We start from the raw sequence: 135193 nt of genomic DNA on the forward strand, positions 1-135193 counted from the left end.
ATTCCAGGTATTAGTCTAGTAAACCTTCTCTGAACTGCTTCTAATGCATTTCCATCCTTCCTTAAATAAGAAGACCAATACTCCAGATGTGATGGGGCCTTGTTAGCTTTCATTAGCAAATCTAGGACTTGAGCCCTCTCCCCACAGCATCTCCCTCACACCCCACTTATTCTTTAGGCCTGCTTGTAGTCGAGATTGGCAAAGCCACAAGTGTTCCGTGTCCCTCGATCCAACTAAAAGTAGATTTTTCACTTACCTTTAATATTGCCTCAGTTACTGGAAGCTATGGCTGAAAAAGGAGACATGACTAAGCAATGCCACTTGCCAACCAATTATCTCTCTCTTCACATACAGTATAAATTGTTGTTTTCCCCTTATATTGGTATTCTTGCAAAGTGTCCTGATGAGTGCAAGACGAAAAGCTTCGACATGTCTCTTTTTTCAGCAATACTCAAATTCTGTACTACCGACGACTAATAACATTAAAGGTGTTTAGGCCACTGATTCAGGGTATCACTGACTGCTGTTGCCATCGAGGGAGGTTTCCAAGTTGTCTCTATGCCTGTTTGACCACTCAACGGCTCACGTGACAGATCCTACGATGAAAACGATTCAGCCTCTCTGTTCAAAGAGGGCAGAAAGAAACTCCTGAGTGTGCTGGGGACAGGGTGATTTTCATTCCCAGAACAGAAACAAGTGATTTGCATCTATCTGTCCATTAATTGGGTTTTTATCAAACATGTTTTATGGTGGTAGAGATTGGTGATTTATATTCCACTCAATGTTCAGGATGACTAGAGATCATACTAAACATAAAACTGTGTTTTAAAATTAAATTCTTTGCAATCTGCTTCTTGGTTATGAGAAATGCCCCAATTTTCAATTCTTTCCTTGTATTTTTACTTCCCTTAAGGTAGTAAAGCTGTTTTAAACCCCCTCTTCAAAGCATCAATATCCTTTCTATAGTGTGGAGCCCAAACACCTCTTAGGCCAAAAGATGAAGGTTCAGCTCATTAATGCTCCCTGTCTTCAACGCTTTCCCACGCCACTGCATCCTTCAGCTGATCTGCGTCTTTGACCTCTTCAAGAGTGACCAATCAATCCTTAATTATGTGAGACGATTGATATAATTTATGATTTTATCAAGAGTTATTTTTGGTCTTATTTAGAATTTCATTATGTTGTTATCGAGGTAAATCCTTTGCAAGATCTGACTTGGGATGACGCCATAATGTCAATGGGGTAAATTGTATGACTCGCACCATTAACTTCTATCCCTTGTTGTTATATTTAAGGGGGCATTTTGGCTATGTGTTCCACATTTAAGTGTAATCCCCTCAGTAAATAAGAGGATGCTGGTTCCAGTGTTTGAAGGGTCAGTAATCACAGATTAAAGGGATTGTCAAAAAGATGAGAGACAAGAGGAGCCATCACTATTTTGTGATGTACAGTCACGCTTACAGCTGCACGTAAGAAACAAGAGCAGAAGTAGGCCATCTGGCCCCTCTAGTCTGCTCCACCATTCAACAAGATCGATTTTAGCTCATTTTCCTGTCCAATCCCCCAATCTCTCAATTCCCTTAGAGTCCAAAAATCTTCCAATCTCTGTCTTGAATCTATTGAGCATCCACAGCTCTCTGGGGGAGAGAATTCCAAAGATTCACAACCCCCTGAGTGAAGAAATCTCTCCTCATCTCTGTCCTAAAATGGCCGATCCCTTATCCTGAAGCTATACCCCATAGTTCTGGGCCCTCTAACCATCCTCTCTGTGACTGTCCATGAAGCCCTCACAGAATCTCATGTTTTAGGGCAATTGCCTCTCATTCTTCTAAACTCCAGAGAATATAGGCCCACTCTTTCATCACAGGGCAATCCCCTCATCCCAGGAATCGGTCTAGTGAACGTTTGTTGCACCCACTTTAAGGCAAGTATACCAGCCAATAGATACAACGTCATCCTGACAGCTCAGAAGCAACACCAAGGGGAGATTCGTTATCCTTATCTTAAAGAATGGGAAGATGGATGGCTTTTAAATTTGATTTTTTTTTCCCCCTTCTAAACCCAACCCTTCCACGAATGGGTGACATTGCCAATGGTAAATGAAGAACAAAGGCTGCATTACTGCACCATGCACTACTGCACCCTGTCCATGCAGTTTAAAGCCTGGACTATAACAGTACATAGCCGGCAAAATAGAGGAGAGAATATGGACAGTTAAATGCGTGATTAACAATGGATGGGAGCTGAGCTCTTGTGAAAGTGCCTTAGCCTCTTCGAATATCCCTCAGCTTCTTAGCAACTTTCTTCAACTCCTTCTCGATCACCACAAGGTTCTTTAGCTTGTGTTCCTGGGGAGGAAGTTTTAAAAACAATAAATATCACAAACTGCCCAACTACCCACCAGAGTCGAAAGAAAGTCTTGCATTTTTATAGCGCCTTTCACAACCTTTGGATATCTCAAAGAGCTTTACAGCCAATGAGGTACGTTGTAACTGTTGTAGGGAATGCGGCAGCCAATTTGCGCACAGCAAGCTCCCACAAACAGCAATGTGATCATGACCAGATAATTTGTTTTTGTGTTGACTGAGGGATAAATATTGGCCAGGACACCAGGGAGAGCTTCCCCCTCCCCAGCTCTTCTTCGAAAATACTGCCACGGGATCCGCTCACTGTTTCTCTAGGTTAAACCAGTAGCTGCGTTTAAAAAGTATTTAATTGGCCGTGAAGCCCTTTGGACATTCTGCGCTCATGGAGGACACTATATAAATGAAAATACTTTCTATCTATTATATAGGACCTTATTTAGGTCCTTCCAGAGACTCCTCATCTCTGGGCCTGTATTTTTCAGATGGTGGGATCTCCCTTCCTGTCATCCAAAGAGCCAACAGGCAATGCATCCCCATTGAGTCCGAGGGCCCCGCAGACATTTCACCCTCGAATGAGCATCAAGTGGCTGCAGGCGCGACTTCTACAACAAGAACTGCAGTGGACAGAAGAGGAAGTGCATCAAGCATGCCTGAGAATGAGTCCCAGAAAAACAGAGGCCGAGTTAAGTTTAAGGGTCCCAGGGCAGGGAGGATAGGGAAGGCCTTGGTGGTACACAAAGGGGGCTATCAGGATGTCGGTGGGGGGGGGGAATGGAAGGTCCAGTAGCCACTGAGCCTTAAGGGAGGGGAGGGGAGGTGCCCATAGTCAGAAGAGGGCTTTTGATGAAGACCCTATACCCATTCTTTTTTGGCCCTCCCCCACACCAGGTAAATCCTCCCACCAGCATAAAAATTGAGGAAATGCGTGAGGCCTTGCCCACACCACCACCACCACCACCACCACCACACCGCCCCCCCCCCACCCCACCCGGCCACCACACAGTGTAAAATTGTTACATGATGTACTGCAGGAATTCACCAAGGCTCCTTCGGCAGCACCTTCCAAACCCACGACCTCTACCATCTAGAAGGACAAGGGCAGCAGACAGATGGGAACACCACCACCTGGAAGTTCCCCTCCAAGTCACTCACCACCCTGACTTGGAAATATATCGGCTGTTCCTTCACTGCCGCCGGGTCAAAATCCTGGAACTCCCTCCCTAACAGCACTGTGGGTGTACCTACACCACACAGACTACAGCGGTTCAAGGCAGCGGCTCACTCCCACCCCATCAAGGATATAACCTGGGATGGGCAATAAATGCTGAAATTACCAGTGATGTCCACATCCCATGAATAAAGAAAAATCCCTGTTTTCTCTCCCACTGCATCCCCACGTTTTCCTTCCTTTCCTAATTTCTTCGCCACCCCCATTTCCTCCCCCAATTTCTCCTTTGGCTCCCTATCCTCAAACCCCACTCCACCAGAAAGCTCAGTCCAATGAACCAGTTCCACTTACCTTCAATTCTTAGAGAATGTAACTATCAAGCGGTTGCCTGTTTTGCCTCAGGCCTATGTAGCTCGACTGTGCATCTTTACCATTCACTTTACTTTCCCCATTCATTTGCTCTTAATCTAAAACCTCGTTCAGCAGAGATGTGCCAAACACTCCCCTCCAGCAAACACTCATCTCAATAACTTGATGGCAAGCGGATAGAAACATGTGAACTGTGAGAGATTAATTGCAAATTCAATGTGACTGCAAAGCTGAGGAGCTCGCTTCAAGTGCAATAATGATTCAATTATCCAATAAATTGTCCTATAGATTTGGCAGTTCAGGAGCTGCTGGTAGACAGCCAGGGATCATAATCCAGCTGAGGATAGTTGGATTTGAAGTAACACTTTGGCCAAATGCCACACTGATTTCCCAAGGCTCGATGGGTAGCACTCTCGCCTTGGAGTCAGATGGTTCCAGAGACTCGAGCACAAAAACCAAGACTGACACTCCGGTGGCGTGCCAAGGGAGTGATATATAAATGCAAGCTCTTTCAGGATTGTGCCAGTTAATCAGGACCGCCCATCATTAAACAACGCTGCTGAGAATAGTGACAATGTTGCTACAATTCACCACGTTCAGCCGGTTTGTCTGTTCTACTGAGAATCAGATTCTGGCCAGACGCAGGTTCAGACGTTCGTTGCCCAGTTATGTGGATGGGGGAGAAAAGAAATGAGCAACTTGGGAAAGATTTCAACATTTCTTTCGGATGGTGAGAATGTGGAACTCACTACCACGAGGAGTGGTTGAAACGAATAGTATAGATACACTTAAGAGGGAAGATGGATAAACGCATGAGGGAGAAAGGATTAGAAGGGCATGGTGATGGGTTGGGATGAAGTAGAATAGGAGAAGGTTTACAGGCCAAATGGCCTGCTTATGATTTGCTAGCTCTGTGCATTCTCTGAATTCGCTAGTGTCAGCGCAGTGCCTTGTCTGAATTCTGCCTGACAATGGGTCAAACAGTGCACCCGGACAAAATGTTGATCAAGTGTTGTCCCTCAACTTGATAAAAGCAAAGTACTGTGGATGCTGGAAATCGGAAAGAGAAACAGAAAATGCTGGAAGACCTCAGCAGGTCGGACAGCATCTGTGGAGAGAGAAACAGAGTTGATGTTTCGAGCTTGTCTTATGAGGAAAGGTTAGGCAGACTAGGCTTGTATCCACTGGAGTTTAGAAAAGTAAGAGGTGACTTGATTGAAACTTCGAAGATCCTGAGGGGTCTTGACAGGGTGGATGTAGAGAGGATGTTTCCTCTTGTGGGAGAATCTAGAACTAAGGGTCACTGGTTAAAAATAAGGGGTCGCTCATTTAAGACAGAGATGATGAGACGAAATATTTTCTCTCAGAGGGTCGTGAGCCTTTGGAACTCTCCTCCTGAAAAGGTGGTTAAAGCAGCGTCTTTGAATATCTTTAAGCCAGAGTTGGAGAGATTTTTGGTAAGCAAGGGGGTGTTAGGTTATCAGGGGTAGGTGGGACGCAGATTTCAGATTACTATCAGATCAGCCATAATCTTATTAAATGGTGGAGCAGGCTCAAGGGGCTGAATGGCCTACTCCTGCTCCTCCTTCGTATGTTCGTAGATACAGCTATTGTCGAAGGTAATCCTACGCCTATAGCACTGCTGATCACATCTTCAACATGTCTCAGGAAGCTCTCTGCTTAATACAGCGGAATTTGGACTCTGGGATAGGGAGATAGTGGGACAAGTGGCAAACACAGTAAGATCCCAAAAGGAAGCAATGAGTTAAATGAACGGTTAGTGTTTTTTTTGTTTATAATGTTAAGGGAGGAATATTGGCCAGACCTATATACACCTGAACAAGGTTGGCGGTGGGGGGAGGGGGGGGGGGGGGGGGGGGGGGGGGGGTGGTGGGGGGTGGTGGGGGGAGGTGAGGGGGGAGGGAGTTGGTGGGGGGGGATGCCCTGGAAGACACCTTGAGAAACGCAACACGTGGAATGGTATCGGGTCTGAAAGGAATACATTATAAGGATGTGCTGCATAAACTTGGCTTGTACTCCCTTGACTATGGAAGATTAAGGGATGATCTAATTGAAGAGTTTAAGATGATTAAGGGAGTTGACGGGGTTGATGAGAGAGAAACTACTTCCTTCAGTGAGGGGGGTTGGTGGGGGTGGGGGGGGGGTGCGGGGAGTACAGAACAAGGGGCAAACACCTTAAAATCAGACACAGGCCATTCAAGGGTGATGTCAGGAAGCATTTCTTCACACAAAGGGGAACTAAAATCTGGAACCCTCCCCACCCTCGCAAAAATGTAATTGAGGCAGGAGAGTCAATTTTTGTTGGGCAAGGGTATTAAGGGATATGGAACCAAGCTGGGTAGGTAGAGTTAAGATACAGATCAGCTTAAGGGGCTGAATGGTCTCCTCCTATGTTCTTCACTGTACTGTAGGGTAAGCCTAAAGTGTATTGTTAAGTGCTGGAGTGGGAATAAAGTAGCAATGTTGAGGAATGATTGGAGAGTTACTTTGAATTGAAGGAACTTGTTTTCACTGTGAAGAATGAAGAATAACATTGAAGAAGACAGTGACAATAGCGTTCACCTTGGGATTCAGGAGAAACAAGAAAAAATTATATGCTGACCTCCTCCTCCTCCTCCTCCTCTTCCTGCTCCTCTTCGATTTCTTCCTCCTCCTCCTCCTTTTCATCTTGTTCTTCACTATTTTCAGTATTATGGTGCCTCTTCTCTAGATAATCAAGGTCATTGTCCGAGTCCATATCGTCTTCCAGAAAATGGTGTCTCTTATCATCCTGCGACTTATTCTCAATGGAATGTTTGTCACCAGTCTCATGTTGATGGGTCTTGGAATCGAAGATCTTGACTCCCTTTTCCTCCGCTTCAAACTGATCGGTCTCTTCATCACTGGCATTTTCTTCAACTCGTTTCTTAACATTGCTCCGTGCTTCCTCATTTCTCTTCTTAAAGTCATCTTCTTCTGAGCTGTACTCTTTGCTGTGATGCTTCTTCTCATTAGCTCTCTTGTCTTCTTCATCTTCCAGTTCCTCCCTGGCAATCTTCTCAATCAGTTCGTCTATCTTGAGGATGTCATGGTCCTCCTGTTCATCTTCTTTGGATTCCTCAGATGATTCTCTGTGTCTTTTCTCTGAACTTCTCTTATCTTCATCACTGAGCTCTTCCTCGCTTTCGTGCATGACTATCTTGGTGTCATCTTCACCATTCATGACTTTAAAATCATGTTGCTCCTTCAGGTTTTCTTCTTCACTTTCCTCATATTTCTCCATGTCTTCCCCTCTCTTTAAAGGGATGTCCTTCTTAGTGTTGGCTTCTCTTCGGTGACTAACATCGTCCCTCCTCTCAGCACTTGCTCCCTTCTTGTCCAACATGTATTGCCTCTCCATGTTGTTCTCTCCATTCCATTTGACACTTTCTTCCACTGGGTAGTTCCATCTTTTGTTGCTTTTCTTGGCCAAGCTCTCCCTGGTCTCCTCTGTGGAAAGAGAAAACAAAGAGTTGAAGAATGTCCGCTAAACATATCTTTATTGGAGTTGCTAATGGTTAGTTGGAGGATATGGGCAAAAACATGGCAGATGGAATATAATGTGTGAAAATGCGAGGTTATGCACTTTGGCAGGAAGATTAGAAGAGCTGAATATTACTTAAATGGAGAAAGACTGCAGAAAACTGCAGCACAGAGAGATTTGGGGGTCCTTGTGCATGAATCACAAAAAAGCCAGCATACAAGTTCAACAGGTAATAGGGAAGGCAACTGGAATGTTGGCCTTTATTTCAAATGGAATGGAGTATAAAAAAAGGGAAGCCTTGCTAACACTATACAAGGCACTAGTTAGACCACATCTAGAATACTGTGAACAGTTTTGACTCCCTTAAAAATATATATATCCCTTATAAAGATATACTGGTACTGGAGGCAGTCCAGAGAAGGTTCACTAGGTTGATCCTGGATATGGAGGAATTCTCTTATGAGGAGAGGGTGAGTAGGTTGGGCCTGTACTCATTGGAGTTTAGAAGAATGAGAGGCGACCTTATTGAAACATATAAGATTCTTAGGGGGCTTGAACAGGGTAGATGCTGAGAGGTTATTTCCCCTTGTGGGAGAGTCTAGGACCAGAGGGTATAATCTCAGAGTAAGGGGTCACCCATTTAAAACAGAGATGAGGAGGAATTTCTTCTCTCAGAGGGTAGTGAATCAGTGGAATTCTTTACCATAGAGGGCTATAGAGGCTGGGCCATTAAGTATATTCAAGGCTGAGATAGGCAGATTTTTAATCAGTAAGGGAATCAAGGGGTATGAGGAAAAGGCAGGAAAATGGATTTGAGGATTATCAGTTCAGCCAGGATCTCATTGAATGACGAAGCAGACTCCATGGGCTGAACGGCCTACTTCTGCCCCTACATCTTATTTATTATTTTAAAGGACAGATTTTTAAAAAATTTATTCTTATGAAGGAATCACTGGCAAGGCCAGCATTTGTTGCCCATCCCTTATTGCCCTTGAACTGAGTGTCTTGTTCAGCCATTTCTGGGGCAGTTAAGAGTCAATCACATTGCTGTGGATCTGCAGTCACATGTAGGCCAGACAGCAGATTTTTTTCCCTGAAGTGGCATTAGCCAACCAGATGGGTTATTACAACAATTGTAAGTTTCATGGTCACCATTACTGAGATCAGCTTTCAGTTACAGACTTTATTAATTGAATTTAAACACCATTAGCTGCTGATGTCCTCACAGCTTTCGCCTGGGCCTCTGGTCACTAGGCCAGTGGCATTACCACTACACCACCATCTCCCCACTAAAGTCTGGTGGTCATGGTGCTAGATTAGCAACACAGAGGGACCGAATTCAACCACCAGCATGGAAAGCTATGAAACTGAATTCAATAAATCTGATTATTTGCTTGTCTGATTGTCTGAAAAAACTCGACAGATTCACTAGCGTCCATTCGGTAAGAGAGCCTAACACCGCAAATTGATCTGGCCTCCGTGTGAGTCCAGTCACACGCTGTGTGTTTGAGTCTGAGTTGCCGACGAAGCTATTCTATTGAAGAGAACGAGCACCAGCTCAGAACAACGAAAGCTGGGCAATTAAAATGTGGTCTTTCCAGTGTTACTCAGGGAGCAATTCTTTCTAAGAAGGTTTGCATTAAAAATGCCACGCACAATATATTACTCCAAACAGGGCTGAAGGTGTTACCCTGAGAAAGATGCTCTCCCGCTATGGCAGAGCTTTGTTTAAAATGCCTATCTCTTTAACATCTCTTGGCATGTCTTTCCTTTGCACTTCGAATAGGCACATCCTGAGGTCAATTGAAGGCTGCTGAAGGAAGTTTATCTCTAGATTGGCAACTGCTGGTAAGTTCCCAGCCCATCTCAAGGTCAGTTAGAGACTATTTGCCATTGTCGACTCATGCTCAGATCATTGCTGATACTTGAGCCAAATGGGCACAAGTATCATGTTTTGAAGTGTGACTGACATCTTAGATGTAAGATTTTTAGAGAGACACAGAGACAGAGAGAGAAAAAGACAGAGACTGACAGAGACAGAGAGAGCAGACAGACACAGAGCGAAACAGAGAGACACAAAGATAGAGAATCATGAGTCAGAGAGCGACAGACAGACACTTCACTGTCCTTCCTTCACTGTCACTGGATCAAAATCCTGGAACTCCCTCCCTAACAGCACTGTGGGTGTACCTACACCACATGGACTGCAGCGGCTCAAGAAGGCAGCTCACCACCACCTTCTCAAGGGCAATTAGCGATGGGCAACAAATGCTGGCCCAGCCAGGGTCCTGTGAGAGAATAAATAAGAGAAAAAAAATGTTTTCTGACCATTTTGGTCACACACTCTGTTAACATTTCCAATTCTGGTCTGATCCTGAGAAAGGAAGCTCATTAACAATAATGAGAGAGCCTTGGCTGCAATGTGCACTTATACAAAAAAGAAACTGAACACCTTGCCTTTCACAAGCAAAGTACGTCCCAAAGCACTTTACAGTCAATGAGGTGCTTTTAGAAGTGTAGTGATGTTGTAATGTAGAAAATGTATACACAGCAATCTCCCACAAACAGAACTTGGCAATGACCGGATAATCTGTTTTTAATGATTTTGATTGAGGGATAAATATTAACCAGGACACCGGAGAGAACTCCCCCGCTCTTCTTCGAAATATTGTTACAGAATCTTTTAGGTTGACCTGAGAGGGCAGGGGAAGCCCTCGGTTTAACGTCTCGTCTGAAAGACAGCACCTCTGACAGTGCAGCAGTCCCTCGGTACTGCAGTAGGCATGCCAGCCTAGATTTTTGTGCTTAAATCTCTGGAATGGAACTTGAAGCTACAACCTTCTCAGGGAGAGTGGTAACCGCCGAGCCATGGTTGATGAAGTGACATATTTACTTATTTTAACACTTCCAACGATCACACTTCCCCCACTTTCTAACTGACCATGAGATCTGCAAGCGATGATTAAATAGTTGCCTTTAGTTAGTGACTTTCAAATTAAAGTGCCAGGCTAAAATTTTTACCCCAACCACTCTTTAATATTTATTTTATAAAGTGCACAATCGTTGACATTACTGTACCATGATGTGTCAGTTCTTCCAACTCCTTCAGAAGATTCTGATGACGCACCATGGCCAGAATCCTTGCATCTACCGAGGAAGATAAAAGACCAGAGTTAGTTACAGCAGGTTCATATCCCCAGGGCACAAACAAACTAGAGTGAGAAGGGTCAGGTAGATTATAAAAAATACATGAGAACATATTGAAAAAAGGACACAGACAGAATACAGATAGAAAAAGTCAGAGAGATGAGATTCAGAGAGGAAGGGTTAGAGAGAGAGAGGGTAAAAGACAAAAAGAGAATAAGAGAGAGAGAGACAGAAAAAAAGAGCAAGTGAGAGAGAGAGATGGAGAGAGTCCGGGTAGGGGGTTGGGAAGAGAGAGAGAGAGAGCCATAGAGAGAAATAGCAGAGAAAGAGAGAGAATACACAGAGACAGAGTCAGAGAATGAGAGAAAGATACAGAGAAAAAGAGAAAGAAAAACAGATAGAAATGGAGAGAGAGAAACAGCGAGATAGAAACAGGGAGATTCAAAGAGATAGAAGCAGAGAACCACAGAGACAGAATACACAAGGGAAGAGAGAGAGAAACAGACAGAGGGAGAGGAACTAGTGATCATTGAACTCTATCCTAGAAGAAACAAGTCATTGCAATCAGGAAAAAAGGGGAAAGAAAAGTAAAGGCAAAGACACATAGGGAGAATGTATTTTGAGGCATTATGACCTTCTTTGAGGATCTTGCTGCATTCACTGCTGACTGGCAATGGATATGGTTTGGAAAGTGTATCTGAGATCACTTCAACAATACACCTGGTAACCTGCAGAGGGAGACAGAGATACACAGGGGGTGTTACACTTGCATATGCCAGAACACAGGAACTGGAGGCCATTCAGCCCTCGAGCCTGATCCAGTATTCAGTTAGACCTTGGCTGATCTTATCTCAATTTACCCACAAACCACCCCCCCTTTGCTTCATAACCTTTAATATCTTTAGCAAACATCCATCAATCTCAGATTTAAAATGATTAATTGAGCTAACATCTATTGCTTTTAGTGGGACAGTGCTTTTTCTTCTGGTTCCTATAAGTTAGAACTAATTCACACATTAGATTGAAAATGCTGGAGCTTCATTGGGTGTATTTCTTGCTGCTCGTCATGTGGCTGGTAGACTGGCGGACTGATACATTGTTACTCGGCACATGAGTGCTGTAAGCTGCAGGGCTATGGGCCGGGTGCAGGAAGGTGGGATTAGAAAGGGCACCTGGGTGTCCTCAGGCTGGCATGGACAAGATGGGCTGAATGGCCTCCTTCTGTGCTGTAACTTTTCTATGGTTCTATGACTGCAGTGCGACTGTGAAATGTGGCACCCCGGAATATATATTCACACGACAATTAGTTCCTAGTTCTTTACAAATAATATAGCAGTGAGAGAGCACCACAGTTTTGGTGAAGAAGTGTTTTCTAACTTCTCTCCTGAGTGACTTGGCTCTGATTTTCGGGTTATGTCCCCTTGTCAGAGACTGCCCCACCAGCAGGAAAGGTCTGTCTTGATCGATCTCATCAATTTATTTCAAAATCCCCAAAACCTCATTCGAATGCCTCAATTGTTCAGGACCACACCTGGGACACTGCGCGCAGTTTGGGTCCTCATATTTAAGGAAGGATACACTTGCATTGGAGACAGCTCAGCAAAGCTTCACTAGATTGGTCCCTGGGACGACAGGGCTGTTCTATGATGAGAGGCTAAGTAAATAGGGTCTATATTCTCTGGAGTTTAGAAGAATCAGGCGGTGTCATTGAAGTGCACAAGATTCTGAACGGGTGCTTGACAGAAGTTGTTCCCACTGGTTGGGGAATATGAAAGAGAAGAGGGGGTACAAGTCTCAGGATAAGGGACCAATCATTTAGGACTGAGCTGAGAAGAAATTTCTTCACTCATAGAGTTGTGCATCTTTGAAATTCGCTAGCCCAGAGGATTGTGAATACTCCATTGTTGAATATATTGAAGGCTGAGATCAATAGATTTTTAATTCTTCAGGGAACTCAGGAAAGTGGAGTTGAAGCTGAAGATCAGTCATGATCTTATTGAATGGTGAAGTAGGTTCAACAGGCCATGTGGTCTACTCCAGCTCCTATTTCTTATGTTCTAATGTTTTAAAATCATCCCCTTTACTGTCAATATTCAACAAATATGTTCACTAAATGTGGGGGGATACCTCTAGCCTAGGGCCTAAAACTCCCAACCTATAGCCAGCAGTGAGGATGGGCATTTTATAATGATATGCAAATGAGGTCCATACATCATGTGACATGACTCCTAAAATTGAAACCCTAGCAACACTGGGCATCTCTGCTGTCCACTGTTGCTAAGGGCTACAGGGAGAGCTCAGGATTGGGAAGAGAAACGGATTGGGGGAAAATGTGAAGCCCCCTAGAGTTGAGAAGCCTGCCTCACCCTTGATGACTGGATCCTTGGCTGAGGCTTTCAGAGAAGCTCTGCACCTTCAGTGTGGGGGAGGGGGACAGTGGGGGGGAAGAGAATGAGGAAAGAGAGAGAGAGAAGATTTCAGGGGAAAGGAAACAGCTGAACGACTCCATAAAGTGTCGATGGAGACCAGGAGTAGGAATCCTGCCTGATGCTTTCCCCACCCTGGGTGTAACTGGAACTTAGATCACAGCTGAGCCAGAGGGAGGCTCTGCATCACATAACACAATGAAAACTTTACTGTTCCCCCCTCACCCTTTTTTCTCCACTCTACTCCCTGCCCTGCCCTTTCCATCACCCCAGATCACTTCCCTTCCTGTCTCTCCACTCCCCCCTGTCCCTGCTACTCCTCTCCTCCTTCCCCATCAATTCCTCTCCCTCCTTTCCTTCTCTAAGTGGAAAAACCATGACATTTTTTTTATCTCAAAGTACCTCCGTAATATTAATAGAATCTAAGTTGGTTGGTAAAGCTGAAACCAAGACACAGAGCTTTTCTCCATTGAGAGAGTTTAATGACTTGTTCAGTCTCACAGCCCCCCTCCCACTCAACCCAGTGTCCCAGCTATCCCCTGTTTATACATGCTCAAAGACAATTAATACCCATCACCTGTTTCTCTTAACCTTAAGAATGTAATTGACATTAACAAACCTTAACAATATAATTGATAAGGCATTAATACTTAATACTGAAGTAATTACAAGAATAGTGCTCTTTCTAAGAAAATATTTAGACACTTGTCTGAAGAGTCAAGGCCCACATGGCAAAAATACCAAAGTAAAATACTAGTGATGCTGAGAGTCTGAAATAAAAACATAAGTTGCTGGACATACTCAGCAGGTCAAGTAACATCTGTGAAGAGAGAAACCAAGTTAATGTGTCAGAACCCTTTCTGATGAAAGGCCATTGACCTGAAATGTTAACTCTGTTTGTCTCTCCAGAGACGTGGCCAAGCAAGCTGAGTGTTTCCAGTGTTTTCCATCTTTATTTTGCAGGACATCACCAGGTTTGAGAAGAGTTGGAGAGAAAATGAGGTCAACAGGGAATTATTGATCTACATTGGTTCCCTGTCCAAGAATGCCTCAAATTTAAAATTCTCATCCTTCTGTTCAAATTCTTTCATAGCCTCGCAACACCCTCTGAAATCTCCTCCAGCCCCACAGCCCTCCACGATCTCTGTGCTCCTCAATCCTCTTAAGCATCCCCCAATTTAAATTGTTCTACCATTAGCAGCCATGCCTTCAGCTACCTGGGTCCTAAGCTCTGGAATTCCCTCCCTAAATCTCCCCACCCTCACTTTCCTCCTTTAAGACACTCCTTAAAAGCAACCTCACCTATCCCAATAACACCTTACGTGGCTGAGTGTCAAGTTTTGTTTGATAACGCTCCTGTGAAGCATCTTGGGGTGTTTCACTACATTAAAGGCGTCATATAAATGTAACTTGCTGTTGATCTTGAAGTGAGTAGGTGCCAAGTTTGAGTTTTATCAAGGTAAAAAGTAAAGGAGGGGGAGAGAATATACTTTAAACAGCGAGGATGCAACTGAGCCAAGGGAACTCACAGCCTACCTTCTCATCTTCGTTTTCCAAATCAGATGAAAGGGGACGGCAGCTCACTGTGTAGCAGACAAATAACAAGACATTGACATAAATTGACATTGTAGTCATGAAATTCTCCATTAATACCAAAGGCAGGAATGACAGTGTCTCTTGATCCCACCCGCCCTCCTCCTAGCCTGTAGTTCTGATTGTCTGTCTCAGCAGTGATTCAAGTTCTACTGTTTATTTAGTGAATGCAAATCTCTGAAACCAAGTGATAGCCTCCCGCTTGCTGAGTTTCAGGTGATTAGTCTGCCACTTAGCCTGTCGAGGGGTCACTCCTCAGTAATGTGCAGTTTGTATCTCTCCACAAGCGCATAAGGAGTTTGTACCAAGACCCCAGCAGTGGAGGTTGGCTGCACAGTGGCCCTGGCCTGTCCTGTACCTGTTTAGCAAGGAGCACTCTCGCTGTGGTAGCTCAAAGCCTGCCATTGGTCAGATGGGATTGGTCACAAGGCACTTGTTAGTGACTTCCTGTCTCTCACATCCCTTGATCCAAAGGATAGATCTTGATCAGGAAGGGTGCTCTATATGGGGTGCTGAGATGGAAGGTCATCATGGAGTGGTAAGTGAGAATGATTTCAACCAGCTTGTGAGTTTTCATCAGTCGGCAGATGCATGGGCTGGGGGTGGGTGGGGGGGTGGGGGGGGTGGGGGGTTTGATGTTTTCGAGGTCAGGAAGCCTGAGGGGGAGGGGTATTGAGTGGAGAGTTCCAGTTAAGATGTGCATTGTTGCATTCAACCGAGTGTCAACAAGAATGTGCACATAATGACCTTTTCCAGATATGTGCACAATACTCTGCTGCAGAGTGCGATAGGGCAAGTGCTGAGTCCAGAGTGTTGTGGCAGTGGTGCCCTAAGTAGGTCCAGCATGTTTGGTTAATGGGTTGTTTCAGTGGTTCAGTGGGTAGCACTTACCCTCTGTGTTAGCAGGTTGTGGGTTAAAGACCCATGCCAGAGACTGAAGCACATAATCTTTGTTGACACTCCCAGTGAGGTACTGAGTGAGATACTGTTGGTTGCCTATTTCCATCACTGTAATGTTGTCTGACTCTATCCTTGCCTCAGCTTATCTGTTGCTGAAACCCTCATCCATTTCTATGTTACCTGTAGACTCAACAATTCCAATTCACTCCTGGCCAGACTCTCACGTTGCACCCTCCATCAATTGAGGTCACCCTAAACTCTGCTGCCCATGTCCCAGTTTGCACCATTCATCCATCAACCCTGTGCTCACTGACCCACATCAACTCCTGATTGAAAATCCTTATCCCTGTTTTCAAATCCTTCCATGTCCTCACTCCTCCCCATCTCTGTGAGCTCCTCCAGCCCCACAATCCTCCGAGATCCCTGTGCTCCTCAGATTCTGGCCTCTTGAGCATCCCTGATTTTAATCATGCCACCACTAGATGTCGTGCTTATAGTTCCCTGGGTCCTAAGCTCTAAATTTCCCTCCGTAAACCACTCAGTCTCTCTTTTCTCTTTTAAGATGCTCCTTAAAACCGACCTCTTTGACCAAGCTTTTGGTCACTTATGAACATAAGAAATAGGAACTGATTTGGCTGTGGTCTCAACTCCAATTTCCTGTCTACCCCCCATAACCCAATCTCCCTTGTCGAAGAATCTGATTCAGCTTTGAATACATCCAATGAGCCAGACCCCACTGCTCTTTGAAGAAGCAAATTCCATAAGTTAATGACCCTCTGAGAGAAAACAATTCTCCTCGTCTCCATCCTAAATGGGAAATCTCTTATTTTTAAACTGTGTCCCCTAGTTCTAGTCTCCCCCACAAGAGGAAACATCCTCCCAGCATTCACCCTGTTAAGTCCTCTCAGGATCTTACATTTCAATATGTAACTCCATGTCATATTTTATTTTTTAGTGTTCCTGTAACATGCCCTGGGAAGCTGTATTATGTTAAAGGTGCTAGATAAATATAAATTGCCATGCTTGTATCAATCAAGTCATGTCATGAAGAGATATTAATGTCTATAATGTTATTGGAAATTATTTTAAAATTGGAATTGTAGTGGGGTCCGTGTCTGTGTGTGTCTTAATTGGATTAAAACCAGCTAGTCTGGGTGCATTGATGCATAGTAGTTTTGAGATGTTAATTAGAGAAACAGTAAGGAGGAAGTTAAAGCGTAAATTTGCGTTTGTTGAATAAACCATTCAAAAGAATGGGTAAAATCTTGCAGCTAGCTGGGAGACACCAAGCAATGTGTTTATATTACTAATAAAATTGGTGGAATGAAAGGAGATGTAAAATTTAAAAACCCAGTAATACAAAGAAAAATTCAGATTCAAAGGGGAAGCGAGGTGTAAACTGAAAGGAGTTTGTGTATGAGTCAGAGGCATTTAAGATCTCAGCATCCTGTAAGCCTACAACTGTATCCGCAAAGGAAACAAATTGCAAGGAACCTCATTTTGAATTTGTATGGTCAAATGTGCTTTGCCTGGTGTCTGTTTAAAGTCTATGGATTACTGTTGCCTTGGTGAAGATTTACCTGGGACTGATTAGTTTGGGGATTTGTTTAAAAGTTATTATGGTAGTAATTTGTAGACATGTGTATGTGTTTAATTTGTTGTTAAACTAATAAATGTTTAATTTAGTTTTACATTAAAAAAAACCTTTCGAGTCTTGGTGGTCTTATTCCTGAATACAGAGCTGCATCCCAAACATATCAATTGAAAATATAGGTTATGACAGTTGACCAAGTTTCCCTCTGAGATTTAAACAACTCAGCCTTTACCAACTGCTGTGTCATAACAGGTCATCTCTTAGCCTAAGTATTAAGATAAGCACCAGAATTAAATATTGTCATTCACATTTTTACAGTCACTGGTTTCCTATCTCTGGACCTCCATGTGCACTGTGTCTGCTACAATAACACTTACTCACCTCCCCTCCAGCCGTATGGAACCGAACAAATCTCGACCAGATTTACTGATACATTACTGGTACATTCTGTGCATACGGTTCATTAACTGTACATGTTTGAGAGAAAAAAAGGTGAATCGACTGCTGCTTCACTCGTCCAATGATCCGGATCAGGTCACTCATATTCAGTTTCACCTAAACCAGAGCTGGAAATCGTTTTTACTAATCGTCACACACCAGAAGGTTGGCCGTAATAGTCGGCAAAAAATATATAATAATTTGCAATGGAAATGAGGGAGGAGTTTGAGCCCTTATAGGGACTCATCTCTCACCCGATTACTTTATCAACCGTCTCTTTAAACAGGAATTGTAAACACTTTGTGCGTTTCTACAATTTTGCTCCTTTTTGATTTTCTCATCTCGATTACCTGGGAGAGTCAGAGGGAGAGCGACTGAGGTACGTAAAGATCGATAGAGAGAGAGAGCGTGGGGACAAATGAGAGAGAGAGAGAGACAACGAGGAGGGAAAATACAGAGAGATAGAAACACTGAGGGGCAGACAGAGACACAGAGGAGGGATAGAGGGACACAGCAAGATATATAGAGATAGAGAGGAACAGAGAGAGAAAGACAAAGTCAGAGAGAGGCAAATGGAGGAAGGAAAGATAGAGAAGTGACAGGGAGGGAGAGACAGAGGGAAGGAGAGAGAAGGGAATTAAGGGGTGGAGGAGAGTGGAGGAAAAAAGAAGGAAGGGGAGAGCGAGAAGGAAGGAAAGAGAATAGGGCAAGGGAGGAGGTTAGGCAGAGAGAAGGAGGGAGAGGGGAAAGGAGAATGCAGGGAGAGGGAGAGATGGAGGAAGGAGAGTCAGGGGAAATGGAGGAGAAAGATGGACCACGAGCAATGACGCTCGTCCGCCTCTGTCCAAGGTGCTGAAAGCGAGTTCTGACGCTCTGGCTCGGGATGAGGGGATTGAGAAAGTGGGTTTAGCGTCCTGAGGTTACTGCTTGCATTTTTGCTTATGAAAAATTAACCAACCAAGCACTCAACCCCTGAAAATCTAAACTTTTGCATATCAAACAACATATCACCAGTGTGCATAATTACAGAACCGTTCACATTGAACGGGTAGAGTTAACAATTACAATATTTGAAAGCACATATTTAAAAAATAACAAAATCACATTAATTTTACAATGAACTTACCCTGGTAACAGAACAGAATCCAGGCTAAAAAACCCGTGGAAATCATCCTGAATTAAGATGCTGATGGAGTTTGGAGTTGAAGGGTAATTGGGGCTTTTTAGGGGGTAGGGAGGAGGGGGTTTGGGTTTTACTGGTGACAGAAGCAATTTAAAAAAAATTTGAAGATCAGAGGGAGGGTTTGGAATGAATTTCGTGCAGGTAAAGGGGACAAGGAATGAGGGGGGGATGAAGAAGACACCTTCGTCCTCTCCTGATGTACTGAAGGTCTGAAGGCGCCTGGGATCTGGAAGGGTTTTTTTAAATAGCCAGAACAGAGGAAGTGATGTCAATCTAACTGCAGGAGCTTATTGTACAAATCATTAAAGGCATGTTCAGTCACCATTTGCTGTCCCCAGGCAGTAAAATATGAATTGCCCTCTTCAGCTATTGAATTGATAATAATCAGTGATGCAACTATCGTGTCTTCAACTAAGCACGTTGATAAAGATCAGAAAACAGGAATTCAGAGACCAAATGTCTGGCTGAAGTTCCTTATAGACGGACAATACATTGGCAGAAATTATTCTGTCTCTTTCCAAAGCTGCTTAACCATATTGTGTCTCCCCTGACAAAATCTCCACAAATGGTCAAAATAATAATGATGATGGCATATTATTATGATCCCCAGATGATAGTGCAACCATTAAGAAATGATAATGTATAGCTGGCAGTGAGTTAAAGGCAGGAATCTAATTAGGGGGCTCAAATGGTTTAATTGTAAAGGGCCACAGAGAGTTAGAGTCAGAAATCTAATCAAGGGTCTCTGATGGTTTAAATATAGGACTACCGATGTTTGGGGGTAAGGGGGTGATTAAATGTATTCCTGGAGGTTTCATCACATGACTTGCCCCCATGCTTCAGCCATTATTCGGCCAACATGTCCATCTTTGTGACGTATGGCATTCCTACGCCAATTGGAAAGCAAAAAGACTCATTACCCAATTGGATGATACTTGACTGTCAGCCAAACAGCCATTTCCACCACCACCACCAATCAGCACCTCCGCCAACCCCGCCCACCACCCCCCCCCCCCCCCCCCCCCCACCTCATCCCCATTTTCAATATTTTTATGTCTGGTAAAGAGAAATGTTGAAAGAAATTGACCAAAACTCCCCACCTTTCTTTAAAGCCCTGTTGATTTTTCTCCAGGGTTGGACACAACAGTATCTTGGAGATTGAGCTTCAATTCCTGGAGGCTAATCCTGGAGGGTTGGCAACTCTAAGTAGGTTCCAGGCTGGAATCTAATTGAGGGCTTTGGAGTGGTTTGCAGAATGAATACACAGGAGTGAATGCAAAACAGGGATCTAATTAAAGATTTTAAGTTTCTTTTAAAACCATTAATTTTAATTGGATTTAGGATTTGCACAAAAATCGACAGTACACAATGAACTGAGTTTCCTGAATGCATACTGCAGCTTTCTAAAGCTTGAGCAGAATATGATAGATCTGAAACACTTCGTTCAGTCTCAGAATTAATAGACCGCATGTTGCCACAATTAACTGATTTCATTGGGGGAATGCAGTGGAATATCCAAAGTGAGCTGAAGGACTTTATATTATTTCAAAATCCATATGAACATATGAATTAGGAGCAAGAAACGGCCACTCAGCCCCTTGAGCCTGCTCTGTCTTTTAATAAGATCATGGCTGATCTGAATGTAACCTCAACCCCACATTCCTGCCTACCCCTGATAACCTATCACCCCCTTGTTAATCAAGAAACTATCTAGCTCTGCCTTAAAAATATTCAAAGACGCTGCTTCTACCGCCTTTTGAGGGAGAGAGTTTCAAAGACTCTCAACCTTCTGAGGGAAAAAAATTCACTTCATCTCTGTCTTAAATGAGTGACCCCTTATTTTTAAACAGTGACCCCTGGTTCTAGATTCCCCCACAAGAGGAAACATCCTCTCCACATCCACCCTATCAAGACCCCTCAGGATCTTAAAGGTTTTAATTAAGTTGCCTTTTACCCTTCTAAATTCCAATGGATACAAGCCTAACCCGTCCAACCTTTCTTCATATGAAAACCCACCCATTCCTGGTTTAGTCTAGTTTTCGCCTGGAGCTGAAGTTTCTTTTTATTCATTTTTGAATTGGGTCCTGTCCATGCCTGATTACCCCTTGAGAAGATGGTGGTGAGCTATCTTCCTCAATGGCTTGCTAGACCAATTCAGAGGGGAGCAAAGAGTCAAAACCACATTGCTGTGGGTCTGGAATCACTGTTAGGTCAGATCAGGTAAGGATGGCAGATTTCCTTTTCTGAAGGACCTTAGTGAACCAGATAGGCTTTCAAAACATGTTTTACAATCATTATTAATGTGACTAAGAAGGTCTTGCAGTGCAATGGGTAACGTCCCTGCCTCTGAGCCAGAAGCTCTGCGTTTAAGTCTCAGTCCTGGACTTGGTGACCAAAGAAGGCACACTCATCACATGGCCTAACAGCTTAACTTGTAAATCCTTCCAACATATACTGATGGTAAGAGTGGGAAAGATTCCTGGTCAGCCATGCAATGGAAAGAATGTTGGAGCCTCTACCATCACTATCCATAGCTCCAGACTGCAACATGCATGTAAAAGTGTATGTAACCACAGCAACTCAGACTCCTTGAGGGACCAGTTGGTTCAGTTGGATGACTGGTGTGGATTAGATTGGTGCCAACAGCATTGGGTTCGATCCCTGATCTGGTTAGCTTTTAGTTAGGGACCTGCCTCCCTGCCCTACCTCCGGTGTATGACATGGTGCTGTGGGTCAGACCTGCCTTTGGAGAGAGAACTGAAGAAGAAGATTATTGAGAATTTATTCCAGATTTATAATTAATTGGATTTAAATTCCCCCTAGCTGCTGTGGTGGGATTTGAACACACATTTTCAAAGCATTAACCCACTTGTCTGGGTTATTAGTTCAGTAACATTACCACTATTCTAGTTCATTCCAGGATTCTAGAATCTTCCATAATTGTGCTAGAATCCCATTCAATGACTTTAAAGGAATGATGAAGCATATGGCCTTTCACGCAACATCAGTTTTCTGAGGGTCAAGGTTTTGTGATACAGCAAAACAAATGGACCAAACCCTAAGTGTTTCAACAGTAATGTTCTTACAAAGGAGCATTATCAAACAAGTCTGAACACCACCACCTGGAATTTTCCCTCCAAGTCACACACCATCCTGTTTTGAAATATATCGGCCATTCCTTCACTGTTGCTAGGTCAAAATCCTGGGATTCCCTCCCTAACCGCACTGTGGGTGTACCTACACCACAAACACTGCAGCAGTTCAAGAAGGCACCAGCTCACCACCACCTTCTCAAATCGGCAATTAGGGATGGACAATGAATGTTGTTCTTGTCAGTGACATGCATCCCATGATCAAATAAAAAACTCCACTGAGACACCTAGTGGTCAGAGCCAGTGTTTGCACAGTGACAGTTGACATAGTAATTTACTATTGGAGACATGAATAGAAAATGATCAGGTTTTTTTAAAAATAATCCATTGATGCTGTAGTGCATGTTATATTGGGGGGGGTGGGGGGGGGGTGTTGGGGGGTGGATTCAATGAAAAAACTTAACATACCTGATGGTAAATATTGACAGAAAATCACCTTAACAGAAAATTACTGCCTTAGGTAATACCACTTTGTGTTATAACATAGAGACTGCTTTTAAATTCACTTTCCACTCATTTATATTCATGCCTTACTGATCCTATTATTCTGTCCTAATTTAAAGTAATATTCTTCATTATCTACATGCCCTACAACTACTCATTTTACATCTAGCCTTCAAATCCAAAATTAATTGAAATTACTCATTAGCAAATTCACATTTTAACGATTAAGTTGCTCAAGGTCGGTGGTGTTCATTTACAATTATTTGTTGCACACAACATTGAGGTCGGCTGTTTCTCTGGCCCAAGATTGGTGATGAGCCTGGGACCCTGTGGTTTGTGTGACCAAGCAGTGAAAAGTGAAAGCTGCTGTATTCCCAGAGGATCATAGGCTGCTCTCTCATTAGAGAGAGATGACTGGTGGTGAGTTTAACCTGAGGGTCACCACCCCTCAGGCGGGGGGTGAGGTTGAGAAGGCAGGGCCTTCATGGATGACCTAGCAGTATATTTACATACTATGCCATTGAGATGGACAAATATTCTGTTGTAATTATCAGAGCTTTTGAGGAAGATATGGCAAAGATACTTCTTGATGTAGATGGACTTTAATGCTGATACAAAAACAACAATTTTTGTTCATATAGCCCCTTTTAATTTGGTAAAATATCCCAAGGCACTTCACAAGTAATCAAATTTGACACAGAGCCATGTAAGGGGACATTAAGACAGGTGACTAAAAGCTTGGTCGAAGAGGTTGGTTTTAAGCAACATCTTCAGGGAGAAAGAAGGAGAGGTGGAGAGGTTTAGGGAGAGAATCCCAGAGCTGACAGCCTGGGCAGCTGAAGGCACGCCCACCAATATCGGGCTGAAGGAAGTGGGGGAAAACTCAAGAGGCCAGAATTGGGGAACACAGAGTTTTTGCAGGGTTGTTGGGTTGAAAGACTCCTAAAATGGAGTTTTGGGATAATCTTTCTTGTAAGAGGTGCCAACGATCAGGCTCTGGATAGTGGGTACAAGAGGTAATTTTAACTGAAACCAATCAAAGCCCAATAATTCAGCAGGTTCACAATTAAGACTTCAGTCACAAGCCTCAGCAATGATTTAATTAAATGTTGCTGAGGAGCTTTTACACCCATAGGTCTGAAGATTGAATGATTTATCAAAGGTAACAAAATAAGTTGACACGACCAGAATGGCTGAAGGCATCACCACAAATATAAAACGAAGGAAGGAACTTGCATTTATAAAAGACTTTTAATAACTTTAGGACATTACAAAGCACTTTGAAGCCAATGAAGTTCTTTGAAGTGTAGTCACTGTTGTAGGAAACATGGCAGCCAATTTGCGCACAGCAAGCTCCCACAAACAGCAATAGGATAATGACTGGGAAATCTGTTTTCAGTTTTTTCATTCTTTCATGGGATGTGGGCATCACTGGCTGGGTCAGCATTTATTACCCATCCCTAATTGCCCTTGAGAAGGTGGTGGTGAGCTGCCTTCTTGAACCACTGCTGTCCATGTTGTGCACAGTGCTGTTAGGGAGGGAGTTCCAGGATTTTAACCCAGCAACAGTGAAGAACAGCAATATATTTTCAAGTCAGGATGATGTGTGGCTTGGAGGGGAACTTGCAGGTGGTGGTGTTCCCAAGTATCTGCTGCATTTGTCCTTCCAGGTGGTAGAGTTCACAGGTTTGGAAGATGCTGCCAAGGGAGCTATGGTGAGTTGCTGCAGTGCATCTTGTAGATGGTACACGCTGTGCGTTGGTGGTGGAGGTAGTGAATGTTGAAGGTGGTGGATGGGGTGTAATCAAGCAGGCTGCTTCATCCTGGTTGGTGTCGAGCTCCTTGAGTGTTGTTGGAGCTGCACTCCAACAACACCACCAAATGTGATGTTTGTTGAGGGATAACTCCACTGCTTTTCTTCGAAATGGTACCAATGGATCGTCTACATTCAGTAGAGAAAGCAGACAGGGCCTTGGTTTAACATCTCATTTGAACATAGCACTTCCAACAGTGCAGCACTCCTTGGAGTGCCAGTTTAGATTTTGTGCTCAAATCTCTGGCTTCATCACACAACCTTCTGATTCAGAGTGCTACCAACTGGGCCATGGCTGACACTGTGTGAAGAATGGTCACATGAGGGTGTCCTGGTGACAATGAAATCAGCATTGGGGTGTCAATTTCTTCGAGGGGGTTGGGGCGAATTTGAGAAAATTAAAAGAGGTAAAACAAAGGAACAATTGCAGCCTCAGGTATTATAACTTCAGTCTCCTAGCATGAGATTATTCCAGTGAAGGCACTGAGCAAGCAGGGATTCTGTATTTGAATAATTAGATGTAAATTCTCCTAGTACATTCTGTACAGTGATAGCGCCTGACACAGAACAGCAGCTAAAGGCTCACACCCTGACAACGACAAATGTGCTGGAGAGCCATCGACTTTTCAGATAAATCATAGAAAACTACAATCCCCCCCAGTGTACCACAATCTCACGGCACCAATATTCTAGGTTCATCCAGTGTGCTCACAATCCCATTCAGATCAAAATTTCTCCCCAGGAAAGCCTGTGCGTCAGCCACTGCTCAGCTGATGAGCACTTGTGTTTGAGTGAGAAGGTCATGGGTTCGCATTCAACTCCAGGACTTGAGTATAGAATTTACAGCTGATGCTCCAGTGGAGTCCTGCACTGTCAGTAATGTTGCCACTCAAATAAGAGGTGAAACTGAGCTGCCTCCTCAGGTGAATGTTGAGGGCCTCCATTGGGAGGAAGAGAAGGGAGACACCCTGTTGACCTGGTCAACATTTATCCCATCACTAACAACAGATTATCTGATTATTATCCTGCTGGCATTTTTGGAAGCTTGCTGTGCACAGATTGGCTGCCACATTTCCCACATTGCACCAGCAACTACTCTTCAAAGGTATTTCATTGGCAGTGAAGCGCTATGGGGTGGCCAATGGGCATGAAAAGCACAATAGAAATGCAAGTCTTTCTTTCTGTTCTCAGTCAACATCCACATTGTCCCTGTGCCACTTGAGTACTCCAAATGGGATGTTGTGCCATCTAGTCCTGCTGGCACAGAGGGGGCCCCTTTTAAATTGGCCAACTCAGATTGACCAGACTGCAGGGCACCACCAAGACTTGACCAGAAGATCTCTCCGGATGTTGTATCTTCTCAGTTTTGGTGTTACCCTTGCAAATCCTTATTGCACCTTCTCCAATGCCTCTATATCCATTTTATAACATAGAGACCTGGACCATGTCCGGTACGGTTGTTGCAGAGTTTGAGTAGCACACAGTGCAGAATCTTCGATTTAATACAGCTACAGGGAGGGGGGAGAGAGCTGAGGAGTTTTTGGAACTTATTGCAACTTAGGAGGCACATGATGGTTTTTCAGTGCTGCACTGAGCACCGATAACGTAGTGAAAGACAAGAACATAAGTGCATAAGAAATAAGAACAGGAGCAGACCATTTGGCCCCTCCACCATTCAATAAGATTGTTGCTGATCTGATTGTGGACTTAGCTCCACGTTCCTGCCTGACCCCCCAACACCCCCCCACCCCACCCCCCCCATAACCCTTCATTCCAGCCTCTGAGGGAAGAAATTCCTCCTCAACTCCATCTTAAATCAGAGACCTCTTATTCTGAAACTGTGCCCCCTTGTTCCAGAGTCCCTTGTGAGGGGAAATATCTTCTCAGCACCTACCCCGTCAAGCCCCTTCAGAACCTTGGGATGGTTTGCAACGCTAAAGGTGCTATATAAATGCAGAGTGTCGTAGACACTGAAATTTCAAAGATTGCTTCATTTAATAAACTTCAAAATGTGTGTGCGAATAAAACCAGGGAGACAAAGAGAACACTATGCAATATTAATGTGTAACGTTACAAAGAACAAACGCACTGAATTTTCCAAAGGGCAAGATCACTTATTGACAGCACAATAATAACATGATGCACCTTGCTTCTTTCCATACATTCGGTGCCCTACACTTAACCCCTTTGCTGCCCATTGTGGAACCTCAGCACCAGAACTGATGCACACAATGTGACCTGTAGGATATCACTCTGTCTCCTCAAATCATCGTTACATCTTTCCTGTTTTAATGACCGGGCTCCATTGAAGTGAGCACCTATTTTGATAGGCAAATGAGTGCTTTGTTAAAATAAATTTTGAGCAAAGCTTCATAAAAGCAGACAGAAAAATTGAAAAACAGGAAAGGACTTGCATTTATATAGCACCTTTCACAACCTAAGTATGTCCCAAAGGGCTTTACGGCTAACGAAGTGCTTTTTAAAGCAGAGTCACCGTTGTAATGTAGGAAACACAGGAGCCAATTTGTGCAAAGCAGAATGCGATAATGATCAGATCATCTGTTTTTTTTAATGGTTAATCTTCATGGGTCCTCCAGCCACTATGACTCCGGTCACTAGGCCATCGGAGAGAAACTTTTTGCTCTTCTTTGACCTAATGCCTCTTGGGAGGGGCAGATGGAGCCTTGCTTTAATGTCTCATCCGAAAGACAGCATCTCTGACAGTGCAGCACTCCCTCTGCTCTGCACTGGGAGCATCAACCTTGGTTGTGTGTTCAAGCCTCCAGGCTGCGATGTGAACCTTTTGAGTGGGCTGGTGTGGATGAAAGGCTCACTCCTGGGATATGTGGAAAGGTGGGTGAGGGGGTCAGATTTAGGACATAGCTCCTATCGAAAAAAAAATTGAGAAAAGGACATTTTCCTGCCACAACCACAGGTTTATAACCGACTGTAACTAAAAACATTACAACTCACAGTCTTGATTTGTAATGTTAGGTTAGAATCACTCAGATAAACTTTACAAACTTTAATGAAAGAGACTTATAACAGCTCAAATCCTTCTAAACGGACAATTTTCTATGGTTTAAAGAATTCCCCATAGGTTATAAATCATTGAATTATTTCTTTTATAGCTGACAGTTGCACTGACTTTTCATTCATTGTGAATATTAATATCTGTACAATTAGCAATTCTTCTCTTCCACTGTGATTGGGTTGATTTTGTTGAGGTTGGCATTTCCAGTCATTCCTCCCCCTCTCCCCCACCTCATTCACTCCCAGGCCAATTTCTTTGGAAAACCAAGCCATGTGTTTCATTGCTTTTGTGATGATTCCCCAGGGTGTTTTGACCCTTTCACTTTATGTTTGGTGTTGTCCCCAAGATCAGGATCAACAGCTCCCATCTCACCTCATGCCCGATCCCTGCAGATTCTATCTCAACTAGCAGCCTTCGAGTTGGTCTCAGGACATTGTCCACTGGTCACAATTGGCATTGTGCCGCTTTACTCTATAATTGTTTTACCCTTACCCCATCCATCCACCACCCCATCTTCATGACAGCTCCTCAAAATCTTTAGGGGGCAAAAATGGACTAATGTTCAGAGCAACCTGGTCAGAAGCTGGGAATCCTGCAGCAAGCAACTCACCTCCTGACTCCCCAAAGCCTGTCCACCATCTACAAGGCACAAGTCAGGAGTGTGATGGAATACTCTCCACTTGCCTGGATGAGTGCAGTTCCCTCAATACTCAAGAAGCTCGACACCATCCAGGGTAAAGCAGCCTGCTCGATTGGCACCCTATCCACCACCTTAAACATTCACACTCTCCACCACTGCATAGTGGCAGCAGTGTGTACCATCTACCAGATGCACTGTAGCAACTCATCAAGCCTCCTTCGACAGCACCTTCCAAACCCATGAACTCTACTACTTAGAAGGACAAGGGCATCAGATACATGGGAACACCACCACCTGAACATTTCCCCAAAGCTGTATACCATCTTACATGGAACTATATCGCCGTTCCAGGGTCACAGGGTCAAAATCATGAAACTCCCTTCCTAACAGCACTGTGGGTGTACCTACACCCCATGGACTGCAGCGGTTCAAGAAGGCAGCTCACCACCACCTTCTCAAGGGCAACTAGGGATGGGCAATAAATGCTGGCCCAGCCAGTGATGCCCACCATGAAAGAATAAATTTAAAGAAAACTCCAAATGATGTCTTAGTTAATCTAAGAAAGGACAGCAATGTAATTGTCCATGCTTGTGTGTCTCTATGTGGATGTGTATATGAGTATGTCTAGGGCATATGTGTGTCTGTGTTGGGGCTGGTGGGTTGGCACACAGTTTGAAGATAGACAATTCTTCTGTCAAAGTCACCGTGTCTATCACAGAACTTGATACAACAACTTACTGATTCATTATCTCTCATCTGTGCTGGATTCCAACTGCAATTACATTATAAACAATAGGTGCTGGAGGCCATTCAGCCCATCAAGCCTGTTCCATATTCAATAAGATCATGGCAGATCTTCCTGCACTATCCCTTAGCACCCAAAAATCTATCTTGAAAATACTCGATGCCTGAGCATTGGCAACTCTCTGGGGTAGAGAATTCCAAAGATTCACAACCGTCAGAGTGAAGAAATTTCCCTTTATCTCAGTCCTAAATGGCCGCCCCCATATTCTAGGAGCCTTGGCAAATTGCTGCAGTGCATCTTGTAGACATTCCAACCATTTGGTTGCTATGTTACCTAAATTATAACAGTGGCAACATTTCCAAAGTATTTGGTTGCCTATTAAGCACTTTGGGACATCCATAGATCATGAAAGGTTCTATGGAAGGCAAGATCTTCCTTTCCTTCAGATACTGTAATTGTAAAGTCACACACTAGTTTGAAGGGCACAAGTGACATATGGCACAGAGCATGGAACTAATATTTGAATATAGCCTAAAAGCATAACATTTTTATTTGTTCCCTGATGTAAAACTTTGAACTTTCCTTTGACACAGTGAAGCAAACATCCACAGGCATCGGTTGCTTGCAAAGTGCTATAAGTAACGTCCAGTTTTACTGTAAGTGAAACTTTTTCTCCTGTGTTTGAGTGGGTTAAAAAAATCCAGGTCACAGAACTTTTCAATTCCAGGCTGCAGCCTTCTTGTGCAATACATCACTCGCTGTTATTTTATTGCTGTCTGATTCATCGTGCGTGGCATCTCAATGGACATGCATTGACCCTGAGTCCAGGCACTAGTCATAAATACAGAATGGGAAAGGTGGAGCATTGAGATTTTATTGAATTTGGCTGGGGGAAGCTTCAGCCAACAGGAAGAAAATAACCATTTCCAAAATATCCTTCAGAAACACTCTTCTTCCCTTCCTTTGGGATGGGGGTTTGGTTGTGTAGGCCCCTGGTGCCAAGTTCATTCTTCAGTAAAATCTTGCCAGAAAAAGAAAGACTTGCATTTACATAGCGTCTTTCACAACCACTGGATATCTCAAGGCGCTTTAAAGCCAATGACGTGTGTTTTGAAGTGTAGTCATTGCAGGAAACACAGCACAGGTGACCAACAGCTGGGTCAAAGAGGTGGGTTACAAGGAGCTTCTTAAAGCAGAGGTAGAGAGGTGGCGAGATTTAAAGAGAGAAACGCCAGAGCTTAGAAACGGAAAACATGGCCACCAATGGTGGAGGGTGGCCAGGATTTGAGGAATTTGGGGGGGTTATAGGGATGGAGGAGATTACAGAGAAAAGGAGTGAGACCATGAAGAAATTTAGATACGAATGTAATCATTTTAAATTGGAGGTATTGGGTGATTGAGTTGATTGATTGATTTTAAAATTCTCATCCTTGTTTTCAAATCCCTCCATGTCTCCCTATCTAGGTAACCTCCTCCAACCCCCTCCATCTGTGTTGACTACAGCCCCTAATGTTTTCACCCCTTCAACTCACTGTGCTTTCAGATACTCAGGCCCCACGATCTGGAACTGCCTCTTTGTAACCTTTCCACCTCTCCAGCAGCCTCCTCTCCTTTAATACTCTCTTTAAAATTCATCTCCTGACTTCTGTTTTTTCATCCATGAAATAAGAGCTTTCTCCAATCTGTTCTCCATGTTATAAAAAGGAAACAGAGGCACTGAAATAGATGCAGAAAGGATTTACTATGATGATACCAGAAGAGGTTATAACTATCTGGAAAAACGGAATAAGTCTAGGGCTAGAAAAGAGAGTGTTGAAGGGTGGGCTCAAAGAGAGCTTTTAAATTATAATAGTGTTTAACAGGGTGGGCGCAGATAAGAACTGGGAGATATAAATGTAAGATGGTGTGACGTGTTACAGATCACTCAGGGAGTCCAAGTTGCTGTGGTAACATGCATGTTATAGCCTGGAGCTATGGATAGTGATGGTAGAGGCTCCAACCTTCATCCCATCACACAGCTGACCAGGAATCTCTCCCACTCTTACCGCCTGCCATTGGTGTGTGTTGGAAGGATTTGCAGGTCAATCATCAACCCGTTTGACTGCACTGTGAATGCCTTCCTTGGCCATCAAGTCCCAGGATAGGACTCAAACCCCAGGCTTTAGGCTCAGAGACAGGGATGCTACCCACTTCACCGCAAGACTGCACAACAAGAACTCCTAAATATAAGACAGTAACTAATAAATCCAAGGGGGAACTCAGGAGAAACTTCTTTACCCAGAGAGTGGTGAGAATGTGAGACTCGCTACCTCAGGGAGTGGTTAAAGCAAACAGTATGGAAGCATTTAAGGAGAAACTAGACAAGCACTTGAGGATGAAAGTGAAAGGAATAGAAGGAAAAGGCGATGGGATGAGAAGAAGCAAAGGAGGCTCATGCGGAGCATAAACACCAGCATGGATCTATTGGCCAAATGGCCTGTTTCTGTGCTGTACATTCTATGTAACAACACAAAGCCACTTTACATTCAATAACATCTTTCACTACAATTCAGTGGGACATCAATATTTCAACTCCTGCCGGTTAATGTGGAGTGCAGGTGATCACTCTTGAGAGTATGACTGGGTGGGACTGCACTCACACAATACTTCGACTTTGTAATCTCTCCCGACAGCTGCTATCTCGGCTGAATGTGCTTCCCTCCCTAGGCCCTGTCTGAATTATTGAACACACAGCTCTCCTGCTCTTGTACTCTCTGAATTGTTATGTCTTTGTTCTCTGAGTGAAAAGGTTGTGACAGGGAACAATAGCTGAACATCTAAGCCCATAAAAGCTATTAAATTTCCACCTGCAATCAGACAAAGTGCCAGCTGTTTGTGTTTGTGTTTGTGTGCTTTAAATAAGTCGTGAGCTCTCTCTCCCAGTTACTATACCCTGTTTATTTCATGGAGAATTACACAGAATGTACACTGCACAAAGTGACCATTTGGCCCAACTAGTCTATGCTGCGGTTTATGTTCCACAAGAGCATCAAAGTGATGATGGGGTTTTGATGAAGCAAAGAGCAAAGAGGGAGCAATTGTTTTCTCTGGCAAGTATGTGAGTCACCAGAGGCCATAAATTTAAAATTTTACCAGAGGGAAAATGAAGAGAAATTATTTCACAGAGAGGGAGCTAAGATAGAACGCATCTGAATGTGGGACTCGCTACCTGAAAGGCTGGGTGGAATCCGATTCCATAAGAACTTTCAAAAGGCAATTGAGCATACACTTGAAGAGGGCTAATTTGTCATGAAATTTGTGGGTTATAAGCAAATCTTGAGGTATCACCGCACCCAACTATTACTCAGCATAGTGTGTGTCATGAAAACAGAGCATGTTGGAGTCCAGCTCTTCCCACTCCCCTCCAAACACTTACTTGGACCTTGGCAGAGAAGGTACATTCTAGGTATCTGGATGAGTTGTTGGTGTTCATCAGAATTTGCCAAACTTTCCTCTGCTAACTGATATTCCATGAGCTTTGTTGGAAAGTACGCAGAGAACTGCTGAGGTTTATGGCACCCAAGGCAGTCATTTGGCCCATTGTGTCTCAACTAGATCAACCCCAACCAAACACTACTTGCTCCTGCAAGCCCCACTCCCTCTACCCAAATGGCTGTCTTTTCCTCTGCTTCATGTCTGTATCGACCTTAGACTACTGTCCAACCAGTGAAGCATTCCATGCTCCAACAATCTTCTGCATCAAGAAGTTTGTCCCAACTGCTCTTCTCACTCTCATTAACAAACTGATGGCCTTTGGTCAATGACTCCCCATTTGGAGGAAATATTCTTCCAATATTCATCCTACCGGAGGTCTTGTGGCACAGTGGGTGGCGTTCTGCCTCTGAGGCAGAAGCTCTGGTTCGAGTCCCACTCCAAGGCTTGATAGCCAAGGAAGGCGCATTCAAAACTTGGCCAAAGCAGTTTGTTTATAAACCTACAAATCCTTCCAACACACGCCAATGACAGGTGGTAAAAGCAGGAGAGATTCCTGGTCCATCAGGTGATGGAAAGAAAACTGGAGCCTCTACCATCACCGCCTATAGCTCCAGACTACAAAATGCATGTAAAAGTGCATGTTGCCACAGCAACTTGGGCTCCCTGAGTGAACTGTAATGCAAACGTTCATTGTACCAATCCTTTGATAATACAGAGGCTGCTGCAGTGGATGCTGACTCGCTGCATTGATCCCTGAATGGGGGGCTGACTGGGGTGGGTTAACAGATAAAATTGGTTCATACATTCTCCTTGACAGGTTTTGATCGCTTCAGAGATGAATTACCCAGAGTATTATTGGTCCTGGACTTTTAGCCTCTCCCAAGGGATATCACAGCGATGAGGTGGGGAGGAGATCAGATTGAGATATATCTGGACAAAACACTCCAGACAACTTGGAGCTGGCTTGAGCTGGTCCTTTCCTGCCCGTGTTTTCATATTAAAAAATCTGTTAAATTTTGTTTTATGATTCTGTGCTTCATTGAAAATCAAATCAGCATCTCAGATTCTCCTTGTGGCCATCATTTCCCATTCCTGGTAGTACATTCCCTTGATTTTTATTGCTCCACCATTGGCTTTTTCTCCCCATTTAAGACACTCCTTAAAACACTGACTACAACTTTGGTCACCTCTCTTTATGTGGCTTGGCATCACCATTTTATCTGATAGATGATTCAATAACACCTCATTGTGTTAAAGGTGCTATATAAATGCAAGTTGTAGTTGTGCAAGGAATGGAAATTAGCCATAGAGCTCTCTCTCCCTTAGAGAGAGACACAATTGGTTATATAGCTTGAGGGGCACCACTCCACATCAAGTGTTGAACTAGGCAAGGAGACAGGCCTCAGTGAACCACCAAAGCCAGCACAAGGATTGAACCAGCACTGTTAACTCTATTCTGCACCACACTGTAGCTACCGAGCCAACTGACCTAACCGACCTCCAAACTGGGCAAAGAAAGGTTTAGGTTTAGCTATGATGCCTCCCAGTGCTGAATAGTCACCTGATACTAGCAGGCTTCACACAGCCATAGAAATCGTGGAGTACAATTCAGCTGCTTGTGGAAACACACACACCCATACCAGCTCTTGTTAGAGGAAACAGGGAAAACCAGGGAGATAAAATTAAACAGAAACTTTTGTAAAGATTGAGGCAATAAATTGTGTTTTAAAATATCACAGGAAGGAATGATTGACTGTCGGCTGTTTGTTGTTTTCCGCTATGGCAGAAAGCACAATTGCACCCGTCTCCTTGACAATGCAAGCAGGCTTTCTCCTGCTGTCAAGGTCATGACTGGAAGAAATACAGAGATAGGTTCTGCATCTGAATGCAGACTGCAGGCTCTCAGTCCAATGCAATAGACTGCACTATACAGCAGTGAATGAGGATGTACAACATTGTTATGCAGGCCACAGATTCAAAGAACACCCAAGCTTCGAGTATATATCAAAATAATGTTTTTCTGCAACTAAATTCTCATACCATATGGCTTGTAGGACAGGAATGATTATAAAATATGCTTCTCATAGTTTATCAGCTTGGTGGCACTGCTTACAGCACAGGAGGACATTTGGCCCATTGTGCAGTCTGTTTTAACATTTATTCTTTCATCGCTGGCAAGGCCAGCACTTGTTGCCCATCCCTCTTTGTCCTTCCACAGGGTGGCTTGCTTGGCCATTTCAGAGTCAACCACACTGCTGTGGATCTGGAGTCACATGTGGGCCAGATCAAGTAGGGATGGCAGATTTCTCTCCCCAAAAGACGTTAGCGAACCAGATGGGTGTTTGATAGTTTCATGGTCACCATTAGGCAGACTAGCTTTCAATTCCAGGCTTTTTAAAATTAAATTGAATTTAAATTCCACCAGCTGTGGTGGTGGGATTTGAACCCATGTCTCCAGAGAACTAGCCTGGGCCTACTGGATTACTAGGGCAGTGACATGACCACTCTGCCACCATCTCCCCCTCTAAGGAGCTCACCACCACAATGACACATGGTTTCAGAAACTCCAAAGCAGACACCAGCCCTGCAAACAGGGTGTCAGCGGAGATCACCCCGCAGCACGGGCAAGGGATAACTTCACGCGTGACCCTTGTGGCAGACTTTGCCTTTCCACCATCAGCTTGCTCAGCCAGCAAGAGGTGGGAGAGGAGTGCAGCAAATGGTTTCTTCTGACCTCACCAAATTCAGAGGCTGCATTCCCTTCACCTCTCGCAGATAGGAGGATGCCAAACGGTATAAAGGCCTCTACCCTGTGGCTAACCTGCCATGTATCTGATCTGGAAACGCTGAGTGAATTCACCAGTAGGTATCCCACATGCCAACGAGCACAACACCAGACCACCAGAGTTGATCACTCTTTTCAGCTGTTCAACAAGCACTGCTGCTGAAACCCACTCAAATTGGAGCCATATTTTTGATTTAATTGAAATTGAGTTTTTTGCTTCTCAATTATCAATGGCTTCTTGATGCTGTAATTTGGACTGACAAGCTGAATATAGGAATCCCCAAAGGCTAAGTTGGTTTCCACTGCAGCGTCTTTGCCCCAGCTGTTCGGGCCCCAAGCTCTCGAACTCCCCTTCGAAAAACCAGCACCTTGACCAGGATTTGGGTCACCTACCCTAATACAACAACAATGCACGTTCATATAGTGCCTCTAGCATCGTAAAACATTCCAAGGTGCTTCACAGGACTGGGAATTAGGCACTGAGCCACGTAAGGAGATATTGGGGGAAATGACCAAAAGCTTGGTCAAAGGGGTGGGTTTTAAGGAGCGTCTCAAAGAGAAAGAGAGGTTGAGAGGCGGAAGGGATTAGGGAGTGAATTCATGGTTGAATTTTGTTTGATAATGCTCCAGAGAAGTGCCTACTTAAAGTGGTTATGTAAGTGCAAGCTGGTATTGCTGGTATCTATAAAAGCTTCACATCGACAAGAATCCATGCTTTCACAAGATAAGGAGCAAAAATAGGTGAACCAAGCCAGTTTTGTTGCATGAAAAAGGTCACCCAATACATTCTGACAGCAAATGGAAGGGCTGAGCAGCCTACTCCTGCTCCTATGTGTAATGCTCTTACATACACACATATGAAATAGGAGCAGGAGTAGGCCATTTGGCCCCTCGAGCCTGCTCTGCCATTCAATCAGATCATGGCTGATCCTTTTGTGTTTTGAATTCCACATTCCCATCAACCCCAATAGCCTCTGATTCCCTTGCCTAACAAGAATTTATCTACCTCTTCCTTAAAAATATTCAATGACCCCCCCCATCTCCACCACCTTCGGAGACAGAGAGTTCTAAAGTCGCACAACCCCAAGGGAAAAATATTCTCTTCATCTCTATTCTAAAAGGGCGACCCTTAATTTTAAAACAGTGCCCCCTACTTCTGGACTCACCCACAAGAGGAAACATCCTTTCCACGTCCATCTTGTCAACATCGTTCAGGATCTTGTATATTTCAATCAAGTCACCCCTCACCCTTCTAAACTCCAGTGGAAACAAGCCCAGTTTGTCTAACCTTTCCTCATAAGACAACCCACTCATTCTAACTATCAATCTAGTAAACCTCCTCTAAACTGCCTCCAATGCATTTACATCCTTCCATAAATAAGGAGACCAAAGCTGCACACAGTATTCGAGATACAATCTCACCAATGCCCTGTATAACTGAAGCATAACATCCTCACTTTTATGTTCAATCCCTCTCGTAACAAAGGATAGCATTCCATTAGCCTTCTTAATTACTTGCTGCACCTGAATACTAACTTTTTGTGACTCATGCACCTTGGAACTCTGCAACTGTTTGAGTGCTTTTTTATTCCGCCTGCCAAAGTGAACAACTTCACATTTTCCTACATTAGACTCCATCTGCCAGATTTTTGCCCACTCAATCAACCTATCTATATCTGTCTGCAACCTCATGTTCTCTTCACAACATACTTTCCTACCTATCTTTGTATCGTCTGCAAATTTAGTTACCGTGCCTTCGCTCCCCTCATCTAAGTCATTGATATAAATTGTAAAAAGTTGAGGCCCCTGTGGGACTCCACTGGTCACATCCTGCCAATCAGAAAAAGACCCATTTATGCATACTGTTTTCTGCCAGCCAGCCCATCTTCTATCCAGGCTAATATGTTATCCCCTACACCATGAGCTTTTATTTTCTGCAATAACCTTTGATGTGGCACTTTATCAAATGCCTTCTGGAAAGCCAATCACGTCAACAGGTTCCCCTTTATCCACAGCACACTTTACTCCTTCAAAGAACTCCAATAAATTGGTTAAACACAATTTCCCTTTCACGAAACCATGCTGACTCTTCCCAATTACCTTTAATTTCTCTAAGTGCCCAGCTATAACCTCCTTAATGATTGATTCTAACACCTTCCCCACGACAGGCATCAAGCTAACTGGCCCATAGCTTCCTGTTTTCTGTCTCCCTCCCTTCTTGAATAGAGGGGTTATATTTTCTTTCATTCTAAATTGCAGAATCCTACATGAAGATCAACGATCTGGAAGAACAAATCTGGCATCACAATAAATTCTATTTTTGGGTTTTGATTGACATCTCAAAGTAGTGATAACGTCTTTTCAAGCAAAGGCCTCTCCGCCAACAAAACTCAACTCAGATCGGTTGTTGTGGCAAGCCATAGCACTTATACTGGCGTTATGGACCTCGTTTTAATGGAACCTTGACCATTGGATGAGTGATTGGGTGCCACTCAAAACTGTCACAACAAACACTGTTCCATGACAGAAATCACCTCTAAGTCTGGTTCGATATTCTCATTGCTGTGCCTGAATTGACTTTGTGGTGTGGTACTTTGTCATAAAGCCCAGTAGGCCCACAGGCTTTGGTCTGTGCTGCCTTAATTAATCAGACCAGGGCAGTAGTAAAGTGCCATCTCTGATCACAGTTCACCTTCAAAGCAGACGGTTGTGGGTTCAAGTTCCACTTCAGAGACTTGAGCTACATAATCCTGTTTTTGTGATGTCGATTGAAGGAGAAATAAAGTCACAGTCGTGCAACTACTTCATGATGATATGGTTGCAACTGTCTTGAGTGGGAGATCTGAAACAGACACCTTCAAAATCTGGACCAGGGTCAAACAAGGCTGTGTGTGATAGCCCCCATACTATTTACAATTTACCTTACAATGACTCAACTGCCCTCTGGTGTCAATATGAAACACTGCCTAAATGGAAAACTCTAACCTCAGTCGTCTCTGTGCCAAAACTAAACTGACCACAATAGACACATGATCTACAGTTTGCGGATGACATCAGTGCTATTGCCCACTCTGCCCTAGATTTGTAAGACAATCTCAATCTCTTCAATTCTGCAGAAGACTCAGCCTGTCCTTGAAAGTTGTTGAAACAAAACTCATACTGACCCATATCTGATCAATCAAATATTCCACCTCCCATATATGTTGAAGGACAGAATCTGGAATATGTTGAGCACTTCCCAATCCTTGGCAGCCGCCTCTCGTTGTGCCCAAATGGCCAAAAAGCATCTCCCCCCACCAGGTCCTGTTTTCTTAACTCTCAAATAGCCAATGTTTCAGGGCAAAGAAAACCCTACAAAGAAATTCTGAAGCTCTCCTTGAGGTACAGCAGCATTGACATTAATGATTTGGAGGAGCATTGCTACCAATTGTTCAAAATGGCGACAACTTACCCATTAAAGTTGCATCACACTTCATGTCCAAATGCCTTAATGAGGAGGCAGAGTGGCAGCAGAGAAGGAAAGAAAAGGAAGCAAATATTCTGCCTCATGGGGTGTCCTCGCCCACGTGCTCAAAAATCTGGTCAAGAATTGACCTGTTCAGTCACATGAAGACCCAAGGCAGAAACTCACGGCCTTGAGTAGACATCACCCTGGAATTGAGGGACAACCAACCAAATATTGGCCAGGTCACACACACCCTCCCCACCCCCCACTCCCCCACCCACCCACCACCCTCCACACCACCCACCCCCCCCCCCACCCCACCCCCATCCCTCCCACCCCCCCAACCCCTCCATCCCACCCCCCCCACCCCCATCCCACCCCCCCCCGCCCCCCACACCCCCCACCCCCATCCCACCCCCCAACCCCTCCACCCCACCCCCCACCCCCCACTCCCAGGGTGAACCTGCTTTTCTACAAAATATCCACCTCGGGCAGGCAGGGCTTTGGTTTAACGTCTCATCTGGAAAATAGCACCTCTGACAGTGCAGCACTCCTTTAGTACTACACTGGCAATGTAAACCTGGGAATTATCTGCTCAAGTCTCTGAAGTGGGCCTGGAGCTCTCAACCTTCTGACTCAGAAGGCCACCTTAGTGTTCTAGGAGGACTGGGACAACTAGAAGCTTAAATAAGAGTTGGTGAGATGTTGTACTGCCCTTATAAGTAGCATCTTCAGAAATAAAACCAGAGACTGAGAAAAGATGTGAAAATAACAGCGACAAACAGGGCTGCTGAGAGCAATGGCTGCAACATACAACAAATCAGCAAAAGGCCCAAGTCATTGCCTAGACAACTTCAATTTAATTACTAGATACTGTTAAAATGGATTGCAAATTAATATTAATGTGTTTTAATTTTGTTTTTATTTTCCTTTTGCAAATAATTCTGCCATCAATGATTCATACACCATTCCGTTTTACGTCTTAAGCAGTAATCTCCACTGAGAAATCTTTAAATATGATTGACTGTGGTAAAATTAAAATTCTACCATCTGTTCTTAGTTGCCCATCAAGATAAGCTACCTGTGAGTTCCCAATGGCAGCTGTACAGTAAGGAGGTCTGCCGAGCTTGAAGTCATAGCCTTTAGGGGAAAGGGGGACGAGGGAAGGAATACGAGTTGCAGTGGGGTGTGCACGCCCAGTTAGCTTGGCATGAAGAATCCTACTATCTTGCAATGCAGTGCTAGTAAATTTAGGGGTCTGCATGGGTGTGTGGCACCTGTTAGCTCTGGGGAAGCAATGGTAGGCAAGACAACAAAAGGTGATCTGATGTGCCCGGTGATGGGTTTTCGAGGAACCTAGAGTTGAATAAAAAGTTGGGCAACCACAATCTTAAAGAATATTCAAAGTCGTGTGTTTTGGCCAGTGAATCGCTAGGTTTCAAACTCAGAAAGAACTGTCAATAGAGAAACGCGCCCAGTAACTCTGAGTCCAGCCAAGATGGACAACAGCACAGGAACACCATCGCCGGCAGAATCTTCACCAAGCTGCTCGCCATCCCAACGGAACAAGTGTGGCTGATCCTTCATGAACTCCTGGATTTTTCTGCTGAATGCTATTCCGGGAATACTGTCACGAAGGAGGTGGTCCAGAGAAGGCATCGTCTCGTGGTCACTATGGATGGTCTTGCCACCGTCACTCCAGTCATTCATTAGAACACGAGATGTGCAGGATCAGCCAATCACTGGCATGCCACAGGACATCATCGCATTCCTCTGTAATCTGGTGGTCATGCTTAAGCAAACACTTTCCTGCTTAATCTACCGATGGTGAAACTTTTTGGCTAGGTGCCAGGTGTTTGACCAACAACCTGGTCATTCTTGGAGGCCAAGAGGATGAAAAGCGCAGCAGAGATAGTGAAAGCTTCAACTAACTCAACTCCCCCCCTTGCAGCACAGAAGAAAAGGCTCCCAGTTCCTGACCGCTTATCCAATGATCCCTCCTGGAAAGTTTATATCTGTGAGTTATTCAAGGAATGATCGGGCTCCCGCGTGATGTTCTCTCCTCCCTACCTCTTCCCCCTGCCCACCTTCCCAAACTGTCCTGGCTCAGGCTCATCGTTGTGCCAGGCACAAGAGGAGCTGAGTGACCCAGATTGAAGTCTCCTCCGAGCATGTGTCAGCGCCTTCAGTGAGAGTGGGGGAAAAAATGTGGAGAAGGAGGAACGGACCATGTCTCCACAGGATGTGGTTTCCAACCTGAGCAGCTTAAAACAAGACACACTAAAGGGTTAAATTGTGAGGTGACTGTCCTTGGTCAAGTCCCTACGCCAATTGTCTCAACAAATGCCAACTTGGATACCCCAGAGTTGCTTGGTTGCTGGAAAGCAGTTGTCCCTCACTCTGTCTTGTTGAGGTTCCTCTGGTACTGGTTAGGTCCGATATACAGTAAAGGGCTGTGCGTAGGCTGGCTGATCACTTCTCTGCCGAGGTATGGCTGGAGGACTGTTGGAACTCGCACGCTGCCATCCTGAAAGCAAAGGGCGTAACCATTTAACAGCAACTTTAGAATTAAAGCAAAAGCTAAAAACAAAAAACGCTTTACACTCCATCATCCTCTCCCCACCCCCAAACACCTACCAATCAGGTTTCTGGCCTGAATTAAATCTGCTGAATGAAAATGCTGCCACAGATACAATCAGCAGCAGCAGCAGCAGCAAAGCCCTTATTTGATCGTGAGGCATACCACAGTCGAATAGCTGGGTGCAACTCACTTTGCGGCACCTGGATTCAGAATTTCTGTGGGGGGGGGGGGGGTGCTAAAAGGAAAATAAAAACAAGGGAATAAAATGAACTTGGGGAATATGAGGCTGTGTTCCACACAGGCAAATAAGTTGAAAACAATCTGCTGGAATTTTCTTGAATTTTTTTTTATTTGTTCATGGGATGTGGGCTTTGCTGGCTAGGCCATCATTTGTTGTTTTATTGTCCATCCCCAGTTCCCCTGAGATTATGAGGATGAGCTGCCTTCTTGAACCGCTGCAGTCCGTGTGGTGTAGGTACACCCACAGTGCTGTTAGGGAGGGAGTCCCAGGATTTTGACCCAGTGACAGTGAAGGAACGGCCGATATATTTCCAAGTCAGGATGGTGGGTGACTTGGAGGAAAACTTCCAGGTGGTGGTGTTCCCATCTATCTGCTGCCCTTGTCCTTCTAGATGGTAGTGGTCGTGGGTTTGGAAGGTACTGTCTGAGGAGTCTTGGTGAATTCCTGCAGTGCATCTTGTAGATGGTACACACACTGCTGCTACTGTGCATCGTTGGTGGAGGGAGTGAGTGTTTGTAGATGGGGTGCCATTCAAGTGGGCTGCTTTGTCCTGGATGTTGTCAAGCTTCTCGAGTGTTGTTGGAGCTGCACTCATCCAGGCAAGTGGAGAGTATTCCATCACTCTCCTGACTCGTGCCTTGTAGATGGAGGACAGGCTTTGGGGAGTCAGGAGGTGAGTTACTCACCGCAGGATTCCCAGCCTCTGACCTGCTCTTGTAGCCAAAGTATTTATATGGCTGGTCCAGTTCAGTTTCTGGTCAATGGTAACTCCCAGGATGTTGATTGTGGGGGATTCAGTAATGGGAATGTCATTGAACATCAAGGGACGAAGGTTGGAGTCTCTCGGAGGAGGGAATTGGATGAATACTTTAAAAGGGAGTTAAAAAAATTGCAGAGCTATGTGGAATGCATTGGGGAAGTAGGAGTAAATGGGTAGCTCTTTCAAAGAGCTGGTACAGCTATGATGGGCTGATTGGCCTCCTCCTGTGCTGTAGGATCCTATGGTTTCTCAGGAATGTGAATCAAATTCATCAGTTGGTTCATGAACTTAATCAATTGTCTCCCTTCCTGAGCATCACTTTGAAATGGAGGGACTGAGAATCATGGGATTTACCTTTAACTGGTTACATTCCAAGATAGCAATCAGAGTGCGAGGCACAGCACACGCAGTCCCATTAACCTGTGTGTAAGCAGAAGGAGAATTAGATAAGTACATGGTTTCCTTTCTTAAGAACATGGTGCTTAGACAAAACAGTCGGACAAAAAATACGCTCTTTTATCCCAATTCACAAAATGAGCCAGGCAGGAGCTCCCTCGCACCTGCACAGGAAACAAGATAAGGTTGGCATCTAACAGGGCTAATAATCTCTTAATTTTAACTTCTTACTTGGTCCCGATCTTTCCTGCCTCTCCTACCATCTTTCCTCAATGCTACCATGGTCAGTGTTCCTCCTGAATTTACCTTCCTTCTCATGTGCCAGATGGATTACCTGACGCGTTCTGCCCCTCCTCCCTACATCCCTCATTGTGCTGAAGCCACGGTTGCTCACAATGCGATTCCCTACATTAAAGGCACTATATAAATGCAGGTTGCTATTGTTATTTCCTACTTGAGGTTCTACTTTTCCAGGAATTTTAACACAGAGTGCCTTGTCTCGCTCACCCTCCCAAAGTCTAATGTTACAACAGTAACTACACATCAAAAGTACTCCATTGGCTGTGAAGTGCTTTGGGATGTCCTGTGGTTGTGAAAGGTGTTTTAGAAATGCAAGTCTTTTGTCAGATGGGCGTAAAGGATCTCAGAATATTATTTCATAGAAGAGCGGGGACATTCTCCCTGGTGTCCTGGCCAATGTTTATCCCTCAACCAACATCACTAAAAAAACACGATCTAGCCACCATCACATTGTGGGATCTTGCAGTGCACAAACTAGCTTCCAATATTACAAAGAGTGAGTACATTTTAAAAAGTACTTCATCGGCCATGAAGCTTTGAGATGTCCTGCAGTTGTGAAAGGTTTTATGTAAATGTCTTTCATTCCAGCGATAGTATTCTGAAGGGATGAGACCAAATGGGTCTTCATCTCCAACAGCTTGTGATGATTTTACCTACTCGTGTAAAAGTCAAGTTTCCAAGACTAGATTTTTAGCCGAAAAGTAGGGGGTTGACTTTTACACGAATAACATTTGAGGGTTTGAAATCCACCCTCTCCCACTGTCTCGCTATCAGAGAGTTGCCAGGTCAAAGGCTGTTTCCATCAACCTTGCCACCAAAAGGAGCCAAAAATTGTTATTGAATTTTTATTTATAAATAAATAAATAATAATCTCCATGGAGACATATGAATTTATGAACACTAAATTCATCAAAAACCAAAGCCAAATTTACACAACTTCATTCAGTTTCTTCATGGTCAGTTGTCTTCACCAACACTCTTTTCTCTCTAACTTTGCTCACCATTTGACTGGCTGGCATGTCAAAATTCATGGGAGTCTCATCCACGTTCCAAATAAAGGCCAAATTTGTATCCATCCTTTTGTCGATGTTTGACTATAAAGCGCTGAAATGCGATAAGCCTGTCACCAGCTTGTGCTGGGAGAGGCTCTGAAATCTTTGTCTTCTGTCACAGTGCAGAATTGTTTGCCTTCATAAACCTGGTACAGCGTCCAGGGCTGGCTTTGAGGTCTGCAACGCTTAATTTTCTTGCTTGCTTCAGGGCGGAGATTTGGACAGAACCCGGGAGAAACTGAGTCCATTCTGGCGACTTTCACTCGTGCATTTTGTAACTTCATTTCCCAACTGCAGCCCCCACGTGCTAGACTTTCCTCTGTTTGCATATTTATTCTAAGGTATCTGCCTAAGCTGTGTAGCGAGCTCCCTCCGATCTCTAACGTTTATCTCTGATATTCTCTAGCCCCCCTGCACAATTATTTGTCTGCTTTGCAATCTCAACGATTTTAAGTTTGAGCTGGGCTGCATATCTGCTGTTCCTTCTAGATATCATGCTGCCATATTGGAAGGCAGGGTTGGTGGGAAGGCAGAGTGCACTAGTGAGGGAGTAGCTTTGACCATCACGTGTTGACCCGCACAGACACGAGGAGCTGAATGGCCGGTCTCGATGGTGTGCTATTCTCTGATTCTGTCAATGAGTAGGTTTGCACCAGGATGAGTTTGACTTCAGTAGTGAGTGGGCGACAAGTACAAACAGTTTGGATGTTGTGGCCAAATGTCAGGGGTCAACTTTTACATGGGATTGGCCATTACCTGAACATATATGGTTTTTACTGGAGTCTAGAAAATCACAGGTTGATCACATTGAAGTGTTTCAAATGCTAATAGGATTCATGAGTATAACATGGAGCCAGGACTCCTACTTACAGTGTGAGCGTACTTTAAACGAGCAGCTTCCTCATAGTACATGATATTCAACCTTCTGCTTTGGTAGTCTGTGCAGTTGGATGCACTTGAAAGCTTGCAAAAAGAGAAATAAAATTACTACCGTGTGTTATATTGAAATAACAAAAAAGTGCTAAAAACAACACACGAGTGAAAATGAAGGTCTACACTTCAGGAATTGTTAAACTTAGATAATATACCACATCTACAAGGTGCATTGCTGCAGCTTGCCAAGGCTCTTTCAAACCCACGACCTCTACCATCTAGAAGGACAAGGGCAGCAGATAGATGGGAACACCACCACCTGCAAGTTCCCCTCCAAGCCACTCACCATCCTGACTTGGGAATATGTTGCCGTTCCTTCACTGTCGCTGGGCCAGAGACTTAGAACTCCCTCCTTAAAAACACTGTGGGTGTACCTACACCACAGGGACTGCTGCAGTTCAAGGCAGCAGCTCATCACCACCTTCTCAAGGGCAGTTAGGGATGGGCAATAAATGCAGACATTCCCAGTAATGCTGAGATCCCAGGAATGTTTGTCTTTATTCAATCAAATTTACATCCTGCAACAAGGCTGGAAACTCTCAAAAAGAAGGCAGGCAAGAAAGAAACCTCATCGCAATATCGAAAATATGAAATTTTACAATGAAAGAAAACTGCAGAATATTACTCAAGATTATATCAGGCTGGTAAATTCAAAGGTGACTGATAACGGAATCAGAAACAAAATGAGGAGAACAAGATTTACACATCATGTTGTTACACTCTGGGAAGCAGAGTCAATAGTAGCTTTCACAAGGAAACTGGATAAATACTTGAAGGGAAAATATTCACAGGGCTGTGGGGAAAGAGCAGGGGGAGTGGGATTAATTGGACAGCTCTTACAAAGAGCTAACACTGGCACAATGGGCTGAACGGTCTCCTATACTGTATCAATCAATGAACAGAAGCAACTTAAGTGGATTGCAAAGCAAATTTCAAGTTATCCTCTTGCTATCCTCTTACAATACAAGGAGGAACTGAAAGGGTGATAATAATCCAGAATGTAAGCAGCAGCGATGCGAACGATTCAGATGCGCACAGGTTTGGTTTCCTTACTTAAGGAAGGATATATTTGTTTTGGAAGCAGCTCAGAGGAGGTTCACTAGGCTGATTCCTGGGATGAGGTGGTTTATCTTTTGAGGACAGGTTGAGCTTATACTGACTGTAGTTTAGAAGAATGAGAGGTGATCTTATTGAAACATGTAAGATTTTGAGGGGTCTTGACAGAGTTGATACTGAGGATGTTTCCGCTCATGAGGGAGTCTAGAACTAAGGAGCACAGTTTAAAGATAAGGGGCCTCCTATTTAAGATGGAGGTGAGAAGGAAGATTTTCCCCCCAGAGGGTTGTTAGCCTGTGAAATTCTCTTCCAGACAGCAGCGGAGGCTGGGCCATTGAACATGTGCAAGGCTGAGTTAGATGGACTTTTGATTGACAGGACAGTCAAGGGTTATAGGGGACAGACAAAAAGAGGAGTTGAGGCCACAATCATATCAGCCACGATCTTATTGAATGGGGGAGCAGGCTCGAGGGACTGAATGGCCTACTCCTGTTCCTGTTTCTTATAATCAAAATGGAGCTGGGAGCTTGGGTGGGGAACGGAGACAAGATCCATGTGGGCAGATGACCTTCTCCCATCTTTGACCATCTGTGTGTTTTACAGGGGGAAAAAACAGTTATCCCTCGCCTTGCTAAATGTAACAGAGGCACATCCTAAACTATGATGATTTGGAGGGTAAGGAAGAACTGCATGGTATGGAAGCAAGGTAGATGGATGGGGTGAAGATACAGGTCAATCTTGAAGGACAAAATGGCACATTGGGGGTGAGGGCAGTGTTGGGCAGCCACTGTGGGGGCAGGAAGGGGAATGAGGGGCTGCCTCTGCCAATGATTCTTTTTATTCTTCCATGGGGTGTGAGTGCCTCTAGCAAGGCCAGCATTTGTTGCCCATCCCTAATTGTCCTAGAGAAAATGGTGGTGAGCTGTCTCCTTGAAACGCTTCAGTCCATGTGGCATAGGTGCACCCAGGGTGCTGTTAGGAAGCTGTTTGGGGGAATGACCATCATTGAATGATATAGCACAGAAGACGACCGTTCAGCCATCGTACCTGTGCTGGCTCTTTGGAAGTGCTATCCAATTAGTCCCAATCCCATTGTGCATTCCCTGCAAATTTCTCCCCTTCAAGTATTTATCCAATTCCCTTTAGAAAATTATTACTGAATCTGCTTCCACCAGCATTTCTGGCAGTGGGTGAGTCACACAAGGTCTATATTCACAAGGTGAGGAGCTGACATGGTGAGCCTTCATCACACAACTGCACAGCACATTCACACATTGTAGACTTCAGACTGCAAGTGAAGAGTCTAAATGCTATACAGAGTTGTCCATGTGGCTGGTAATCTGTCTTGGAGTTATTCGTGAAGTCAGTACACTCAGCAGTGAATCCATCGACCTACCTCTCCATAACTACCCCTTCCAGGCATCCATGCTTCAATGTCAAACTTGCGATAAGCCGGCAGCCCGAGTTCCTGGGTTGGCATATCCAGCACTCTGCCAAAAACACACAACTATTAGCTATGCTGCTACCCACAAGATTAAATGATGGTGAGATAGGACAAGCAGCAGGGCCAGACAGAGAAGGGACAAATGTCAAGCTCGGGATGGATAACAGGGAAGTATGTCTTTATGCAGAGAATGTCCAGCAGTGGGAACACAATCACCAGGGAGCAAAGGTTAAGTCCAGGACACTAGCATCACTTGTGAAATAAAACACCAGTAAAAACAGATGGCAGTGGGGTTAATCTTCCATAAGGATGAGATCAGATAGGCTCTTCAGCACATTTTGTAATAATTTCCATGAGTTTAGAAGGTTGAGGGGTGATTGAACTGAGGTGTTTCAAGTGATAAAGAGATTCATTGAGAGTAGATACAGGGAATATTTCCTCTGGTGGGGGAGTCCAGAACAAGGGGACACAATCTTCAAATAAGAGCTAGGTCAATCAGGAGTGAAATCAGGAAGCACATTTTCATAGAAACAAAATCAGGACTTATTTCCCAAAAGGTTGGGCGTCAAGACTGAGATTGCTAGATTTTTGTTTGGCACTGATCAGCCATGATCTAAATGATTGGCAGTTGAATGGCCTCCTTCTATCCCTTTTTTTACAATCTTAATGCTCTTCACTCCTCTTCTGAGGATGTTGGCTCCTCACTGGAATAAAGGTTTCCATTACCTTGTTCAATAATTTCTTCCTATCTGGCTACTCAAAGGTTGGCAGGACATCACAGATAAGTCCAATGCTGTCTTTATCTGTTATCTGCCACCCATGTGTGGATGCTCTTTTGGTTGGGAGGCACTGGATGGCATCGGGAGCAAGAATCCCAGCTCTACCCAGAAAAACAAAAAGACTTGCATTTATATAGCATTTTTCACAACAACTGGACTGCTGAAGCACTTTACAGCTGGTGATGTACTTTGCTGAAGTGTAGGAAATGTGGCAGCGAATTTGCGCACAGCAAGCTCCCACAAACAGCAACTTGATAATAATCAGATAATCGGCTTCAATGATGTTGGTTGAGATATAAATATTGACCAGGGCACCAGGGAGAACTCCCCTGCTCTTCTTCAAAATAGAGGTCATGGGATCTTTTAGGTTCACCTGAAGGGGCAGACTAGGCCTCAGTTCAATGTCTTATCTGAAAGCTGACACTCCTGACAGTGCAGCGCCCCCTCAGTACTGCACCGGGAGTGTCAGCCTAGCCTTTTCTTTTGTGCCCTCTGGTGTGGGACTTGAGCCCACAGAGTTTTTGACTCAGAGGCGAGAATACTACCCATTAAGTTACAGCCCAACAGACTCTGGGCTAGGGCCCAGAGACACTCAAGGGGCAGCAGGTCAGGGGAAGGGAACGCAGCCCTATTGGCAGGGCTATTCCAGGGTGAGGAAAGCAACCGGGGAGGAGAGGAAGCCGGAAAGGAAAAGTAATAACCCCAGCAGAGAAACTAAATGAACAGATCGTGCTCCCTCAAACGTGTTGGCGATGAGACAACTCTCATTCTCACTTGTAATGGAGTCCAAGATCAGAGAAGATTTCCTTCTGCAGCATCACAAACTCATCCAGGAGCTCTGTGCTCTCGGTCCCAGTCTCCGCAGCCGTTATCCCAAACATCTCAACCTTCAACAGAACAAAAGCAAGCTGATAGAACTGACCACGGGGTAGCAAGGCCTCAGCTATTCAAGGTGCTTTTCTCGTTAAACTATGATGACAGGGTGCATAGACCAGGTTCGTATTTTTCCTTGAGTATAGAAGATCAAGGGCTAATCTAATTGAGGTATTTTAAGATGATCAAAGGATTTGACAGGGGAGAGAGAGACTATTTCCTCTGTTTGGGGGAAGTCAAGAACAAGAGGGCAGAACCCTAAAACTAGAGCCAATGGTGACATCAGGAAACACTTCTTCACACATAGGGTAATGGAAATCTGGCTCTCCCCCTGTTGACGTACAGAGTCAATTAAAAATGTCAAAACTGAGATTGATAGGTTTTGTTGGGCAAGGATATTGAGGGACATAGAAACAAGGCAATAGCTGGGGTTAAGATACAGATCTGTCATGATCTAATTGAATGGCAGAACAGTATGAAGGGGCTGAATGGCCCATGTCTGTTCCTATGTTGCATTTCCTATACTTTTGCCAGAGAGTTATAAAATCACACTCCAATTCCCCAATTTAAATTAGTTACTGTAATTCTCACAGTCCGGTTATTTATTAGTTGCCATCTTACATTCTTTTCTTATCCCGATGCCCAAGGTTTGGCTACCAATTTGTAATAGCCAAGTAAGTTAACTTTGCTGCTCATGCTGACTCTCGGCCAGCGGTAACACTCTCAACATCAAATCAAAAGATTTTGTACGTTCAGGCTCCACTCCAGGGCTTAAGCTCATTATCTGGGCTGACACTCCAGTGTAGTACTGAGGGAATGCTGTACTGTCAGAGGTACTATCTTTCAGATGGTCATCAAAATTGAGACTCTGCCTGCCAGCTCAGTGGGATAGTAAAAATTCCAAGCCACTGTTTGAAGAAGAGCAGGGAGTGCTCTTAGGGTCCTGGCCAACATTCCTCCTGTCCGATCACCACCAGCAAAAATAGACTAAATGCTTATTTTCATTTGCTTGCTATACGCCCAGAGATTTTCCTGGCATGTTCTCCAACTGAAGCAGGGTTAGTCTCCTAGCTTGAATGTGAATCATAGACAGAGGGGTCCGCTGCGTCCTGAGGTTACAGGCCACAGTGATATACATTTCCACTGCTCACCGGGGTTATTTCAACAGGACCTTGCAGGGCTATGGGGATGGAGTGGGGCAATGGGGCTGACTGGGCTGCTCAACAGATAACCGGCACGGACTTGGTGGGGCAGAATGGCCTCCTTCTGTGCTGTGATGGCTCTATGATCTCCCATCTCTGTGCCTCTACCAACAAGAGAAAGGGCTGTAACATCATGGGAACGCCATCTTCTCCAGGTTCTCCACCAAGTCACTCACAATGTCCTGATCGGGGGCATTCCCTTATCGTCATTGGTCAGGATGCTGGAACTCCCCACCTAACAGCAACGTGGGAGCACCTTCACCACACAGACCGCAGCGGCTCTGGGTGAAGATTCACCAGCATCTTCGCAGGCAAGGATATATAGATAGGCAAAAATTGCAGCCTTTCCACCCCTCCAAATCAAAATATGAAGCAATGTAAAGGATGTGGTACCTTGGTGAAATGATGAACTCTGTATAGTCCCCAGGCTTCCCTCCCAGTGTCCGTCTCTGCTCTGTAGCATGTGCTGCAACACACCATCCTGAAAGAGAAGAGACCAGCATAGTGACCTCCATTGCACGAACATCATTCACCCCAGTAACATTCAACAGCAATTGCATTTATATATAAACCTTTAATGTAGTAAAGCATCTCAAGATGTGTCATAGGAGCAATAATCAAACAAAATATGACGCCGCCAAGGAGATATTAGGTCAGCTGGCCAAAAGCTTGGTCAAAGAGTTAGATTTTAAGGACAGTCCTAAAGGGGAAGAGAAAGAGACAGAAGTGGAGGGGGTAGTTCCAGAGCTAAGGGCCAAGGCAGCTGAATGCCTGGGTGCCAATGGTGGAGTGACAAAAGTCAGGGATACACAAGAGGCCAGAGTTGGAGTAACTGAGAGATTGTGGCAGGTTGTAGAGCTAGAGAAATAGGGAAGGGCAAGGCCACGTAGGGATTCGAACACAAAGACCAAAATTTTAAATTTGCAGCATTGCTGGACCGGGAGCCAAAGTAGATCAGCAAGGACGGGGGGGTGATGGGTGAGTGGGACAGTGTGAGTTAGGATACACTGAGCCTGATAGACTGAAACAAAGTGAAGGAGGGAGGGATTCCCTGAGATTGTTCTATCAGGCACAGCCTTCCAATGGCCACCCACACACAAAAAAAAGGTTGAAGACAGCGTCCCTGGTGGCTGAGTGGGGTTAAAGCGGCATTGCTGTCAACTCAGGCTTGTGGGTTAGAAAGGTTTTGGTTTGTTCTCCAGTTGGAGGTTCTCTCAGCAGGAGGGAGATATTGGGTGAAAGCAGTCGTGAGCATGACCATTGGACTCAGCAGTCCCAGGGCTGAAAACCAAAAGGGGGCAACCACCCGGGGTCCCTGTCCAGTTGCAGTGCAGGGACCCCCTACTTGAAAGCTTATTTGCAGGTGTTGGCTGATGCCTTCCACAGTCAAATAGCCAGTAAACACTCACTCCCTGGACTTGTAGTAGCAGCCTGATATCTTTCTCACCGACGAGTCAGAGGCTGTGGGCTAAAATTTCACTCTGGTTTTCAGCACATAATGTAGGCTGCAGTATTGAGGGAATGCTGCATTGTTGGATCTGCTGTCTTTTGGATTAGATGTTAAACTGTGCTCTCATCTGCCTGTTGAAGATCCCAGTGCACTATCCAAAGAATAGCAGGGAATTAGAACCATAGAAAAGTTACAGCACAGAAGGAGGCCATTCGGCCCATCTTGTCCATGCCAACCCAAGGACACCCAGGTGCCCTTTCTAATCCCACCTTCCTGCACCAGGCCCATAGCCCTGCAGCTTACAGCACTTTAGGTGCAGATCCAGGTACTTTTTAAAACAGTTTAAAGTTTCTGCCTCTACCACCAACTTGGGCAGTGAATTCCAGACACCCACTACCCTCTGCGTAAAAAAGTTCTTCCTCATGTCCCCCCTTCTGCCACTTATCTTGAATTTATGTCTTCCAGGATCCTAACTAAATTTCATTCCTAAACTATCACCAAAAAAGCCACTTGACTGGTCATTCATCTCACTCGCCTCTCGAGTGCAAAGGGGTTGCTGCGTATATCAACATAAAAGGTTTTGTCTATATAGCATCTGTCACAATCTCAGGATGTCCTGAAGTGCTTTATAGCCAATTAAGTGTTTCCTGGAAGTGTACTCATTGCTGCAATGCAAATACAGGCAGCCAATTTGTACACAGCATGATTCCACAAACAGCAATGTGATAATAACCAAATAACCTGTTTCAGTGATATTGGTTTAGGGATAAATACTGTCTGGGACACTGATGAAAGCTCTCCCTCTTTGAAACAGTGCTGCAGTGTCTTTCATGTTCACCTGATAGGATTTTGGTTTAATGCTTCACCTGAAAGGCTGCACCTCTGACAGTGCAGCACTCACTTAGTACAGCACTGGGATCAGCACTGGGCCTGGATTTTTCTTTTTGCTCAAGTCTCTGGAATTGGACTTGAACCCACAACCTTCTGACTCAGAGGCAAAAGTGCTACAGACTAATACTCCAACAAGAGTGTCCAAACTTCACAAAGTAACCCAGAGGCTGGAAAACATTTTCGGACGGCCTGAGAATGTGTCAAATGTGCATCAGGAATGTGATCTCTTTCTTAAGCACAAGAGTTGTTCATGCGTTTTAAATCACGCGAGGTCTGGGCAGAGTAGATAGGGAGAATCTGTCCCTGTTGGCAGAAGGATCGAGAACCAGAGGACAGTGATTTAAAGTCACTGGCAAAAGAAACAACAGTAACATGAAGAAAATGTTTTTATGCAGCAAGTGGTTAGGATCTAGAATTACAGGGCTATGGGCCAAATGGCCTCCTTCAGTGCAGTAACCATTCTATGATTCTACATGAGTGGGTTGGATATAGGACCCTCTGGAGCTAAAGCACACCACAGAGAGATGAGGGGAGAAATTGGGAAATAGAGATTGCATAACGAGCTTTGAAATCCTTCAAAACCACTCAGCACAGACGGGAAATTGAGATGTCAATAGAGAGGAGAAGGACGACACAAAGTTGTCCATTCTCACCCAGCGCTCTTCAATAATTCATTTTACCTCACAGGCAGATCCTGCAGGTTAACAGCATGATCCATGAAGTAACCTAGAAAACAAGAACATCTTTCAACAGGGAAACAATTCCTTCTAACAAATTATTCACAGCAGCGAGAGAGGACTTTTAGTTCAACAGATTCACACAAGCTTCCTCCCAGCTTTCATCAAGCCCCATCAACGTATCCTTCTATTCCTTTCTGCCTCATCTCCCTTAGTTTCCCCTTAAATGCAACTATGCTTTTTGCCTTAACCACTCTTCGTGGCAGCGAGTTTCACAATCTTACCGCTCCATGGGTAAAGAAGTTTCTCCCCAGTTCCCCTATTGGATTTGTTAGGGTCTCTCTCAAGTCTGTTGGAGGTCTTGTGATGCAGTGGGTAGTGTCCCTACCTGTGAGCCAGAAGTTCTGAGTTTAAGCCCCACCCCAGGACCTGGTGGCTGTGGAAGGTGCATTAATAGTGCAGCCAAGTAAAACCATCCAACACAGACCAATGGTGGGCAGCAACAGCAGCAGAGGCTCCTGGTCAGCCATGCGATGGAAAGAACATTGGAGCCTCTACCATCACGATCCACAGCTCCAGACTACAACATGCATAAAGCAACCAGAGTGAACTGTAACACACCTCCGCCTTCTCACATATATGCCCCTTAGGTCTGGTCTCAAGTTACATCAAGCTTGGGTACAAATGGCCAAGTTTACAGTCCTCCTCACAATGCTGTCCCTATTACTTGTAGAGCTGTGACTAACAGCGCAACTGGTCATCCAAGTTTGTACCCTCTGCTCTCTGGCCTGCTTTACACTGCCCTCCACCATCCTGTCCGAAACACACCCACTTCAACCTGCTCCAGCCTCAAGGCCTTTTCAAATCAAGAACATTCTCCCTAAACTTTTGCTCATCACTCAAAGCCTCAACACCTTCCTCTTTGCCTGTATTTCTGTTCACCTCCCCCCATTCTGCAGTACACCTTGGTGTCTCATTATGGCCTGTTCAGTTTTATGAAGCTTTGCTGTATTGAAAGATCGATATCTCACACCTCAGATTCAGTGTAGAAACTTTCTAGTTAAGAGAAAGGGAGTCCCCTCATTAAACATCCGCACCTCACTCTCCCTATCCCTAACAATCTTTTTGGTCAAGCTATTGGGCAAATGCCCTAATATCTCCTTATGTGGCTTGATGTCAATTTTTGGTTGGTAACAGTCCTGTAATGTTTTATTACATTCAAGGCGCTATACAAACGCAAGATATTTTTGTTGATAGAGGAACTTAAATATTATGGTATAAAGTAAAACAAGAATATTTTGCCAAACCAAATTGAGAAAGTAAACCAGAGAACAGAAAGTTAAATTATTGAAAAGTTAATTTAAAACTCATGTACAATGCAATTGTGTCATAGTTGTTCACTGCTGCAGTGATCAGTCAAATTTGAAACCCTTTAGCATTGAGTGCTATAACTGCAAACCCACCTGTAAAGGAAGAATAGCATAGAAGGATATGTTGATGGGGTGAGATGAAGAAAGATGGGAGGAGGTTCGTGTGGAGCATAAACACTAGAGAGGGTTGAGTGGCTATCTCTGTGTCATAAATACTTCGTCACAATGCTCTTTGTGCCAGTTACAGTCCTCCATCTGTGATATTCAAGGAAAACTTTGTGCTCAAGTCAATTTTTTTTGGTGAAACAAACTAGCCAATAACCTCTTGTCTGATGGTGAGAACTATTCCATGCTGGATTAACAGTGCTGCCTGTCTGAATCTTTCAGAAGGCTTGTGACAAAGTTGAGAGTTTTGCGACCAAGAGCAGTTCTAATATATACATTTTCTCTGAAAATGGAATGTGGTGAGCTGGAGGCACTTTCTTGAAAGTTGATTGCCACACTTTGGGCATGGAGGAATGGGTGGGGGGGGGGGGGGGGGGGGGGGGGGGGGGGGTGGGGGGTGTCCCATGAGTTGAATACCTTCTTCTCCCCTTTTGACTTTTCTTAAGCCCTTATAAGAGCAGCAGCAACACGCTTGCTAAATGCACAGAGCCCTCAGTTTCTGAACTCAGGGACTTGAAGTGGTCGCTCAGCCCCTGGAGCCTGTTCTACCATTCATTCAGACCAAAGATGACCTGCATCTCAACTCTGGACACTTGTCTTGGTTGCCTATCCCATCATTACTGAACTCAACAAAAATCTATAATTTCAGTCTTGAACTGTAAACCCTGAACGGCCCAACCTTAGCTCCAAAGTCATATACTTGTCTCTTCCACCCGCAGCACCCTCCATCCCCTCCCCAACCCTACCAGAGGAAATAGTTTCTCCCTATTAACTTCTTTAATCGTCTTTAAAAACCTCAATTCGATCATCCTTAATCTTCCATACTTGAGGCAAGACAAGCCTAGCCTATGCAACTTATTCCTAGTTTATCCTGAGAGACAGCTTTACCTGCGATGCCAACCTCGGCTGTTCCCGCTAGACAGAGATCTTCAAAGCGAGTAGGGTCGAGCTGGTAAACCTGGGAGGATTTGGCATTGGGCCTCATCCCACAGCCTTCCTGCAAAAACAGGAATTTGAAGTTTTACAGCCGCCCGCCATGTCTGCCATGTTAAGTAACCAGAGGTCTTAGGTTTAGACTAATTGGCAAAAGAATGAGGGGGGAAAATGAGGAGAAATTTCTTCACGCAACTCATTGTCAAGATCTGGAAACGCACTACTTGAAAGGGCAGCAAAAGCAGAGTTTGCTGGTAGTTTCAAACGGCAATTGGTCATGCACTTGAAAAGGACTAATTTGCAGTGTTACAGGGAAAATGTTAGGATGTGTGATTAAATTGGACAGCTCCTTCAAGGATCCAGCACAATTGTGATGGGCTGAATGGCCTCTGCCTCTGCCTGGGCTGTGGGACTCCACATTTCTAAGTCTATTTTGCATCAGCCAGGTACTAGCCACCAAGGCGGAGACATTCAGCATACGGCTGAGACACTAAGGATTCAGCCATGGCTCAGAGGGCAGCACTCTTGCCTCAGAACCAGAAGGTTGTGGGTTCAAGTCCCATGCCAGGACCTCGAGCACATAATCTAGGCTGGCACTCCTACGGTAGGACTGAGGGAATGCGGCACTGTTGGAGGTGCCGTTTTTCGGGTGAGACGTTAAACCGAGGCCCCCCCCTTCACACACTCGGGCGGGTGTAAAAGAACCCTGTGGCACTGTTGAAAGGAGGAGCAGGAGAGTTATCCTTGGTGTCCAGGAAAATATTTATCCCTCCACCAACATTACCGATACAGATTATCTGGTCGTTTATCACATTGCTGCATACAAATTGGCTATCGTGTTTCCTACATTACAAAATAAGCTCTCTATTGGCTGTAAAGTGCGTAGGGGCACCATGAGGTTGTGAAAAGTGCGGTACACAGCAAGGCTACAGCACTCTGTTCTCTGTAGAAGTGGGCATTCTGATTGGACGAAATGAAGAGGAGTAGGAGGAAGCTCATGGGCTCTTAAACACCAGCATGGAGCAGATGGGCTGACTGGCCTGTATTCTGTGCTGTAAATCCTACGAAGTTCTGTACTTACAAACACAGCGCCTTTCAGCATATCCGGCACGGTTATTGGAATGAATCCCTGAGGAAAGAAAACCGCAGGTCATGAGGAAGTACCGAATCCACCTGTTAGCACAATTGCCAAGTTAGGGTGCCCGTGACAAAATAAACTGATGACAGTAAAGTTTTTCACGCATTAAGTTACCATGGTAACCATTCATGCTTTGTGTAGTGGCAATTTCTGTCTAATCCCTAGGCTATTGAAGACAACGACTGTGTTACGTTACACAAAGATTTTAAACAGTTGGTACATCAGTTTGAAATTTTGCTCCTCCAACTATGTGCCATTGCTGACAGCGTGCTCTGACTCACAAAGTGGTGGGTTGAAACTTCACTCCGGGACTTGTGCGCATAATCCAAGTTGACATTCCTGCATTAGTCTCCTCCTTTTTGATGTTAAAGATCCCGTGATAGAATTGCGCAGCTGTCTCGGGTGTCCTGGCTAAATTCATCCCTCAACCACTGTCACCAAAAGAGGATGACTCCGGTCATTTACCTCATTGCTGTTTGTGGGATCTTTCTGTGTGCAATATGGCTGCCACCTTACCCTCCCACTGCCTCGCATGGAAAGTGCTTTGGAGCATAACCGGAAAGAGAAAGGCTTGCATTTATGTAGCGCCTTGCAGCTACTGAAGCGTATTTGAAAGCAGATGTAAAATATCCCAAGGCATGATTTCAAAGAACAGCAGGAGAGTTCTCCCTGGTGTCCTGATGCCAATATTTATTTCTCAATTAACATCGCTAATAAACAGATTTTTTTTTCTGCTCGTGATTACATCCCTGTTTGTGGGAGCTTGCTGTGTGCAAATTGGCTGCAGTGTTCCTTACGTTACAACAGTTCCTAAAAAAAAGTGCTTCATTGACTGCAAAGCGCTTTGGGACATCTTGAGGTTGTGAAAGTCACTTTAGGAATCATAGGATCAGAGAGACTTGGAGCACCGAAGGTGGCCATTCCACCCATCATGCCTGTGTTGTCTCTTTGAAAGAGCAGTCATGCTCAGTTCTACAACCTTGCTTTTTGTCCTCTAACCCTGTAAAGTTCCTCATTCTCAAGCACCTATTTGACTCTCTTAGAATTACTTATGGAATCCGTGTCCACTGGCTTTCATTTTAAAAGCAAGTATTTCTTTTTTTACAACTAACTTGCTTTGAAAATCAGCCAAGAATTCTTCATTTGATCATTATCCAGTGATTGTGCTGGAATCAGGCACGTGTCGATGTCTGGGAAAGACAAGGTGGGGCTGATCTGTGCCGGGCATCATGGTCGAGTAGCCTATTGAGGGTTACCATCTAGGCTTGAACAGGTCGGTGGACACTTGCTTGAGATACCGTAGAGTGGTCAATATTCAAAAAACTCTATCCCTTTAGCAGATAGTGGGGGGGGGGTGGGTAGGAAGAATCAGGGAGAAGGCAGCAAAACAAAGACACCAAGTAGGATTCAAACTCAGGTAGCTCACCTTTTTGAGGAGTTTGCTCACTGTGAATTGGACCAAGGCGAGTTGCAGCTCGCTGCCTGCTCCTCGCAGATAGTACGATCGGTGGCCAGAGACATGCGAGAGACGTCTAGCAAGGAGCAAAGGCAGACAAATTTAGTTTGATATTTAAAATCAAAACCAGCATCTTTTTAACTAATCTCGACAGGGTGTACTCTAACTGGACAGTTTCAATCCTTGTTATGACAAATACAGAGAAACAGTTTCTTCGGGGTCGGAGGTTGGCGGGGGGGGGGGTGTTGGAGGTGGAGGGGGTGGTGACTGAATCTAGAGCCAGGTCATTCAGGGATGATGTCAGGAAGCGCTTCTTCAAAGAAAGGGGAGGGAAAATCTGGAACTTTCTCCCCCAAAAAGCTGTCAAGGTTGGGAGGTCAATTGAACATTTTAAGACTCAGATTGATAGATTTTTGCTGGAGAAGGATATTAAGGGTAATGGAACAAAGACAGGTGAATGGAGTTAAGATATAGATCAGCCATGATCTAATTGAGTGGCTGTATAGGCTTGAGGGGCTGAATGGCCTCCTCCCGTTCCTGTGGAGCTACATGAAAGCTGCAGATGGCACAAGTACCTCAACTGATGCTACACATCCAAGGTGGTCCCAGATTTAATCAATGGGCAGTACTAAATTCAGGGGCACTGGAATTGTACACAATTAGTCACAACCCAAATTTAAAAAAAAACACCCCTCCTGATATCCATTGATCATCTCCCTCCCCACTCTATGAACACCTCATGATCAACTAGAATCAGCTGCGATGGCCTCCACAGGCGAATGGTTCACCTCCTGTCAGATTTCTGCACATGAGGAGTGGCAACTCAGAGTGGAGTGTGAGGAGACACCAGGTGCCTGTAAAACCAGTCACCAGCACTTAGGAAATGGCAAGAAACCTAAGGCACAATATGAGAGGGGAACAGTGCCATCTTGTGACTGCCTCTAGTTAAACCTGGGAGGTCTTTACACCAAGGGCAGCAAATGCACTCGCTGTCCCATTAGGAAACTGCCCCAAGGCATTATCTTTTGGTCTGAAGAGCAAGCCGTTCTTGTAAAAAAAAAAATTCACAGAAACATCTAGACCCTCGAGGAAAAACGCAAACCTGGATCGTAATGTGCTGTTGTAACAACGCTTTAAAATGCATGTCATTGTCAGCTACAGGACAGATGGTGAGGAGTGGGAACAAGAGACAGAGCTGTCAGCGTGAACAGGTAGAAGCATCAACAATTCATGCAACTGAGCCACAGGAGCTCCATTTCATTCTTCCCTTTGCTGTTTGACAATTAATGGGAAGGCAGCTCAAACAATACGATGCCTAGGAGAGGCCGATTCATCGCCAGAAAAGTACTTACTAGCAGGCAATGGTGCCCACACACAATTCGACTTGAGATTAAAATGTGATACCCAGAACATAAATAGGATCAGGTGTCACAATCTCAGGATAAGGGGTTGGCCATATCGGACTGAGACACAGGGAAATTTCTTCATTCAGAGGGTTGTGAATTTTCGGAATTCTCTACCCCAGACAGAAAGAAATACAAGCATTTATATAGTGTTTTCACCAGCACCGGACATCTCAAAACACTTTAAAGCCACTGAAGCACTGTGTAGTCCCTGATGTAATGTAGGAAATGCAGCAGCCAATTTGCGCACAGCAAGCTCCCACAATCGCCAATGTGATAATGACCAGGTAATCTGTTTTTTGTGACCTTAATTGAGGGATAGATATAGGCCGAGACACTGAGGAGAACCTCCCTGCTCTTCTTCGAAATAATGCCACGTGATCTTTTACAACCAAATGAGATAAGCAGATGGGGCCTCGGTTTAACACCTCATCCAAATGACGACACCTCCAACAGTCGAGCACTGCCTCAGAACTGCACTGGAGCGTCAGCCTGGATTTTTATGCTCAAGTCTCTGGAGTGGGACCTGAACCCAGAATCTTGCGATTCTGTACTACTAACTAAGCCATGATTGCTCAGCCATTGGGTGTATTCAAGAGAGAGAGAGAGCGACAGATTTTTGGGTACTAAGGAACTTGGATATGGGGGTAATGGGAGGGTGGAATTGGGGTAGAACATCAGTGATTTTATTTAAAGGTGGCGCAGACTCTAGGGGGACAAATGGCCAAATCCAATTTTGATTTCTTATGTTCTTATCAGGGTTGGAGGGTGGGGGTTGGAATCAGATACAATTCCTGCATTCTCACCTATATTTAACACACTGTCACTCACCAGCTGGAATGGCTAAATTACATCAACAGCAGAACTCCTGGACAAAAACAGAATTACCTGGAAAAACTCAGCAGGTCTGGCAGCATCGGCGGAGAAGAAAAGAGTTGACGTTTCGAGTCCTCATGACCCTTCAACAGAACTGTTCTGTCGAAGGGTCATGAGGACTCGAAACGTCAACTCTTTTCTTCTCCGCCGATGCTGCCAGACCTGCTGAGTTTTTCCAGGTAATTCTGTTTTTGTTTTGGATTTCCAGCATCCGCAGTTTTTTGTTTTTATCTCTGTAGAACTCCTGGATTGGCTGGGTCTGCATCACATTACTGTCTGTAGGAGCTTGTTGTGCCCAAATTGGCTGACATGTTTCCTATATTACAAAAGTGTCAAAAAGTACTTTATTTGGAAATTGTGTTTAACTAATTTATGTGAGTTCTTTGAGGAAGTAACAAGCAACATGAATAAAGGGGAGCCGGTATAATTGGATTTCCAAAAGGCATTTAATAAGGTGCCACATCAAAGGTTACTACACAAGATAAGCGCTCATGGTGTAGGGACTATTAGCATGGATAGAGGATTTTTAAAATAAGTATTGGCATATAAAATGGAATATCAAAACAGGGAAGGTACAAAGATAGGTAGGAAAGTAAGTTGTGAAGAGGACACAAGGAGACTACAAAGGAACATAGATAGGTTAAATGAGTGGGCAAAGGTCTGGCAAATGGAGTATAGTGTGGAAAATGTGAAGTTGTCCACTTTGGCAGGAAAAATAAAAAAGAAGCTTATTATCCAAATGGTAAGAAATTGCAGAGCTCTGGGATGCAGAGGGATCTAGGTGTCCTAGGGCATGAATCACAAAAGGTTAGTATACACCCACAGCAAGTAATTAGGAAAGCTAATAGAATGTTATTGTTTATTGCAAGGGAAATTGATTACAAAAATAGAGAGGTTATGCTTCAATTATGCAGAGCATTGGTGAGACCACATCTGGAGTATTGTGTACAGTATTGATTTCCTTATTTAAGGAAGGATGTAAATGCATTGGAAGCAGTTCAGAGAAGGTTTACCAGACTATTGCCTGGACTGGGCGGGTTGTTTGATGAGGAGGGGTTGAACAGGCTAGGCTTGTCTCTGCTGGAGTTTAGAAAAGTAAGAGGCAACTTGATTGAAACACATAAGAATCTGAGGGGTCTTGACAGGGTGGATGTGGAGAGGATGTTTCCTCTTGGGGAAGAATCTAGAACTAGGGGTCACTGTTTAAAAATAAGGGGTTGCCCATTTAAGACAGAGATGAGGGAAAAAAAATTTCTCTCAGAGGGTTGTGAGTCTTTGGAACTCTCTCCTCAAAACTTGGTGGAAGCAGAGTCTTTGAATATCTTTAAGGCAGAGGTAGATAGATTCTTGATAAGCAAGGGGGTGAGAGGTTATTGGGGTAGGTGGGGATGTGGAGCTGAGGTTACAATCAGATCACCAAGGACCTTATTGAATGGTGGAGCAGCGTTGAGGGGCTGAGTGGTCTACTCCTGCTCCTAATTCGAATGTTTAGCTAACAGGAAGCAGAGGGTAGAGATAAATGGGTCATATTTGGGTCAGTAAGCTGTAATTAGTGGAGTGCCATAGGGATTAGTGGTAGAGCCCCATCTATTCACAATCTATATCAATGATTGTATGGGGCTGAATGTATGGGGGCTAAATGTGCTGACAGCACAAAGATAGGTAGAGAGTAAATTGTAAAGAGAACATAAGGAGCTTGCAAAGGGATATAGATAGGTTCAATGAGTGGACAAAAATTTGGCAGATGAAGTATAATGAGAGAAAATGTGAACTCCTCCTCACTGGCAAGAGAGTAGAAAAGCAGTATATTATTTAAATGGAGAGAAATTGCAGAACTCCGCCATACAGAGGGATCTGGGTGCCCTGGTACCTGAATCACAAAATGTTAGTGTGCAGGTACAGCAAATGATTAGGAAGGCAAATGGAATATTGTTGTTTATTGTAAGGGGATTGGAATATAAAAGTAGGGAAGTTTTGCCACAGTTAGTTGTACAGGGTATTGATGAGACCACTTCTGGAATAATGTGAACAGTTTTGGTCTCCTTATTTCAGAAAGGATATAATTGCATTAGAAGCAGTTCAGGGAAATTTAACTTGACTGATTCCTGGAATGAAGGTGTTATCTTATGTGGAAAGGTTGAAAAGGTTGGACCTGTATCCACTGGAATTTAGAAGAATGAGAGATAATCTTACTGAAACATACAAGAGCCTGAGGGGACTTGGCAGGGTGGATGCTGAGTGGATCTTTCCCCTTATGAGAGAGGCTAGAACTAGGGATCTCTCATTTAAGATGGAGATGAGGAGAATTTTTTTCTCTCAGCAGGCCATTAGTCTGTGGAATTCTATCTTCCAGAAGGTAGTGGAGGCAGGGTCATTGAATATTTTTAAGGCTGAGTTAGATAGATTCTTTATTGACAAGGGAGTCAAAGGTTATAGGGGGTAGACCAGAAAGTAGAGTTGAGGCCACAATCAGATCAGCCATGATTTTATCAAATGGCAGAACAGGCTTGAGGGGCTGAATGCCTACTCCTGCTCCTAATTCATATGTTTCTATGTATGTTTATTGGCTGTAAATCACATTGGGATGTCCAAATTCACTAATTGTACAAAAGCACATCTTTTTCTCTCGTCTCCAGCCAAGGGACATCAGGTGAGGGCAGGATCAAGGCTATCCAGATAGAGAGAAACTGTCCCCATTGCTGGAAGGGTCAAGGACCAGAGAACACCGATTTAAAGAGACTGGCAAAAGAAGCAATGGTGATATGAGGAAAAACTTTTTTTGTGCAGCCAGTGGTTAAGGAACCAACTGCCTGCGAGTGCGGTGGAGGCAGATTCATTTGAGGCCTTCAAAAGAGAATTGGATAATTATCTGAAGAGAACATATTTGCATATTTATATGGGGGAAAGGACCAGGTGTTTGGAACTGCCGGAGTGGCTATTAGAGAGAGCCAGATAGGACAAAATGGGCCAAATGACTTCCTCCTGTGCTGCAACCATCCTATGAATCCCTGAAGTCTTTCATGAACTACTAATCATTTGGGACTGTCAGCCCTCACACATGGAGAATAGGCAGTATGGCAACTACCCGCAAAATTATGGGCCCGCAGAAGTCAGCACCCACCTGGGACGAAGGCATGAAAAGAGGGAGGGTAATTAGGAAAATTAATCAACGTGTTTCACTACAGAGTGGGTGAGTCCAGCAGCTTTCTATTGTGGCCTGCTAATGCTGCAATTGATTAGTTATACCTATTTCAAACACTTGCGCTATGGTCTAATTAAATTTATTGCTTGCTTGTGTGTGATTACTGACTGAATCTCCAGGGAGGCGACAAGGTGAATGACAAGGATTTAGGATGCTGCAATCAGCTGGAGACTAATTGCTTCATTTGTTTAGCAATACCCGAGCGTTCTTTTCAAAAAAAAGATCCAGCCTTCAAAAGCTGCAACCTCTGCGAGGACTGGGCGTCTTTAAAGAGATAATCTTGAATGTGTATTAGGTAAAAAGCGTGACATAACTTCATAAGTCCATTTCAATATAAAAAGCGAGGCAGATTTTTCATTTACATAGCCCTTTGTTATGCTGTCAGTACATCTGAAAGCAATGAATCACTTTTCTAATGGAGTCCATGTTATGTTGGCAAATGAACTAGCCAGCTGGAATCAGCAATATCCCAACTTAAAGAACATCTGCATTTTCAGTTGCTCAAAAGAAAGGCAATGCACATTAAAGGGATAGTTACATGGTCACTTTTTTTGTCAACATTCAATTTTAATTTCAAGGCATTCAAGAGAGCATTAGATGATTATTTGAATAGAAACAATGTGCAGGGTTACGGGGAAAAGGCAGGGCAATGGGACTAGGTCATAATGCTCATTTGGAGAACCAGTGCAGACACGATGGGCCGAATGGCCTCCTTCTGTGAAATCCTGTATGTAAACAGCTGCCTGTAACAATGCAGTTGTGGACTTTAGCCAGTAGGTAGCACTGTGATGTGAGATTCTGAAGTCTTTGAACTAGATGTCAGCCATGGCTCAGTTGGTAGCACAGTCACCTCTGAGCCCAGGCGGTTGTGGGTTCAAGTCCCTATTACAGGTCTTGAGCACAAATATCTAGGCTGACACTACAGTGCAGAACTGGGGGAGCGCTGCACTGTTGGAGATAACCTCTTTTGAATGAGACAATAAACATTCTTCTGTCTCAGGTGGATGTAAAAGGTCCCGTGACACCATTTTGAAAAAGAGCAGGACAGTTATCCTTAGTGTCCTGCCCAGTATTTATCCCTTAATCCACATCACAAAAAATGATTATCTGACCATTATTATCTTATCATATTGCTGTTTGTGGGAGCTTGTTTTGTACAAACCAGCATTTCCTACATTACAACAGTGACTACACTGTAAAGTGCTTTGGGACAGCATTATATAAATGCAAGTTTTTCTTTTTTCCTTTAACTCTCAACATCTAGTACACTGAATAAGATTTACATTCATTGCTGACTCTTGGAAAGGCTGGAGGCAATTAACTTGGAAAAATGTCTTACAGCCACCACACTCCAAACATCACTCTTTGCTACAGATGCAAAATAATGATGCAACAAGTTAAAAAACAACAGTAGTGCAGTGTGAAATTTTCAGACAATTAGAACTGCCCACCTGATGAACCTTAGCAGTCATCAGTAGCTCCGATTGCATGGGTGACCCTTTCTTGAATTATTCTTTTCATGGGATGTGAGCTTCTCTGGCGTGGCCAGCATTTTGTTGCCCATCCCTATTCGCACTAGAGAAGATGGTGAGCCGTCTTCTTGAACTGCTGCAGTCCATCTGGTGTAGGTACACCCACAGTGCTGTCAGGAAGGGAATTTCAGGATTTTGACCCTGAAACAGGTCGACGTAGTTTCAAGTCAGGATGGTATGTGGCTTGGAGGGGAACTTGCAGATGGTGGCGTCCTCATGCATCTGCTGCCCTTGTCCTTCTAGGTGACAGAAGTCATGGTTTGGATGGTGCTGTCGAAGGAGGCTTGGCAAGTTGCTGCAGTGCATCTTGTCAACGGTACACACTGCTGCCACTGTGCGTCAATGGTGGAGGAAGAGAATGTTTAAGGTGGTAGATGGGGTGTCAATCAAGTCGGCTGCTTTGTCTGTGATGTATTGAGCTTCTTAAGTGTTGATGGAGCTGCACTCGAACAGGGAAGTGGAAGGTATTCCATCATACTCCTGACTTGTGCTGTGTTGCCAGTAGACAGATTTTGGGGAGTTAGGTGGTTACTCACAGCAGAATTCCTGCTCTTGTAGCCACAATATTTATGTGCCTGATCCAGTTAAGTTTCTGGTCAATGGTAACCCCCAGGGTGTTGACAGTCGGGGATTCAGTGATGGTAACGCCGTTAAATATCATGGGGAGATGGTTAGATTCTTTCTCGTTGGAGGTGGTCATTGCCTGGCACTTGTGCAACGAAAAACCTATGCAGTGGCTTAAAGGCGCAGGCCACATTGGCAATTAAACATATAAGAACCATGTTCTGGACACATTGCGAGCAATGCCAGAAGAGATAAGTTAGTTCAAAGGACAACGTCTTGCTCATCAAAGTGCACGTCAGTTCCTGATGGCTTAGTCTTTGGCCTGCCAGGTGCAGGCCTGTACAAATCATGGTCCAAAAACATTCTGGAGAAATATGGCAGGCTACTGGCATCTCAAAAGGGAAAGAATTAACGTTCCACAAATGCTACCTTATTGCCATCATTCCTAGCTTAATCTTCTAAATCTCAACTAGGTCTTAATTCAATTCTCAGTTGGCAAATGTATAAACTTGACAAATATTTACAATAGAGGACAGTGGAAAATTTGGAATTAACTGCATATCAAATTCCAACTTCAGGATTCAGGTATTAAACAGCCAGGATAGGATTCCAGTGGATCAGATCTCTGGCTGCTCAACCCTACCATTTGGAATTTCAGTGGTGCAATCCCATTTAATTTCAGTGTGTAATCCCAATGGATTAACCACTTTTCCATTCACTCCCAATGTGTAGAATCCCAATGAAAATAAACCCCTTTCTGTTCACTCCCACTGTGTAAAATCCCATATGACTCCTGATCCAAACCAGCTATTATCCAGTCTTTAACACTCAGGTAATCCACTTAAAATTTCACCTAGAGAAAGCAAGAAAGATTTAACATCTTCCTGCGGAGCTTCATTGCATTCTATCATTGCAAGTTGACTGAGACCAGGATTTGAACACATCTCATCTTACCGTTGTCTAATTATGTCCAAGTCTTCACCAATTTGCAAGTGGCCTTTGGGTTTAAAATCAAATTCTAGAAGATAAAGGAAGAAGAAAATAGTCAGCAGACTTGCGAGCTTTCAGGCACAAATTAAAACTGAAGGCTTTCCCAGTACTGGTGGACCTTCCCAGCATTGCTCACACATGGGCCGGGATTTTCCAACCCCATTGTGGTAGGACCCGGTGTGGATTATGCAGCGGCCCAGCCAAAAGTCCACTGACTTTCAGCGGGACCGGAAAATCCCGCCCATGGTCTGGACGCTTAAACATTAATCTTCCCTGTCCTTTTAAGGCTACTGCTTAAGCACACCTCGTGGACATCTGAGCGCTTGTGTTACAGGTGTTGTGTTACAGTCCAATCAGAGAGTGTGGGTTCCTCTGGCTAAATACACTTTTACATGCACGTTGTAGTCTGGAGCTATGGTTAGTGATGGTGGAGGCTCCAACTCTCTTTCCATCAAATGGTGACCTGGAATCTATCCCGCTCTTACCACCTGCCATTGGCGTGTGTTGGAAGGATTTGCAGGTTGATACTCAACCTGTTTGGCTGCATTATGAACGCACTTTCCTTGGCCATCAAGTCCTGGAGTGGGACTCGAACCTGGAGTTTCTGGATTAGGAGCAGGGACGCTACCTACTGTGCCACAAGACATCCATTCTGAGTACTTGTAGCTGCTTGTAAATTGCTGAGGTCAATTGGAAATCAGTAAAATGTTTGAAAATTTCAGGCTCTGGGTCAGAAGCATCCAGAATGAAAGGAACAAGTCAGTTTAAAACTCTCATCCATGCTTTTGTTACCTCTAGACTTGACTATTCAAACACACTCCTGGTCAGCCTCTCACGTCCCAGCCTCTGTAAATTTGAGGTCATCCAAATCTCTGCTGCTTCTGTCCCAGCTCACACCAAGTCCCATTCATCCATCATTCCTGTGCTGGTTGACCTACATTGGCTCCTCGTTAACCAAGGCCTCGATTTTAAAATTCATTGTTTCCGAATCCCTCCATGGCCTTGCCCCTCCCCATTGCTGTAATCTCCTGCAGCCCCACGTCCCTCCGAGTTCGCTGATTCTGACATCTTGAGCCTTGCTGATTTTATACACCCCGCCATTGATAGTCATGCCCTCTGATGCCTTAGCCCTAAACTCTAAAATTCCTGCCCTAAACCTGTTTAAATCCTTTAAGGTGCTCCCTAAAACCTTCCTCTTTGATCAAGCTTTTGGTCGCTCGTCCGAATATCTCCTTATGTGGCTTGGTGTCTGGCTCTATTGATAACGCTGCTGCGAAGCACCTTGGGACATGTCACCTTGTTAAAGGTGTGATACAAAACTGTGGCTGCTCTTTATTATGTACATTCTGTTTACAGTGGGTATTGATAACTAAGGATTCTCACCCGGTTTATCACCAATCATTTCAACCACATGAGCTTGACTTTCATCACCTAGGGGCTTCAAAGAAAGAGAGAGACAGTTAAACCTCAAAATAAACCAATGTGAACCAGTCCTAATTGGGACAGATTTGGCATTTTTGTTTCTTTATTCTTTGTTGGAATGTGGGCAATGCTGGCAAGGCCAACATTTGTTGCCCATCCCAAATTGCCCTGTAGTGGCTTGCTAGGCCACTTCTGAGGGTAATTAAGAGTCAACCACATTGCTATGGGTCTGGAGTCACACGTAGACCAGACCAGGTAAGGATGGCAGATTTCCTTCCTTAAAGGGATATTAATGAATCAGATGGGTTTTTTATATCAATTGATGATAGTTTCACGGTCAACCTTACTGAGACTAGTTTTCAATTCCAAGTTTTACTGCTTAAACTTAAATTCCACCAGCTGCCATGGTGGGACTTGAACCCATGTTCTCAGAGCATTAGACCGGGCCTCTCTCCATGTTGCCTGGGCGTAGAAAAATGGAGAAAGTGGGCTTTCTGTCCTCTGGCGATGGACTGCTGGATTGGAGTGGAGAGATCAATGTCCAATACTGAAGTTAACTTCAAGCAACAACGATCTGCGGAGGATATGTTGGTGGCAGGATTTGATACTTATGTCAGAAGGGAGAGACGGGTCAAGGCCACACACGCCCCACATGTGCCTATAGTGTGAAACAGCATCCCGTGGAGGATGTGTCCCCCAGATTTTGCCACCATCCCAGCTGATAGACAACAGGGGCACTGGCTGGCTCCAAGCTGAAGTCCCAACACTGGTAATCCAACGGAAAAACAGAATCAGTGGGGTTTAATGATAATAATTGCAAGATTACAGAGCAAAACAGATAGGCAGGGTGAGAACTCCTGGGAAGGTAAGTACACAACTATAACTTAGGAGACCACAGAGACTGACCACACCATGAGATGTTCACAAATTCAATTAAAGCAAGAGAGCGAGAAAGACACTGAGTCAGAGGGAAGAGAAAAGCGAGGGGGGGGGGAAGAAAAGCAAGGGGAGGGAGGAAAATGAGGGGGAGGGAGGAAAAAGCAGGTGGAGGGGTAAAAGGGGGGAGAGGGAAAAGGGGGGAGGGAAAAGGGGGGAGAGGGAAAAGGGGGGAGAGGGAAAAGGGGGGAGAGGGAAAAGGGGGGAGAGGGAAAAGGGGGGAGAGGGAAAAGGGGGGAGAGGGAAAAGGGGGGAGAGGGAAAAGGGGGGAGAGGGAAAAGGGGGGAGAGGGAAAAGGGGAGAGGGAAAAGGGGGGAGAGGGAAAAGGGGGGAGAGGGAAAAGGGGGGAGAGGGAAAAGGGGGGAGAGGGAAAAGGGGGGAGAGGGAAAAGGGGGGAGAGGGAAAAGGGGGGAGAGGGAAAAGGGGGGAGAGGGGAAGAAAGGGGGAAGTGGGAAAGGGGGGAAGCGGGAAAGGGGGGAAGCGGGAAAGGGGGGAAGCGGGAAAGGGGGGAAGCGGGAAAGGGGGGAAGCGGGAAAAGGGGATGGGGAAAAGGGGACGGGGAAAAGGGGACGGGGAAAGGGGGGAGGGAGAAAGGGGGGAGGGGGAAAGGGGGGAGGGGGAAAGGGGGGAGGGGGAAAGGGGGGAAAGGGGGAGGGGGCAAAGGGGGAGGGGGCAAGGGGGGAGGGGGCAAGGGGGGAGGGGGCAAGGGGGGGGAGGGTGAAAGAGGGGGTGGGTGAAAGAGGGGGTGGGTGAAAGGGGGGGTGGGTGAAAGGGGGGGGTGGGTGAAAGGGGGGGGTGGGTGAAAGGGGGGGGTGGGTGAAAGGGGGGGGTGGGTGAAAGGGGGGGGTGGGTGAAAGGGGGGGGTGGGTGAAAGGGGGGGGTGGGTGAAAGGGGGGGGTGGGTGAAAGGGGGGGTGGGTGAAAGGGGGGGTGGGTGAAAGGGGGGGTGGGTGAAAGGGGGGGTGGGTGAAAGGGGGGGGTGGGTGAAAGGGGGGGGAGGGTGAAAGGGGGGGGTGGGTGAAAGGGGGGGGGTGGGTGAAAGGGGGGGGAGGGTGAAAGGGGGGGGGAGGGTGAAAGGGGGGGGTGGGTGAAAGGGGGGGGAGGGTGAAAGGGGGGGGAGGGTGAAAGGGGGGGGGAGGGTGAAAGTGGGGGGGAGGGTGAAAGGGGGGGGGGAGGGTGAAAGGGGGGGAGGGTGAAAGGGGGGGAGGGTGAAAGGGGGGGAGGGTGAAAGGCCGGGAGGGTGAAAGGCCGGGAGGGTGAAAGGCCGGGAGGGTGAAAGGCCGGGAGGGTGAAAGGCCGGGAGGGTGAAAGGGGGGAGGGGAAAGGGGGAGGGGGAGGGGAAAGGGGAGGGGAAGGGGAAAGGGGAGGGGAAGGGGAAAGGGGAGGGGGAGGGGAAGGGGAAGGGGAAGGGGGAAGGGGGAGGGGAAGGGGGAGGGGAAAGGGGAGGGGAAAGGGGAAAGGGGAGGGGAAAGGGGGAGGGGCGAGGGGAAAGGGAAAGGGGGAGGGGAAAGGGGGGGAGGGGAAAGGGGGGGAGGGGAAAGGGGGGGAGGGGAAAGGGGGGGAGGGGAAAGGGGGGGAGGGGAAAGGGGGGGAGGGGAAAGGGGGGAGGGGAAAGGGGGGGAGGGGAAAGGGGGGGAGGGGAAAGGGGGGGAGGGGGAAAGGGAGTGGGGGGGGGAGGGGAAAGGGGGGAGGGGAAAGGGGGGAGGGGAAAGGGGGGAGGGGAAAGGGGGGAGGGGAAAGGGGGGAGGGGAAAGGGGGGGAGGGGAAAGGGGGGTAGGGGAAAGGGGGGGAGGGGAAAGGGAGTGGGGGGGGGGAGGGGAAAGGGGGGGAGGGGAAAGGGGGGGAGGGGAAAGGGGGGAGGGGAAAGGGGGGGAGGGGAAAGGGGGGGAGGGGAAAGGGGGGAGGGGAAAGGGGGGGAGGGGAAAGGGGGGGAGGGGAAAGGGGGGGAGGGGAAAGGGGGGAGGGGAAAGGGGGGAGGGGAAAGGGGGGAGGGGAAAGGGGGGGAGGGGAAAAGGGGGGAGGGGAAAAGGGGGGCGGGGAAAAAGGGGGGCGGGGAAAAGGGGGGAGGGGAAAAGGGGGGAGGGGAAAAGGGGGGAGGGGGAAAGGGGGAGGGGAAAGGGGGAGGGGAAAAGGGGGAGGGGAAAAGGGGGAGGGGAAAAGGGGTGGGGAAAAGGGGAGGGGAAAAGGGGAGGGGAAAAGGGGGAGGGGAAAAGGGGGGAGGGGAGAAGGGGGGAGGGGAGAAGGGGGGGAGGAGAAAGCGGGGAGGGGGGAAAGGGGGGAGGGGGGAGGAGGAGGAGGAGGGAGGTGGAGCGGGGAGGGGGAGGGGGGAGCGGGGAGGAGGGAGCGGGGAGGGGGAGGGGGAGGGGGGAGCGGGGAGGGGGAGGGGGGAGCGGGGAGGGGGAGGGGGAGGGGGAGGGGGGAGCGGGGAGGGGGAGGGGGGGAGCGGGGAGGGGGAGGGGGAGGGGGGAGCCGGAGGGGGAGGGGGGAGCCGGAGGGGGAGGGGGGAGCCGGAGGGGGAGGGGGGAGCCGGAGGGGGAGGGGGAGGGGGGGAGCCGGAGGGGGAGCGGGAGGGGGGAGCCGGAGCGGGAGGGGGGAGACGGAGTGGGAGGGGGGAGCCGGAGGGGGAGCGGGAGGGGGGAGCCGGAGCGGGAGGGGGGAGCCGGAGCGGGAGGGGGGAGCCGGAGCGGGAGGGGGGAGCCGGAGGGGGAGGGGGGAGCCGGAGCGGGAGGGGGGAGCCGGAGCGGGAGGGGGGAGCCGGAGCGGGAGGGGGGAGCCGGAGCGGGAGGGGGAGCCGGAGGGGGAGGGGGGAGCGGAGCGGAGGGGGGAGCGGAGGGGGAGGGGGGAGCCGGAGGAGGAGGGGGGAGCGGCGGGGGAGCGGGAGGGGGAGCCAGGAGGGGAGGCGGGAGGGGGGAGCGGAGCGGGAGGGGGGAGCCGGAGCGGGAGGGGGGAGCCGGAGCGGGAGGGGGGAGCCGGAGCGGGAGGGGGGAGCCGGAGCGGGAGGGGGAGCCGGAGCGGGAGGGGGGAGCCGGAGCGGGAGGGGGGAGCGGAGCGGGGAGGGGGAGCCGGAGCGGCGGAGGGGGGAGCCGGAGCGGGAGGGGGGAGCCGGAGGGGGAGCGGGAGGGGGGAGCCGGAGCGGGAGGGGGGAGCCGGCGCGGGAGGGGGGAGCCGGAGCGGGAGGGGGGAGCCGGAGCGGGAGGGGGGCGCCGGAGCGGAGGGGGGGAGCCGGAGGGGGGAGGGGGGAGCCGGAGCGGGAGGGGGAGCCGGAGGGGAGCGGGAGGGGGGAGCCGGGGGAGCGGGAGGGGGGAGCCGGAGCGGGAGGGGGGAGCCGGAGGGGGAGGGGGGAGCCGGAGGGGAGGGGGGAGGGAGGGGGAGGGGGGGGGGGAGTGGGAGTGGGAGGGGGGAGGGGGAGGGGAGGGGGGGGAGGGGGAGGGGGAGGGGAGGGGGGGGAAGGGGGAGGGGAGGGGAGGGGGGAGGGGAGGGGGGGGGGGGAGGGGGGGGGGGGGGGAGAGGGGGAGGGGGGAGGGGGAGGGGGAGGGGGGAGGGGAAAGGGGGGGGGGAGCGGAGGGGGAGGGGGAGCCGGAGGGGGAGGGGAGGGGGGAGGGGGGAGGGGAGGGGGGAGGGGAGGGGGGAGGGGGAGGGAGGGGGAGGGGGGGGGGAGGGGAGGGGGGAGGGAAGGGGGGAGGGAGGGGGGGGGGAGAAGGGGGGGAGGGGGAGCGGGAGGGGGGAGCGGAGGGGGAGGGGGGAGCGGAGGGGGAGGGGGGAGGGGGAGGGGGAGGGGGGAGCGGAGGGGGAGGGGGGAGCCGGAGGGGGAGGGGGGGGGGGAGGGGGAGGGGGAGCGGAGGGGGGGAGGGGGGGAGAGGGGGGGGGGGGGGGGAGCGGGAGGGGGGGGGGGGGGGGGGGGGGGGGGGGGGGGAGCGGGAGGGGGAGGGGGAGCCGGAGGGGGAGGGGGGAGCGGAGGGGGAGGGGGGGAGCCGGAGGGGAGGGGGGGAGCGGAGGGGGAGGGGGGAGCCGGAGGGGGAGGGGGGAGCCGGAGGGGGAGGGGGGGGGAGGGGAGGGGGGAGCGGGAGGGGGAGGTGGGGAGCGGAGGGGGAGGGGGGGAGCCGGTGGGGGAGGGGGAGCCGGAGGGGGAGGGAGGGGGAGCCGGAGGGGAGGGGGGAGCGGAGGGGAGGGGGGAGCCGGACGTGGGAGGGGGGAGCGGAGGGGAGGGGGAGCGGAGGGGGAGGGGGGAGCGGAGCGGGAGGGGGGGGGAGCCGGGGAGCGGGAGGGGGGAGCGGCAGGGGAGGGGGGAGCCGGAGGGGGAGGGGGCGGAGCCGGAGGGGGAGGGGAGCGGAGGGGAGGGGGGAGCCGGAGGGGGAGGGGGGAGCCGGAGGGGGAGGGGGAGCCGGAGTGGGAGGGGGAGCCGGAGGGGAAGGGGGAGCGGGAGCGGGAAGGAGGAAGCGGTGAGGGGGGTAGCGGGGAAAAGGGGGAGAAATGAGAGGAAGAGGGAAAGAGTGAGATAAAAGGAGAGGGGAGAGTAACAACCTGCAATTACATAGCAAAACATCTCAAGGATCTTAACAAGAGCAATGCCAAATAAAAATATTTTTGACATCAAGCCACATAATGAGATATTAGGCCAGGTGGACCAAAAGCCTGGACAAAGAGATAGGTTTTAAGGACTGTCATAAAGGAAGAGAGAGAGGTAGACAGGTGGAGAGGTTTAGGGAGGCAATTCCAAAGCTTAGTGGTAAGGCACAGCCACCAATACTGGAACAATTGTAATCTGGGAAGGACACACATTCATACAAAATAATTTTTACCACACTTGGATGAGTCCAGTTGGGTAGCTTCAAGGCTTTCAAGTAGAAGTCTTCATCCAGCTGGCTCTCTTGCTGATAGAGAGCATTTAATTCCAGGCGAATTTCCTTCCCTCGATTTCGCAGCCTTGAGAAATCAGGATGCTGTTCTCAATACAGTATTTAAAAAAATTATAGCTCTAAAACCATCCTTTGCTTTCCGGCCAATTTCCATCATCTTATTAATCACTTTTGTTTTTCAAATTCAGTTTACAATCTGGAGACCAATCACAATTGTATTGAGTGCACACTACAGACATACACTGTAATGGCGTGCAATACATTTAACTCAGCCCATTAATGTCAGCCATGGCTCAATGAATAGCGCTTGCCCCTCTGAGTCAGAAGGTTGTGGGTTCAAGTCACACCTCCAAGACTTATGCACAAAGGTTAAAACTTCCAGTGCAGTACTGAGGGAGGGCTGCACTGTCGGAAATGCTGTCTTTCAGGTTAGCATAAAACATCCCATGGCATCATTTCAAAAGAAGAGCTGCAGAGTACTCCCCAGTGTCCTGACCAATATTTATTCTTCAACCAATACCATTAAAATGGATTATCTGGCCATTATCACTTTGTTGCTTATGGGAGCTTTCTGTGCACAAATTGGCTGTTGTGTTTCCTACATTAAGACAGTGACCACACTTCAAAAATACTTCATTGGCTGTAAAACACTTTGGGACATCCTGAGTTTGTGAAAGACGCTATATAAATACAGTTTTTCTCTCTAAATCTTTCCACCACCAGTGAAATATCTGTACACCCCAGAATCACCCAGCACAAAATACTGACCAGTGTTTGTTCTCACCAATTCACTATTTTCCATCCATTAAAGTGAATATCCCAGACTGGCACAGATGGGCAGAAAACCCTGGCTATCCTCTCCTGGCATTGCCAAATTTTGAGTGGAAAAATTCTCTAATTGTACAGTTCATATTTTCCATTAAGATTTCACACACCCAGTGTTGGATTTTACCGAAATTCAAGTTACACTGTTTAATTCAGGCCTCAGCTGGAGTATCGTGTCCAATTCTGGGCATCAGACTTTAGGAAGGATGTCAGAGCCTTGTAGAGGTTGTTGAGGAGATTCACTAGAATAGTATCAGGGATGAGGAACTTCAGTTAATGTAGAGAGACTAGAGAAACTGGGATTGTTCTCCTCAGAGCGAAGAAGGTTAAGAGGAGATTTAATGTGGTTGTTCAAAATACTAAAGGGTATTGAGAGGAAATAAAGAAAAACAGTTTCCACTGGCAGGAGGGTTGGTAACAGAATACACAGATTTAAGGCAACTGGTGTTTTTATGCAGTGAGTTTTTGTCATCTGGAATGTGCTGCCTGAAAGGGCAGTGGAAGCAGATTCAATAGTAACTTTCTATAGGGAACAGGATAAATACTTGAAGAGGAGAAATTTGCAAAGCAAAGAGGAAAAAGCAAGGGAGTGGGGTTAATTGGATTGCTCTTTCAAAGAGATGGCACAGGCAGGATGGGCCAAATGGTCCCCTTCTGTGCTGCAAGATACTTTAAATTCTGATCGAAACACACCACTACCGTAGAACTGAGCACCTCCAGTTCATTTCCATTACGAACATTGATTCCCTGAATTCCTTCAAGTGTGAGTTGTACCTGTTTCTGGCTAGGACAGAGGTTGCATAGATCATAGAATCTTACAGCCCAGGGGACAACCATTTGGCCCATTGTGTGTATGCTGGCTTTTTGAAAGAGTTATTCAATCAGTTGCACTCCTGATGCTATATCCCCCAGAGCCCTGCAATTTTCTCCCCTTCAACTACATATCCAATTCCCTCTTTAAAGTTACACAAAGTTACACAAGTCATTTGATTGGTTAGCTTAGATGGCTAGAGTGTGGTGCAGAATACCACCAACAGCATGGGTTCAATCCCTATACTGGCTGTGGTAGTTCGTACAGACCTGCCTCCTTGGCTTGTCCCATGCTGGGTGCGGGGTGGTGTCCTTCAAGCTGTATAACCAATTGTCTCTCTGCAATGGAGAGAGATGCTTTCGTGGGCTACAGCTAATCACCAGTACTTTGTATAAAACATAGGGACCACAAAGTATTCATTAGGACCAGAATGGTCTTCTGAGTTAACTGTGTATCAATTAGGTGTTAATTGTATACAGGTGGGGGTATTAATTGGGGACTCGTCTGGGTTTATATACATTTTTCACAGCAGACTGAAAGAGAGTTTTTTTCCCCTGTGGCAACTGCACTATACGCACTGTATCTTTATACATAAAAACTCGTAAAGTGATTAAAGACTAGACTCCAGTGTTCTATCCTTCACCACCTGGTGTTATAAATGTGGGACCTTTGGAAGTTTAAAGAACAAGGAGTTGCCAAGGTGGGCCTTGCTGACCTGTTCTGGAATACTCAGTTTCAGTGGAACGATTTTTGAAGGACACCAGAAGACTCAATCTCACGGGGCAGGGAGAAGTGAGCCTGCTGGAATCTAGGAGTGCCTTGAGACTTAATTTTGTATTTCTACCCATCTGCTGAAGCTTGATATAAAGTTAAAATGTGTGGTATGACATATTTTGTTTGAGTTAATTAGTTCATGCAAAGGTACCTTTTCCTAAATTGCTGTATTATGTTAAGGTTAAGGATAAACAGGTGGAGGGTATTGATTAATTGTCTTTGAGCACATATAAAAAGGGACTGCTGGGACACAGGAGTTGGTAGATAGGAGGTGGACATCTGTAATGCTGCATTCTATGAATAAACTATTATTGTGAAAAGGATCTATGTCCAGTTTCATACTTCACCACCTGGCTTAGATCCAATAACATATTAGTTGAGTAGTGTTTGATTGAAGCTGATTTTAGTTTGTTTGCTACAGTAAAGGTCTTAAAATGTGAATGCTTCCCTTTGGTCACTGGGAAATTCATCAATTTTTAAATAACAGTTATTGGTCTCTAAGGGGATTGTAACACTGACTATCAGAGTTTTCACATCCCGGACTAGTTTCTATTCCCTTAGGAGTTGTAGTAGAATTTTCCAGATTATTCGTCTTCCTTATTTGACCTGGCTTTTTAAACATAGGTTTTCAGCCTCTCCCAGGAGATCATGTGGTTTAAGGTGGGGTGAAGAATGATGGCCAAAGTATCACAACAGCATACAGCAGGACAGATGGACCAGAGGCTCCTTTCCTCTTCGTATGTTTGTACGTAGACAATCACTGCGCCCCCACCCCATCTTGATAATTGAGAGAGACAGTACTTACCGATTGAAGAGCTTCCTTATTGAGTTTGTCCTGCAAACAAGAAAGCAACCGATTCAAAATGTTTTACTTTTGTTAAAAGAAGAGTAAAAAGTGACAAACATTTACTTTGATAACTCTAGGTTTCCTTTCCTTGTACATAGCACTCAAACACAAATTCAGGTCATCCTGTCATTTTCCCCTGATCAGCCAGCCTATCCAGTCTATCCAGTGTCTGACACACATTGAAATCTATCATCAGACTTCAAATTAGTCAAAGACACACAGGCAAGGTTTCAGTTTACTCGATACGAGTTTACATTCTCTCACCCAACAATGTCAGCCGTGGCTCCAGGGGTGACATTCTCACCTCCGAGTCAGAGGTTTGTAGGTACAAGCCCCACTCCAGAGACCTGGCTGCAAAATCTATGCTGACACTCCCATTTGCCTCTCAGATGGACGTAAAAGATCACGCTACACTATTGCAAAGACGAGCAGGGGAATTCCCCCCACCATGTCAATGTTTACCTCTGAACCAAAATCAGATGATATGGTTATTAGCATATTGCTGTGTGTGAGAGCTTATTGTGCTCAAACTGGCTGCCATGTTTCATGTATTCCAACAGTGACTTCAGAAGTAGTTAATTGACTCTAAATGTCACCTATAGTTCAGTTGGTAATACTCTCGCCTCTTTAGTCAGAAAGCTCTGGGTCCAAGTCCCAATCCAGGACTTGAGAAGAGAAATCAACGTTGACACTCCAGTGCCATACTGAGGGATGGCTGCACTCCCAGAGATGCCATCCTTCAAATGGCCCCATCTGCCCTCTCAGGGTTAAAGACCCCATGGCACTAAGTTTCAAAGAAAAGGGGAGACCTCCCTGGTGTTCTGGTCGATATTTATCCCTCAATCATCGTGCCGAAAAAAAAACATTGCTGTTTATGGGAGCTTGCTCTTTCCAAATTGATTACCGTGTTTCCTGCATTACAACAGCAACTACACTTCAATAAAGTTTTTCATTGGGTCGTAAAGACAATCCAGTGATCATTATGGTTACTTTAAATTTGGGAAGAATTCTTTTCTTACTCACCAGGAGGGCTTTAATTGAATCACTGATTGTTCTCTTCTCATTCTCCAACTTCTCTATTGTCTCCTTTGCTTTCACTAATTGTTTCCACATGGATACCTGTTGTGAAGGAATAATTGGAAACAGTAAATAAGTTGGAAATCAGTGTGCTGTTTTCAACGCGTTCCAATCAATATTTCAAAGCAGGAAAAAGCTTTTGTGAAAAAATTACACTCTACATTGTATTTTACACTATCCCAACCTTTCCATGTGAAAAATCTTAAATCTTCACTTCCTGGCAACGTTTTTCATTACACATTCCTATGCCAATATACAATGGAGACAATCAAAAGCAAACATGTCACATTGCAATTACACCCTCCCTGTCCCAGTAAAGGCACCATTAGCCAGAGATTGTAATTAGGTGCACAGCCAGGTAAGACTTTCAACTCAAAGTCAGAAGGTTGTGGGTTCAAGCATAAAATCTAGGCTTATCTTGTAGCTACACTTAGAACTTCATTGGTTGTGGAGCACTGTAGAACATCCTGAGGTCCTGCAAGGAAATGCAAGACTCACTTCTTTACAGCGTGACATGTTTACACAGGCAGTTTCCATTACAAATGTGATTAAAAGGCTATATAATGGGAAGAAAGGCCCAATGTGTCGGTTTAATATGGGGACTGCATTATGTCTGCTCACCTTGGTCCAGTAATCCTTGGCCTCCAATCCCACTACACCTGAAAACTGCATCACATTTGAGTCCCCATGTGCATTTTACAATATATCAACACCTATTATATAAAAAATCTTGCAATTGCATAGCTTTACGTCAGCTTTCTCCCCATTAAAGCATCTTGTGGCTCTTGCCTGCACTGCCCCGATTTCAGTGCCTCCCGTATGCTATGAGCAGCAAAGCACAACATACAATGTGATCACACTGACCACAACTCCTTCTGATTCTTGATTGAATAATAGAAACACCATTCAGCCCAATGTGCCTATTCTGGCTCTTAGAAGGAGCTATCCAATTAATTCTACCCTACCTTCCTGTTCACATCCCCACAACTCTTTCCCAAAAGTCCTAAATATTTCCTTTTCAAGTGTACTTCCAATTCCTTTGTGAAAGGTATGAGTGAATCCACTTCCACTGCCCTTTCAGATAGTGCATTTCAAATAATATTCTATTCTTTTGGCGAGTATGCTCAACATTCTATTAACTTTGTTCACTGCTGCTCTATATTTGTCGGACATGGCGAGTTTCGAATCTAACATTCCCGTATCTTTCAATTTAAATCTGTAGCTATTTCAACATCTTTCATGGAATACCTGTGTCACCTACCTATTTATACCTCCAACATGCAAGACTCTTATAATTAACTGCAGTAAATTTCATCTGCCATTTCTGAGCTGATACATCCCATTCCACTTACTCCCTCCTAGGTTAGCAGCAGTTGCAAATTTGAGTTTGAACCCACGTGAATGATAAATGCAAGTATTATAGCTGAGCAATGACCGTCTCTGCAGGGTACCGGTGGATTTCTGGTGCTCTTGGAATCATACCCCAGCAAGACTCAAAGGAAAAAGAGTCATAACTTTTCTAAGAAAGCATTCACCAGTTTGAAGGGACAAGAGCCATAGCAAAAACAACTTGCATTTTATAAAGCACCTTTTATATAATAAATGCCCCAAATACTTTCCCGGAACATTATGGGCAAGATTGGACACCAAGACACATAAGGAGATATTATGACAAGAGATGGGTTTTAAGAAGCTTCTTAAAGGAGGAGAGAGAACTAGAGATGTGGGGAGGGAATTCCAGAGTTTAAGGTCTAGGTGGCTGAATGCTGGAGAGATTAAAATTTGAAATTCTCAATGGGTCAGAATTTGTGGAGTGCAGAGTTCTGGGGGCGGGGTAAAGTGTGGGGGTGGTGCTGCAGGGCTGAAGGAGTTTACAGAGACAGGGAGATGTGAGGTTATGGAGGGACTTGAAAATAAGCATGAGATAGGAGCCGATCTAGCAACCAAGGTAGATCGGCAACCTAAGGGGTGATGGGCAAACAGGACATAATGCAAGAACTTTCCCCTGGCTGTGGGTCTACAAATAGGGGACACAGTCTGAGAATAAGAGGTAGGCCATCGAGAATTGAAATGAAGAGGAATTTCTTCAGAGAATGGTGAATCTTTGGAATTGGGCTGTGGAGGCTCAGTCACCGAGTATTCTGAAGGCAGAGAAAAAGGCATTGAGGTTGAAGCTCAGCCATGATCAACTAAATGGCACAGCAGGCTCAAGGGGCTGAATGGCCTGCTCCTGCACCTATTTCCTATGCTCTAATTTGAACATGTGAAGCAAACTTTTGGATAACCTTAAGTGGACAGGGTGTAGAATGTGGAAGCCAGCCAGAAGAGCTTTGGAATAATAAAGCCGAGCGGTAAGGATGAGGGTTTCAATAACAGATGAGCTGAGGCAAGATGAAAGTCAGGAAATGTTACAGAGATGGGAACAGGCAGTCTTAACGATAGCAGTTATGGGGTCAGAGGTTCATCTCAGGATTATGTATGACACTAAAATTGTGAACAAGCTGGATCAATCTCAGACAACTGCCTGGAAGAGGGATGGAGCTGGTGGTTAGGGAACAGAGTTTGGGAAAGAGGCCAAAGACAATATTTTTGGTCTTCCCAATATTTAACTTGAGGAAATTTCTGCTCACCCAGTCCTGGAAGTCAGAATTCAAAAACACAAGAAATAGGAGCAGGAGTAGACCATTCGGCCCATCGAGCCTGCTCCGCCATTCAATATGATCACGGCTGATCTGGGACTTCACTCCACTTTCCCGCCCGTTCCCCATATCCCTTCATTCCGAGACACCAAAAATCTGTTTATCCCACCCTTAACTACATTTAATGATGGAGCATCCACAATCCTCTGGGATAGAGGTTTCCAAAGATTCACAACCCTTTGAGTGAAGTAATTTCTCCTCATCTAAGTCCTAAACGATCGGCCCCTTATCCTGAGACTGTGTCCTTGTGTGTTAGATTCCCTGATCAGCAGAAACAATCTCTCAGCATCTACTCTATAAAGCCCCTTCAGAATTTTGTACAGATCAATGAGATATTTTTTAATTCATTCAAGGGATATGGGCATCTCTGGCTATGCTAGCATTTATTGCCCATCCCTAACTGCCCTTGAGAAGGTGGTGATGAGCTGCCTTCTTGAATTGCTGCAGTCCATGTGGTGTGGGTACACCCGCAGTGCTGTTAAGGAGGGAGTTCTAGGATTTTGACCCAGCAACAGTGAAGGAACGGTGATATATTTCCAAGTCGGGATGGTGCGTGGCTTGATGGGGAACTTCCAGGTGGTGGTGTTCTCATGTATCTGCTACCCTTGTCCTTCTAGATGGTAGAGGTTGTGGGTTTGGAAGGTGCTGTCAAAGGAGCTTTGTTGTGTTTCTGCAGTGCATCTTATGGATGGTACACACTGCTGCCACTGTGTCGGTGGTGCAGGGAATAAATGCTTGTGGATGGGGTACCAATCAAGCGGGCTGCTTTGTCCTGGATGGTGTCAAGCTTCTTGAGTGTTGTTGGAGCTGCACTTATCGAGGCAAAGTGAAAGTACTCCATCACACTTCTGACTTATGTCTTGTTGATTGTGGACAGGCTTTGGGGAGTCAGGAAGTGAGTTAATCGCCGCAGGATTCCTTGCCTCTCATTCTTCTAAACTCCAGGAGAAAATAGACCCAATTTGCTCAGCTTCTCTTCATTGGACAACCTCCTCATCCCAGGGAGCAATTTAGTGAACCTTCGCAGTACCACCTATAAAGCAGGTATATCTTTTCTTAAACGTGGAAGCCAAAGCTGCATACAGTAATCTAGGTGTGGACTCACCAAAATAAGCGGTCTGACAATGTTGAGACAGCAGGGGAGCTGAGGGAGGTGCTGGTGAGGTAGAGCTGTGTATCATCAGATTACATGTGAACCTTGGCACTGTTTGGATTATATTGCAGAGGGGCAACATGCAGATGTGAAATAGGAGCTGGGGGCGGGGTGGTTAAGGCTATAGGGCAACGTGAGAACAAAGGTGAGGTGAACTTACTATGTCAGCCACATCCTCCCTGGTCAGTTCCCCCTTGCGATTCTGCACATTGTCCAGTACAGCCTGGGTCTGACTGCAGACAAAACTCATGTCCAGCTGGGGTCTGTCAGAGTACCCATCCCTCACATGGTCATAGAGGCTGCTCTTGCTGCAGTAAGACCGGGGAAATGTGCGGCAGGTGGGGATCTTCAGTCGGGTAGCTGTCCCGCTGGCCCCTTTCCCCATGGCCCGGAGAACAGGGGTCTGACACAAAGCCCAACACTTCAACATCCCTTTCCACCAGGGCCCCGCCATCTTGCCGACCTTTCGCCCTCCCGTGGTGACGTCACTGCGCCCTCCACCAATCAGCGGTGACGTTACGCTATGACGCACATGAAGTCGACATGGCGACCTGGACGCCCCTATCACGTGGTGGGGCCAACACAGCTCAATGCAGTTTTCATAGGGAAAACCTTGAGTGATTATTTAATCATAAAGACCTTGTCCTGAAGAGTTTGTCAAACCATTTTCTGTTGCTTATCAAAGAGTGTGGTGCAAATATTAACATAGAATGATAACAACATGGAAGGAAGCCAGTCAACCCATTATATCCATGCCAGAGCTCTGCAGGAGTAACTCATCCAGTCACACTCCCTCTGCCTTTTTCCCCTGCAATTCTTTTTCTCTCCAGATGATTATCCAATTTTCTTTTGAAAACCCACAATTGAATCTGCCCCCACTGCACTCTCAGACAGTGCATTCCTGATCCTAACCACTTGCTGCATGATAAAGTTTTTCCTCATGATTTTTTCCTTCTTTTGCCAATCACCTTAAATGAGTGTCCTCTAATTCTTGATCCTTCCGTCAATGGAAACACTTCCCCCCTATCTACTCTATCCAGAACCCCTCATGATCTTGAACATCTCTCTCCAACAAGAAAGAATCTAACCATTGCCTCTTGACATTCAATGGCATTACCATTGCTGAATCCCTCATTATCAACATCCTGGAGGTTACAATTGACCAGAAACAGAACTGGACTAGCCATATAAATACTGTGGATTCAAAAGCAGATCAGAGGCTAGGAATTCTGTGGCAAGTATCTCACCTAACTCCCCAAAGCCTGTCCACTGTTTACAAGGCACAAGGCAGAAATGTGATGGAATACTCTGAACTTGCATGGATGAGTGCAGCTCCAACAACACTCAAGAAGCTTGACATCATTCAGGACAAAGCAGCCCACTTGATTTGCACTACATCCACAAACATTCACTCCCTCCACCACCGACGCAAAGTGGCAGCAGTGTGTACCATCTATAAGATGAACAGCAGGAATTCACCATGCCCCCTTAGACAGCATCTTCCAAACCCACGACCACTACCATCTAGAAGGACAAGGGCAGCAGATACATGGGAACACCGCTACCTGGAAGTTCTCCTCCAAGCCACTCACCATCCCGACTTGGAAATACATCTCCGTTCCTTCATTGTCACTGGGTCAAAATCCTGGAACTCCCTCCCTAACAGCACTGTGGGTGTACCTACGCCACATGGACTGCAGTGGTTCAAGAAGACAGTTCACCACCACCTTCTCAAGGACAATTAGGGATGGGCAATAAATGTTGGCCTAGCCGGTGACACCCACATTCCTTGCATTAATTAAAAAAAAATTCCAGACCTTAACCACTTGCAGGGCTACCATGTTAGCTGCAGGATAAAATGGATCTTTATATGTGGAGACACATGCACACTATTAAACTACCAACAGCAAAAAGATGGATGTGAAGGGAACATGGCCAATCAAAAGAGGAAAGAGTAGGTTTGCTTCATTTACATAGCATATGAACTCGGATTTTAAAGTTAATGCACCTTCATTTGCTGTGCCACCGTTTCCAACATCCTATATTTGATCAGGAAGCCTAAAAACAGAGCAACTTCCTCTCAAATATTTGGGCTGCTTATGTTACCATTCTCTATAAGCATGTGGAGGGAAGATTTGAACAAGTTATTTTAGATAAAATGAAGTTTTCATCCATTTTTTTTGGTTTTACCTGTTGAGAACAATCCAAAATCAATGAGCTGCTTGATTGATTGACAGCAGTTATTGTTGTGGCGGTTGCCGGGCAACCGTGGTGCTGGGGCCACGTGACGGGCGCCGGCCGAAGGGGCGGGGTTTATGGGGAGGAAGTGACGCAGTGGACAGGCCGGCACGGCATTAGGAGCCGACGGAAGTGGCCTGAAGTCAGCAGATATGGATAATTCGGCTAAGGAGCGGGAGGCTTTGGCCTTGGTGGCCGAGGCCGAGAAGAAGGTCCGCTCGGCCCGCTCCTTCATGGCCTCCCTGTTCGGGTGAGAGGCCCTGGGTAAAGGGAATTAATTAACCCCGACATTGCTGTGGGGGGGACGGTCAATGGACCCCGGGGTGGCTGTGGGGGGGACGGTCAATGGACCCCGGGATGGCTGTGGGGGTCCGGTCGCTGGACCCCGGGATGGCTGTGGGGGTCCGGTCGCTGGACCCCGGGATGGCTGTGGGGGGGACGGTCAGTGGACCCCGGGGTGGCTGTGGGGGGGACGGTCAACGGACCCCGGGGTGGCTGTGGGGGGGACGGTCAATGGACCCCGGGATGGCTGTGGGGGGACGGACCCCGGGGTGGCTGTGGGGGGGACGGTCAGTGGACCCCGGGGTGGCTGTGGGGGGGACGGTCAGTGGACCCCGGGGTGGCTGTGGGGGGGACGGTCAGTGGACCCCGGGGTGGCTGTGGGGGGGACGGTCAATGGACCCCGGGGTGGCTGTGGGGGGGACGGTCAATGGACCCCGGGGTGGCTGTGGGGGGGACGGTCAGTGGACGCCGGGGTGGCTGTGGGGGGGACGGTCAATGGACCCCGGGGTGGCTGTGGGGGGCCGGTCCCTGGACCCCTGGAGTGGCTGTGGGGGAACGGCCGCTGGACCCCGGGGTGGCTGTGGGGGGATGGCCGCTGGACCCCGGGGTGGCTGTGGGGGGACGGACCCCGGGGTGGCTGTGGGGGGATGGCCGCTGGACCCCGGGGTGGCTGTGGGGGTTTGGCCGCTGGACCCCGGGGTGGCTGTCGGGTCCGGTCGCTGGACCCCGGGGTGGCTGTCGGGTCCGGTCGCTGGACCCCGGGGTGGCTGTCGGGTCCGGTCGCTGGACCCCGGGGTGGCTGTCGGGTCCGGTCACTGGACCCCGGGGTGGCTGTCGGGTCCGGTCGCTGGACCCCGGGGTGGCTGTCGGGTCCGGTCGCTGGACCCTGGGGTGGCTGTGGGGGGGACGGACCCTGGGGTGGCTGTGGGGGGGACGGACCCTGGGGTGGCTGTGGGGGGGACGGACCCTGGGGTGGCTGTGGGGGGGACGGACCCTGGGGTGGCTGTGGGGGGGACGGACCCTGGGGTGGCTGTGGGGGGGACGGACCCTGGGGTGGCTGTGGGGGGGGCGGACCCTGGGGTGGCTGTGGGGGGGGCGGACCCTGGGGTGGCTGTGGGGGGGACGGACCCTGGGGTGGCTGTGGGGGGGACGGACCCTGGGGTGGCTGTGGGGGGGACGGACCCTGGGGTGGCTGTGGGGGGGACGGACCCTGGGGTGGCTGTGGGGGGGACGGACCCTGGACCGGCTGTGGGGGGACGGACCCTGGACCCCGGGGTGGCTGTCGGGTCCGGCCGCTGGGCCCCGGGGTGGCTGTCGGGTCCGGCCGCTGGGCCCCGGGGTGGCTGTCGGGTCCGGCCGCTGGACCCCGGGGTGGCTGTGGGGGCCGGCCGCTGGACCCCGGGGTGGCTGTCGGGTCCGGTTACTGAAAGGACTGTTTATTAAACTTGGCTCCAGGGCTATGTTCTTCGTTTGTAGTTTTTTAGCCAGTAATCTAACCTGACATGTCAGTATTGCATTATTGACAGGTGCTGTTTCTTGCCTATGATGTCTGCACAGGTGCATGTTTAAGTTCTGTTGATAGTGGTCAATGATGAAGTCTTTAATTCGTCCAATAGCTCACATCCCATAAAACGAAGTAACTAGTCATGTATCTTTCTTGCTGTCTTCATGTTGGCTGTTGTTTCAACTCACTTAAGTGGTTATTCTTCAACTGGATGTGAAGTGCTGATGGAATGTCCTGGAAGATTCGAGGTAGCATAAGTGCCTTCTTTCCAGCAGAAGCAATATTCTTGAGGGCTTGAATGATCCAGGACAAGTAATTTCTGGATGATACTGCGCTCTGTGGTTTGGCGGTGATAGTCTGAGGTCAGCATTGATAAGTTTAATGATTTTGGTTTGGCTCGGATTAGTATGAATCTGCTGAACGCTCAGCTTTGAAGCTAAGCTGTTCTGGTAATCAATTTCTTTAGGGTTTTCTTTTAAACTAACTAATATAAATTTATAAACATCCCATCCATTTGAGGTAACCTAAAATTAGTGTGTGATTAAGTCTTTTTAAATAACGTCATGTTTGGGCATTGGGTGGTTTAACTGAGGTGAAATTTAGCAAGTCTGATTCAGGATTAATTGACATTGTAATTTTTATGCTGGCTATCTGCTAATAAACACCAAACCAGCTCCACACGTTTGCTCAATTAACATGCCACATTGGTGCAAGTCCTCCTTAATAAAGGAAAGTGCAGTTGTATAGCTCCTTCCATGTCCTCAGGATTTCTTGAAGCACTCTACAGCCATTGACGTATTACTACAGTGTATTCACTTACAATGTCAGAAGTGTGACAGCCAATTTGTACACAGCTCCCACAAGAATCATTGAGATAATGATAAAATTTGTTTTTGTGACGTTGCCATGGGATTTATGGCATCCACCTGAGGGGAAGGTGAGAACTTGGTTTAACCTGTCATTCGAAAGATGGCACCTCCAGCAGCGTAGTGCTTCCTTGGTACTGCACTGAAGTGCCCATCTCAATTATGTGCTGCCATCTCTGGGGTGGGACGTGTACCCACAGCCTTCTGACGCGGGTGAGAGTGCTACCATTACCAAGGCTGCCATTTTAGTGTGGAAACTTTAAATACACAAAGGTTTTTGAGTCCTGAAATACTGAGGTTTTTAGATTGTATTCTTGGACTGGAATAATTGGCTAAAGATTCTTCAAAAGAAAGCAAGTTGTGCTGTCCCTGGCTATCGGGACTGAGGCATGAGAAAAACATCTATTGCACAAGCTGGTAGGTTTAAGTAAATTGTGTAGATTTTATTTTTAGAACATCTTAGACTTAAAAGTGTCTTTTATAATGCCTGAAATCTCAAGAAAACTTCAATCTTTAAACCGTCAGGTAAATAACAAAAATATATTGTAATCTAGTTGTTGGGTAGGGAATCCCTCCTTTTCCTGATGAAAAATTACCATAATTGTAGCAAAAACAGAAAATACTGGGAAAAACTCAGGTCTAACAGTATCTGTGGAGTGAAAAACTGAGTTAGCATTCAGAGTCCGTATAACTCTTCAGAGCTCTGAAGAAGAGTCACACAAGCTTGAAACATTAACTCTGTTTGTCTCTCCACAGATGCTGCTAGACCTGCTGAGCTTTTCCAGCATTTTCTGTTTTTGTTTCAGATTTCCAGTTTCTGCAGTATTTTGCTTTTACCCTAGTTGGAGCAGTCGCCAGTGGAATGAGCTAATCTCTCCTCGTGCACTTCACTCACACTTGAGGACCTCTTGTGTGCAGCAAAACTGTCTTTGTGTTCTGTTGTGAGTTTCCTTGCGTGAGGCTGGAATCGCCGATGCCTCCAATTTCTGTCCACCCGCCCTCCAATTTGTGTTTTTTAACTTGGCGTTGGATATTGCATTATTGCTAATTGTTTTCTGCAATGATGCCCCTTTTTCTTTGGATAGCTGACTCTTTGGAAATAAGAATGAGTCTCTGGAAGTAGTTGATATTTGTAGTGAACCCTGTCAAAGCGAAGTTTCAGAACCACCCATAAAGATGATGCATAATTTAAAAATTCAATGTACTGGTGGTTTATTTTCTTATTTATGCACTACTCTTAAACTTAAAAGCCCTGTTGAGAGAAGGGAACAATCTTGGCATCAGTAACATTATTTAGCTCATATTTGGAATTAATAGTATTGTCAGCCTACTTAATCTATTGCTGTGCAGTTTTGTTCAGGAGCTGTACTGCATCCATATTGGATCATTGTCAACCGGTCCATTTGATGCCACACTCCCTCTGAGCCAGAAGGACAGGGTTCAAGGTCAATGCCAGAGTCTTGAACAGGCTGCTACACCTGTGCAATACCGAGGCGGTGCTGCACTTACAGAGATGCCGTCTTTCAGATGAGATGTTAAACCAAGGCCCCCCATTTGCTCCTTCGTGTGGACGTAAAAGATCCCATGAAATGAGCATGGGGGAGTTCTCCCTGGTGCCCTGGCCAATATTTATCCCTTAACCAACATTGCAAAAACAGGTTATCTGGTCGTTATTACATTGCTGTTTGTGAGAGCTTGCTGTGCACAAATTGGCTGCCGCATTTCCTACATTGCAACAGTGACTACACTTCAAAGGTACTTCATTGACTGTTAAAACGCTTTGAGACATCCTGAGGTCATGAAAGGTATTCTAGAAATGCAACTATTTCATTGTTTGAACATCCCTTTGCAGCAATGTAATCCAGTACTACATACTTTTGTGCTTTTTAAGTTTTCCTGTGTATGTACATGTAGCCATTCTGCCCACTTAATGCAACCTCGTGTATTGATTTGAAATTACTGTAAATGGTTAATGTGCTGGTAGCGCGCGCACACAGTATCAGGCTGGAGTCGCCACTTGTCATGTTATAATCTCCATGAAGTATTTCTGGGTTCCATGTGGGTTACATTTAGTTGAAAGTGCTGCTGTAAAGCATTCTTCTAATTCTCCAGTGTTCCCTTCCCATTGATCATATTGTCACTGGGACCCGTGAGCAGGCCAGGAAACAAATTACTTTTTAAATTTTAATTTTTGATCTAATTAGCTTAATACGAAGCATTTTGGAACATTGTTCTGCACCAAAGATGCTGTATGAATCTGAATATTTTGACAACTTATGGTTTCAGCAGTGTGGCTGAGCTGTGGATATATGTTTGTATCTTGTGACCGACTGTAATTAGCTTGCAGTTTCACTACTGGATCCATTTACTCCTGAAATATGAATTATATCCTTTAGCTCTTCATCTGTCCCGTGTGTCAGTGGTTCTTAATTTCCCCATCAATCAGTTTTGCAACTGCACACCACAACATCCTGCTGCTTTGGTTTTGTGACAGTTATTCTATGTTAATATGGCCACAGCTGCTTCAAGTGAATAACCATAGGGATTTCAAACATAACTTTTCAATGACTTTTATTAAACCATTGAACTAGAGTTGAGTGTTGTTGATATCAAGCTTGTACCCAGATTTCAGTGATGCCGGGCCAGCAGTGAGTTAAATTACGTGCGTCACTAACTGCCCAGGACTAGCTGAGCTCTGAGCACAAGGTGCAGTACTTCACAACTGCATTTGAATGTTACATTTTAGTTAAGGTGCTGGGGGGGGTGTGGATTTGCTATTTAGTATATTTTTTTAAATATCCGATGTGCATTGGATTTACCGAAAGCCTCGACTTTAGACAAATCTGTATTTGCAACGGGTGTGAAACTAAAGAAAGGTGCATCGTGCAATTGCTTTTTGAGTAGCCGACTTGTAAGTTGTGGACAGTCAGCGGCAGCACCAAAGTAGACTTATTGACTGACGGATGTTTACAGTACAGAAGGAGGCCATTCAGCCCGTCATGTCTGTACAGTCAACAAAGATTTGGCTACACTAATCTAATTTTCCCGCACTTGGCCCATAGCCCTGGAGGCTACGGCAATGCAAGTGAATATCTAAATACTACTAAAATGTTACAAGAGTTCCTGACACAACCACCCTTTCAGGCAGAGTTCCAGACTCCCACCACCCTCTTGGGTGAAAAAATTCTCCTCAACTCTCGTCTTAGCTGCTACCTCTTACCTTAAATCTATGCCCCCTGGTTATTGACCCCTCTACTAATGGAAAAAGTGCCTTCCTACCCACCCTATCTATGCCCCTCATAATCTTATACACCTCTAGGAAAACAACCCCAGCCTATCCAATCTCTCCTCATAACTGAGACCTTCCAGCCCAGGCAACATCCTGATAAATCTTCTCTTCACCCTCTCCAGTGCAATCACATCCTCCTTATAATGTGGTGACCAGAACTGCACGCAGTACTCCAGTTGTGACCTAACCAGCGTAGGACCATAGAAACAGGAGTAGATCGTTTAGCACCTCAACCCTGTTCTTTTATTCAGTGAGATTGTGGCTGATCTCAAACCTAACTTCATATACCCATCCTTGCCCCGTATCCCAACACTCTGTCTCAGTTTTAAAATTATCAATTGATCTAGCATCAATTGCAGTTTGTGGAATAGAGTTCTGAACTTCTGCCACCCTAGCATCGTGTTTTCTCATTTCACCCCTGGAGTGTTTGGAGCTAATTTTTAGACCCTGCCCCTCCCTAAACTGCTACTCCCCAACCAGTGGAAATTGATTTCCTCCCAATCTGCCCTATCTGTTCCACTTGATACCTTAACAACAAGATCACGAAAGCCACCTACATGGAAGACTTTCTTTTTGTGGCCTGCCCTAACCCATCCAGCAAATTAAATCCATCCATGGTCTCAACCTTGCCCCTCCCAGCACTCTGCTCTGGACTCTGATCTCTTTTGTAACCTTTCTTCTTTTGTGCAATTATTGACCCCACACACACACACACACACACACACACACGCATGCAGATTGCATTTTCCAGAAGTGCCAATTTTCCAATGAAATTTGAAGAGCCTTTTTGTGGGGTGGGGAAGAATAAGCCTAATGCGAATGTAATGAAAGAGGCCAGATCTGTGGGAATCTTGCAGCGAAGCAGTGTGTCCCTTCTTTCCCCATTGACTATTTAATTTCCTAATAGATCAGGGTGAAGTTTTCCAGATGAGCTCTCTGCAGAGGCTTTAGTGTTTAATTAAGAGCTGGCAGCATCACATTTGATAAATGCTTGAGCAGCATTGTTTCTGTCAGTGTTGCTGTATCAGCCATTTTGAGCTCATTAGTTTGTCTGGGTTGGCAGGTCCTTGGCTCAGGCAGTCTTGTTTGCAGCTGGTATTTTTCTGGCTATAAGTAGAGTTTTAAAAAATGTATTTATGCATAATTAGCGTGCAGTCAGAAAACATCTTACACCTAGCGTTCTACCAACTCTGCTATGTAATCAGCGTTGGGTGTTGCTCAAGTGGGTCGGGGTGTGTCCATTTTTGCTAGCTTTATTCATTGGTTACATTCTCACCTACCCACGCCCTAAGCTCTGGAATTCCCCACAAGCCTCTCCACCCCTCTCTTGCCTCCTTTTAAGATTCTCCATAAAACCTACCCCTCTAATTGAGCTTTTGGGCATCTGCCCTGGGTTGAACTTTGATAATGATCTTGGGACACTTTATAACATATTAAAGGTGCTATATAAATGCAAGTTTTTGTATGAAGGTTCTGGATTAAAGCTCCACTCCAGGGACTTGAGCACATAATCTATTCTGACGCTTCAGTGTACCACATAAGGTATATTGTTGAAGTGTATTTCAGATGAGGCACAATCTGCATATTCAAGTGGATATGAAAGATCCTTCACTATTTGAAGAGCAGGGAAAAGGTTCCCAAATGTTCCATCCCTCAGCCAAACAGTTTAATTGGTCATTTATCTCATTTCTGTTTGTGGGACCTTGCTGTGCCCGAATTGGTTGCTACATTTCCTAGCATTACAACAGAGACAGCATTTCATTTGACTGTTAACTGCTCTGGGATGTCTCTTGGTTGTAAAAGTATCTAAAGCCTGCAAACAACTTTTGTTTACCATTGGCTTAACTTGAAAAAAGATGACCTTGGCTGGGAAAAGCTGAAACTGTTCCTAGTTTCAGTGGTATTTGAAGTACAAGAGGGGAATTGAGTAGAAAGTTCCAGTTGCAGGTGTGTTTTGTAATGCTTTGCATCGGTGTAAGGCCAGTTGATTGTTGGCTTTGTTCCTGCCTTCTGTGAAACCAGCTCAGTAAGCTTCAAGGAAAAAATGCTCTCTTGGGTACACCTCTGCTTTGACCCCTTCCCTGTCCCACTCCCTCCAACTTACAGAATAGCAAGGGAGAATTAAGAATTCTTCCACTTTTTAAAAAAAAAAATAAGTTGAACACTGTTCAAGAAGGAACACACACTTGTACCTGCTTTTATTGTGAAAAATACACTCTAGACCCAAGCTGCGTTAAATATTAAGGTGCAGTGTGTCTGGATTCACTATCCGTTTCAGGCCTTGCTTTTGGCTTTTGCTAGAGGCTGAATATAAATGCTGCTTATCCTAATGGGAGTGATCTGTTATTGTCTTGTGGCATCTGGCTCCCTCATGTTCTGCTGGGCATTCAGCAGTAAAATGCATGCCAAGCTCTCCAGAATGGTCTCGAAGGACCATCTGAAAAGAATAGGAGCTGCAGGAATATTTGATCTGTGCCCAGAAACAACTTCTGTGCAAAGATCACCTCCTTTCATGTTCCACATATGGAACTTTTAGAGGCGGCATCAATCTTGTACTGAGGTTTAAATTTGAACCATCTTGAAATACGTCCTGGCTCAATTGTTGCAAATGTCGTAAAGCTGAATTTGGCTTCAGGTAATCTGTTTGGTTCGGCGGAGAAGAAAAGAGTTGACGTTTCGAGTCCTCATGACCCTTCAACAGAACTAGGTGAATCCAAGGAAGGGGTGAAATATAAGCTGGTTTAAGGTGCATGTGGGTGTGGGTGTGTGGGGGTGGGGGGGGGGGGGGGGGGGGGGGGGGGGGCTGGTTGTAGGGACAAGCAAGCAGTGATAGAAGCTTCTATCACTGCTTGCTTGTCCCTACAACCACACCACCTCCACTTCTCTTCCCCCCACACACACACACCTTAAACCAGCTTATATTTCATCCCTTCCTTGGATTCACCTAGTTCTGTTGAAGGGTCATGAGGACTCGAAACGTCAACTCTTTTCTTCTCCGCCGATGCTGCCAGACCTGCTGAGTTTTTCCAGGTAATTCTGTTTTTGTTTTGGATTTCCAGCATCCACCGTTTTTTGTTTTTGTTTTAATCTGTTTGGTGTCTGGTAACAAGAAAGATGTACATTTATATAGTTCCTTTAATGATCTGTGGATGCCCCAAAGCACTTTCCGGTTAATGAAAGTACCTTGGGAGTGTAGTAATGCTGTAACGTAGGAAATGCAGCAGCCAATTTGCACACAGTAGGATCTCGCAAATAGTTGATATAACAATGACCAGATAATCTGTTTTGATGATTTCAGTCAAGGGAGAAATATTGGCCAGGGCACTAGGGAGAACTCCCCTGCTCTTTAAAAATGATCCCATGGCACTATTTCAACTGGCATTTCAGTAGATGCAAATGTGCCCAAGTCCCTAGAGTAGGAACTTGAACCCTCAACTTTTTTTGACTCTAGTTTAATTCCTCTCTTCATATAATCTGTGAAAACAGCAAACTCCAAGAAATGGACATTGCTCAGACCAGTTATTTCAATAATGTAATTATATAATCCTTTCACAATTTGTAATTCCCTTCTGGGGGAAAAATGTCTGCTGGATCAACAAGTCAGGGCTTAAAAATAAGGCCCTGAGAATAAAAGATTCTTGGAATTCAGTAGTAGAATTGCAGCAGCAGAGTGTTATTATGGTTGTAATGTGTTGATCATTAAAATATTTGTTCAATCCTTTTTGAATTTCCAGTAGAAAGTATCTCAGGAATGTGGTGTAGAATCTGCATTGGTCTTCACAAGTTGTGGAAGAGCCCTGCACTCTTCTGATTTGAGCCTGTGTATGTAAAGGCGTTAGGGAAATTAAATTGAGACTGCACTTTCAAACTCTCTTGGCACCAGTTGTAAATGGCTGAAGGAAGCAAAGAGCTTTGGTTTTGACGGGGAAGAAGCAGATTCTGCAAAATACTTAGAAATTTAAAAATAAATTGTGTACTTTGAGATGACTTCACTCCTAATGAGACTGGTTCTTGTTTAAACAAACTGCTTTAATTTCTAGTGAACAAAGGGCTCACTATTATCCAGTTGTAAACACGCTGCCCTTGGACTGTGCTTGCTCGGAGATCCTTGTCATAAGAAGCCCGCTGTGCCAGAATTTTGTTTATGCAGTTCTCAATTCTAGTTCTTCCTACCAAGTACATTATTTATTTGGAACTATCTTCACATCAGTCAGCTTCCCCTGAATGGAGTGGGTTACGCACCTTGAACATGACTGCAGCTTCCACAAGGAGATTGGTGATGTAATGTCAAAAGGCAGTCTGTATGTTAGTCAAGGGGTTATAACCACAGACCTTCATATTAATTGGATCCCAAGCCAGATGGTGAAATGTGAAACTAGAAGGAACTCGTATTCTTGATGGTTATTTTATTTAAAGAATTGCCTTTTACATAGTGACAACCATTATCCCCAAAGTCTGTCTTAATACTCTTGGGTAACATTGAACAAATTAACTAAATGATCAACCCCTTAGGTTCATTAGGGTAGTCTTTCTCTATATGTACTCAAGGTACTCAATCAGTCAAGCCCTTCACCTGTATATCCTTAAACTTGATAATACTTTCACAATTGTGAAATTGATAATTCACTTTCAGAATTGAGGTACTGCCAATAGTGGGGAAATCATTTGGGTTTAAGGGGCAATGTTGGAAGGATATATTGTCCTTGGTTGTTTTGAAACATTTGATTTAAAGAGTAGTTGAGCCTAGGAGATGGGGAGTGGGTTGTGATGATGAAGAGCCAATTATAACCATTTAAACATTTTAAGATAACATTTCTATCTAATTTGTTTATAAAGGCAGCTTTGTGGAGGTGGCATGGCAAATAAATCGACACTTGAGTTATCAAAAGGCATTGAGTTAAGGAGGGAAGGACAGTATCTCACAGGTAGCAGAAGGCCGTTCTGCCCATTGAGTCCATGCCAGGTGTTTGTGAGATTGAAGTATATGGAGTCTTAAAGATGCAGAATAAGGGGAGTTGGTATTGAACATTGAAATGTTTCTATTCTGGCCACCTTATTCTATTTGAGTTTTCTCAGATTATATACACTGCAGTTAGATGCTGAGTTGAGCTGGCTCTGTCCTAATGAATTCCCGCAGACAAATTTTAGGAAAGAGAAGACTTGCATTTATGTATGTTGACCTCAAGAAGTCCTGAAGCATTTTACAGCCAATGAAACACTTATCACTGTTGTAGTATAGGACACCAATCTGCACACAAGGTACCACAAATAGAAATGAGTCAATGACCAGGTAATCCATTTGTGGTATTGATTGACGGATAGATATTGGCCAAGACACTGGAGAACTTCCCAGCATAACAAGCTTAAGGGGCCGAATGGCCTACTCCTCCTATTTCCTATGTTCCTAACTCCCCAGATCCTCTTCAAAATACTTTCATGGAGTCTTTCATTTCTGAGAGGGCAAACTTAGTTTAACACCTCATCTGAAAGACAGCATTGCCAGTAACCAGTACTGAGTGCTGTATTTTCAGAGTGTCAGCTGAGATTGCACACCAGGGTATCCTGGGATCCAGGGATTTGAACTTGGAACCTTAGCAGTGTAGTTGCTACCACAGAGACAAGGCTAGACTAACCCTCTGCATTCATGCAGCAACTTTTTTGGTCTCTTACCCTAACTATATTACAAATGAAGCTGCCAATCTAATGACGATTTAGGGTGGTTTGTGCTTCTACCCCAGTCAGCACCCTGGCCTTGTCCAGAATTTAACGTTGTTCTTCCTTTCTGTTCAGGGGGTCTTCTAGATTGGAAGATGCGTGTGAAATGTATGCCAGGGCTGCTAATATGTTTAAGATGGCCAAGAACTGGAGTGGTAAGTATAGATTCCAAACAGCAAACTTGGGCTGCATTATGTCTGGTCTAGTGAGTGTGAGATGTTGTCTGGCCTGTTTTCAAATTACATTTGTGGGTTCAATTACAGTAATGATGAGTATTAATCAGACCAGCACACAGCTGCTGTACCAGGAGCAGATCAAATTTACCTGGCAATGGATATGATTGTTTCCAGGAGGAGATTTTAATAGTGTGAAAATTGTAAAATTGGTTAAAACTCTCAATATCCTGTGATTTCCCCCAGAAGGGAGCTGGTGGGATGGAAAACGCTTTACGTTAGATGGCATTCAGCCGTCTTGGTGTAAACTAGAACCTTAAACAGGCATGAATCTCATGGGTGGTCTTTCCCAGTGATCATTCACATCCTGGCTCTGAGTGTGATGATTTTGCCAAGCTCGGCCAGGAGCCTACCTGCAAGGAGCCCCCAACACAGCTTGTGGTTTCTGGTTGAGCATTAATCTGGCAGTAGCCCTGAGCCCTTTAGGAAGCCTCTGGGTTCACCTGATTCAGAGAGTGAGCGTGGACCAGCAAATATGAGTGCAGGCAGCACTTGTGTTTCTTGGGCTTTAAGGGCCGGACTGCCACAGTTACGTGTTGGACACCACAGAGAGCAGGCAGCCAGGTTTTGGGAATAGCTCTCTGCTCTATTCTGAATGGGGCACAATCTTCTCCAGTTGTAGATATGTTACTATTTAATATCAAAATTGCTTTTTTTTTCGAAAATGGCCTGTTCAATCGAGGCATTCGAGTGGGAATTGGATTGTTATCCGAAAAGGAAGAATGTGTGGGCTAGAGAGAGAAGACTGGGAAGTGGCACTAGGTGAATTGATCCTTCAGAGACCCAGCACAGATATAACAGGCCGAATGGCCACCTCCTGTGCTGTAACAATTGCATCATTCTGTGTAGGTTACTGCCATTTTGATATAGCATAGATGAAGTTGCTTGGCCAGTTCAGTTTAAGGAACCTTCTCCTGGGGATTTTAGTATAAATTCAGGGACGGGGGCTTTTTTGTGATGTGGACAACAATGCCAATAAACATTTCTCTCTATATATTTGAATTTAGCTGATGCACTCCTGCAGATTAATTTGGATCCATGAGTATGCAGATAAATCATGTTACCCGAGTGCCAGGAGTTAACAGCATCATGTTAATCTAAAAGAATATTAGACAGTGCAAAAAGTGGCCTGATTAATTTTGGACTTGGCTCAACTGTGCATATATTTGCATTATATTTATCAAAGAATATTTGCAATACTGTTTGCACTCTTTGGGCACAGAACAGTTTGTGTTCACTGAATCTGCTATTTTACTGAGCTGCTGTAATATGCTGGTAATAACCCACTCCTAATGTGTACTTATCTTTCTTTAGCTGCAGGCAATGCCTTCTGTGAGGCTGCTAAACTCCACCTTTACTTGCAGAGTAAACATGATGCAGCTACAAACTTTGTGGATGCAGGAAATGCTTTTAAGAAAGCTGATCCCCAAGGTAACTCTCTTGGCCTTGTAATACAAGTGAATGTTTGCAGAGAATAAGGAAATGCAGTGAAACTCAAAATAAATGTAATTCTAAATACTTAAATCATCTATTATTGCTATTTTAAGTCACTTTCTTATTTTAGACTCAATTTTATACCATTATATTCCTTTCAGTACTTGAAAGGTGTTGTGCAATTTATATACCTGACTCTCTCGTATTTTGGTTTTTTTGTACAATGGCAGCATTTCTACAATTTTAGCTGTTTGTTCAGAGCATCAGTGGTAGAAGATTTAGGATGGCTAAATTGATCGTCCCAGCTAACCAGCCATGATTGACTTCTTGTACAGGGGCCAACCAACTAGGGACATGACTAAGTCTGCTGGCCTGCAGACAGTGAAGGCTGGTTTAAAAAACATTATTTTCATCTGCTTTCATACTGGTGCAACAGCTAAGTCTCCTTGATTGAAATGTTGGTAGGCTGGAGGAGCGGCTGAGCCTGGGAGCTGTATAAGAGGAGAGACTATTCATGCAAACACAGCTCAAAAGCCCTAGACCTTTACTAATACTGAAAGGCCATTATTCTCTCTATTGGAGAGCTAGAATTTGGGGCTAGAAGTGAGGCCTATCTTAAGTTTTCAAGCTATTAAGGGGACCAGTTTAGATGGATAGAGAAACTGTTTCCACTGGTTGGGGAGCCGGACTAGGGGGCATAGTCTAAAATTTAGAGCCAGACCTTTCAGGATTGAAATTAGGAAACACTTCTACACACAGGGCGGGAGAAGTTTGGAACACTCTTCCACAAGTAGCAGTTGATGCCAGATCAATTAACTTTAAATCTGAGTGATAGATTTGTTAATCGAGATCTTGAGGGATATGGGATAAAGGTGTGTATGTGGAGTTAGGCTGTCGATCAGCCATGGTCTGATTGAATGGGGGCAGAACAGGCTTGATGGACTAAATGGCCTCCTCCTGTTTCTGATATGCTGATAGGTTGAGATGAAAAGGGTTACGAGATTTGTGTGGTGCAGAAACACCAGGATGGACCAGTTGGACTGAATGGCCTGTTTCTGTAAAAGTGCATTAAAATTCTATGAAAATGTGTTCTTGGTCACACGAAGATTAAATTGCAATATGAATGTTGACCAGCCCACGGATTTGAGGATAGATTAATCAATCTTGAAGCTGGTTTTCCACTGCTTTTAATTGGAAAGTAATTAAGATGTAGGATGGCCGGCCAGATGTCCTGGTTTTGCCAGAACAGTCTTGGTTTTTCGTTAAACAGCCCAGTGTCCTGACAATTTCCTAAAAATAGTTCAAATGTCTTGCATTCGCCTTTAACCTTTTTTGCCAAATATAAACTGGGGCCGGTGGGGGAATCTGAAATTTCATCCTTTCTGTAAGCACCCATCACATTGCGTTGTATCACAAGCAGTGGTATCCCACCCCCTTTGAAATCTCCTAGGGAATTGTCACTACCTTTTTGGGGCCCCTGGCTGCATTGCTAATGACACCTTTTAATCAATCTATACAGTAGGATTGCCAACTCTGACTGGACATATTCTGGAAAATGTCATCACATGACCTTGAACCTTCAACTGTCCCTCCCCCAGACTCCTGACATTGGTCATCCAACATGTCAATCATCATGGAGCCCCCTCCCCACCTCCCTGTGGCCTTTCAATGTGTTCTGGTTTTGAGTTTTGAAAATTTGGTCATCCTACGAATAGGGGAACTGTTATAATGTCACTGTATCTATCGAAGTAGAATAACTGCAACACTAGTTGAACTTAACATGAATATCTAGTGCAAATTTTCTGCCAGTCATCATGGGCTGAGTGGGTAACAACACAGCAGGAAAAGAGGGAGAAGGGGTAATAATTTTTTTTAATTGGCAATGAGCCTAATTTTTTTAAGTGCTAATGTTTGTGGTTTTCCTTTTTTTCCAGAGGCCATCAATTGTTTAAACAGAGCGATAGAGATTTACACAGATATGGTAAGATGCTAATCCAAATATTTGTAATGTTAAAAGCCATCTGCATTGCCTCAGAATCAGTAGGCTGTGGGGTCAAGCCCCACTTCAGAGACTTGACCGCGAGCTTGGCTGGCCGTCCAGTACATTACTGAACTGGGGCTGCATTGTCATTTTAGATGAGATGTTATAACTGAGGCTTGGTCTGAATGTTCGAGGAGATGTAAAGGATCCCCACAGCACACTTCAGCGCTGACCAACATTCCTCCTTCTGTCAGCACCAGAATGACTGGTCATTCTCTGTGGGACCTTGCTGTTTGACAGTGGGGGCTACGTACTGATACACCAAAGCTCTCTGCTGCTCTACTATCCCTGTGAGCTCATGATGTTCGGATCTACTCATTCTTGGAGGAAACAACAGGGAGCAAAAAGGATCCCCCCCCCCCCCCGCCCCGAACATTGTCAATGGGAGCTTGTGGCCGCCCAGCATGCTGCAATTAGATTCTTTTATTTGTATATTACTCCTGAAGCCATTTGTTTTGGGATTTGTTAATTTTTAGCTGCTATATTAAGAGACCTGTCCAACAGTCAGACCTTGCTGATATCTGAAAGAAAAGCCTTGAGATTCACTGATAGGAAGGCATGTTATTTTTAAATCTTCCCCACCGTCAAAATGTACAATTCCTATAGATTTTGTTATGCAGCCAGGACCATTTAATGCTGATTTTTCAGAATATTAAAGCAGCTTTTAATTTAATTTAAGCCAGCAGGTTGGGCAAGAACTTGTCCAGATCTGATGTTAACCAAATGAAACATATCTAGGACAATGCTCCTGCTGCTATTCTAAGACTGACCTTTTGCATTTTGTTCTTTGTTTTGTCATCACTATTTATTTTTTGAAGTGCAAGTTTGTCACGCAAATTTGTATTTGTATTTAGGGTCGGTTTACGATTGCAGCGAAGCATCACATATCGATAGCAGAGATTTACGAGAGTGAGTTGGTGGACATTGAGAAAGTACGTATCTGAGCTTGGGTTTCCTGTTGAATTTGTGCTGAATGTCCTGTTGAATATTTGTGCTAGCCTTTTATGTATTAAAGTGAATTGCCACTTTAGTTGTCTCACCTTAACATCTGTCATAGGGAAATGTCAGCTCCTATTAGAGAAGCTATGGAAGGGCACTTGGATAAGTTCAAGGTGATCAGGCAGAGTCAACATGGTTTTGTGAAAGAGGAATCATATTTAACCAACTTATTGGACTTCTTTGAGGAAGTAACACATGCTGTGGATAAAGGGGAACCAGTGGATGTACTGAACTTAGATTTCAGGAGGGCATTTGATAAAGTGCCACATCAAAGGTAATTGTGGAAAATAAAAGCTCATGGTATAGGGGGTAATATATTGGCATGGATAGAAGATTGGCTAGCCAACAGAAAGCAGAGTAGGCATAAATGGGTCTTTTTCAGGTTGGCAAGATGTGGTGTGCCCCAAAAATCATTGCTGGGAACTCTACTGTTTACAATTTATATAAATGGCTTGGATGAAGGGATGGCTGCCAAATTTGTTGATGACACAAAGATAGGTAGGAAAGTAAGTTCTGAAGAGGACAAAAGGAGGCTACAAAAAGATATAGATCAGCTAAGTGAGTGGGCAAAGATCTGGCAAATGGAGTATAATGTGGGAAAAGTGTGAAGCTGTCCATTTTGGCAGAAAGAATAAAAGAGAAGTATATCTAAATGGTGAGAGATTACAGAGGTCTGAAATTTAGACAGAGGGATCTGGGTGTCCTAGTGCATGAATCGCAAAAGGCTAGTGTGCAGATACAGCAAGTAATTAGGAAAGCTAATAGAATATTATAATTTATTGTGAGGGGAATTGAATACAAAAGTAGGGCGAATATACTTGTGTTACTCAGCAGTTGGTAAAGCTGAGTTACTTAATCCCAGAGGGAAACTTTAAACAACTATCATAACCTATATTTTTAAGTGGTATGTCTGAGATGCAGCTCTAAAGTCAGGAATCAGGCCACTAGTTCTCGAGAGGTTTTATATCAAAATACATGAGGCATTTATTAATTTACACAAGCTAAATATATACACTTGGCTACAAATTCCCACTATCATAACTTTAACAAATTCCCAAACAAATCCCCATTAAGACAACAGCAACCCATGGATTTTAAGCAGACACCAGGCAAAGCATTTTCACCGTACAAATTCAAAATGAGGTCCCTTTCACTTTGGTTTCTTTGCAGACAGAGTGGTAGACTTACAGGCTTTAATGTTACATTGCCTCTGCCCTGAACGCACAAAACTGCTATCTGTTATACCTAGCACATCTCACTGAATGTAAATTCTCATTGTATCACCAACCTCTTTGAACTCCACTTCTTCTAACAATAAAGCCCCTTTCATAGCACCAATTTTATTAGTAATATAAACATTGCTTGGTCTCTTCTAGCTAGGTGCCAGATTTCGCTCCCCTTCTTGAATGCTCTATTCAACAAAATGCAAATGCACTCTCTTACATCTCAAAACTAGTACACATCAAAGCACCCAGACTAGCTGGCTTTAATCCAATTAAGACACACACAGACTAGCCCTGTATTTAAAAAAAAAATTCCAGTAATGTTATATAAATTAATAGCTTTGTGATATTGTTATACAGAGCACTAGTGAGACCACGTTTGGAATACTTTGTACTGTATTGGTTACCATATTTAGGGAATGATGTAAATGCGTTGGAAGCAGTTCAGAGAAGGTTTGCCAGACTAATATCTGGAATGTGTAGGTTGTCTCATGAGGAAAGGTTGGACAGGTTAGGCTTGTATCCTCTCGAGTTTAAAAGAATAAGAGGTGACTTGATTGAAACATACAAGATCCTGAGGGGTCTTGACAGGGTGGATGTGGAGAGGATGTTTCCTCTTGTGGGAGAATCTAGAACTAGGGGTCACTGTTTAAAAATAGGGAGTCGCCCATTGAAAACATAGATGAGGCGCAATTTTTTTTGAGGTTTGAGTCTAACGAGCTCTCCCTGAAAAGGTGGTGGAAGCAGAGTCTTGAATATTTTTAAGGCAGAGGTGGATGGATTCTTGATCAGCAAAGTGGGGATAGGTTATTGGGGGTAGGCAGAATGCAGATTTGAGGCTCAGGTCAACGATGATCTTATTAAATGGTAGAGCAGGCTCGAGGGGCCAAATGGCCTATTCCTTCGTATACCTTGTCCCTTTTTTATTCTTGTTTTATTTAATAGCTTGTGAGGAAGAAGGTTCCCCTGGTTACTAACAAGAGATCAGGAAGGTTCCTCGGTCTCTGCTATCTAGAGACCATATTGTATGAAAAATATTGAGGTGCTTTTAGTGGGAGTGGAGAGTTATTCTCTCAGGTCCTGGAGGGCTTGACTCTGGCATGTGCCTTCCACCAGCTTGCATTTATATAGTGCCTTTACTGTGGTAAAACATCCTGTGGCAGTTGACAGGAGCATTATCAAACAAAATTTAACACCGAGCCACAAAGATATTAAGACAGATGACCAGTCAACTACATAGGTTTTAAAGAAGAGTGGTTTAGGGAGAGAATTCCAGAGCTTGGGGAACTGAAGGCATGGCTTCCAGTGGTGGAGCAATTAAAATCAGATGCACAAGAGGCCAGAATTGGAGAAACGCAAATATCTTGGAAGATTGTAGGGCTGGGGGAGTTTACACAGGGTGGGGGCAAGATCATGGAGGAAGTTGAAAACAAATCACTGACCACTGTCATCCAAGTAATGAATCATCACGTGGAATTGACAATGTGTCAGTGGGCTAATCAACTGCAGTGGGCTGCGTAGACGAATCATCCCTGCCCTTATCCAAAAGCTATGTGATGGAGAATAAATAAGAAATTGAGCAATAACTCAGCCGATCAGTATCAAAAATGTGCATCTTTTAATGGCAGAATTTCACACTGTCCAGGCTTGGCCTGTGAAATGAGACTCTTATCTCGGGACTGTAAAAGGTTCAGATTTATTCTAATTTGGCAAATACTCCTTTCTACTGAAGCATCCTCACTGCTTGACTTTCCTTTTCAGGCAATTGCGCATTATGAACAGGCGGCTGATTACTACAAAGGGGAAGAATCCAACAGGTTAGCAAAGCTTTCACCACTGGGCAGATTTGCTCAGGAGTAGTGCCTCATCCTTTTTGAAGTTGGAGGTTTCGCTGTGTCCACGTTCTCTCTCGTCAAAGTTATCCCGGTTGCGTCCAGCTGTTGTGTTTATAATGAAACATCCTGCTAATAGGACAGAGTTGGGCAGAAGCTTAGTTCGATATCGCACCCCCCCCCCCCACCACCACCACCACCACCACCGGGGTAGGGATTTGTACGTTCAATATTCAGTGTTAAACGTTAACGTAGAGTGACCAAAAATTATAACGGTATAGCATGTGCATACACAAGATATTTTTTAATGCTTGGCTTGTATTTGCGCAGAGGTCACGCAGGATAGTTCTGAATATATTTAGCCTGTTATGTTTTTCACTCTGCAGTTCTGCGAATAAGTGCTTGCTGAAAGTCGCTACGTATGCTGCACAGCTTGAACAGTATCCCAAAGCTGTAGAGATTTATGAACAGGTCAGTGAGTGTTTTCATCCAGAGGATGTTTGTCTCCCAGCTGCTTAATGTGGGAGAGCAGAGCTATCCAGTTTTTATTGTAGTCGGAGCTCCCCTGATTCGTTGCTGGGTAAATGCTTCATTCGGCATCATTCAAGTAACAAGTTAGATCCCTTTTAAGTTGATGTTGAGATAGAAATGGAGCTGTACCTGGTAGGAACAGGAGTGGCTGGGTCAGTTCCTCAGTTTCATTAGATCATGGTTGGCCTGTACCTTAATTATTTAACACATCTTATTTCCATATACCTTGAGCCCCCTTACCTAACAAAGATCAATCAAGCTCTGGGTTGGGATTTTCAATTGACCATTCGCCATGTACCCACCCCCCTCACCATCCCAGCTTTAACAGCCTTTTCCACCCCACTTTGTGTGCAGAGGTGCTTCCTGACATCACCCCTGAATGACCTGGCTCTAATTGTAAGCCTTGTTCTGCACTTGCAGAGAGTATTTTCTCGCCATCAATTTTTAAATATGTTTTTCATGGGATGTGGGTGTCACTGGCGAGGCCAGCATTTGTCGCCCATCCTTAATTGCCCCTTGAACAAGGGCAGTTAAGAGTCAACCATATTACTGTGGGTCACATGTAGGTCAGACCAGGTAAGGATGGCAGATTTCCTTCCCTAAAGGGTGTTAGTGAACCAGATGGGTCTGTTCAACAACCGATGACTGTCTCATGGTCACCATTACTGAGACTAGCTTCCAATTCCAGATTGTTTGAACTTGTCCCCAGAGCATTAGCCTAGGCCTCTGGATTACTAGTTCAATGACATTACCACTAAACCACCATCTCCCCTAATCTCAATTAACTCACCCCTTCATCTATACTCAAGTGAATGCATGACTACTTTATGCAACCTGTCCTTGTAATTTAATCCTCTTGGTCCTGGTTGGTCTCAGTGAATAGGGGTTGGTTAGCAATCAGCCTAGATTCTTCTTCCAATCACAATCCATTGACTCTTTCTGGAAAGAGTGTGGGAAAGGACAGCACCTGCTATTGAGGCTTACACTGGGTGCTTGATTGAGATACCAAGGAACTACCAACACCTTTGGGAAGTGCAGACAGGCATGAATTAAGAGATGGCGCTGGAGAGGGTGGGCTCAATACCTAAAGTCCATTCAGTGACTTGGTAACTTGTTGCATTCCAAGCTGGGAGGTGTGTGTGTAAGTTTGAGAGCTGGTTTCTGCTCAGTAGTTCTGTAATCGCAAACGTCATAGAATTATTGCCTTTTACTTTTCTGTCCTCTAGTTTCCAATGTTTGTGCTTTTAATTTCTTAATTAGCAGCTTTAACCCAAAGGACTTTTAGCATCTATTTACAGCCATTGGGATGAATCTGGCTCTGATTTCAGTGAGGGTGAAGTAAAGGCTTTTAAACACTGGGCAGGGGGATGGGGGTCTGAATCTGGTTTGGGGGGGATGGGATTATTTTTTTTTTTGTTCCCACTCTACTCCCAATCTTGTGAAGTCAGTTTTCTGTTTGATGTCTCTGGTTAGTGATCAGTAACATAGCCGCACAGAAATTCAACCCAGCTGGTCTGTGCTGGTGTTCAAGCTCCACGTGAACCTCCTCTCGTTCTTCTTCCCACCCCCAGCAACATAATCCTTCTATTCCTTTCTCCCTTGTGTTTATCTAGCTTTCTCTTAAATGCATCAATCCAGTTTGCTTCCGCCACTCCTCCTCTGGTAGCAAATTCCACATTCTCATTAATCCCTGGATGAGGAGCCATCATCCCATCTCTGACTAAAGTTGCTCACCACCTTCAGTCTTTTGCGTTCAATTTCTATTGGTCAAATGGGAAAAGTTTGCCACCTTCTCCTCTCTCTGTTCCACCCGTGCCCAATTATTTTTCTCAATCTATTGCATTTAACTCTTGTTTCGTGCAGTGAATTTATGGTTTTGTGCACCACAGGTAGGCACTACAGCCATGGATAGCCCGCTCCTGAAGTACAGCGCTAAAGAATACTTCTTCAAAGCTGCCCTCTGCCATTTCTGTGTTGACATGTTAAACGCTAAGGTAGGTTGGCACCAGAGAAGTCAATGCGATTGATACTTTGCCTGTAGCTGCTTTTTAGAATTGGTTCTGTTTTTGGAAGTGATTTTTAAGGTGATGGATGTGGGAAATGTTACCCTTGTGTGCATGGAATGGGGTTGAAGAATCGGGCAGAGCTTTTTATTCTTTTCATGGGATGTGGGCCTCACTGGCAAGGCCAGAATTTGTTGCCCATCCCTAATTGCCCTTGAACTGAGTGGCTTGCTCGGCCATTTCAGAGGGCAATTAAGAGTCAACCACATTGCTGTGGGTCTGGAGTCACATGTAGGCCAGACCAGGTAAGGATGGCAGATTTGCCTTCCCAAAGGACATCAGTGAACCAGATGGGTTTTCACAACAATCGATAGTTCCATGGTCACCATTCGTGAGACTAGCTTTACCAGCTGCTGTGGTGGGATTTGAACCCATGCCCTGCATATAAGCCTGGGCCTCTGGATTGCCAGTTGAGTGACATTACCACAATATCACCATCTCCCCAGTGTCTGTGACAGCTTTATACCATGTCCTATGCTTCAAATTCTTAGGAAAGGAGAGAGCAATTTAATTTCTTTCTTTATTTAAGAAAAACCATGAGGTAAGAATTTAATGCATGGGTGGGGGTGGGTTCATGTGATCTTCCACCATGCATTTGGCAGATTTGCAGAAACCTTGGAAAAACCTGCAATTTATGTCATTTTTCCTCAAAAGTTACGGCTGGAGATTGAGAGAACCTCCTGCAGAAATCCCAGGCGGATGCCTCGTAATAGTATCCACAGCTCAGTCCTTTTGAGACTGAAGAGGTTCTATCCATGTGTCAGCCCCGAGGACTGTACATTTTTGTCGATCAGAATCATTTTGTTTGGTGAGATATGAAGCTGGTAAAAATCCTAGTCCTGCACTGGTGTGAGGAAGATGATGGACCTGTGGAATACCCTTCACGTATTATATATATATTTTTTTTTTTGCATCTAATCAGAATAACCTTCTCTAGAAGTGTATCTCACTGCATTTCAATTATTCCACAGTTGGCCATTACGAAATATGAGGAAATGTTCCCAGCCTTTTCAGATTCCCGGGAGTGCAAACTGGTCAAGAAACTTCTGGATGCCTTTGAAGAGCAGAATGTTGATGGATACACTGATGCAGTAAGTGTCTGAGATTTCGAGCAAACTAAGTTTGTCACTAACACAAAAGCTAAGTGCGGTGGATGCTGGAAATCTGAAGTAACAAAATATGCTGGAAATACTCGGCAGATCAGGCAGCGCCCGAGGAGCTAAACCAAATCCATGCTTCAGGCTGAGATGAATCCGGCTGAAGTTCTGATGATGGGTCATAGAGTTTTACAGCACAGAAAAAGGCCCTTCGGCCCATCATTTCCATGCCTACCATCAAGCACCTATCTACTCTAATCCCATTTTCCAGCGCTTGGCCTGTAGCCCTGTATGCTGTGGCATTTCAAGTGTTCATCTAAATACTTCAATGTTGTGAGGTGTCCCGCTTCTACCACCCCCTCAGTCAGTGTGTTCCAGATTCCAACCACCCTCTGGGTGAAAACATTTTTTCTCAAATCCCCTCTAAACCTCCTGGCCCCTTACCTTAAATCTATGTCTCCTGGTTATTGACACTTCCGCTAAGATGAAAGGTTTCCTCCTATCTACCCCCCCTCATAATTTTGTACACCTCAATCAGGTCCCCCCTCAGCCTTCTCTGCTCTAAGGAAAACGACCCTAGCCTATCCTGTCTCTCTCCATAGCTGAAACACTGCAGCCCAGGCAACATCCTGACGAATCTCCTCTGCACCCTCTCCAGTGCAATCACATGTTTCCTATAGTGTGGCAACCAGAACTGCACATAGTACAGTCATCCTTGACCTGAAACAGTTTCTCTCCACATGCTGCCTGATCATTTGAGTATTTCCCAGTGTTTTTGTTTTTACTTCAAACCAAATTTAAGATGCCAGCCAGATTAACAATAGCATTTGAATCGAATGAAATTGGGGACAGGGACTGGGAGAGAGAAGTGTAATGGTAATATCACTGGACTGGTAGTCCAGAGGCCCAGGCTAATGCTCTGGGGACTGGGGTTCAAATTCCACCACGGCAGCTGATGGCCTTTAAATTTGATTAATAAATCTACAATATAAAGCTAATCTCCGTTAGTGACAGCTATCATTGTTGTAAAAGCCCATCTGGTTCACTGGTGTCTTTGAGGGAAGGAAATCTGCCGTCCTTACCCGGTCTGGCCTGCAAGTGACTCCAGACCCACAGCAATGTGGTTGACTCTTAACTGCCCCTCTGAAATGGCCGAGCAAGCCACTCAGTTCAAGGGCAATTAGGGATGGGCAACAAATGCTGGCCTTGCCAGTGATGCCCCCATCTCATGAAAGAATTAAAAAGTATGCTCATTGTAGGATTGGAGCAGTGATGGTGCCCTTGAGTCTCATGATTAGGCTGACGCTTCAGTGTCATGCAGAGGAGTGGATTATTGTCAGGGATGTTAAAACAGAAAATACGGCTGCTGAGAACTTCGTGCATTCCAAATAGTGCCAGGAGTTATGGTTGGATGTAACAGCTTCTATGGCAGTATCTGGAGAGTGGAGTTAGTCTTGGCTGATGTGGTTGCCTGTAAGCATACTGTTCAAAAATAATATGCAGTGCCTTTCTAATGTTGAGATTGCAATCTCTCCTAATGAGGCAATCTCTCCTAATGAGGCCTGTGCCAAAATTTAAACTTTATGTGTAATTTCAACTTCTGATCCGCAGAGCTCTTGAGCAGGAAGTGAGAGACTGTTGCTTTGTAACTAATTACATTCTAACAGTTGGAAAACCTGTTGAGTAAAACAGATTTCAGTCATTTTCCTTCTGTCTGTTGATAGACACAGAACTGAGCTCAGAACCTGCTGTCTTGAGACATTCAGGATATTGACTATTGATCAGAAAGGTAATAGCAGCCTATGGCCACGTGCTTGCTAACACTGTGGGAGAATGCAAGATTGAATGAAAGACGTGCCTTTCACAGCCTGAGGATGTTCCAGAGTCCTTTATGGCCAGTTACATGTGGTTGCTGATGTATTGTAGAAAATGTGGCTGCCAATTTGTGCACAGCAAGCTCCCACAAACAGCAATGTAACAACGACCAGATAGCTGTTTTAGTGATGTTGATTTGATGGATAAACATTGGCGGGGGGGGGGGGGGGGAGCTTGCTCCGCTTTGAAGTAGCACCATGGGATCTTTTACGTCTACCTGAGAAGGGCAGGTAGGCTCTCTGTTTGGCATCTCATCCAAAAATTGATGCTGCCCATAATGCAGCACTCCCTCAGTACTGTGGCTGGGGCTTCGGTTTATTGTCTCATTCAGGGAAAGAGGCGCTTCTGACAGTGCAGCTTCCCCTCAGTAACTGCACTGGGCGCGTCCGCCTAGAATTTTTCGCCTGAGTTTTGAGTGGGACTTTGAACCTTTGACTTTTTGGCTCAGATGTTGTCAACATTCCAGTGGATGTCCCTGAGGAAAAGCATTGAAGCCAACTGTTTACTCCCTTTGCAGGTGAAGGAGTATGACTCCATCTCACGGTTGGACCAATGGTTGACTACAATGCTGCTCCGCATCAAGAAGACCATCCAAGGGGAAGAGAGCGACTTGCGTTAAGGAGCAACTGTTTATATATTAAAGAAAAATATATCTCAATAGTCAAAACCCAACAAGTGATGGGGGTGGCGGGGGGGGGGGGGAAGGAGAGGTGGAGAAAAATGGCTTTTGATAAAAAGTATGCTGCAAATCAGAAAAGCAAAGGAACATTCCGGAAATTGGAAGTGTTTGAACAATTTTTTTGCATTTATTTAGGGAGAAAATAGTCGTGCTTACAGATTGGGTTGGCATGAGCACTCTTTTTAAACCAATCTGTTGTAAACCAGAGATTTTGCCTCTCTACCCTTCCCCCACCCAACCCCACACACTTTATTTCCTTCTGAATCCTTCTCGCAGAACTGCCGTGTATAAATGCAATTTGCCATTTAACTTCATGGCATTAACTTGATGTGTAATAAAACTTGTAGCTATTTAAGGTAACCCAAGCTATGACATGAACGTAGAGCAAGGACGCCTCATGATTGCCTGATTCACTCTGCACAGTTTTATCAGCCTGCATTTTGCGAGTTAATTAGCTGATCACTGTCCTGTGGTCCCCCTTTCTTAATGAGTGCTGACAGAGCACAGGATCAGCCTTCCTTGTGATGCATGCTGCAGTCAAATAGCCAGTTGCCATTTGCTATCTAGGACTTGCATGCATTCCTGCTAGGATTGGTTAGCCCAGAATGTAAGCTCATAGTTTTGGCAGGCAGGGATTTTGGCACATGGCAGGGAAATGTACCAGCAATAAATTAAATTATTTTATAGTTTTAACCCGAATTTTCTGGAATGCTACTCAGTGCGCACTGTTGAATATTTTTCCGGTATTTAATTGCTTTTTGGGTGCATTTTAGGGCAGCACTTGTCGCAGGCCAGTGTAGACATTGCATCGCGTTACTTGGAGCTTGAGGTCTAAACAGACCAGCTCTCAGGGAAATGTAGACTAACTGTGCACAGGAAATCTGGTGGGGTGAAGCTTGATGTCTTACATGGGAAGTGTGCGCGTGTGTGTGTGTTCAATGTTAAGCTAGTTGCAACCATTGTATAAATGCACTATCATATAATTTTTAAATCTGAATAAATGAAGTTACACCCAATTCTCACCTCTTGTATTTTTGCTGCAGTGTTCAGTTAATTCTACCCAACAGAACTTCAGGATTTTGCATTCGATGCTCACGAGAAAGCTGATCTCGGCTGTTTCCTGCTGGGCTAGCTGGGTGCTGTAGCTCTCTGCTTGAGGGTGCATTGAGAGGTGGGAGTATGGCATTGGAGAGAACGAGCCAGGGTTCCTGCTCCCGCACACTGTGGGTGGGAGGATCTGGGTGTTGGGTGAAAATAGAATCGGGGTTCAACTGTGGTGACCCTTGCATGCACTGTTCATCCCTTGAGATGGTCACCTGGGTGATGCATGCTGGAGGGGGAAAGGATGGGCAAATGGCTGACGCCTGTGCAATCCATACCCCAGCAAAAGAACAAGTGCAAAACACTGCCATTTTTAAACATTTCTGTTCTTGTGATTCTTACCTAGTTTGATACTTAAATTGTGATGTGGTATGGCTGCCATTGTAATGTAGAAAACATGGCAGCCAGTTTGTACATAGCAAGTTCCCACAAGCATCAATGTGACAGTTTTTAGCAGTGTTGGTTGAGGGATAAATATTGGGTATGACATCATGGAGAAACCTTACCCCTGGCTCATCTTCAGAATAGTGCTACAGGATTTTTATGCCCTCCTAAGAGGGAAGACTCTGTTTAACATTTCATCCGAAAGATGGCACATACAATAGTGCTGCACTCCTTTGGTACAGCCCTGGAAGATTCAACTAGATTTTCGTGCACAAGCAGTCATGTACTGTTGTTGACTTGTAGCCTGTGTTTTTCACTATCAAAGTTTATTCTTTTGGATGAAGATTAAAGTTTACAAGCTGCAATCATCAAAATGAGTACAAACACCATTTGCAGGATCAGACATAACGAGTAGAGGTTTGTACACATGGGCTAACCTAACTGCCTCCAACCCTGGGTCTGTAATTAATAATATAATTTGCATTTCTTGTGCTGTTAAATGGAGCATGTCCCTCCTGATATCTGCATATTAACAAAGGGGCTTCCATTTTGCAGGTGCAAACAAACTCAAAACTGCTTTCAAAGTTAATACTGTGCCATGTGCTGACTGACTGTATCACACATCACACTAATATATGCCAATAAAATCAAGTATGAAAATCTATGAAATTTCTAAACTATGTAATACACACAGGTCCCAAATACACTTGTGGGTTGAAATATGAACATGTACATAAGTTATCAAAAAGGCTAATGGAATGCTGACCATTATTTGGAGGGCTAGAATACAATGGAGTTAAAATTGTACTACAGTTATACAAAGCCCTGGTCAAACCAAACCTGGACTACTGTGAGCAGTTCTGGCACCTCTGTGTTCTTAGGAAGGATATATTGGCCTTGGTGCAAGTGCAGTGATTTATCAGAATGAGACATGATTCCAAGGGTTAAATTATGTGTATGAATTACACAAACTGAAGATCAATCATGTTCAGTTTGAAATGCTAAATCTTACTCCCAGACTTGCTGAGTATTTCCAATATATTCTGCTTTTATTTCACATTTCCAGCATCCTCTGACTGAAACAAAACCAAATAATTTATTTACACTCAGGAACTTTGTAGTTGCAAAAATGGATGTGGTTGCAGCAGTTTTGGCGAAAATAAGCCTTCACATTATAAAAACCAAGCATGTCTAGGGAAAATAAAAAGATTTTGCAGCATTATTCTTTCTACGAAAGAGGACAAAATAAATGCAGACCTCTTTAACTGTTCCAAAGCATCAGCTGGAGAAAGTACTTAATTATTTTTTAAAATGCTAATTGCTTGGTTTGCTTTGCCCATTAGTGCAGCAAGTCTTTACAATGAATTCACAACACTTGGAACTCAGCAGTTCTAGGATTTGGTATCCATGTAATTTAGTTTCCTTCAGCTGATGAATTAAATATACTTGTTTTTTAAAACCACAAAATTAAGTTGTCCAATTTTAAATAACGCCTTAAACATCACAGAATGCAAGTCTTTTCAACTTTCAGCTTTCTAGTAGGATCCAGATCAAGTAAGAAACTGGTTTCGATTTTATTTGCAGTCTAAAAGCTAGTAAATAACGGCGCCATCTTTGATATTACCATTGAGGACAATAACGGGGCGCCATCTTTGAAATAAAAACAAAAAAACTGCGGATGCTGGAAATCCAAAACAAAAACAGAATTACCTGGAAAAACTCAGCAGGTCTGGCAGCATCGGCGGAGAAGAAAAGAGTTGACGTTTCGAGTCCTCATGACCCTTCGACAGAACTTGAGTTCAAGTCCAGGAAAGAGCTGAAATATAAGCTGGTTTAAGGTGTGTGTGTGGGGGGCGGAGAGATAGAGAGACAGAGAGGTGGAGGGGGTTGGTGTGGTCGTAGGGACAAACAAGCAGTGATAGAAGCAGATCATCAAAAGATGTCAACGACAATAGTACAATAGAACACATAGGTGTTAAAGTTAAAGTTGGTGATATTATCTAAACGAATGTGCTAATTAAGAATGGATGGTAGGGCACTCAAGGTATAGCTCGTGGGTTTTTTTTTAATAATGGAAATAGGTGGGAAAAGGAAAATCTTTATAATTTATTGGAAAAAAAAAAGGGGGAAACAGAAAGGGGATGGGGGAGGGAGCTCACGACCTAAAGTTGTTGAATTCAATATTCAGTCCGGAAGGCTGTAAAGTCCCTAGTCGGAAGATGAGGTGTTGTTCCTCCAGTTTGCGTTGGGCTTCACTGGAACAATGCAGCAAGCCAAGGACAGACGTGTGGGCAAGAGAGCAGGGTGGAGTGTTAAAATGGCAAGCGACAGGGAGGTTTGGGTCATTCTTGCGGACAGACCGCAGGTGTTCTGCAAAGCAGTCGCCCAGTTTACGTTTGGTCTCTCTAATGTAGAGGAGACCACATTGGGAGCAACGAATGCAGTAGACTAAGTTGGGGGAAATGCAAGTGAAATGCTGCTTCACTTGAAAGGAGTGTTTGGGTCCTTGGACGGTGAGGAGAGAGGAAGTGAAGGGGCAGGTGTTGCATCTTTTGCGTGGGCATGGGGTTGTGCCATAGGAGGGGGTTGAGGAGTAGGGGGTGATGGAGGAGTGGACCAGGGTGTCCCGGAGGGAGCGATCCCTACGGAATGCCGATAGGGGGGTGAAGGGAAGATGTGTTTGGTGGTGGCATCATGCTGGAGTTGGCGGAAATGGCGGAGGATGATCCTTTGAATGCGGAGGCTGGTGGGGTGATAAGTGAGGACAAGGGGGACCCTATCATGTTTCTGGGAGGGAGGAGAAGGAGTGAGGGCGGATGCGCGGGAGATGGGCCGGACACGGTTGAGGGCCCTGTCAACGACCGTGGGTGGAAAACCTCGGTTAAGGAAGAAGGAGGACATGTCAAAGGAACTGTTTTTGAATGTAGCATCATCGGAACAGATGCGACGGAGGCGAAGGAACTGAGAGAATGGGATGGAGTCCTTACAGGAAGTGGGGTGTGAGGAGCTGTAGTCGAGATAGCTGTGGGAGTCGGTGGGTTTGTAATGGATATTGGTGGACAGTCTATCACCAGAGATTGAGACAGAGAGGTCAAGGAAGGGAAGGGAAGTGTCAGAGATGGACCACGTGAAAATGATGGAAGGGTGGAGATTGGAAGCAAAATTAATAAATTTTTCCAAGTCCTGACAAGAGCATGAAGCGGCACCGAAATAATCATCGATGTACCGGAGAAAGAGTTGTGGAAGGGGGCCGGAGTAGGACTGCAACAAGGAATGTTCCACATACCCCATAAAGAGACAGGCATAGCTGGGGCCCATGCGGGTACCCATAGCCACACCTTTTATTTGGAGGAAGTGAGAGGAGTTGAAGGAGAAATTGTTCAGCGTGAGAACAAGTTCAGCCAGACGGAGGAGAGTAGTGGTGGATGGGGATTGTTCGGGCCTCTGTTCGAGGAAGAAGCTAAGGGCCCTCAGACCATCCTGGTGGGGGATGGAGGTGTAGAGGGATTGGACGTCCATGGTGAAGAGGAAGCGGTAGGGGCCAGGGAACTGGAAATTGTTGATGTGACGTAAGGTGTCAGAGGAATCACGGATGTAGGTGGGAAGGGACTGGACAAGGGGAGAGAGAAGGGAGTCAAGATAACGAGAAATGAGTCCTGTGGGGCAGGAGCAAGCTGAGACGATCGGTCTATGTGTTCTATTGTACTATTGTCGTTGACATCTTTTGATGATCTGCTTCTATCACTGCTTGTTTGTCGCTACAACCACACCCCCCTCCACCTCTCTCTCTATCTCTCCGCCCCCCACACACACACACCTTAAACCAGCTTATATTTCAGCTCTTTCCTGGACTCGAACTCAAGTTCTGTCGAAGGGTCATGAGGACTCGAAACGTCAACTCTTTTCTTCTCCGCCGATGCTGCCAGACCTGCTGAGTTTTTCCAGGTAATTCTGTTTTTGTTTCGCCATCTTTGAAAGGTGCGCAATTATAAATACTGAAGGGGCGCCATGTTTGATAGGGGCGTAATTGTAGACCATGGAAGGGCGCCATCTTTGATCGGGGCACCTCGCAGACCATATCAGAGTGCCATCTTTGATAGGGGAAAACAACGGCATAATACGTCATCTTAAAGCGACCCTACTTGCAGTTGAAGCCCCCAGAATAAAGCCGGCTGAGGAAGGGCTGGACGATGAGGCAGATCTTTTAAACAGCTCCGTTATGGAAGGGCCGCCGAGCAGTCTGTATGGCTCCTGCCCCTTGGTGGAGGACAGTTTCAGCCGCCTCTCGTCCCAGAGCAACATCTACGGGCTGACCGCCTTCTCCACGCCTGAGGGAGGCTGTGACCTGTTGACCGCCACCCTTAAAGGGAAGGTCATCTGTTTCAGATACCAGACCCTCCGACAGAAAATCCGGCCAGTGGCTAAGGAGGTTCAGTTCACCTACATCCCAGGTAATGCAGAGACCGGCCCCAGGGTCAGCTCATTCCCCTGCCGCCATTCATTGCACAGCCAGACTGGCCAGAGGGTCAGCTGGAGCTGACCAAGAAGATTCCCAGCCACCGATTCCTGCTCCCGGACCCTTCAATGGATTCCCAGACCCTCCCAGCCCTGTCAGTTGAATCTGAGCTTCTCTACGTCCAAATGGATTCCCACCCTCTCCCTGTCCCATCCATCAATGGATCCCCACACTTTCCTCACCCCATCAACGGATCCCCGCCCTTTCTTGACCCCGCCACTGGGTTCCCAAGCCTGCCACTGGATTCCCAAGCCTGCCACTGGATTCCCAAGCCTGCCACTGGATTCCCAAGCCTGCCACTGGATTCCCGGACCCGTCACTGGATTCCCAGACACCGGTGACAGTTTCTTTGTGCTGGCCAGTCACCAAGAATAAGCTGGAGTACCATCTGGAAATTGTTCTACAGGTTGATCACACTTTGAGAAAATGAATGCCTTGATTTTTGATCTATAAGGGAGTCGAGGGTTATTGGTTGGGGCAGGCAGGAAAGTGGAGTTAAGGCCACATCAGATCGGCCATGATCTTATTGAATGATGGAGCAGGCTCGAGGGGCCGAATGGCCTACTCCTGTTCTTATTTATTGGGTTCTTATGCTCTTGATATCAGTCTTTAAAATTAGTTTCCTAGCTTGAACTAGTGGCTCCTAGTCAATGCTCCTAATGGTCTTTTTAATCCTCTTAACAATATTTGAAATGTTTGACCATCTTTCAAACCCTGATATTGGGAAGAATTTTGAGAGCTCCTGTGCTCTTCAAATAGTAACATGGGATCTTTTAGGTCCACCTGAGAGGGCATAACGACAGCAACCTATGTACATAATAAAAAATTACAATTAGTCTCACAGGAGCAAAATAAAACAAAGTATGACATTGAGCCACATAAGGAGATATTAGGTCAGGTGATCAAAAGCTTAGGCAAAGAGGTTGGTTTTAAGGAGCGGCTTAAAGGAGGGAGAGAGGTGGAGAGGTTTAGGCAGGGAATTCCAGAGCTTAGGGCCTAGGCAGCTACAAGCATGACAGCCCTGGTGGGGTGATTAAAATTAGGAATACACAAAAGGCCAGAATTGAAGGAGCGCAAAGATCTCAAAAGGTTGTGGGGCTGAGGAGATTAGCGATAGGGAAGAAGGGATTTGAAAAGGGTGACAATTTTAAAATCAAGACATTGTTTTAGAGCCACTGGCGATCAGCAAGCATGGGAGTGATGGGGGAATGGGCCTTGGTGTAAGTTGAGACGGGGCAGCAGAGTTTTGGGTGAACTCAAATTTACGGAGGTTAGAATGTGAGAGACCAGCCAGCAAACTTGCATTTGTGTAGCACCTTTCATGACCGTATGGCTTCCAAACCACTTTGCAGCCTATGGAGTGGTTTTTTTAAGCCAAATAGCTGTTGTAGGAAACCCAGCACCATTTTGTGCACAGCAAGCTCCCACAAACAGCGATGAGATAAGTGACCAGATTGTCTATTTTAGATGCTGCTTGAGGGATGAATGTTGACAAGGAGAACTCTCTGAAATAGTGCCATGTGGTCTTTTACAATCAACCGAGAGGGCGGGCAGAGACTCTCAGAGGCCTCATCTGAAAGACTGCAGCACCTAAAGTGCAGCATTCCCTCAGAGGGCAAGGAATGAGAAAAGTTGCGACAGGGCACAAGATCGGAATTAAGACCGAAAGCTTAGGAGAGCGTAAATGAGGAAGCGCAGGTTCGGCGAGACCAACTCTAGTAACCTGCAGGAGGTAAGGGAAGATCGAGAGAGTGGCAAAGTCTGGAGACCCTGAGAAAGGAGGTGAGAGAGTCTTGGGATCCAAAGGCTGTGCTGTGTACCCAATGAAGAATGTAGTGATTGAGAGCCTGATATTGTGTGGCATTGTGGAAACTCTTGGGACCTCTCTCTTCTGTTCCTTCCTTAGTTGATGCAGAAATCGTATCCATTGATGCTTTCAACAAATCTACCCCAAAAAGAGGCCTGGTCGTTGGAATAACCTTTATTAAGGTGAGGTCACTGATGCCGAGCAAATCTTTCCTTTTTAAAAAAAAAATCCCTCTTCTTCAGAATGAGAGAGACAAAGAATTGACATTTCTATAGGATCTTTCACGACCTTGGTATGCCACAAAGTGCTTTACAGCCAATGAAGTACAGTCATGTGTCTAGTTAAATTAGAAGTCCGGGATTCTGGGCTGGTTTCCACTCTGAGATATCTCTTCACGTTGTTGTGTGCTCCTGTTCAGGATTCTGGTGATAAAGCAAGCCCGTTCCTCAACATCTACTGCGACTATGAGCCGGGATCCGAGTATAATTTGGACTCCATAGCACGTGAGTTAATGGACATGCCTGAATTCTTTTGTGGCTGTTGATTGAACGCGGTCGAGGTACAGCAGGTCTCTGTGGTTTCACATCTCATCCGAAAGATGGCACTACCGAGAGTGCGGCACTCCCTCAGTGCAGCACCGGGAGCATAATCTAGTTTCTGAGTTCCTCCGCAGTGGGTCTTGAACCCACAGTTTTCTGACTCTGTGGCGAGTATGCGACCCACTGTTGATGCTTACAGGACAATGGGTTGGGTGGGAGTTGGGGACGAGTGGTTGGCAGGTGGGGGTGGGTGCAGCTGTGGGCGAGGGTCCAGGTAGCAGCACCAGCACCCTGAGATAAAATCCCTCTGCTCCATATTTACTAAAGTGACTCTCCTTTTACAGAGGGTAGACACTGATCTATGTTGTTCCTGTTCTTTGCAGAAAGCTGCCTTAACCTGGAGCTCCAGTTCACTCCGTTCCAGCTTTGCCATGTGGAGTAAGTGCCCTTGTCCCACGTCTTCATTTTACAGCTTTTATTTATGAGACTTTCTCCCTTCCTTGTGTTTTCCCCTCCGGTTCAGAAATGAACCCAAACAAATGCAAACTAATCCGACTGCCTTGCCCACTCCTTATACCCTGTATTCAAACCAGCAGAGAGAATCTAACCATCTCCCCTTGAAATTCAATGGCATTACCATCATTGAGTATCCCTCTGTCAATATCCTTCTGGTTTCCATTGACCAGAAACTGAACTGGACTCACCACATAAATACTGTGGCTACAAGAGCAGGTCAGAGGCTACGAATTCTGAGGCAAGTAACTCACCTTCTGACTCCCTAAAGCCTGTCCAAGGCACAAGTCAGGAGTGTGATGGAATACACTCCACTTGCCTGGATGAGTGCAGCTCCCTCAAGAAGCTCGACACCATCCAGGACAAAGCAGCCCACTTGATTGACATCCCATCCATAAACGTTCACCCCCTCCACCACAGTAGCAGCAGTGTGTGTACCATCTACAACATGCACTGCAGCAACTCACCAAGGTTCCTTAGACAGCACCTTCCAAACCCAGGACCTCTACCATCTAGAAGGACAAGGGCAGCAGATAATGGGAACACCACTGCAAGTTCCTCTCCAAGTCACGCACCATCCTGACTTGGAAATATATCGGCCGTTCCTTCACTGTTGCTGAGTCAAAATCCTGGAGCTCCCTCCCTAACAGCACTGTGGGTGTACCTACACCACAGGGACTGCAGCGGTTCGAGAAGGCAGCTCAACCCCACCTTCTCAAGGGCAATTAGGGATGGGCAATAAATCATGGCCCAGCCAGCGATATCCATACCCCATGAAAAAAATGTTTTTAAATAATAATTTCACTGCTCCGCTCTCTCCCTTGTCTTATTTAGATCACACGTCCCACCAGATGAATCCTAAGCTAAACCTACTGTCCAGTTCTGTCTCAAGTCAATTAAAAAAAAATAATGATCCTCAGGATACCTCAGTCCCACAGCAATGTGGCTGACTTTTAATTGCCCTTTGAAATGCCCTAACAAGCCCATTCGTCATATCGAACTGTTACAAAGAGTAGACTGGCAGCAGCTCAAGAAGGCAGCCCACCATCACCTTCAGAGCAAAGGAATGGATGATAACTGCTGACCAAGCAACACTCTGAGCATGGAGAGAGAGAAATTAGAGGGATTATCAGTTCAGGTTTTTGGATTGGTACTCCAATAGCTCCAGTCCTCGATATCCCCTAAGCTACAAAAATCTATCAATCCGAATGCCTTCAAAGTTCCAACTGACCCACAACATCCACATCCTGAGGGAGAGAGATCATGATTTCTAATACTCAAGTGCTTCCTGATTTCACTCCTAAATAACCGGTAATTTTAAGATGGTATTATCACAGGAATAGCAAGAGGCTGTCGCTTTCATGGCTGCATTTCCCAGTGAGACAGATTTTCACCTTTTCCGTTTCTGCGTTCAAGGGTTCAGGAGAGGAGGCAGCGTGAGACTGTGTTCCTGCTCAGTGGCCACGACCATCAGATACACCTGTACAAAGAGGTGAGCCCTTCCCTTCAGTCTCGATTTCGCTCGGGCTCAAATTTGAATCCTGATTAATCGTTTTTCTCCCTGTTGTCTTGCTTTCACAGAACGAAACTCTGCACCAGTTTGAAGAAAGGCCAACAGAATTCCTATTCCCAGAGTTAACCGACCTACCCAGCCAGTAAGGGTTTAACAATCATAGCCTTACGTTGAGTATTATAGGCTATTTCTGGGGGCGTTTTAACTGTGTCATCTGTGGTTCAGTGGGTAGCAGAAGGTTGTGGGTTCAAACCCCAGCCTTGAGACTTGAGCACATGATTGAGGCTGGCCCTCCAGTGAGGGAGTGCTGCACTGTCAGGGGTGCTTTCTTTTGGATGAGGCCTTAAACTGAGGCCCCATTCTGGGTGTAAAAGATTTCATGAGCTATTTGAGGAAGAGAAGGCGAGTTCTGTCTGGTGTCCTGCGCCAATATTTATCCCTCAGGCAACAGCACTGAAAAGACTGATTATCTGATCATTTATCACCTTGCTGTTTGTGGGAGCTTGCTGTGTGCAAATTGGTTGCCGTGTTTCCTAGTTTACAACAGTGACTACACTTCAAAAATACTCCATTGGCTGCCATTTCATTTGGGACGTCGCACAGGAGGTTTATAATTAAAACCTCTTCCTTTATTTCTGGGAGTGATACCTGTGATGTGCTTATATAATATATCTGTCTGGAAATGTTATAGTTAATTATCTAAATTACAATGTATAACAGCACTGGAAATTTCACATTGTATTTTAGCCCCAGACTCCTAGATTAATATGATCTGAGTTTTCCTCCTTGTTATTCAGTGTGCTTAAAACCCCCCTCGATCCTCAATGTTAAGTAACATTCAGTGTTCCCTTGTGTCTGAGTTTGTGCTTTGTAGAGATTCAGATGCTGATCTCGTCTCTCTCTGTTTTTCTCTCACTTTCTCTTAGTCTTTATCTTTCTCTGTCCCCCTCCCTCGCTCTCTCTCCCTCTCTCTCTCTCTGTCCCCCTTCCTCGCTCTCTCTCTGTCCCCCCTCCTTGCTCTCTCTTTGCCCCACCCTTCGCTCTCTCTCTCTCTCTGTCCCCCCCTTCGCTCTCTGTCTCTCTCTCTGTCCCCCCCTTCGCTCTCTCTTTCTCTCTGTCCCCCCCTTTGCTCTCTCTTTCTCTCTGTCCCCCCCTTTGCTCTCTCTTTCTCTCTGTCCCCCCCTTTGCTCTCTCTTTCTCTCTGTCCCCCCCTTTGCTCTCTCTTTCTCTCTGTCCCCCCCTTCGCTCTCTCTTTCTCTCTGTCCCCCCCTTCGCTCTCTCTTTCTCTCTGTCCCCCCCTTCACTCTCTCTTTCTCTCTGTCCCCCCCTTCGCCCTCTCTTTCTCTCTGTCCCCCCCTTCGCTCTCTCTTTCTCTCTGTCCCCCCCTTCGCTCTCTCTTTCTCTCTGTCCCCTCCTTCGCTCTCTCTTTCTCTCTGTACCCCACTTCGCTCTCTCTTTCTCTCTGTACCCCACTTCGCTCTCTCTTTCTCTCTGTACCCCCCTTCGCTCGCTCTTTCTCTCTGTACCCCCCCTCGCTCTTTCTCTTTCTCTCTGTCGTCCCCCCCATCGCTCTTTCTCTCTGTACCCCCCCGTCACTCTTTCTGACTGTACACCCCTCGCTCTTTCTCTTTCTCTCTGTCTCCCCCTCGCACTCTCTTTGAGCTTGAGCGAAGGTTTTTGCACAATCGATATTAACATCTAGTTACCTGTGTGTCTGATTGTTACAGTGTCCTCTGGCTTGACGTTGTCAACATTCCCGACTCTACCAGACGGCTGACTGCTTTCGGGTGTCAGAATGGATTTGTGGGAATTTCCCATGTGGATCAGGATTCAAAAGGTTGGAAATGTTCCATTGCAAGTCGCAGTAAAGTAACAAGCCCACATCCCTCCCTTTCTCCATGATTGTCGACCATGTTTCAACTCCTTGGGTGTTGAGTTAGTGAATTTCCTCTCTTAAACCTCTCCCTTCTCTGACTCCTGCTTTCTGGCCTCACCATTAAAAATTGTGTCTTTCAAAAGCTTGTCATTTTCTGGACAACTGATCTGCAAATAGTATCCATTCCTGTCAAATTACTCCTGTGAATTTTCTTTGGGCATTTTCTGCTTTAAAGGTGCTATATAAATGCAGGATGTTGTCGCGCGTGTCTTTGATTTCTCTCACCTTGGCTAATTTCTTGTCTTTTTCCACACTTTCCCACTTTCTTCCTCTCCCCATTTTCTCTCTCTCTCTCTCTCTCTCTCTCCCTTCCCCATCCTCTCTCTCCCTCTTCCCCCCCCTCCCCCGTACTACTTTGAGTGTGTTTCTCACCCACTGCCTCTATTTCAAGCACAGTTGTTCTGCAGAGTTGGAACATACAACAGGATGGGCCGATTTCAACTGTCCTGCTCTTCAGATTACCTACTGACAGCAATGAGGGCTATTCACCTGGGAGCTGCAGAACTACTATTGGTGAGTGATGAAGAGAATGCACCTTAATAGTTAGACCAACAAAAATCTACCTTATCTGTTTTAATGGAAACCTCTCTGCCTCTCTACCTCTTGCTCCCCATTCAATACACTCCCTAGAACCTATCTCTTCAACCAATCTCATGGTCACCTATCATAACCTCCTTGTGTGGCTCAGTGTCAAATTTTGTTTGATTACATTCCAGTCAAGCGTTTTGTATTTTATATTTTAAAGACTTTATATAAATGCAAGTTGTTGTTTAATTGGCAAGTTAAAGTTCTCATTCTTGAAAACAGTTCCTGCAACGAGGAACTTCAGTTATATAGATAGATTGGAGAAGTTGGGACTGTTTTCCTTGGGGAGGAGAAGGTTGAGAGGAGATTTGATAGAGGTGTTCAAAATCATGAGGGGTCTAGACAGAGTAGATAGGGGGAAACTGTTCCTACTGGTGGAACGATCGAGGATGTGAGGGCACATATTTAAGGTAATTGGCAAAAGAAGCAATGGAGACATGAGGAAAATCTTTCATGCAGCGAGTGGTTAGGACCTGGAATGCACTGCCTGAGAGTGTAGTGGAGGCAGGTTCAAGCGAGGCACTCCAGAGGGAATTGGATTATTACTTGCAAAGGAAGAATGTGCAGGGCTATGGGGAGAAGGTAGAGAAGTGGCAGTTGGTAAATTGCTCCCTCACGAAGCCAGCACATACACGATGGGCTGAATGGCCCCCTTCTGTGCTGTAACCATTCTGTGAAGATTGTGTTTTGCACCTAACACTCTGCTCAGCACAGAATGAATTCAAGTAATCACAAATACCTAAAGAAATTGTCCCAGCCTTTCGAGCATCTTGTACAAGGTTTTACTCCTTGGCAATTCGGAGATAACTTGGGAAGGTAGAGTTGGAATGACAATTCCATGTAGACAAACACATAGCATTGTGTGATTCATGGAAGATCACTGGTTAGATACATAATTGGCTTATTGAAAAATCATCCCAGTGGCAGATGCTGAATTGTGATGATAACAGATAAAACAATTAATCATAATGCAAAACACAGTCATAGCCAATCATTAAAATAAAAATAAAACCAACTCTAAGATAATAAAAGAATTGCACAATTATGATCATTTCTGTACACAAATAATTACAATACATTGCCAAATGCAGATCTCCTTAATTTACGGAATAAAAATGAAAGGCCTATTGCACTCTGCATTTTGTGTTGAAGTCCATTGATCTTATGTCGCCAGGTTAAGTTCATTAAATTCTCAATCATCATTTGGTGGTACAGAACTACTTGAGTATTGCTGAGAAATGAGACATTTTGAAGCTTTTCGTCTTGCACTCATCAGGACACTCACAAAAATACCAATATAAGAGCAAAAACAACAATTTATACTGTATGTGAAGAGTGGTTGCCAAGAAGAATGAACCACTGATGGTGATTGACAGTTAACTGCCACGCATTTTTGAAATTTAAACCAAGCAGCTTGATCCTGATTGGTCAAGGCTTTGTCCTGAGGAATGAGTCAGCGAATGGCTGTCACTTATTTTGTTTAGTTGAAACAGGCGAAATGTGTGTACATGTTCTTTCTGTCATTTACATCCTGTTTGAGTTTTATAAAGTAAGGGATTGGGCTGTCTCATAGTCTATTCGTTCTATATTTTATTTGTAGAATGGTATCTTTTCTCCTTTAATTTCCTGCTTCGGCCACCATTGACCAAGTGAGCAGCTCTCTTCGGAGGGAAGATGGAGGGAGGTGGATCCAGGGTAGGGGGGAAGATGGAGGAAGGTGGATCTGGAGGGAAGATGGAGAAAGGTGGATCTAGGGGTTGGAGATGGAGGAAGGCAGACCCAGTGAGGATTGGGAGAGCGACAATCCGCAGCTGTTTGTGTGTTAGGTTACATCAGGCCACAAAGTGCACCCCCCTCCCTCGATAACCTCAGGATTATAGTGCAAATGTTGGTGAAAAAGGCATTTTTGAGGTACCGTGATTTGGATGAGAGTCTAAACTGAGGCCCCAATCTGCCCCTTGGGTGGATATAAAAGACCCGACTGCCACTATTCTGCGGGAGAGCGGGAGAATTCTCCCCAGTTTCCTGACCAATGTTTATTCTCCAACCAACATCACGAAAACAGGATTATCTGGTCACTGTCAAATTGTGGGACCATGCTGTGCACAAATTGGTTGCCGACAAAGACAGCTAGACTTCAAATATACTTCATTGGCTGTAGAGCACTTTCAGACATCCTGTGGCTGTGAAAGGCGTTATAGAAATGCAAGTTGGGTTTTTTTTTGTGTCTCTTAGTTCACTTTTCACTTATGGCGGCTGCAGCACAATCTCCAGTGGCTCAGGCCACATTCTCTAACCCCTCAGATTGTTGTTATAAATAGTCGCGTGGCAGTACGGAGCTTGAGTATTGCTGAAAAAAGAAACGTGCTGTCGAAATTTTTTCGCTCATCAGGACAAATACAAGAATGCCAAATTTTAAAGGGAGCAACAGTTTATACTGCATGAGAACAAGGTGCTGATTGGTTGGCAAGTTGACTCTGATTGCTCAAGATGTAGCCATTGGATATATTCATACACAGGGAACTGTCCTCTGTAAGGAGAAAGACCATGTCCAGGCATGGGGCCTTATTTTCAATTAAAGAAAAGCATAGGGGACAGTAGTTACCTGGTGCATTCTCCGTGGCAACACCTTGACCAATCAGAGTTGACCTGGCAACCAGTCAGCACCCTTTTCTCAAGCAGTATAGATTGTTGCTCCCTTTGAAATTTGCCATTCTTGTATCTGTCCTGATGAGCACAAGATGAGAAGCATCAACAGCATGCCTCTCTTTTTCAGCAATTTTGTTTTGCATTGGAAATATGGCCACTTTCAAGAGTAAACTATTCAAATCCCTCAAGCCTTGTTTTTCTCTCTGTCTATTTGGTGCAGGTCCTGACACTGGTGAAGGTAGCGACTCTTTAGAGGACTATAACCTGCTGGTGACCTCCACAATCGAGCTGTCAGTTGTTTACAGGTTAGTTGTTAAGTCTTGGTGGTAGAAAAAGATGCCCACCCTTGACCGCGCCACCTTGAGCACCATTACTGCCCATCGCCAATGCTCTTGGTTGCCGGGGGAACCCGGCAATATATAGTGGCTAATCTCACAGTAAAATTGCAGGGAAATTCCTCCTTTAACTCCCTAACAAGGAAGCTCCAAGGTTTCACTGCTGCTCACAGCACATCACTCGACCTTCCTCAGGAACCCACAAGTTCCCCCTCACCCACACCCACACCAACAGCCCCCCAACCCCGATGTCACAGAATCACAGAATGGTTATGGCACAGAAGCAGGCCATTCAGCCCATTGTGTCTGTGCCAGCTTTCCGACTGACCAATGCACCTAGTGCTATTCCTCCACCTTCTCTCCGTAACCCGGTTCGTTCTTTTCCTCTTGAGTTCCCTCGATTGAATCTGCCCCCACCACGCTCTCAGGCAGCTCACTCCAGATCCTAACCACTCGCTGCGTGAAAAAGTTTCCCCTCTTGTCGCGATTGATTCTTTTCGCCAATTATCTTAAACCTCATTCTCGATCCTTCAACCACTGGGAACAGTTTCTCCCCCTCTACTCTGTCCAGACCCCTCACGATTTTGAACATCTCTATCAAATCTCCTCTCAACCTTCTCTTCTCCAAGGAAAACAGTCCCAACTTCTTCAGGCTATCCACATATCTGAAGTTCCTCGTTGCTGGAACCATTCTCATGAATCTTTTTCTTCTGTGCCCATTATCTTCAGGAATACAGGAGTCCAGTACCATTCAGGACAATTGCAAAGCACCATGGGACCAACTTACCCTCCAACCATTTTTTTGAATGCGTGGACCATTTGTTTAAGTGCTACAGCCCCTTTAAATCTTTTTTTAATGCAGCTGTGCAAGCATGGTAAATTAAAGGGTTGACTTGTCTGTGGGCAACTTGGAGGGACCGTTGCTTGGGACGTGCTGCTGCGTTAAAGGCACTGTATAAATGGAAGTTGTTGTTACCACATGGATGTTAGGCGAGATTCTCGCTCAAGGTCCAGTAGCCCGCCCAGGTTTGTTGGGTGGGCACATCCAGGCATTCAGGGACACTGAGTACAAAAACAACAATCTGCATTTATGTAGCAATATATTCCAAGGCGCTTCACGGTCTTGAAAACCAAAGACAAATTGACATGGAGCCACTTAGAGATATTAGGGTCGGTTCGATCAAAGAGGTAAATTTTAAGGAGCGCCTCAAAGGAAGAGAGTGAGCGAGGCGGAGAGATTTAGGAAGGGGATTGCAGAGCATCGAGGCCCAGGCACCTGAAGGCACAGCCGCCGATAATGGAACAGTTAAAACCGGGGAGAGGCCAGAATTGGAGGGGCGCAGATATCTCGGAGGGTTGTAGGGCTGGAGGAGATTACAGAGCTAGAGAGAGGGCGAGATCATGGAAGGATCTGAAAGCAAAGTTGTGAATTTTAAATATGAGGTGTTACTGGACCAAGAGCCGACGTAGGTGGTGAGCGCAGGAGCTGAACAAGGACTTGATGTGAGCGAGGACGCAGGCAGCACTGTTTTGGGTGGGTTGAGCTTAAGGGTACGAGATGGTGAGAGGCGCCCGTGGGAACAAACTCGCAGCCAAGTAATGGGCTCTGGCCCCACTTCCTCAGACTCTCCTGCTTTTAAGGAGCCACCGTGTTGACTTTCCGTTCTTTCTAATTGCAGGGACGTGCTGAAGAACGGCCTCAGTGACCAGGCCATTCTGCCAGAGAGTGATCAATATGACAGTGTCCTCTGTGCACTGGTAACCGATGTAGACTTCGATGGAGTGAAGGAAGTTCTGCTTGGCACCTATGGGCAGGTAATGAACTAAATGGCCTCCAATTCTGGCCTCTGGCACATTCCTGAATTCCATTACCCCACCGTTCGTGGCCGTGTCTTCAGTTGCCTGAGCCCTAAAGCTCTAAAAATCCACCTCCCTTAACCTCTCCATCTCTCTCCTCCTCTGATATGCTTCTTAAAACATACATCTCTGACCAGTGTGTCCTAATAGCTCCTCTGTGTTGAAATTTGTTTGATGATACTCCTATGAAGCGCCTTGGGGCCTTTACTATGTTAAAGGTGCTATATAAATGCACATTGTTACTGTTGTGTTGCCACCTAGACTTGTTTCATGATTGCAGAATGATAACACTTCTTATGTGAAAGAGGGAGGTAGGTGATTTGCTTCATTGAAAATTCGTCAGTGCGGCAGGTACTGAATTGTGATGACAATACAAATGAAACAAGTAATTATAATTCATAACAGTTATAGGTAATCATTGTCTATAAATAAAAATGAAGTGTACAATAATATTGCTGAATAAAGAGACATGTCGAAGCTTTTCATCTTGCACTCATCAGGACACTTTGCAAGAATACCAATATAAGGGGAAAACAACGATCTATACTGTATGTTAGCAAGTGGACTCTGATTGGTAGAGGCGTTGCCATGGAGATTGCAAGTAATGAACTCCATGACAGTGCTTCCACCAATCAGAGTCCACTTGCCAATCAGGTCTGTTTAATTTACAGAATAAAAATGAAAGGGTCTATTGCACACTGCATTTTGTATTAAAGTCCAAGTTGAGTTCATTAGTTTCTCAATCATTTTCATCCTATTGGAGTTTTATAAAGAAGGGGATCGTGTTTTCTCATAGTTTATTCATTCTGTATCTTATTTGTAGAATCGTGAATCATGTTTCTTCTCCTTAATTCCATCACACATTTACTTTCATGTGGTTGTGGCAATGGGAGGTGGGGTTCAAGAGTTTTCCAGCAAAGTCCAGACAGCTTTTTTCACCTTTCAGCAAGGGAGCATATATTCATTTCTTTGATTGTGTTAGGGTAACTTTGGTAAGCGTTGCCAAGGATCAGTTTCGGTTCTTGTTTCTGAACCTATTTGAGCTTGTTCGCAGGCTCTTTATTAAGTCGAGCAATCAAACAGATTGCATTTAACAATGGATCTTGCTAACTATTAAACACAGTAAATAAGTCAACTGGCAATGGGCAGATTGTCTACACTGTGGGCAAATGGAGCATCCTGGATTTCAAATCAAATATGCTAAATGTCCCCTCCTCCTATCACAGGCTTATCTAGATAAGATTATCAATTTCTCCAGTTATAGCAGTGATCTTATGCTACTGTATGTCTGCACAATTCTCCCAGGCTTTCAGCTATCGAACTCTGGCGTGATCTCAGCTCCAGTCAGGAACGGATCCAACTCTCTGTTGAAGATGATGCGGGGAGACAACACCAGTAAGCTCTAAAATTGCCAACCCCTCCAGGATTGGCCTGGAGTCTCCAGGAATTGTAGATTAATTTCCAGGGCACAGTTGCGAGCAAAATCCAGGAGTAAGATGATCACTATTTGAGGAAGGGTATATGGACTCGAAACCTTAACTCTGTTTCTCTCTCCACAGATGCTGTCAGACCTGGGTTTTTCCAGCATTTTCTGTTTTCATTTCAGATTTCTGGCATCCGCAGTATTTCGCTTTTATCATCACTATTTGTGTTTTCTTTCCAATCTCCTTGAACATTTTGGTTTATTTACAAATGCATTGGAATTGGGAGTCAGAAAAAGGCTGTTTGACTGACAGTTGAGAATTTTCCAATCAGGGATTGAAGAGACCGTTTGCTTTCTGATTGGCTGGGTGGGCGGGTCGCTGTCAAGATGGAATGTCAGGTGACCAATGGCACAAGTGCAGGGGTGTGGGGGTGGGGTGGTGATTGGAAGGTCATGTGATAAAAGCTCCAGGAAAATGTCCATCCGGAGTTGGCAACCTCACCAAGGGCTGATTTTTTTATTTTGAGCTGTTTTTCTTTCCCTTGGCAGGAGTTACTCTGCTACAAATCCTGCGCCGGAGGGGCTCCAGACCCAGAGGCTGTGGAATCAGGACTTGCCCCCCGACTTCGAGGGGAATTCCGGCTCCTGTGGAGAAGAAGTTTCCAGAGCCCCCTGCTGTCCATGGCCTACGTGGACCTCACTTGTGATGGTCTCTGTGAGCTCACTGTCGAGTCCTTGAAGGGGCTGCATATTCTGCAGGTAAACCTTGTGCTTTCCACCCACCCCCTGACCCCCTCAGCAAGGCCATCAGCTGCTTATTTTGCCACCAAACACCCTCTCTTCCCAAGGGAGATGGTCTCATCCAAGAGGACTAGCACTGGCTTAGAACCGATGGGCCGAAAGGCCTCACGCCAGAGCTATAAGTTCTTGGATTCTATATTCTTTTAGCTACGTTTGCACTGGGAGCAAGAGAGACCTAGAAAAGTTTGCGGGTTGTGGATCAAGAGGTCAGTCAGGTTGCGGAGGTGATAATGAGCCCTGCTGGCTGGGAAGGATTGTTTGCTCTGGTGCGGCACCCAGTAACAAGGGGTTGAAATTGTAACCAGGAGTAAGCAGGGAGCTTAGAAGAAAATAACTTTACGTAAGGATGTTGAAGCATCAAATGTGTTGCCCCAAGAGGCTGCAGCAGCTTTGAAGAGGAAATTGAGTAAATGTTTGAAGCAAAGGTGCAGAGTTACTGGAGGGGGAGCATCGATGGGATTAGTTTTGTGGATTGCCTGAGCAAAGAGCTAGAACTGGCTCATTGGGCCGAATGTCTTCCGTGTTGGAAACCTCCGTGATTCCAAGCAATTGGATGGTGGACTGGGATATAAAGGAGATGGGCATCAAGTCTTTGATTGACGCTGTCTCATCCTTGACTGCTGCAGTGGCCTTTAGATGGGAGACACATCAGAACAGGGGGAGGCCGTTTGGCCCCTCGAGCTTGTGCTGCCTTTCGATTAGCTCACGGCTGTTGTGGATACTAACTCCACCTACCTGTCCTACTTCTGTAACCCTCAAGGAAGGCGGTGGTACAGTGGTATTGTTGCTGGACTGGTATTCCAGAGACCCAGGGTAATGCTCTGGGGACCCGGGTTCGAATCCAAATTATTGAATTTGAATTCAATAAAATAAAACCATTGCCGATTGTCATAAAAACCCATCTGGTTCACTGATGTCCTTCAGGGAAGGAAATCTGCCGTCCTTACCCGGTCTGGCCTACATGTGACTCTTAAATGCCCTCCGAACAAGGGCAATTAGGGATGGGTAAATGTGGGCATTTTTCATTGCTGCCCACAGCCCCAATAGCATTTTGGGGGTGGAGAGTGTTCCAGATTTCCATCCCCCCCCACCAGCTAGAGAAAATAGTTTATCTCAAATCTCCTTCAATTATCTTAAACAGTTTGATTAGACCTCCTTTTCATCTTCTATACTCTAGGGAATACAAGCTTAGTTTGTGATAGTTAAGTGTTAGAGTACAGATCAGTCATTATCTAATTGAATGGTGGAACAGGCTTAATGGTCTCTCCCTGTCTGCCCTCATAATTTAACCCTTTCTTAGCCAAGCTGTTTAACTTCCCTGCCCTCTGACGACAAGCTGCAAAATGGACGTCAGTGATGTTCTCGAAAAGGAACGTTTAAAATGGTCTGCCTCTTGTGTGTTGCAGCATAGCTTAACCCAGACAGCCAGCCTGGTCTTGCAGAGGCTTCACTCCAGAGTGTCGGCTTTGGAGAAGAGTTTGTCACAGAGCCTGGCAGGTGTGGAGCTCGATGAGCCTGAGGCTGAAACACAGGCGACGGAAGGTCCAGAGAGTTTTGCGAGGACTGATCAGGAGGAGGCGGCTGAATGTAACGGCTGACGTGAAACCCACTGAGCATTGATGCTTTAATTTGCCCCCACTTCTCCCCTCAGACTTATCTCACTTTTGCACCACTCGACAAGACGCCTTCGATCATTCTTCGAAACAAAAGCAGCATTTAAAAACTGATAAGGGAGGAGGGCAAGTTTACCCCGCCTTCTGTTTGGAGGAGCTTCGCAGGAGAGGTGGGGGGGCTGGATATTAAACTGCCCAACATTCCATTCCACACCATGTGAAGCCTCAACCCTGTCAAAGTTACCAAGGTGGCTGAAGATGAGAGCGAGAAATTATGGAAGAGATTCACAGGGAGGTCATTGAAGTTGATGAGTGGGAAATAATTTCTAATCTCCCATCTTGTATTCCGACGAGTTATTTTACCTCGACAGTTTCAGAGGTTGAAGCTGTGACCCACAGCTCCACAGTTCCTGAGGGCAGCTTTTAAATATCCACATTTTCCCGCCTCTTTGTCTTTCTGAATGAAGTTGCTGCACGTTTTGATTCCTCCACAGTTTTGGGAGCTGTAACCATTGCACTTTCAACAGGCACTCGAGATTGTGGGTCCCACCCAAGAGAATGAGCGCAAACATCGAACACTACGCCGCAGGTGCTGGACTGCCGCAGGTGCTGGACTGCCGCAGGTGCTGGACTGCCGCAGGTGCTGCACTGCCGCAGGTGCTGCACTGCCGCAGGTGCTGAGGAGACTTTAAATCGAGGCTCCGTCTGCCCTTTCAGGTGGGCGTAAAAGATCCCACAGCCACTATTTCGAGGAGGAGCGTGGGAGTTCTCCTTTGTCCTGGACCAATATTTATCTCTCAACTAGCATCACTGAAAGCAGATTATCATGTTGCTGTTTTGTGGAGTTTATGTGGAAATTGCCTGCTGTCATTCTGCACCAAAGAAAAATTATCATTCAAACACTTTGGGACGTCCTGAAATCATGAAATGCAAGTTATTCCTTTGTTATTAAAGTTTTAAAAATAACATTTACCCTGTTAACGTGTGATGCTTAATTAAAAATAATTACTCCTAAATCTTGATATTTTGCAACACAAAATATTAGATTTGGAATTTGCCGCATGTTTTCAACCACAAGATTTAAAATGCAATCAGTTTATGGGAGGTTTTATGTCTGAAATGTGTTTGGGAGTGGACGAGGGGCTGCACAGGACTAGACCTGCAGTCAACAGAGACCACGGGAGCTGCCAGCCTGCACTAATATGATATTTTTTTCACCCGAGCTGTGCCCTATTCTCCCAGCAGCAGATGGCGCAGTTTTTCATCGTAATGGACATGCTGCTCTTTGCAAAGGCCCACTGTCCTCATAGAAACAGGAGGAGGCCATTCAACCCCTTGAGCCTGTTTGGCCATTCAGTTAGGTCATGCCTGATTTATCTCTTCACTCCTGCCACCCATCTTTGATTGTGTAACTCTTAATGCCCTCAGGTCTCTTGTCCCGATGCAAAGCTCCACCTAGAACTGAGCAAGATTAACGGACCATTGAATCTTTGCTTGAGTCCAAAGGTTGCTATTTTCTTGGCAGGGGGAGAGTGGAATTAATTCAGCCTTCTGTAAGCGCACACGTAAGAGACGCAAATAATGTTATATGATTCCTTTAACAAAACGGAGAAGGCTTTCCTGATGCAAGGGGCAAGGGTATGATCCATTATCCTCCTCTCGCCACACCAGCCCCCCCAACTCTCCAAGCTGGGTTGCCCCCAGAAATTTGGATTTTGCCCATGTTAAAAAATACAAATTCTACTTCAGCTGAAATGAGCTTTTAAAAAGAGGTGCTCTTGCATTTCTATAGCATCTATAACCTTGGGATGTTCCAAAACACTTCATGGCCAGTTCATTGCTGCTTTGAAGTACATACTGATGTAGCGCAGTCAATACGGCAACAGTTGGCACATAGAAACTAGGAGCAGGAGTAGGCCATTCGGCCCCTCGAGCCTGCTCCTCCATTCATTATGATCATGGCTGATCATCCAACACAAAGCTCCTGCTTTCTCCCCATATCCCTTGATCCCTTTCGCCCCAAGAGCTATATCTAACAACTCCTTGAAAGCATACACTGCACGCAGCACGTTCCCACAAACAGCAATGTGAAAGTGACCAAATCAGCTGTTTTTTTTATTGATGTTGATTGAGGGATAAATATCGGTCAGGACACTGGGGATAATTTGCCTGCTCTGCTTCCGCATAGTGCCCCGGGATCTTTAACGCCCACCCGCAAGGGCAGGCACGGCCTCAATATAGCATCACATCTGAAAAACAGCATTGCAGGCAGTGCGGCACTCCCTCAGCACTGGCACTGGGTTGCGTTGTGTTCCAGGTGGTAATGTGGGTGAAGTGTCACTGTTCTGGAGCATGAGAGAGAGAGAGAAGGAGCTGTAGTCTTGCCTTCTAACGGGCGTGGACTCTGCCCTCAGAATACAGCTGCCAACTCTCCCAGTTTGAATAGGAAGTGGTGACTGGGGTTTGGGTGGGGAGCGGAAGAGTAAGACGACAGGGAAGCTGAGAGCATTGCAATTTGAAGAAACAGGCAAACTTGCTGCAATTTGTGCTTTTTATATTTTCAGAAAGTCACTGTAGGGCATCAGTATGACCTTTAAAGCTAACAAAGAATTTACATATTGAGCAATGACATGAGATTTACAGTAACTTGAGTATTACGGTAAAACCCTGTGTGTAAGTCCCACTCCATTTTCTTTCCTCTCTATTCTCCAAGGCATTGATTCATCCTAACAGCTGGCTCTCTATGTCCTGGCTGCCTACTGATAATTTCTCTCCCCCCCGCCCCCCCCCCCCCCCCCGCCCCACACCCAAGTGGCTATCCGTGTGTGTGCATACAGCTAATGGGGGATCAGTAGTAGTTATTTGACTGTGGGGGGTATCACAGTTCTGTCCTCCCCTGTTCACATTGTAGTTGGAATCTCTAGAACCATAGCCGGTTATTCTGCTACCATCCTCCAACAGGGGCACTGAATCTAACATGATAAATTACAGACCCAACCCCAATGTTACAGGCCACTAGAACCATGGGGACTAGATAGTAACAGTGGTCTGGGATCTGAAAAAGTGATCACAGGCATCCCTGATTAAACAAACAGGCCAGGGGGTTCCTGTTAACCAACAGTTTCCAAATGGGGAATGCTGGAAAAACTCAGCAGGTCTGACAGCATCTGTGGAGAGAAAAACAGAGTTGATGCTTCGAGTCCGTGTGACCTTTCTTCAGAGCTACCAGGGTCATATGGACTCGAGAGGTCAACTCTGTTTCTCTCTCCACAGATGCTATCAGACCTGCTGAGATTTTACAGCATTTTCTGTTTTTGTTTCAGATTTCCAGCATCCGCAGTGTTTTACTTTTATCTTAGTTTCCAAATGACATTAGGGGGAGGCGGTGGGCTGACATTCAGGGTGGAGGCAGATAGTATGTTTGGAGTAAGTGTGCTTTATCTGATGAATCAAACACTAAAATTATGAAGGAGCTGGACTGCTCTCACTTGTTCGACTGGTCTGAATTGATTTTGAGGGCACCTAGGAGGATGTCAGTGCTGACCATTCCAGGGTAAGGGGACACCTGATCAGACCAGATATGCAGAGTACCGCTAGATGTTGGAATCTTCTTGGATTGTGTGGCTCATCACCACACTGAGCACTGTCCTGAGTCTCTGAGCTGCCAGACCACAGTGTTGATTTAAAGTATATATTTTTCCTTTATTCTTTCATGGGATGTGGGAGTCACTGGCAAAGCCAACATTTGTTGCCCATCCCTAATTGCCCGTGAACTGAACATTTCAAAGGATAGTTAAAAGTCAAACCACAGTCTGAGA

The 135193-nt window shown here is 45.6% G+C and overlaps 4 protein-coding genes across 5 annotated transcripts; 2 read left to right on the top strand and 2 right to left on the bottom strand.

Annotated features, from left to right (window-relative positions):
* Positions 1 to 1632: 1632 nt before the first annotated feature.
* On the bottom strand, positions 1633 to 18889 carry LOC121272501 (chromogranin-A-like). Its single transcript, XM_041179116.1, has 6 exons — positions 18651 to 18889; positions 14536 to 14582; positions 11208 to 11301; positions 10505 to 10573; positions 6527 to 7392; positions 1633 to 2348 (listed from the first exon to the last, which is right to left on the bottom strand). Exons 1-6 carry the CDS (start codon positions 18694 to 18696, stop codon positions 2265 to 2267), a joined length of 1206 nt encoding a protein of 401 aa, XP_041035050.1. The 5' UTR covers positions 18697 to 18889; the 3' UTR covers positions 1633 to 2264.
* A 20253-nt stretch (positions 18890 to 39142) lies between these two features.
* On the bottom strand, positions 39143 to 82370 carry sars2 (seryl-tRNA synthetase 2, mitochondrial). 2 transcript variants are annotated; one of them, XM_041179520.1, is made up of 16 exons: positions 82063 to 82370; positions 77997 to 78092; positions 76932 to 76961; positions 73660 to 73800; positions 67887 to 67941; positions 66468 to 66531; positions 57907 to 58012; positions 56424 to 56471; positions 55298 to 55406; positions 52878 to 52923; positions 50250 to 50337; positions 48556 to 48668; positions 46955 to 47048; positions 44440 to 44532; positions 42176 to 42241; positions 39143 to 40766 (listed from the first exon to the last, which is right to left on the bottom strand). In XM_041179520.1, the coding sequence occupies exons 1-16, from the start codon at positions 82354 to 82356 to the stop codon at positions 40635 to 40637; spliced, it is 1575 nt and encodes a 524-aa protein (XP_041035454.1). In that variant the 5' UTR covers positions 82357 to 82370; the 3' UTR covers positions 39143 to 40634. The 2 variants fall into 2 exon arrangements, with proteins under 2 accessions (XP_041035454.1, XP_041035455.1); XM_041179521.1 differs by lacking the exon at positions 82063 to 82370 and adding an exon at positions 81855 to 82031.
* Positions 82371 to 84236: 1866 nt separating this feature from the next.
* LOC121272699 (alpha-soluble NSF attachment protein) lies at positions 84237 to 110819 on the top strand. Its single transcript, XM_041179441.1, has 10 exons — positions 84237 to 84390; positions 95872 to 95951; positions 97344 to 97460; positions 99398 to 99444; positions 100359 to 100436; positions 103488 to 103543; positions 103945 to 104029; positions 105979 to 106083; positions 107124 to 107243; positions 109642 to 110819. Exons 1-10 carry the CDS (start codon positions 84293 to 84295, stop codon positions 109741 to 109743), a joined length of 888 nt encoding a protein of 295 aa, XP_041035375.1. The 5' UTR covers positions 84237 to 84292; the 3' UTR covers positions 109744 to 110819.
* Positions 110820 to 115436: 4617 nt separating this feature from the next.
* kptn (kaptin (actin binding protein)) lies at positions 115437 to 132340 on the top strand. Its single transcript, XM_041179290.1, has 12 exons — positions 115437 to 115739; positions 117711 to 117793; positions 118030 to 118114; positions 118534 to 118588; positions 120080 to 120155; positions 120245 to 120318; positions 121904 to 122013; positions 122509 to 122625; positions 125567 to 125651; positions 127361 to 127496; positions 129511 to 129720; positions 131169 to 132340. Exons 1-12 carry the CDS (start codon positions 115508 to 115510, stop codon positions 131358 to 131360), a joined length of 1455 nt encoding a protein of 484 aa, XP_041035224.1. The 5' UTR covers positions 115437 to 115507; the 3' UTR covers positions 131361 to 132340.
* Positions 132341 to 135193: the final 2853 nt, after the last annotated feature.

The sequence above is a fragment of the Carcharodon carcharias genome, chromosome 34, assembly GCF_017639515.1.
Source record: "Carcharodon carcharias isolate sCarCar2 chromosome 34, sCarCar2.pri, whole genome shotgun sequence".
NCBI classification, from domain to species: Eukaryota; Metazoa; Chordata; class Chondrichthyes; order Lamniformes; family Lamnidae; genus Carcharodon; species Carcharodon carcharias.

Bases quoted from the DNA above. Each gene is read 5' to 3' on its own strand.
- LOC121272501 (XM_041179116.1), bottom strand. From the start codon at position 18,696: ATGATTTCCACGGGTTTTTTAGCCTGGATTCTGTTCTGTTACCAGG. The intron at 14,583-18,650 runs GTAAGTTCATTG...TCTGCTACACAG, and splicing joins GATTCTGTTCTGTTACCAGG to TGAGCTGCCGTCCCCTTTCA. The intron at 7,393-10,504 runs GTACAGTAATGT...CTCTTTCCACAG, and splicing joins GGAAGAACTGACACATCATG to AGGAGACCAGGGAGAGCTTG.
- sars2 (XM_041179520.1), bottom strand. From the start codon at position 82,356: ATGGCGGGGCCCTGGTGGAAAGGGATGTTGAAGTGTTGGGCTTTGTGT. The intron at 42,242-44,439 runs GTAAGTAGGAGT...GCTTACACACAG, and splicing joins GTTTAAAGTACGCTCACACT to GTTAATGGGACTGCGTGTGC. The intron at 40,767-42,175 runs GTAAATCCCATG...CTTTGCTTTCAG, and splicing joins TGGAATGTAACCAGTTAAAG to GATGGCAGCGTGCGAGTTCC.
- LOC121272699 (XM_041179441.1), top strand. From the start codon at position 84,293: ATGGATAATTCGGCTAAGGAGCGGGAGGCTTTGGCCTTGGTGGCCGAG. The intron at 97,461-99,397 runs GTAACTCTCTTG...CTTTTTTTCCAG, and splicing joins TAAGAAAGCTGATCCCCAAG to AGGCCATCAATTGTTTAAAC. The intron at 100,437-103,487 runs GTACGTATCTGA...TTTCCTTTTCAG, and splicing joins AGTTGGTGGACATTGAGAAA to GCAATTGCGCATTATGAACA.
- kptn (XM_041179290.1), top strand. From the start codon at position 115,508: ATGGAAGGGCCGCCGAGCAGTCTGTATGGCTCCTGCCCCTTGGTGGAG. The intron at 118,115-118,533 runs GTGAGTTAATGG...TGTTCTTTGCAG, and splicing joins TAATTTGGACTCCATAGCAC to AAAGCTGCCTTAACCTGGAG. The intron at 129,721-131,168 runs GTAAACCTTGTG...TGTGTGTTGCAG, and splicing joins AGGGGCTGCATATTCTGCAG to CATAGCTTAACCCAGACAGC.